This window comes from Mobula birostris, chromosome 13 (genome assembly GCF_030028105.1).
Source record: "Mobula birostris isolate sMobBir1 chromosome 13, sMobBir1.hap1, whole genome shotgun sequence".
Classification (NCBI taxonomy): domain Eukaryota; kingdom Metazoa; phylum Chordata; class Chondrichthyes; order Myliobatiformes; family Myliobatidae; genus Mobula; species Mobula birostris.
Window position 1 is genome coordinate 102,349,561 of NC_092382.1, and position 143,681 is coordinate 102,493,241.

General features: G+C 48.7%; 5 protein-coding genes across 6 annotated transcripts in view; 4 read left to right on the forward strand and 1 right to left on the reverse strand.

Moving 5' to 3' along the window:
• Positions 1–17,387: 17,387 nt before the first annotated feature.
• LOC140208133 (C-type lectin domain family 4 member A-like) lies at positions 17,388–102,802 on the forward strand. The gene is made up of 12 exons (XM_072276615.1): positions 17,388–17,463; positions 18,191–18,262; positions 19,484–19,603; positions 31,585–31,701; positions 31,909–31,914; positions 32,113–32,205; positions 33,985–34,042; positions 37,289–37,306; positions 80,406–80,414; positions 101,069–101,126; positions 101,480–101,544; positions 102,613–102,802. Exons 1-12 carry the CDS (start codon positions 17,388–17,390, stop codon positions 102,800–102,802), a joined length of 882 nt encoding a protein of 293 aa, XP_072132716.1.
• LOC140207774 (uncharacterized) lies at positions 43,256–56,543 on the reverse strand. 2 transcript variants are annotated; one of them, XM_072276329.1, is made up of 9 exons: positions 56,499–56,543; positions 54,871–54,955; positions 54,111–54,182; positions 52,525–52,644; positions 49,891–50,007; positions 48,762–49,049; positions 45,839–45,981; positions 45,473–45,537; positions 43,256–44,406 (listed from the first exon to the last, which is right to left on the reverse strand). In XM_072276329.1, exons 2-9 carry the CDS (start codon positions 54,935–54,937, stop codon positions 44,217–44,219), a joined length of 1,062 nt encoding a protein of 353 aa, XP_072132430.1. In that variant the 5' UTR covers positions 54,938–54,955; positions 56,499–56,543; the 3' UTR covers positions 43,256–44,216. The 2 variants fall into 2 exon arrangements, with proteins under 2 accessions (XP_072132430.1, XP_072132429.1); XM_072276328.1 differs by lacking the exon at positions 56,499–56,543 and adding an exon at positions 55,322–55,419.
• On the forward strand, positions 93,839–100,598 carry LOC140207416 (uncharacterized). The gene is made up of 6 exons (XM_072275942.1): positions 93,839–93,905; positions 94,178–94,249; positions 95,747–95,866; positions 98,575–98,691; positions 99,533–99,820; positions 100,582–100,598. The coding sequence occupies exons 1-6, from the start codon at positions 93,839–93,841 to the stop codon at positions 100,596–100,598; spliced, it is 681 nt and encodes a 226-aa protein (XP_072132043.1).
• Positions 102,803–135,144: 32,342 nt separating the features above from the next.
• On the forward strand, positions 135,145–141,640 carry LOC140208134 (uncharacterized). Its single transcript, XM_072276617.1, has 5 exons — positions 135,145–135,228; positions 135,712–135,783; positions 137,439–137,558; positions 140,219–140,335; positions 141,372–141,640. Exons 1-5 carry the CDS (start codon positions 135,162–135,164, stop codon positions 141,638–141,640), a joined length of 645 nt encoding a protein of 214 aa, XP_072132718.1. The 5' UTR covers positions 135,145–135,161.
• A 202-nt stretch (positions 141,641–141,842) lies between these two features.
• The window catches only part of LOC140208135 (killer cell lectin-like receptor subfamily B member 1B allele B), a 3,180-nt gene continuing 1,341 nt past the window's right edge, over positions 141,843–143,681 (forward strand). Inside the window, exons 1-3 of the mRNA XM_072276618.1 lie at positions 141,843–141,939; positions 142,567–142,709; positions 143,514–143,578. Of these exons, the coding sequence (XP_072132719.1) occupies positions 141,843–141,939; positions 142,567–142,709; positions 143,514–143,578 (305 nt within the window). The remainder of the gene's footprint in view (positions 141,940–142,566; positions 142,710–143,513; positions 143,579–143,681) is intronic.

Here is a 143,681-nt window from a genome sequence, read left to right on the forward strand (position 1 = left end):
GTTGTGAATAATGAAGCCAAATATTCATCAGGTACCTCTGCTGTCTCCTCCGTTTCCATACACACTTTTCTACTGTTACACGTAACACCCCATTGACCTGCGCGGCCAACCCGAAATCCTTTTCTACCTTTTCAGTTAAGTGTCCTACCCCTTCGCATTTCATGTACCACGTCAGTCCTGCACATCATATACAACTTTGCGACCTAGCTTTTAAAAATGTATTTAGATTTGAATATGTATTCGAAAAAATAAAACTGTGCGTAAAACGGCACTTTCCACCCTTCAAGCCGCGCTGTCCACTAATCCCCAGTTTATCCCTCGCCTAATCACGGGACAATTTACAATGAGCTGTTCACGTAACAACTGATACGTCTTTGGACTGTAGGAGGAAACCCGAGAGCCCCAGGCAGTCCCCACAAGACCGTCATATATCCCATGTGGGAAAACATTGTAAAGCGTGCAAACAATAATACAACCGTGAAAAATGACAAACTCTGAATCGAAGCGGCCAGTTCTCCATGGATCCCATGTATTATAATCTCTCTGGATAACCTCCCGTGAGGGACCTGGTCAAACGCCCAAATGAAGTTCACGTAAACAATATCCACGACTCCCGCTTCATCGATCACCTTCTGCAGAATATATATATATATATATATAGATATATAAAATCCTCTGTAATCAGTTAGACATGAAGCAGATTTTGCCAGGACAAGGAATTTGGACTCCCAGCGATGACGGCTGAAAGTAGGTTTGATTGAGAGAGGGAGGGGGTGATAGTGGTGGACGGAGCGAACGTGGGCGGTGGGTGGAAAGGAATCCCAGTAGGGGAGACGTCTGAATTCACACACAGACTGAATGGTCTCTCTGCAGGTCCGCATACACTGGAACCGAAAGAGAACATCGGAAATAGAACGTACGAGGGGTCTCGGCCCGAAATCGACGGTACCTCGTCCTAGAGATTCTGCCTGGCCTGCTGCGTTTACAAGCAACTTTTTTGTGTGTTACTGGTACCGTAAAACCTGCCTACTCTGTCTCTTTACATCAGCCCTCATCGCGACAGTGGCCGGGCTCTCGATCTATGGTGAGTCGAACGGGCTCCAGATGGAGTCAAAACGTAAAGTAACAGTGTGGAATGAAGAGTTAGCGTAAAACCTCACAGTGCGGCCGACACGACCGGCAACGTGACACCGACAAACACCTCACCGTAACACCGACACACCCATTAACCGTGATTTTAACACGACCATTACCGTAACACAAACCAGTCTCATATTGACACACCCATTTACCGTGATATTAACACGGCCATTACAGTAACACAATCCAGTCTCATATTGAAACCGACAAGCCATTCGCAATAACACCAACAATCCTGTCCCCGTAGCGGTGACCGCCGCTGTACGCGACACTGATACACTACCAACCGCGACACGAAACGAGCCTCACCGTGACACAGACAAGGCGATCACAGCGACAGCAATGTGCCCATCTCCGTAACACCGACACCGTGACCGTGACATTGAGACACCACTCACCATGACAACTACACGCTTCTCAACATGAACCTTACCGTACGGTGACACTGACACACCACATACCCGAATCCGCGCAGGACCGTGGCAACGTCTCACACGGCACTATTAACGCTAAACGTCGTTACCCATCTCTCTCAGTATTACAGATTCGTCAGTCTCAGATCACCTCCGATCAAAGCTACCAGCTGCTTTGTCAATTCCTGACCAGTAACAGAGGTGAGAGAACAACGGTCACCTACTCGGCTCATCATCTCAGGGCGGAAGGAGGGGGGGTGTGTTGAGAGAGAGAGAGAGATAAAGAGAGCTTTTCACTCTGTTTTTGACCCAAGGAGTGTGTGATGGGACGGTGTGGAGGGAGATTCACTCTGTGTCTGTCCCCGGGAGTGTGCGATGGGACGGTGTGGAGGGAGATCCCTTCTTTTCTGAAACTGGGAGTTTGTGATGGGACGGTGAGGGAGGAGATTGACTCTGTGTCCGACCCTGGGAGTGTGTGATGGGACGGTGTGGAGGGAGATTCAGTCTGTGTCTGACACCGGGAGTGTGTTATGGGACGGCGTGGAGGGAGATTCCTTCTTTTCTGACACTGGGAGTTTGTGATGGGACGGTGAGGAAGGAGATTCACTCTGTGTCTGACCCCGGGAGTGTGTTATGGGACGGTGTGGAGGGAGATTCACTCTGTGTCTGACCCCGGGAGTGTGTTATGGGACGGTGTGGAGGGAGATTCACTCTGTGTCTGTCCCCGGGAGTGTGCGATGGGACGGTGTGGAGGGAGATCCCTTCTTTTCTGAAACTGGGAGTTTGTGATGGGACGGTGAGGGAGGAGATTGACTCTGTGTCCGACCCTGGGAGTGTGTGATGGGACGGTGTGGAGGGAGATTCAGTCTGTGTCTGACACCGGGAGTGTGTTATGGGACGGCGTGGAGGGAGATTCCTTCTTTTCTGACACTGGGAGTTTGTGATGGGACGGTGAGGAAGGAGATTCACTCTGTGTCTGACCCCGGGAGTGTGTTATGGGACGGTGTGGAGGGAGATTCACTCTGTGTCTGACCCCGGGAGTGTGTGATGGGACGGTGTGGAGTGAGATTCAGTCTGTGTCTGTCCCCGGGAGTGTGTTATGGGACGGTGTGGAGTGAGATTCACTCTGTGTCTGTCCCCGGGAGTGTGTTATGGGACGGTGTGGAGGGAGATTGACTCTGTGTCTGTCCCCGGGAGTGTGCGATGGGACGGTGTTTGACACTGTGAGTGTGTGACGGGAAGCTAAGGGGGAAATGCGGGGCGGCAGCACGCAGTGTCAGATACCGGGAACGTGTGACCCGGTCTGGATGCAATTTCACTTTCTGTCTGATACCAGCAGGGTGTGATAGGACGATGGGGAGGGAGCTGTTTCGTGACTGCATGATCAGATGGAGTAGAAGGAACATTACTCAGATTCACTGATTGTCTGCCATGGAACAGTATGGGGGGAGATTCACTGTTCTTTACTGTTGATTTCCAGAGCCAACGTGTTCCAAGGACTGGATCAAAAATAAAGACCGGTGTTATTATATATCCACGATTGAAACATCTTTCCACATAGCGATGCAAGAATGTTCAGACGGTGAATCAACGCTGCTCGAAATCAACTCAAGGGATGAAGCGGTAGGAGTCACACTACGAGAAGATTCCACAGTAACACAGGACCTATCACAGTCTCCCGGTACACAGAGTGAAACAACCTCAACACACAATCGGGGTCAGACACAAAGTGAATCTCCCTCCACACACGATGGAGTCAGACAAAGTGTGAAGCTGCCCCCGACCATCTTATGACATACTCCAGAAGTTAGGCACAGAGTAAAGGTTCCTCCACACCGCCCCAACAGACAATTGCGGGGTCCGATCGAGTAAAATTCCCTGTACACCTTCCCATTACACACCCCCGGGATCAGACACAGTTTGAATTTCCCTCCACACCGTCCCATCACACACTCCCGGGGTCAGGCACAAGTGAAGCTCCCTCACACCGTCCCATCACACACTCCCGGGGTCAGACACAGAGTGAATCTCCCTCACACCGTCCCATCACACACTCCCGGGGTCAGACACAGAGTGAATCTCCCTCACACCGTCCGATCACACACTCCCGGGGTCAGACATGCAGTGAATCTCCCTCCACACCGTCCCATCACACACTCCCTGGGTCAGATACAGAGTGAAGCCCCCATCGCACCTTCCTATCACACAACTGAGAGAGGCTTCGGAAATAGATTTTTTTTGTAGGTATTAATCGAGGGAATTCAATTTCACAGAATTTTGTTTCCCGCAAAATTGTTTACCGAAACCGAGGGTACTGGATTGGAAAATGCGAGGACGGGTGAGATTTGAACTGATCTGTCGGGTTGGAGTTGAGGGATGATATGGTCCTGACGGGAGAAAATGGGATTAGTTTACGGACTGAAGTAGGTTTGTTGGAAGAGGGAGGTTGATTGGGATTTGTTTGAAGACTTTACGGGGTGGTCGGGAGAAGGTGGTAGAATGGGAATATTTTGAGGACCGATAGGTGTCTATCGGGGAAGGACAAGGCAAGGGATAATCTTGAGGACTGCCGGAGGGCCGTAGCGAGGGAACCTACCCTGGAATTATTTAGGTGACTCACTCACGGTTGTGAGAATGCGCGATGAAGTGGAATTAGTTTGGATTGACATGGAACTGTGGGGATAGGGAGGGAGAATGGGGTTACCTTGCGGACTGACAATGTTCTTTGAGAAGAGCTGGGCAGGGGGAATAGTTTGGTTACTGATGGAGATCTGAGTGAGAGAGTGGGTCAATTGGATTCTTTTGAAGATCGATACAGGGTTGTGCGCACAGAGTAGTTCAGTGAGATTAGTTTGCAGACTGCCGCAAGGCTGTAGGAGAGAACGTGTCAGTGATATAATTTTGGCTGCGGACCCGTGATTATGGGGAGAGAGCGATGCAATAGGTTAAGTTTCAAAACAGACACGAAGCTGTGGGGAGAGGGAAGGGAAATGGGACGAATTTAGTGACCGACACGGGGCTGCGGGAAGAGAGAAGGCCTGTGGGATTAATTTCCAGACTTTAATGTGGGGAGAAAGTGGGGCAGTGAGATTTGTTTGTGGACTGAAACAGATCTGAGGGGAGCGAGATGTAGTGGGATTAGTTTGGAGATTGACACAGTGTTGCGGGGTCAGAGTAGGTCAGTGTACTATTGTGGGGTTGGTTTCAAGTCTGTGGGGAGAACGCTGTTTCATCGGATGAGTTTTGCGACGGTCTTGTGTTTTCTGCTGGAGCTGTTTTGTCCCTGTAGAAATTGTTTGACCCTCTTTGACAGGAAAGTGGGCACTGAACTCCTGTACAATGTGTCCTCTGGAACGACCGCCTGCAGTCATTGCGACCTCCACGGAAGGATTTTCCGTTGCGATGGTGATCGCCATTTCATCTGCGAGAAGTCGGTCTCATTGATCCCGGATGTTCCTGAAAATATCCAGAGTATCTGTCAAACAGCCCGTGGGGCAGATTTGAATTAAATGATTGCCCCTTCTTATTCCCCCTTCTCTGTCCTCCACTATCATTCGACCATCCTCTCAAATTCACTGCACCCCCTCTCTGTCCCTCCCCCCTACTTCATTCTCCTCCATAGGTAGGAAAAGGGAGGATGTCCTGAAAGCACACTGCGGGGAGTTAGGAAGGAAGTTGAGAAGCAGGACCTCAAAGTTAGTAATCTCGGAATTACTGCCTGTGCCACGTGACAGTGAGTAGAGGACTATAATGAGGTGAAGGACAAATGCGGGGCTGACGGATTGGAGCAGGGGGCAGGGATTCAGATTTATGGAACATTAGGAGCTCTTCTGCGGCAGGTGTGACCTTTACAAAAAGGACGGGCTGCAATTGAAGCTGAGGGGCGCCAATATCCTGGCGTGGAGGTTTGCAAGGGCGATTGGGGGGAGTTTAAACTCGAATTTTTGTGGGGTTGGAACTGAACTGAAGTGACGGAAGAAAGGGAGATTGGCTCACAAATAGAGTAAGCTTGGAGACAATGCGAAAGGGAGGATAGGCAAATGATAGAGAAGGGACGCACTGACACCGATGGTTTGACATGTGTCTATTTTAATGTGAGGTTTATTATGAATTTAGAGCGTGTATCAGCACGGAGCTATTATTACAAAGACGTGCATTCTGCAGGGGCAGGGATGGCTACTTCAAGTGCCAGGCTTTAGATGTTTCAGAAAGGACAGGGAGGGAGGCAAAGGAGGTGGAGGCGTGGCACTGTTGATCAGAGCTGGTGCCATGGCTGCATAAATGGAGAAAGTCATGGAGGGGTTGTCTACGGACTGTCTGTGGTGGACGTTGGGATTAGGAAAGGGTCAATAACTCTACTGGATATTTTTTAATAGACCACCCAATAGAAACAGAGAAATCGGGGAGCAAAGAGGGAGACAGATTCTGGAAAGGAGTAATAATAACAGAGTTATTGCGGTGGGAGATTTTAATTTTTCTTGTATTGATTGGCATCGCCCTAAAGTGACCAGTTGAGATGCGGTGGAGTTTGTTAAGTATGTTCAGGAAGGTGAAGGTTACTTGACACATTATCTAGATAAGCCTACAAGAGAAGAGATTGTATTTGATTTGGTATTGGGAAATGAACTTGGTTAGGTGTCAGGTCTCTCAGTGGGAGAGCATTTTGGAGATAATGATCACAAACTGGAGATAGTGATCCTTTATCATAACATTGGAGAGTGATAGGAACAGACAAGCGAGGAAAACGGTTTATTGGAGTAAGGGGAAACATGAGGCTATCAGGCAGGAACTTGGAAGCATATATTGGAAACAGATGTTCTCAGGAAAAAGTAGGGAAGAAATGTGGTCAATGTCCAGGGCATATTGCCCCTTGCCCATCCTCTGGCTCCCCGCCCCCCCCCCCGGCTTGTCCTTCTTCCCGGATCTCCTGTCCCATGATCCTCTCGTATCCCTTTTGCCTATCACCTGTCCAGCTCTTGGCTCCATCCTTCCCCCTCCTGTCTTCTATCAATTTGGATCTCCCCCCCCCTCCAACTTTCAAATCCTTTACTCACTCTTCCTTCAGTTAGTCCTGACGAAGGGCCTCGGCCTGATACGTCAACTGCGCCTCCTCCTAGAGATGCTGCCTGGCCTGCTGCGGTCACCAGCAACTTTGATGTGTGTTGCTTGAATTTCCAGCATCTGCAGAATTCCTGTTGTTAGGGGATATTTGCGTTGGGTTCTGCATTGATACGTTCCAATGAGACGGGGAAAGGATGGTAGGATACAGGAACGGTGGTGTACAAAGACTATTATAAATCTAGTCAAAAGAACAGAAGAGCTTACGAAAGGTTCAAAAAGCTTAGCAATGATAGGGATCTAAAAGATTATAAGGCTTGCAGGGAGGGGATTAAGAATGGCATTAGGAGAGCAAGAACCGGCCATGATGAGCCCTTGGCGGACAGGATTAAGGAAAACCCCAATGTATTCTACTAGTATGTGAAGAACAAGAGGATAAGACGTGAGGGAGTAGGATCAATCAAGTCTGAGAGTGGGAAAGTGTGTATGGATCCGGAGGAGATGGCAGAAGTACTTAATGAATGATTTGCTTCAGTATTCACTTCAGAAAAAGAAACTGGCGAGTGTAGCGATGGCTTGGAGCGGATTGAAAAGCTTGAACACGTAGATATTAAGGAAGAGGATGTGCTGGAGCGTTTGCAAAACATCAAGTAGGATACGTCTCCGGGACAGGATGAGATGTACCTCAGTCTACTGTGGGAGTTTAGGGAGGAGATTACTGCGCCTCTGCAGTGACCTTAGCATCATGACAGGGGACGGTCGAGGTTCCGGAGGATTGGAGGGTTGCAGATATCGTTCCCTTATTCAAGAAAGCGAGAAGAGATAGCCCAGGAAATTAGACCAGTAAGTCTTACTTAGGTGGTTGCTATGTTGATGAAAAATATCTTGTGTAGGGTTCTCAGTAATACTAGATGGACTGTTAACTGTTAATCGCTTATTATCAAAATGGCTTCTCTGAAGTGTTATATTAAAATGGCTTCTCGTACTGTTAACTGCTGAACAAGGGGTTCTCTGTAACAACAATGTTTGGTTTATACGATGTTATAATGAAAATTGTATTTATATTTCTAGCCAATGTAAGTCGTGTATTAAAATATTATGCGACAAGATTGATGAGTTACTTATCTGGTGTCTTTTATTTTAGTTGATGCTACTGACCCATCATCAAAAATTGCTCTAAAGTATAATTCTTTATTTGGACTTGGCATTTTGTTTGATATTTGCGTCGTGGATAATCATCAGGCGCCTCACGCCGTATCCGCACCAAAAGCATTTGCATTGTTTGGCGGGGTCGACGGCTATTCACACTAGGCAACGACAGTCAGTTGGGACAAAGGCCGTTACATTGTGGGGGCTCGTCCGGGATTTGAATTCTGTCGGATACGGGGTAAGTCGCCCGGGTTAAATTAGAAGAGACGGACGCGGATACGATTGAACTTTGGTGTGAGATCGAGGATGTCCTGGTTAATCATACCAGCGTATTACTTGGAGTGGATCTACGTACCCCAGACGATGTGTTAATTCGAGGTTTAAATCCGGACAGAGCTATTGGTAAGGTTGAGACTGTAAGCAGAAAGATTGGTAAAAGGGAAGACTCAGCCTATGTGCTAGCACAGACTTGTGCTGACGTCAAGGAATTGGGACTGCCGCCGTGTATCGATGATGTTGGTGAGTCGGGGCTATGGGGCGTGCACACTCACACGGAGGAAGGGTTTGAAGAGACACCAGAGGAGTTGCCCGAAGCTAGGGGCGGAGATTTTATAGAGCGGCTCCAATCGTTTCTAAGGGATGAATGAAGCGACTGGTCGGATTTGGAGAATGTAATTAGTTCTCATTCGCCACGGAAGGGCGAGGGATCTGAGTCGGCCTAGACCATTAACTCTTTGGTGAACAGGGCGGTGGGTCCGTGACAGAAGTTAAGAATTTTCTCAGGTGGGACCCCTATCTCCGACGGGGAAGAGGATTATGGGTCCTGGATGGAACATACCTCTCAGCTGCTAGGTGAGTGGCAGTGTTCCGAGGAGGAGAAACGGGAAAGATCCAGAGACAGTTTGAGAGCGGCGGCAGCTGAGGTGGTCAAAGGGCTGAGAGTTAACCAGCTCTTGGCTTCTTGTGAGGCGTGTCTAGTCGCCCTAGAGGAGGCCTTTGGTCTGACGGGAAGCACGGTGGAGCTCTTGTTGGGGGATTCAGAATCTGCGTCAGGAGAAGGCGAAAAGCTTTTAGAGAATCTTCTCCGACTACAGTGTAGGCTACATTGCTTGAGGTGCTGGGGGGTCATTTCGCGGGATGAGGTGGATCGGATAAGGATCGACTAGATAGTCACGATAGCGCAGAGACATGATGCGATCGCTACGAGCCTCTGGCGTCCCGCAGAGTGCGTCGCCAACCGCACCCCACCCCCCGTCTGTTGCTCAGTTGTTCAGAGAGGTAAGTTAGGAGGAGGACGATTAGGAAACGGAGGAGGGCTACGTTAACAAGGTACAGTCCTCAGTAATAACTCCTTGTGGTGAAATGACCGGGGCCAGCTCCACACGGGAGACACATAAGTGGGTCGCGATAGGTAGGGTCCCTCTGTGGGAGGGGACTAGCGGAGAAAGCCTCTCCCGGAAGGGACGAACGGCACTGAGGCCAGGCGGAGGCCGAGGTCCTGCGACCCGAGGCGTGTGCTATAACTGCGGGGAAGGGGGGCACTTCAAGCGGGATGTGAACGGTTGGGAGCCCCTCGGAGGGAGAGCCCCCGGGTATCCCATCAGGAAGGAGGGTCACAAACTTAGAGGAGACTCAGTGCAGGAACGGACTGGAGACTCTGGGAAAATACGTTCCCAACAATGTGCCGCGGGACCATCGAGAGGAAAAGACCCTATCACAGAAGGATTGATGGGACCCCGATCCAGCGTGTCGATACGGATACAGGCGACAGATGCAGAAGCCATACTCGACACCGGGTCACAGGTCACAATACTGTACCGGTCGTTCTGCGATCAGAACCTGGCGCATTTATCCCTGACACCTTTCAGTGCACTGGACATTTGGGGTATAAGTTATGGTGATTAACCGTACGATTCCTATTTGTCTGTGAAATTGGAGTTCCTGGAAGCTGAGGTGAGGATGTCTGAGGTTCATGAGACCCTGCTATTGGTTTTCCCCGACCACGATGACTGGGGGTGTGTCAATTCTGTGGGGACCAATACCCCCACCGTGCGGGCACTACTGGGAGCCCGTAAGGAGAAGGAAGGTGGCGACTTTTTGGAGACCCTGTTTGTGCACCCATGTTTCAGAGCTGCTTTTCAGGAAGAGTGGGGTCGCCCTGCGCTGGACATGACGTGTGAACGAAACACTAGGTGGCGTACCCAGTCGAAGCCCAGTCTGGTGCGGCAGGGTGAAGTAGCGAGAGTGATGGGGATCCCTATTTTCCCGGGGGTGCCTGAGGGTGAAGCCCTTTCAGTTGACACTCCGGAAGAAATCGATGGGGAGTCTAGATTCCCTGCTGGGGTGCTGGTGAGACCCGAGTCGCAGAATCTGTGGAATTCTGTGCCACAGGAAACAGTTGAAGCCAGTTCATTGGCTATATTTAAGAGGGAGTTAGATAAGGCTCTTGTGGCTAAAGGGATCAGCGGGTATGGAGAGAAGGCAGGTATAGGGTTCTAAGTTGGATGATCAGCCATGATCGTAATGAATGGCGGTGCAGGCTCGAAGGGCCGAAAGGCCTACTCCTGCACATATTATCTATGTTTCTATGTTTCTTAGTCCTCGCTGGTACAGGCACACAGGCTTGTGGTGATCGTCAGGAGTACTACAGCACGGGAGGTCACCTTTAAGCGACGGATGCCTCTGGCGCATTTGTTCCCGGTGACAGTGATGCATAGCGCCTCCGTGAGGCATGTTGTGGGACAGCTGTCGGGAAAACGGCCTAAATTGACTGCTGACGCTTTTAACTTTGGGGCATCACCTGTACCGGAGGGCTGGAAGCGGAGGCTGTTGGAGAAGATGTTGGCGATGACAGATGTTTTTCCCTTGACGAGTTTGATGTGGGTTGTTCCAGGCGCACTCGCCCCACCATACGGGTGACTGAGGGTACTCAGTTTAGGGAACGACCACGGTGCCTGGCCACTGCAGATGTGGAAGACGTGCGGCAGCATTTATGTAAGTTGAAGGAGGCTGGAATCATCACGGAGCCCTGAAGCCCTGATGCGTCTCCAATCGTAGTGGCCCGGAAGAAGAATGGGGAGTTCGTATGTGCGTGGGCTATAGAACCTTCAACAGGCACACGGTCCCGGATCAGTGAACGGTCCCCGGGTTGAAGACGCGCTGGCCTGTCCCAGTGGGACGAAGTGCTTCAGCGTGTTGGATTTGAGGAGTAGGCATTACCAGATCCCGATGAGTGAAGCCGATAAGGAGAAGTCGGCCTTTATTTGCCCGTTGGGATTTTAGCAGTTCGAAAGAATGCCCCAAGGCATATCGGGGGCCCCTGCCATCTTCCAGAGGGTCACGGAGAAGACACAACAGGATATGAACCCGCTCGAAGTGCTAGTATATTTTAATGACCACATAGTATTTGGATCCACATTGGAAGAACACGAAGCGAGACTAATGAAGACTGAGGCAGGAAGGGTTAAAACTTTCCCTGGACAAGTGCCAGTTATCCCAGACGTCTGTTGGCTATGTTGGACACTTCGTCTCGCTGCATTGAGTAGCTAATGACCCGGCTAAGATCGAAGCTATGACCTGCTGGCCGAGGCCCCAGACCGCGAGTGCTCTGCGCTCGTTCCTAGCATTTTGTGGAAACGATCGGCGATTCGTGACGGGCTACGCCAGGGTGAGTCATCCCTTGAACCAGCTTCTGCGTGGCTACCCTCTCCTGGATCAGAGGGGGAAAGGGAGGAACCTACGGGAGGTGGGAGCATATTTGAACCCGTCAGAAACCTTTGGACACAAATGGGATGACAAATGTGAAGCGGCTTTCTAGTCACTGAAGGAGATGCTGGCTCAGACGCCGGTGCTGGCTTTTGCAGATCCCCGATTGCCCTGTGTGCAACATTCTGACGCCAGTCATGAGAAGTAAGGGGCCGTTTTATATCATGATCAGGGCGCTGGCCGGAGGCCTGTAGCGTTTGTCAGCCGGAGATTGTCACCTTCCGAGCGAAACTGCCCCACTCACAAGTTGGAGTTCCTGGCATTGAAATGGGTGGTGGTGCATAAGCTGACTGACTATCTCTACGGGGACAAGTTTGAGGTGAGGACATACAACAACCCTCTTACCTACATCCTGACCTCGACGAAACTGAATGCCACAGGCCATTGGTGGCTGTCAGCTTTGTCTGTATATGATTTCAGCCTGAAATACCGGCCGGGGAGCCGGAATGTCGAAGCTGCTGCTCTGCCCCGACGGGTGTATGAGGAGCTGGAGAAGGACGAGGAGGGGGAGAGTGTTCCTGCATCCGGGGTGAAGGCAATGTGCCAGTTTGCTATCACCGTGGAGGCTGAGGAGAAAGAGAGGTCACATCGAGCAGTGGACTCATTGGGGGCATCTGATGACCCCCTGCCCATAGTGTACTGTGATTTGACTGCTCTGAAGACCACACAGCTGCCAGGGTTAAACCCTGGGCAAGTGGTCGCTTTCAGTGAGATGACCTGGACATTGGCCCAGTCTGGCATGCTGTGGCAGAGGGGGACGTAACACGGGCGGGGAAGGTTAAACACGGTTCAGTGTCCCTGTGACTGACAGAATAACGCGGTTGAGGTTGAAGAACCAAATGTTATACGGGGTAAGGTCACTCCGGGACCGACCTCGGTTATGGCAGCTGGTACTGCCAGAGAGTATCGGAAGGTTGTGTTGAAGTCCCTCTATGATGACTCTGTACATTTCGGGGTGGAAAAGACCTATGGATTGTTCAAGGATCGGTTTTACTGGCCACGACTGAGGACAGAGAAAGAAGTGTATTGCAAGTCCTGCGTCCGTTGCATACGGCGGAAGACGCTGCCCGGGCAGCCTGCCCCTTTGTCCAACTTGCAGAGTGCGGGGCTTCTGCACCTGGTGTGTGTGGATTTCCTGTCCATAGAACCCGAAGCCAGCAACACTGCAAATGTCTTGTTCATCACGGACTACTACACCAGGTATGCTCAAGCTTTTCCTACCAAGGATCAGAGGGCAACTACAGTGGCGAAAGTGCTATGGGAGAAGTATTTTGTGCACTATGGCCTTATTCGGCGGATACCTAATGACCAGGGATGGGGCTTTGAGCGTAAGCTCATCTATGAGTTGCTGGGCATGGTGGGGGTTGAGAAATCGAGTACCACACACTATCATCCGCAGGGCGATCCCAAACCGCAAAGGTTCAATCGGACGCTGCTGGCCATGCTCGGGACTCTGGAGATCAGAAAATAAATCGGTGGAGTCGACATATTGGGTATTTGGTTCACTGTTACAACTGTACACGCAACGAAGGTACTGGTTACTCGCCCTATTATCTTATGTTTGGGCGTAAGGCAAGGTTGCCCATTGACCTTTGTTCCGGGACTGATGCGGGTGAGGTGTCGCCGAGGCTTACATGAAGTATGTGTCTGAAATGAGGAAAGAACAGAAAAGAGCTTACTGTTGGCCGGGGAGGCAACCGCCCGGCAGAATCGGGGAAATAAGAGGAGGCGAATTATCAGAAGGTCATGAGGGCATGGATTAATGTAGGGTTCTCAGAAACGCTAGACTGACTGATAACTGTGACTCACTTATTACCAAAATGGCTTTTCTGAGGTTTCATATTAAAATGGGTTCTCATTCTGTTAACTGCTGAGCAAGGGGTTCTCTTTAACAGAGATGTTTGTTTACACAGTGTGAGAATGGAAACTGTATTCCTTTGTTCGACATTGGAAGTCATGTTCTGTTATCTTGTATATGTGTGCTGAGTTGAGAAGCGTGGGGTTTTTCGGGAGGCGAGCAGAGAGGACGTAAGTGTGAGGAACGGACAACAGTTCCAGGGCGGCGGATACCGGTCCTCGGGGGTTCGGATGCTAGCCCGAGTCTCGGAAGGACGTTGTGGATGGAACCGGAGGCGTGACCGCCAACGTATTAAAATATTATGTGCACAAGACTGATAAGTCACTTCTGTGGCGCCTTTTCTTTCAGTTTTTGCTTCTAACCCTTCAGCAAAATTTGCAATAAAGTATAATTCTTTACTCGCACTTTGCATATTGTTTCATATTTGTGTCATGGCTGATCATTGGGCGACTCACACCTTATCCGCAGGGAAGCATTTGCACTGTTTGGCGGGGTCGACGGCTACTCACTCTAGACAACGGGAGTCAGGTGGGGCACAGGCCGTTACAAATTTATATCTGCTGTCCATGCCTGATCTGCCTTTCCCGGTCAAATCAGACCGACAACTCTCACTGGGTCTCACGCCATCTGGCATCAGCTTCCCCGTTCAATGTTCCACGCTCCCTCCCTCCTCCTCTCTTTCCCTCTCTCAGCACTCAGTTTCATTTCTGTCCCTCCCAAACTTCCATCTTCCAGGGCGTCTACCATCTGGGATATTCTTCATAGACTTAAGTCTATGTACATTACAAGTACCAATGCAGAAAAATAGGTTCTACACAATCAAATCAGACAGTCCTCTCTCCCTGGGTCCCACATCAGTACGCTCGAAGGATTTACCCTGCTTTACCGTATTGGACTGTAAATGAATTCTTTCCCCTCAACAAACAGAAATCAAGACACGGCCCTCAGTGTCCGGTTAAAACCTGAATACGTAATTTCTGGGGTCGTTGCCTTACGTCTCCGCCAATATAGGTTACATCAGAAATATATACAGTGAATTTTCGGCAATAGACAACAGGCAAAAATATTCAGTAAGCGATTTCAAGAAGCATTTTTTTTTTAGATATCAGACAGTCTGCAAATGCTTCCGGGCGGTTCACAAAATTAGAACAGCTCGTCTACAGGCAGTTCCTCTTTCACCAGGACAGTCTCAGACAAGGGTTAAGAACCCCTCGTTCCTGGCATGATCTGCTGCTAACTTTTGTCCGCTTGCACAAGCAAGGCAGCGTCTGCATCTTATCCTGTGACCCTCGTGACCTCAAGCTTCAGCGAGGGAAGCTTCGCGACAAAACTTAGTTTGTCCACAATAAAACAGAGCAAACTTACCATAAGACCGTAAGATTTAGGAACCAATTTATACCCATTGAGTCTGCTCCTCCATTTCATCGTGAGTAATCCGATTTACTTCTCTCCCCCAACCCCCTGCCTTCTCCCCGTATTTCTCCATGCCCTGACCGATCAGGAACCTCTGCCATAAATGTACAAAAGACTTGGTCTCCACGGCCGCCTGTGGCAGAGCAATCCACAGATTCATCACTCTCTGGCTCAAGAAACTTCTCCTCGTTTCCGCGCTAAAGGAACGAACTGCTCTTCTAAGTCCTTGTCCTCTGGTCTTCAACTCCCCCACCGTACGAAACATCCTCTCACATCCACTCTGTCTGTTTCTTCTGGTCCTAGACTCCCCCACTATAGGAAACATCCTCTCTACATCCACTCTATCTGTGTCCTCTGGTCCTAGACTCTCCCCCACTACAGGAGACATTCTCTCCACATCCAGTCTATCTGTGTCCTCTGGTCCTGGACTCCCCCACTACAGGAGACATTCTCTCCACATCCAGTCTATCTGTGTCATTTGGTCCCAGACTCTCCCACTACAGGAAACATCCTCTCCACATCCAGTCTATCTGTGTCTTCTGGTCCTAGACTCTCCCACTACAGGAAACATCCTCTCCACATCCACTCTATCTGTGTCCTCTGGTCCTAGACTCCCCCACTATAGGAAACATCCTCTCCACATCCACTCTATCTGTGTCCTCTGGTTCTAGACTCCCCCAACACAGGAAACATCTTCTGTACACGCACTATATCAAGGCATTTAACTATTCGATGGATTTCAATGAGGCCACCCCCTCATTCTTCTAAATTCCACTCAGTGCCGGCCTTGAGATATCAAGCACTTCTCATTTGACGCCTTTCAAATCATGGAAACATTTTTTTTTGTGAATCTCCTTTGTTCCCTCTCCAGTTTGAGCACAATCTTTCCAACACCGGTCGTTGCGGAGCAAGGAATGGAGGGCGAGGGAGGGGTGGAGGTGAAGGGTCGGAAGTGTGAAAGGCATGTACAAGCAGGAAGGAGAATTGAAGAAAAAAGAGAGGATGTTGAGGAAATATAAGGGAAGAGGAGGAAAGAAAGCGGTTAAGTTCGGTAAAAGAGGGAAGGTGTAGAGGAGAGAGGAAGTGAAGAGGAAAGCTGCGTGATAGGCAAGTCGTGGAGGGGGAAAGGTGAGGGGGACGGTAGGAGCCAGTGCGAGGCGAACGTGGGACTGAGGGAGACGAAAGGATGAACAAAAATTGGGAGAGGGAAGGATGAAGGTGTGGTGGGAGAGAACGGGAAACTGGGAGGAGTGAAGAAGGGAGAGGGAAGATGGGCCGAAGGAGATGAAGGTGGACAGTCGGAAGGGACGGTGCAAATACAGAAAACATCTGTGGGTGGGTGAGCACATATGTGTGTCAGGTCGACTGGGTGTTGGTGGTGGAGAGGAGAAAAAGTGTGGGGCAGATAGGGGATAGAGTGGAATAAAATAACGGGGAGGAGGGGAGACTGGGTTAACGGTGGGAGGCAGGAGGTGGAGAGAAGAGCAAGGATTGAGTAATGGAGGAAGATAGGATAGAAAGGCAGAGAGAATGATGGGATGGAAAGGGGAGAATTAAAAGCCGGGAGTCGGGGAAGGTCGTCGAAGGAGAACGAGAGAGAGAGAGAGAGAGAGAGAGAGAGAGAGAGAGAGAGAGAGAGAGAGAGAGAGAGAGAGAGAGAGAAGGCCACGGAATAAGGAAGAAAAGAGAGAGTGCGCCATTGGGCGAGAAAGGCGAGGAAACCATCTGAGGGGACTAAGTTTCAAAGTGAACTGCCCACCTCACTCGGATGGAGGGGGCTCTCTCACATTGTTGGGTTTGAGTGTTTCTCCTGCTGCCCTGCTTTCTCGCAGACAGAGAGTTTGAAGCCCCGGCCATGAACAGGAGCACTGGGAGCGCCCGATGCTCAAAACAGGAACCAACTGGCGGTGTTTTTGTCCCGGATAATTGAGGCTCTGTATGAGTGGCTAAATCCCCCTGTCGTTCCCTCTTTCCTCATTCCTGCCTCCGTCTCAACTCACCTCCTCCAATTCCTTTCCTTTCTCTGTACCTCCTTCGATTCCTCTTTCCCTCAGTCCTCCCAGAATCCCTCTTCCATTTCTACCGCCTTCTCTATCCTTCCTCTCCTCCTCTCCGCTGCCTTGTTCCATCCGGACCTCCCTCTCTTAGCACCGCTCACCGGCCCTCTCTTTTCACCATCTCTCCACAATCACTCTCCAACCCTCCCACCTTTATTTCTCCACGTCTCACCCTTTCCGCTCTCTTCTCCCCATCTCCGTCACTCCTTCCTCCCTCCTCTCTCCACACACCCCCTCTCCCCAGACTGTCCATTGTCACCCACCATTCTATCTGTACCCGACCCGTCTCCTCCCCTCTTTCTCCCCACTCTCATTACTCTTCCCCCTGTCATTCTCATTTCTCACGACCACCCTCTGGATCTTCCTCATTCTGTCTGCTCCTCACACTGCCTCCCCCTGCTCTCGGTTCCTCTCTTGTTCAGCTCTTCGTACGCCGTTGGTTGGTGCCGGTCTGACCCCATGTCAACACAGTCTTCCTCTGACAACGGTTGCTTCCCCTTTCTGAGCTCAGAGGCGCAGAGAAACCTCGACAGGATGGAGGACAGCGAGACTTACATGAATGTTAAGTTCTCAAAAACGGACTCAGGGTCTCCTTCCCGAGTTGAGTGGGGCAGAGGGACAGGCGACAGATCTATTCTGCAGCTTATCCCCGGTGTGTGTGATCGGACGGGTGGAGGGACTTTCACACTGTGTCTGACACAGGAGTTTGTAATGGGACGGTGAAGGGAGCTTCACTCTGTGTCTGACCCCAAGAGTGCGTGATGGGACCGTGTGGAGGGAGATTCACTCTGTGTCTGACCCCAAGAGTGAGTAATGGGACGGTGTGGAGGGAGATTCACTCTGTGCCTGAGCACAGGAGTGTGTGATGGGACGGGTGAAGGGAGGTTCACTCTGTGTCTCATCCCTGGATTATGTGATGGGATGGTGTGGAGGGAGATTCACCCCGTGTCTGACCACAGGACTGTGTGATGGGAAGGTGTGGGGGGAGTTTCGCTCTGTGTCTGACTCTGGGAGTGTGTGATGGGACGGTGTGGAGGGAGATTCACTCTGTGCCTGACTCTGGGAGTGTGTGATGGGACGGTGTGGAGGTAGATTCACTCTCTGTCTGAGCACAGGAGTGTGTGATGGGACGGGTGAAGGGAGCTTCACTCTGTGTCTCATCCCTGGATTGTGTGATGGGATGGTGTGGAGGGAGATTCACTCTCTGTCTGAGCACAGGAGTGTGTGATGGGACGGTGCGTAGGGAGATTCACTCTGTGTCTGACTCTGGGAGTGTGTGATTGGACGGTGGGGAGGGAGCTTATCCTTGCTTCTGACTCTGAATGTTCTGTCCCCAGCTGAACCCGATGTAACGTACGTGGAAATTAATTTCAAGAGCCCCTCTGAGCCCCGAGTCCGGACAGATGAGGGTCAGTTTACTCTTTGCTGGTGTTACTCTGATTTGCTGATGTTTCCAATCCTGTCGAGAGATCTCAGGGCAAGCGCATAGTTGACCTTAATGATTCCCTGTTTGAGCATCAGACGGAGGGAACGCGTGAAAAATGCGAAGATGAGGGAAATCTCCTTGATGGTCGGTGAGGAGTGTTGCGCCCTGGGAGGGGCAGACTAGAGGGAACGCAGTGGTATTGTTTGAGCAGAGAATGCTGTGGGAAGGGTCGGTGGGGAGAGATAGCATGGAATGTACCGTGTGGAGAAGGGGCAATGAGGAGCGATCGCTGTGGGGTGGGCGTGGTGGAGATCTATTTCGGGGTGCTGAGGTGGGAGATACGTGTGAGAAACAGTGAAGAGGGAGCTTGGTATAAAAACTTAACCACTCTCTTCCTTTTCGAACCACACTCTCTTTTCCCTCTTTCCCCTTCTCTCACCCCATCAAATCTCTCAATCTCTCCCCTGTGCCTCACTCACACAATTTCCCCTACTGTCTCCCACTCTCCCGTTCTCTTCGCCCTCTCTCAGTTTCCCCTCTCTCTCTCTCGTCTCTCCTCTGTCACAATCACTGTCCCTACCACTCTCGGTCTCCCCCTCGCCATCTTTCCCTCTCTCTCTGCTCACTCTCATCCGCTCCCCGTCCACCCCTCCCGTTCTTCCCACCTCTCTCTGTCCCTAAATTTGCCGCTCATCTCCTCTCCACGCCTTCTCCTCCTCTCTATCCACCCCTCTCTCCCGCTTCCCGACGCTCTCCCGCCTCGCTCTTTCCCCTCTCTCTGATATTCTCTTGTTCTCTCTTCTACTCTCCCTCCTTCTTCCTTTTTCATTTCTCTTACACCTCTCACTCCGCGCTCCCCGACACCCTCGCCGCTCCCTCTCTCCGACTCTCGCCCCTTTTTCTCCCCGTTCCCTTTCCCCATTCTTTCTCTCGTATTTCCCTGGCCAATGCCCACATCGCGCTCTCCCCTCTCTGTCCAAAGTGTTTTCCTTTTCTCTTTCTCTACGCCTCGGTCCTCTCCCCCCCACCCCCCCACCCTTCTCCCTGACTTTCTCTCTGGCTCTCGCACCCTTTCGCTCCCCTCACTTATCCCTCTCTCTCTCTTCCCTCACCCCTTTTCTCTTCTCTCTCTCCCCGACACCCTCCCCCATTTTATGCCGCTCTCACTCTCTTCCGTATCTAGCTGTCCGACTCTCTCTCCCAGACGGTCTGAACTCTACCTACTCAGAGCTGAAGTTTCGGAAAGAGGAACCCCGCATCGACGAGGACAAAGATCCTCCCATTTGCTCGGGACCCGGCGGGCTGCCAACCACAGCACAAGCAGGTCAGAGTTCGCAGATATGACGTCATTTTGGAGGGATGACATGTAAGAAACCAAAGTGACCAAGTTTTTAATGAATTTGAAAGCTGGGGGACTGATAAGATGTTCTGTGGAAGAGATCGAGAATCCCGGATGGTCTGTCGCCTCCCTGGTGCCAGGGTCCGCAGTACCTGGAATCGAGTTCTCAGTATTCTCAAGAGGGAGGGTGAGCAGCCGGATGTCGCGGTCCATTTAGGGACGAATAACGTAGGTAGGAAGAGTGAGGGGGTCCTGAAAGGTGAGTTTAGCGAGTTAGGCGCAAAGTTAAAGAACAGGACCTCCAGGATAGCGATCTCACGATTGCTACCAGTGCCACATGCAGGCGGGTTTAGAAATAGGAAGATAGAGCAGATCAACGCGTGGCTGAACTCATGGTGCAGCGGGGAGTGCTTCAGATTTATAGATAATTGGGCAGTTTTCCAAGGAAGGCGGGATCTCTTACGGCGGGACGGTTTACATCTGAACTGGAGGGGGACAAACATTCTTGCAGGTAGGTTTGCTAGAGAGGATCTAGTGGATATAAGCTAGATACAAAGGGAACAGGGAAGAAGAGTGCAGGAAGGGATGTAGGGAAGAAGGAAGTAAAAGAAGATGATAAACTTGTTCACACTTTTAGTGATAAACAGAGAGTAACAGGTCCAGCTTTTCATAAATGCATTTAATTTAATGCTCTGAACATTGTAAGAAAGGTGGATGCGTGTTGGGCATGGATTGCTACCTGGAAATGTGATGTTATAGCTTTTAGTGAAACATGGTTGCAGGAGCGGGGCGATTCACAACGAAATATTCCTGGATTTCCTTGTTTCAGGTGTGATAGAATCGGAGGGATTAGAGGGGCAGCTGTTGTCTTGCTTGTCAGAGAAAATATTACAACGGTGCTCTGGCAGGATAGATTCGTGGGCTCGTTAGAGAGGTTATTTGGGTGGAATAAATGAGCGGGAATGATGTAGTATCACTAATAGAGATGTATTATGGACCACCTAATGGGGAGCAAGAATTGGAGGACCAAATTTGTAAGGTGATAGCAGCTATATGTAGTAAGCACAAGGTTGTAATTGAGGGAGATTTTAATTTTCCACAAATAGACTGGGAATCGCATACTGCAAAAGGGCTGGATGGTTTGCAGTTTGTAAAATGTGTGCAGGGTAGGTTTTTGCAGCAATACATAGAGGTACCAACTAGAGAAGGGACAGTGTTAGATCTCCTGGCAGGGATTGAGATAGGTCAGGTGACTGAGGTATGTGTTGGGGAGCACTTCGGGTCCAGTGATCTCAACGCCATTAGTTTCAATATAGTTATGGAACAGGATCGGTCTGGGCCCAGGGTTGAGTTTTTTGATTGGAGAACGCGAACTTTAGGGAGATGCAAAAGGATTTAGAAAGAATGGATTGGGACAATTTGTTTAATTGGAAGGGTGAAATACAGAAATGGAGGTCACTTAAATGTGAAAATTTGAGGCGCTGATTTTTTCTGTTCCTGTCAGGTTGAAAGGAAAGATTAAAAGTTTGAGAGAGCCATGATTTTCAAGGGATATTGGAAGCTTTGTTCGGAAAAAGAGAGATAGCTACAATAAATATAGGCAACATGGAGCAAATGAGGTGCTCGAGGGTTATAAAGAATGTAAAACGATTCTGAAGACAGAAATTAGTAAAGCTAGAAGAAGATACGAGGATGCTTTGGCAAGGTAGGTGAAACTAAGTACAATCGGTTTCTACCGTAATATTGAAAGCAAAAGGATAGTGAGGTATAAAATTAGTCCCTCAGAGAATCAAATTGGACAGCAATGTGTGGAGCCAGAAGAGATGGGGGAGATTTTGAACAATTTATTTTCCTCGGTATTCACTAAGGAGAAGGATATTGGATTGTGCAAAGTAAGGGAAACAAGTAGAGAAACTATGGAAACTATGATGATTAAAGAAGAGGAAGTCCTGGTGGTTTAAAACAATATAGAAGTGGATAACTCTCCGAGTCCTTAATGGATTTTCCCTCGGAACTTGAGGGAAATTAGTGTGGAACGTGCAGGGGCTCTGACAGAAATATTTCAAATGTTATCAGAAAAAGGGATGGTGCCGGAGGATTGGCGTATTGCTCATGTGTTTTTTTCCAACCATTATTTGAAAGGGGTTCTAATAGTAAACCTAGCAACTATCGGCCTGTATGTTTGACGACAGTGGTGGGTAAATTAATGGAAAGTATTCTGAGATACGGTATATACAATTATCTGTCGAGACAGGGTCTGATTAGGAACAGTCAACATGGATTTGTACGTGGAAGGTCATATTTCGCAAAGCATATGGAATTTTTGAAGAGTTTACTGGGAAAGTTGACGAGGGTAAAGCAGCGGATGTTGTCTATATGGACTTCAGTGAGGCCTTTGACAAGTTTCCACACGGAAGGTCAGCTCGGAAGGTTCAACGCTTAAGTATTAATATTGAAGTAGTAAAATAGATTCAACAGTGGCTGGAAGGGAGATGCCAGAGAGTAGTGGTGTCTAAGTGTTTGTCAGGTTGGAAGCCGGTGACTAGTGGTGTAACTCAAGGCTCTGCACTGGGTCCAATGTATTTGTCACATACATTAATGATCTTGATGATGGGGCGGGAAATAGGATTAGTCAGTAAGCAGATGCTAACGTAGGTGGCGTTATGGATAATGAAGCAGGCTTTGATAGTTTGCAGAGAGATTTAGGCCAGTTAGGTGAGTGGACTGAAAGATGACAGATGGAGTTTACCACTGAAAAGTGTGAGGCGCTACATTTTCGAAGGGCTAATCAAAATAGAACAAACGGGGTGAATGGTAGGAAAGAGAAGAAGGCAGTAGAACAGAGTTATCTAGGAATAATGGTGCAGAGTTCCCTGAAGGTGGAATCTCATGTGGATAGGGTGGTGAAGAAACATTTGGCTCAACTCACTCTTCCTCATCCCTCTCCCTCTGTTCTCCGCACAGACTGCCTTCTCAATCACCCTCTCCTTGGCTCTGTCTCGTACCTTTCACTCCTCTCAAACTGTTCCCGTCTTCCTTCGGTCTCCCGCTCACTGCCTCCCCTCCCCCTCTATTTCTTACTCTCTCTCCCCTTTCTCATCTCGTTCTCTTTCCCCACACTCTCGCATTTCCTGCCCTTCGCCCCTTTGCTCTCTCCTCGTCTCTGTCCATTGCACTCACCGTCTTTTCTCTCTCTCTCTCCACTCTTCCAAACCATTTGCCTCACTGGCTCTCAGATCCCCCCTCCCCCTAGCCTCACCCTCTCTCTCTTCTGCTGTCTCTTCAACTTCTCGGCGACTCTCTTTCCCAATCTCTACCGCTGACTCATTCTCTCACTCTCTCTCTCCCAGACGACCTGGCCTCCACCTACTCAGAGCTGAACTTTCGAAAAGAGGAAACCCTCATCGAGGAGGATGAGAATCCTCTCATTGCTTCGGGACCGGGTGGAATGCCAGCCACTGCACGAACAGGTCAGAGTTCGTAGAAATGTTGTCATTTTGGAGCGGTCACGTGTCATACACGCAAGTCACCAAGTTTATAACGCATTCGATAGTCTGGGGGGCAGATAAGAAGTTCTGGGGAAGAGATCGAGAATCCCGGATTTTCTGTTGCGTCCCTGGTGCAATGTTTCGCGATACCTGGGATCGAATTCTCAGTATTCTCAAGAGGGAGGGTCAGCAGTCAGAGGTGGTCGTACATTTTGGGACCAATGACGTGGATAGGAAGAGTGTGGAGGTCCTGAAAGGTGAGTTTAGTGAGTTTGGCGCCAATTAAAAGGACAGGACATCCAGGATTGCTATCTCAGGATTGCTACAAGTGCCACGTACAGGCGGGTTCAGAAATAATGAGATAGAGCAGATCAGCACGTGGCTGAAGACACTGTGCAGGAGGGAGGGCTTCAGATTTCTAGATAATTGGGCAGTTTTCTAAGGAAAGTGGACCTGTTCCGCCGGGACGGTCTATATCTGAACTGGAGGGGGACAAATATTCTTGCAGGTAGGTTTGCTAGCGTGGCTTAGTGGATTTAAACTGTGTACAAAGGGGGAGGGGAAGAAGAGTTCAGAAACAGATGTAGGGGAGAGGGAAGAAAAACAAGATAGTAATGTTGCTCGCACCATCGGTGACAAACAGAGAGTAAGAGGTCCAGATTTTCTTAAATGCATTTATTTTAATGCTGGTAGCATTGTAAGAAAAGTGCATGAGCTTAGAGCATGGATTGATACCTGGAAATATGTTGTTATAGCTATTAGTGAAAGATGGTTGCAGGAGTGGTGTGATTGGCAACTAAATATTCCTGGATTTCCTTGCTTCAGGTTTAATAGAATCGGAAGGACAAGAGGGGGAGGTGTTGCATTGCTTGTCAGAGAAAAAAAATTACAACGGTTATCTAGCAGTATAAATTAGTGGGCTCGGCTAGAGCAGCTATTTGGGTGGAATACAGGAATGGGAATGATGTAGTAACACTTATAGAGGTGCATTATGGACCACCTAATATGGAGCGAGAATTGTAGGAGCAAACCTGTAAGAAGATAGCAGATATTTTTCGTAAGCACAAATGATTGTGGGAGATTTTTATTTTCCACACATAGACTGGGAACACCATACTGTAAAAGGGCTGGATGGTTTGGATTTCGTAAAATATGTGCAGGATAGGTTTTCGAAGCAATATATTGAGGTACCAACGAGAGAAGGGGCAGTGTTGGATCTAATCTTAGGGGATAAAATAGGTCAGGTGACGAAGATATGTGCTGGGGAGCACTTCGGGTCCAGTGATCACAATGACATTAGTTTCAATATAATTATGGAACAGGATAGGTCTGGACTTAGAGTTGAGTTTTTTTGATTGGTGAAGGCTAACTTTAAGGAAATGGGAATGTATTTATAAGGAGTTGATTGGGACAATTGGTTTTATTGGAAGTGTGTAATGGAGAAATGGAGGCATTTTAATGGTGAGATTTTGAGATACAGAATCGTTGTGTTCCTGTTAGGATGAAAGGAATGGTTAAAAGTTTGAGAGAACCATAACTTTCAAGGGATATTGGAAGCTTTGTTCGGAAAAAAAGAGCGATAGCTACAATAAATATAAGCAGCATGGAGTAAATGAGGTGCTTGAGGAATGTAAAGAATGTAAAAAGATTCTAAAGAAAGAAATTAGAAAAGCTAAAAGAAGATTCGAGGTTGCTTTGGGAAGTAAGGCCTTCATATATCAGAGCATTGAGAATAGGAGTTGGAATGTAATGTTAAAATTGTACAAGGCATTGCTAAGGCCAAATTTGGAGTATTGTTTACAGTTCTGCTCACTGAATTATAGGAAAGATGTTTAGGGGTAACACGAGGGTGAGCTACGTTACTCAGAGCATGGTAGCTGTGTGGAACGAGCTTTCAGTAGAAATGGTAGAAGCAGGTTCGATATTGTCATTTAATGAAAAAAAAGGATAGGTATATGGACAGGAAAGGAATGGAGGGTTATGGGCTGAGTGCAGGTCGGCGGTACTAGGTGAGAGTATGAGTTCGGCATGGCCGAGAAGGGCCGAGCTGTCCTGTTTCCGTGTTGTAATTGATATATGTTTATATTATATGGTTATAGAAATATAGAAACATAGAAAATAGGTGCAGGAGTAGGCCATTCGGCCCTTCGAGCCTGCACCGCCATTTACTATGATCATGGCTGATCATCCAACTCAGAACCCTGCCCCAGCCTTCCCTCCATACCCCCTGATCCCCGTAGCCACAAGGGCCATATCTAACTCCCTCTTAAATATAGCCAATGAACTGGCCTCAACTGTTTCCTGTGGCAGAGAATTCCACAGATTCACCTCTCTCTGTGTGAAGCAGTTTTTCCTAATCTCGGTCCTAAAAGGCTTCCCCTTCATCCTCAAACTGTGGCCCCTTGTTCTGGACTTTCCCAACATCGGGAACAATCTTCCTGCATCTAGCCTGTCCAATCCCTTTAGGATCTTATACGTTTCAATCAGATCCCCCCTCAATCTTCTAAATTCCAACGAGTAAAAGCCCAGTTCATCCCGTCTTTCTTCATATGGAAGTCCTACCATCCCAGGAATCAGTCTGGTGAACCTTCTTTGTACTCCCTCTATGCAAAGAATGTCTTTCCTCAGATTAGGGAATCTGCCTGTACCACTTCCTCTGTCAGCTCATTCCACAGACTGACCACCATCTGGTTATCACCTGGCTCTCCTATTAAATCCCTTTCCCTTCTCACCTGAGCCCTGTGCACTCTGTTCCTCTATTCTCCAAGTACCGGTAACATAGACGTACGCGTTCACCGCTCATGGTTTCATACTTGTCTGTCAGGTCACTCCTACGTTCCAAGAATAAAAATCCGAAACTGCCGGATATTCTCCATAAATTAGTTCCTCGCATCCGGCAACATCCTCGTTCCCTTGCTTCTCTCACCTCCATCCTCCCATTACACACCGCACCCTCTCTGTCCCTCACCTACCCCATTCACCTCCTTTGCTTGCATCCCGATTCTCCTCCACCACTCTCCGACAAACCTCTCCCGATCTCTGCACTTCTTTCTCACCGTCTCTCCCAGTCAATCCGTCCGCCCACTCTCCCTCCACTCTCTCTTCCCCCATTTCCTCCACCACAGTTTCACTCGCTTTCCTCGTTCTAACACCGCCCACCACGTTTCCTCATCTCTCCCCCTCCTCGCCGTCGACCTTCACCTCAATCCTGGGCCCTCTGGTTCCCGATACCTCGGACCTGAGGAACGTCTGTGCTCATTCACCCGGCCTGCGCCGCCACGTGGTTTTACACAGTTTGTGACGTCACCCCTGCGTTCCAGGGAATAAAGTCCCGACCTGCCCGACCTCTCTCCATGCCTCACTCCGCCGTGCTCAACACCCTCGTAAACCTTCCAGCTCAGCGGCCTTTCCGATATCCGGGCGACCAACACTGAACAAGTGCGGCGTCACCGCACAACTGCAACGTAACCTTCCGACTCCTGTACCATCATCTTCCAGAGCAGTGTACCATCTGAGACTTTGTTAACATCTAGGTACTCTCCCTGGGTCTCAGGCCATCCAGTATCTCCCTCCCTACTCTGTCTTGCACGTCCCTATCTCACCGCTCCCTCCGTCTCTAATCAGTCCATTCTTTCTCCGTATCTCCATAGATACACAGAACATAGAATATAGAATAATGCAGCACAATACAGGCCCTTCGGCCCACATTGCTCTGCCGACCCTCAATACCCTGCCTCCCATATAAGACCTCACCTTAAATTGCTCCACCTGTCTAGTAGTCTCTTAAACTGCACTAGTGTATCTGCCTCCACCACTGACTCTGGCAGTGCATTCCACGCACCAACCACTCTCTGAGTAAAAAGCCTTCCTCTAATCTCCCCCTTGAACTTCCCACCTCTCACCTTAAAGCCATCTCCCCTTGTATTGAGCAGTGGTGCCCTCGGGAAGAGGCGCTGACTATCCACTCTATCTATTCCTCTTATTATCTTGTACACCTCTATCATGTGTCCTCTCATCCTCCTTTTCTCCAAAGAGTAAAGCCCTATCTCCCTTAATCTCTGATCATAATGCATACTCTCTAAACCAGGCAGCATCCTGGTAAATCTCTTCTGCACCCTTTTTAATGCTTCCCCATCCTTCCTTTAGTGAGGCGACCAGAACTGGAAACAGTACTCCAAATGTGGCCTAACCAGAGGTTCATAGAGATGCATCATTACATCGCGACTCTTAAACTCTATCCCTCGACTTATGAAAGCTAACACCCCATAAGCTTTCTTAACTACCCTATCCACCTGTGAGGCAACTTTCAGGAATCTGTAGACAAGTATCTTCAGATACCTCTACTCCTCCACAGTGCCAAGTATCCTGTCATCTACTTTGTAGTCTGCCTTGGAGTTTGTCCTTCCAAAGTGTACCACCTCACACTTCTCCGGGTTGAACTCCATCTGCCACTTCTCAGCCCACTTATGCATCCTGTCAATGTCTCTCTGCAATTTTCGACATTCCTCTACACTATCTACAACACCACCAACCTTTGTGTCGTCTGCGAACTTGCCAACCCACCCTTCTACCCCCACATCCAGGTCGTTAATAAAAATCACGAAAAGTGGAGGCCCCAGAACAGATCCTTGTGGGATACCACTAGTCACAATCCTCCACTCTAAATGTACTCCCTCCACCACCACCCTCTGCTTTCTGCAGGCAAGCCAATTCTGAATCCAACTTTCCAAACTTCCCTGGATCCCATGCCTTCTGACTTTTTGAATAAACCTACCGTGTGGATCCTTGTCAAATGCGTTACTGAAATCCATATCGATCACATCCACTGTACTACCCTCATCTATATGCCTGGTCACCTCCTCGAACAACTATATCAGGCTTGTTAGACATTATCTGCCCTTCACAAAGATGTGCTGACTGTCCCTGAGCAGACCACGATCTCTAAATGCCCATATATCCTATCTCTAAGAATATTTTCCAACAGCTTTCCCACCACTAACGTAAGGCTCACTGGTCAATAATTACACGGACTATCCTTACTACCTTTTTTTATCAAGGGATTTACATTCGCCTCCCTCCAATCCTCCTGCACCATTACTGTGGACAACGAGGACATAAAGATTCTAGCCAGACGCTCAGCAATCTCTTCCCTCGCCTCGTAGAGCACCCTGGGGAATATTCTGTCAGACCCCGGGGACTTATCCGTCCTAATGTATTCTAACAACTCCAGCGCCTCCTGTCACTTAATATTAACATGCTCCAGAACATCAACCTCAGTCATATTGTCCTCACCATCATCAAGTTCCCTCTCATTGGTGAATACCGAAAAGAAGTATTCATTGAGGGCCTCGTTCAATTCCACAGCCTCCAGGCACTTCTTCCCACCTTAATCTCTAATCGGTCTTACCTTCACCCCTGTCCTTCTTTTTTTCTTCATATGATTGAAGAATGCCTGGGGTTTTACTTTACTCTACTCGCCAAGGCCTTCTCATGCCCTCTTCTTGCTCTGCTGACCCCTTCTTAAGCTCCGTTCTTGCTTCCCTATATTCCTCAATAGACCCATCTGATCCTTGCTTCCAAAACCTCATGTATGCTGCCTTCTTCCACCCGACCAGATTTTCCACCTCACTAGTCACCCATGGTTCCTTCACCCTACCACTCTTTATCTTCCTCACTGGGACAATTTTATCCCTAACATCCTGCAAGAGATCTCTAAACATCGACCACATGTCCATAGTACATTTCCCTGCAAAAACATCATCCCAATTCACACCCGCAAGGTCTAGTCTTGGACACAGAGAAAACAGCCGGTATAACAGAGGCCCTTCGCCCCACAAAGCCGTGCCGAACATCTCCCTACCTTCGAACTACCTCGGCCTGTCCTTAGCCCACTATTTTTATAAGGTCCATGTTGGCATCTGGGGGTCTGTTAAAAGGGCCCATCGTTCCCGCCTCCACCTCCGCCGCCGGCAGCCCATTCCATTCACTCACCACTCTCTGCGTGAAAAACTTAGACCTGACAACTTCTCCGCACCTACTTCCAAGCACCTTAAAACTATGTCCTCTCGTGCAGGCCAATTCATGGGGAAACGCCTCTGACCATCCACACGAGCAATGCTTTTCATTATCTTGTACACCTCTATCAAGTCACCTCTCATCCTCCGTCGCTCCAAGGAGAAACGTCCGAGATCACTCAACCTATTATTATAAGGCATGGTCTCCGTTCCAGGCAACATCCTTGGAATTATATCCTCCCTTCACTTCTCTCACCCCGTCTCCTCTCTCTCCTCCTCTCTCACCCTGTCCCTCTCTCAAACACTTTCCCCTACTGTCTCCCACTGTGTCTTTACCTTCGCCCTCTCAGCTCAGTGTTATCCCTTTCCGAACCCCATCGGTTCTTCCCACCCCTCTCTGTCCATAAGTTTCCCGCTTCTTCTCCTCCTTATTCACCTCCATCTCCCTCTCCCCGACGCTCTGTCTCCTCGCTCTTTTCCCTCTCTTAAATTCTCTTCTAGCACCCCCTCATCCCACTCACTGTTGTTGTGTTTCTGCAGTCTCACCCGGCACTCTCTTCCTTCTCCCTCCGTCTCTCACTCTCGCTCCCCTTTCTAACCTCGTTCTCTTTCCCAACATTAACGCATTTACTCGCCCGTCGCCCCTTCGCGCTCTCCCCATCTCTGACCATCGCTTTCACCGTCTTTCCTCTCTCTCTTCTCTCTCCCCTCTCTCCCTACTCTCTCAAAGCATTTGCCTCGCTGTCGCTCAGCCCCTCCTCCCCCTCGCTTTACCCTCTCTCTATTCTGCTGTCTTTTCACTCTCTCTGCGACTCTCTTCCCCATTCTCTACCGCTGACTCATTCTCTCCCTAATCTGCCTGTCTTACTCTCTCTCACAGACGCCCTGACCTCCACCTACTCAGAGCTGAACTTTCGGAAAGACGAAGCCCTCATCGAGGAGGACGAGGATCCTCCCAATGCATCGGGACCCGGAGGGATGTCAGCTACTGCGGAAACAGGTCAGAGTTCACAGTAGTGATGTTATTTTGGAAGCGTCACGTGTCATTCGCCCAAGATTGTCGAATTTGTAATTCATCTGTCTCCACCACTTCTCTGTAGCACATTCCACCTCCTGTCTGTGACGTATATAAGTGATCCGGATGAGATTGTAGTTGGGTGATTTGGTGAGTTGTACATGATGCGAAGATGGGTGGTGTTGAAAACTGGCAAATTAATTCAATGCGACATTGATCAGTCACAGATACAGTTGGGGAAATGGCAGAGTTTAACCCGCCGTGTATCCAATGTGTGAAAAAAAGAACAAAGCGGGAAAACAATAATACAACTGTGAAAAATAATAATCACTGAATCCTCCAGTTTCAGCTGGTGGCGAAGAAACCGAAAAAAAATGTTGACATTCATTTCTAGAGCTATAGAATAGAAGAGCAGGGATGTGATGTTGAGGCACCAAAAGGCACTCGTGAGACACTCTTATGCTTTATACTTTATATTTTATACTTTATTGTCGCCAAACAATTGGTAGTAGAATGTACAATCATCACAGCGATATTTGGTTCTGCGCTTCATACTATTTAAAATAGTTAAAATTAGTCAATATTAAAAATTCAAATTATAAATCATAAATAGCAACCTGAGAAATGGGAAGTAAGGCAGTGCAAAAAAACCGGGAGGCAGGTCCGGATATTTGGAGGGTACGGCGCAGATCCGTGTCAGGATCCATTCAGCAGTCTTATCACAGTTGGAAAGAAGATGTTCCCAAATCTGGTCCTAAGAGTCTTCAAGCTTGTGAACCTTCTCCAGGAGGGAAGAGGGAGGAAAAGTGTGTCGGCTGGGTGGGTCGTGTCTTTGATTAGCCTGGCGGCACTGATCCGACAGCGTGCGGTGTAAAGTGAGTCTTCGAGTAGTGTGTGCAGTTTTGGGCTCCTGAGATATACTGACATAAGAGAGGGTTCAGAGAAGATTCGCGAGAATCATAACCGGAATGAAAGGGTTATTGTATGAAGAAAATTTGGCAGCTCTAAGGCTGTATTTCCAGGTGTTTAGGAGAATGAGGGATGATCTCATAGAAACGTTCCGAATATTGAAAAGCCTGAACAGGTTAGATATGGAAATGTTATTTCCCCTGGTAAGGGATTCTAAGACAAGAAGGTACGACTGCAGGATTGAAGGACGTCCTTTTAGAACTGAGGTACAGAGAAATTACTTCAGTCATAGGTGGTAATCTGTGGAATTCGTTGCCACGAGCAGCTGTGGAAGCCAAGTCATTGGGCGCATTAAAGGCAGAGATAGATAGGTTCTTGATAAGCCAGCTTTTCAAAGGGTATTGGGAGTAACAGGGGAGTGGGGATGACCGGCAGGATTAGATCAGCCCATGATTGAATGGCCAAGCAGACTCGATTGGCCGAATGGCCTACTTCTGCTCCTATATCTCATGGTCTTATGGCCGTATGGTCTCTCCACAGGTGCGCATGAACAGGAGTCGAAACTGAAGATCGGAAATAGACCGAACCGTCAGATCTGCCTCCTCTGCCTAGTTACGTCCGCCCTCATCGTGACAGTGATCGGACTCTCGATCCATGGTGAGTGGAATCGTCTCCGGGTGGAGTCAGATCATAAATAAAGAGAGTGGAATAAATTGTTTTTTTTAAAACACCACAGTGACACCCACACGCCCCTTACCGTAACACCGTTTTAAAAAAAAAACGACACCGTAATACGGACACATCCCTAAAAGTGATAAAGACACGGCCTTAACCGTAAGACAATCAAGACTCATCGTTCGCTAGCGTCACGTGTCACTGCAAACGGTAAACGTCTTTCACCATCTCTCTCAGTATCACAGATTCATCAGTCTAAGATCACCTCCGACCGAAACTACCATGACTTAATCTCAACCCTTGAATCCAAGATGGATCTCTCCCAGAGAAACTCTCTCAATAATTTTTCTGCGCTCAACTCTAATCTGTCCGTTCTGAAACGAATGCACACAGAACTCCTTCACCAGTTCACTGAGATGGAAGCGAAGTTCAGATCTGTCAAAGAAACCAAGGCTCAAATCTGTGAATTCTTGACCAGCAGAAGAGGTGAGGCATCATCCCCCTCTTTAACACGCTCCTCATCACAGGGCAGGCAGAGAGAGAGGAAGGGTCACACTGTTGTCGACATCGGGAGTGTGTGAAGAGATGGTATGGAAGGGAATTCACTCTGTATTTGACCGGTGAGTGTGTGATGGTGCTGCGTGGAGGAAGTTTCACTTTATCAGTGAACCCGCGAGAGTGTGCCGGGACGCTGCGGAGGTGGATTCAATGTGTGTCTGACGACGGAATTGTGAGACTTAACATTACAGCTTCAGACTATGTCTGACTCCGGGAATCTCGTATGTGACAGTATGGATCCAGCTTCACTCTGACAACCGGATGCTGCGATCGGACAGGGTCCAGGGAGCTGTACCCCATGTCCGTTCCCTAAAAGGTGTTATGGCAACGTGGAGAGAGAGTTTCACTCTGAATCCGGGAGTGTGTGATGGGAAGGTGCAGCGGTGGTTTCATTCTGTGTCTGAATCCGGGAATGAGTGATACGACGTGACAGAGGAGGCTTCACTCTGTGACTGAGTCCGCTAGTGTGTGATAGGATCCTGGAGAGAGAACTTCACTCCGTGTCTGACTCCACGGAATTAGTGATTGGATGTTGTGGAGAGAGTCTGACCCCGTGAGTGTGCCATGAGAGGGTGTGGGCGGAACTTCGCTTTATGTGTGGACACAGGGGCGTGCGATGTTTCAGTGAGATCTTCACTCTGTGACTCACCAGGGAGTGTTTAATGGATCGTAAAGAGGGAGATTCACACTGCGTTACACTCGGGGCGGGTGGTGGAGGTGGTGATCGGACTGTGTGGAGGGAGATTCATTCTGTGTTGACCACGGGAGTTGTGATGGGACGAAAGGTGGGAGATAAACACTGTGTTAGACTCGGGAGTGTGTGATGGGCCCTGTGGGGGCAGCTTCCCTCTGCATCTGACACTTTGTTCTGTGGTGTGTTGAGAAGCTGCAGAGGGAGAATCACTCTCCCTCTGACAGTTGTCGTGTGTGCTGAGGGAGTTTATTTCCGTGTCTGATCTCGGGGATATGTCATTGGCCAGTGTGGAGAGAGCTTCACTGTGTGACTGACCCCGGAGTGTGTGATAGGACGGTGTGAACGGAGGTTTAGACTGTGTCTAGCCCTGGGAGAGTGTGATGGGATGTTGTGGAGCGAGCTTCACTCTGCATCTGATCCCAGGAGTGCGTGATAGGATGGTGTAGAGGAGTTGCACTCTGTGTCTGATACTGGGAGTGTGTGATGCTGCGGTGTGAATGTAGCGCCACCGTCTGTCCGCTTCCGGGAGTGCGTGATGGAACATTGCGGAGGGAGATTCTCTCAGTGTCTGACCCGGGAATCTGTTATGTTACGGATTCTGGGGAGTCTACACTGTTTTTTTTTTTTACCATGAGATTGTGCAATGGAATGTTTCAGAATAAGCGTGACACTGTAACTGACCCTGGGAGTGTGTGATAGAACGGTGTGGATGCAGATTCCCTCTGTGTCTGGCCCTGGGATTGTGTGATTGAACGGTGTGTCGGGCGCTTTGTTGTGTGTCTGAATCCGAGAGTCTGAGATGCGAAGTACCAGACGGAGCTGCACTGTGTGTCTGACCCCGGGAGTGTGTGATGGGACGGAGTGGAGGGAGCTTCTCTCTGTGTCTGACCCTGCATTGTCTGTCTTGCCCCGGGAATGTGCGACGTGACGGAGTGGAGGGAGGTTGGCTTTTTCAGAAGCCTGTCGGTGTAATGTGACTTATGTTGGATGGCTCACTATTTGCTGATTTGCAGGGCAAACGTGTCCCCAGACCTGGCTGAGAAATAAAGACCGGTGTTATTTCATGTCCACGTTCGGGAAATCTTTTGATGGAGCGAGAGAACATTGTTCTAACTTTGAATCAAGGCTCCTCGAAATAAATTCAAACGAGGAAAAGGTATATGTCACTCCGTGAGAAGAGATAACAACAACAATAAGACGCTCCCGGGGTCTTCAATAGAGTCAATCAGTCACAGCGTACCCTCACACACGCCCAGGGACAGACGCCGAGTGAATCTCGCTCCACACCGTCCCATCCATCACGCACTCCTGAGGCCAGACACTGGATAATTTCCTCTCTGTCCCAGCCGTTAACACGCTCCAGTGGCTAGGCATTGAGAGGGACGCCGCACATTCCCAATGTCTCATTATCTCTCGTCATAACCCAAACACTCTGCTGCTACAGAGAAACCATTTCATTAACAGCGAACTTTTTCCCAGGGCGTTGCATGCACATTAATCGAAGGGATTTATTTTCACAGGATTTTGTTTCCATCTCTATCGGCTATGCAGACAGAACCTACTGGATTGGAAAATGCAGAGAGGGGTGAGGTTTGGAATATTGCAGGTCGGTGGTGTGGGGGTGACACAGGATGTTGAGTTATGCAGGGTTGTAGGGAGAGGGTGGTGCAGTGGGATAAATTTGGGAGCTGACTCGGTACTGCCCGAGAGAGCGGTGTAGCGGGATTCGTACGGGCGATGTACTCGGGGCTGTGGGGAGAGCACGATATCATGGAATTAGTTTAGAGACCGACAAGGGGATGTAGAGAGAACACAGATCAGTAGGAGAGAGCGCACATTAGTGGGATTAATTTTGCGACGGTCTCCGGTGTCTGATGGATCTGTTTTGTCTCTGTTGAAATTGTCTAACCATCTTTGGCAGGAATGTGGCCTCTTATCTTCTGTACCAGAAGTTGTATGGACAGTCCACCTGCAGTAAGTGCAACTCGGACTTATGGAGTTACCATTGCAAAAGTAAATACAGATTCATCTGCGAGAAGTCTGCACATTTATCCCCGGATATTCCTGAAGAGATCCGAGTTCTCTGTCAACACCCCGTGGGTCCGACTTCAATCAACTGACTACACCCCACTTCTCCCCATTCAATCTACCCCTCTCTCACTTCCCCATCCTTTCATCCCTTCCCAACCTCTCTGCCCTAACACCTACCCCAATCTCCTCATCTACTCGCATCCCCATTGTCCCCCACGACTCTCCCTCTTCCCATCTGGACTGCTCTTCTCCCCTCCCGGCCCCGCTCTCCCCCCTCCCTCAATTTATTCCCCCTTTCCGACCCTCTCTTGTCTCTGCCCTTCTTCTCCCCAACTCATTCTTCTTCGCCCCCTTCCTCTCCCCCTCGTACCCCATCTCTGCCTCTCCTCTCTCGGTTTCCTCCACCCACTCTCGCCTCAATTCTGTGCGCACTGGCCCTCAGTTCACCAACGCAGGGGGAAAAAGACTGTGCACATTCAGCCTATCAGTGCCTATCCTGGCTTCATACCTGCGCTCCAAGGAACAAGTCCCATCCTTCGTGCCTTCTCTCCATAACTCAGACACTCTAGTCCCGGCAACATCCCCGTAAATCTCTCTCTGCGCTCTTTCCAGCTCAATGGCATCTTTCCCAAAACAAAGCGACCAGAACTGAACACCAAACTATCAACGCGGTTTCACCGACCTTTTGTACAACCACAACGTGGCTTCAGTGCCGTGCAAAAATATAAAATTCACGACAATTGGGAAAATTAATAAATACTGCAAAAAAGGTGAATGCCGAGTGAGTGTTTAACTGTTTACGGAACGTTCGCAATCTGATGGCGGAGGGGAAATAACTGCTTGTAAATTGTTGAGTTTCCCGGCTCCTGTACCCCTCCCCGATGGTACCGATGAGCACAGAGCATTTCCCGGCGGGAGGGGAGCCTCGCTGATGGATGCGGTCTTCCCGAGGCATTCCTTCTTGAACATGTCCTCGATGGAGGACACGGTTGTGCCCGTGATGGAGCTGGCTGAGTCTAGAACCTTCTATGGCCCATGGCGACCCTCTGCGTTGCAGCCTCCACACCAGGCGGCCATGCGGCAATCCAGAATGATCGACACCGTACATCCCTAGAAATGTGCGAGTCCGGTTTTGATGTTCAACCCACTATCCTTATTAGTAACTACTTATAAAATAGTAACTTAATCAAGATAAACAAAAGTTAACAGTGTTTTGTGTAGATACGTGCGTAAATATAACTATTGAGCTGGGGGGGGGGTGGTTAAGGTCTTGAGATGGTAAAGTTGGAATGTTCAGTAATCCATTAAATAAATTATGCGAGAGAGCTTTTGTAGCCCAATGTAAAACGCAGACGGAAAAGGTAAGTACAAAATATTCCACAGATGTCACGCTGGTAAAACGAGATAACAGTGTCATTCCAAATGCACATACGAATTATCGCCGAAAGGGACATTTTCACGGGAATATCGTCTTCCAGAGGTTATCACACGGCATATCCAGGCAAGAGCTACAAACGTGGTCCCGCAGGATACCCCAAAACCCACTCCTATGGAATGTACGAAGTGACAGTCACACATTCATTGTGCACTATGTGCCGATGTTTAAAACACACTTCTGGGCACAGGCGAGTTTCAATCCTCAGCTGCGACAAGCTGAAGCTACCGGCTTCCCCAGTCTCTTCCTCTCTCTACTACGAATGAAGGTCTCGCTCTCTCTCTCTCTCTCTCTCTCTCTCTCTCTCTCTCACTCACTCACTCTCACTGTGTTTAATCTGCACAAAACACGGCAGCCAGTGACTGACGTCATAGTCCCGCCTGAGTCAGGCGCTCTTAAAGCGACAGTCCAGATTAAACGAAACCTGCGGGTTCGAACAACACCGACCTACCACACACTGACAGGGCTGGACACAGAATGAAGCTCCCTCCACACTGTCCCATCACACACACACGGGGTCGGACACAGAGTGAAGCTCCCTCCACACAGTCCCATTACACTCTCCCGTGGTGAGACACAGAGTGAGGCTCTGTCCACATCGTCCCATCAGGCAATCCCGGGGTCAGACTGAGAGTGAATTTCTCTCTACATCGTTCCATCATACACTCCCAGTGTCAGACACAGAATGAAGCCTCCTCCGCAGCGCCCTACCACACAATGTGATGGTCCGACACAGAGTGCAACTCCCTCCATACTCTCCCTCCACACACTCCTGTTGTAATAATCCGAGAGAGGCTCCTTAAATTGTTTTCCATTCTAGGCATTAATCAAAGGATTTAAATTTCACAGAGCTTTGTTACCACGCTCATGTCATCCTTACCCCTGCACACTGGATTGGAAAATGCGAAAAAGGGTAAGATTTGGACTGATCTGTGGGGTTACAATTAGGGAATGACACAATACTGACAGGAGAAAATTACGCTAGTTTACGAACTGAAATATGTTTGTGGGAAGACGGGTGCCATCGGGATTGTTTGAAGTCCGTACGAGATTGTCGGGAGAGGGTGGCATAATGGGAATATTTTGGGGAATGATACGTGTCTGTGGAGGAAGGGTAGGGCAGTGGGGACATCTTGAGGACTGGCAGGAACTCTGGGGAGGATCAGTACTCTGGCATTATTTTGTTGACTGACGCAGGGCTGTAGGAATGCAAGACGCAGCGGAATTAGTTTAGAGAGGGACACGAAGTTATGGGGAGATGGATTAGAGACTTTAAGCTAGAATCGTTGGGAGGTGGGAGTCGAATTGAAGAGACGAGGAGAGAAGGAGTTAGTTCAAAATTAGAGAAAGCTAGTAGACAGTGCATGATGGAGGATAGACAGGGGACAGCGAAGGGGAGCACACAGACCGAAGATGTAGGGGATAAGGAAGAAAAAGATAACAAAGTTGTTTTGGACAATTAGAGATAAAAACAGAGTAAGAGGTGGAGAGTTCCTGAAATGCATCTATTTTAATGCTAGGAGCATTGTGAAAAAGGTGGATAGTTTAGAGCTGGATCGATACCTGGAAATATGATGTTGTAGCTATTAGTGAAACATGTTGCAGGAGAGGTGTGATTGGCAACTTAATATTCCTGGATTTTGTTGCTTCAGGTGTGATAGAATCGGAGGGATAAGAGGGGAGGGTGTTGCACAACATGTCAGAGAGAATATTACAGCAGTTCTTTGGCAGGATAGATTAGAGATAGAAGATGATGTACTCGTCGGCAGCTACAAGATAGAAACTACAGGATAGAAACATGCACTGAGCTCATCTGCCTTTTGTACAATACTTCCTGCATTAAAACGCACTCAGCTCATAACATGAGGCCCAGCAGGCTCAACCTTTTACTTTCTGACTCTGTCTGAGATCTTAACAACATCTGTCCCAATAACCACTCCACTATCGGTTTTGGCATTCTGCTTTACATCCCTCTGCATCTCGAGTATAAACCGTTTCACTCCCCCTCTTATATGAAAACTTCCCGCTGGGTTATTGGCTCCCGTCCAGTTCAGGTGTAAACTGAGAGAGTTGCTCGGTGCAGAGAAAATGAATGAACTGCACAATGTGGGGTGTTGTGACGTGGCCTCCAAGCAGGTGTATGTGCTGCCCCCTAGTGTTCGGTCGGCAGATGACAAGCTCTGTTCTGGTCTTCTGCGGATTTCAGTGGCAGTCAGTGGACCCAGAGCTGCAGGCTGCGTTGTCGCCGATTTTTATATACAAGCCCACAGAACCTCTTTTCTGTCCTATAACACGAATCCGCTATCATCACCGCTGACCTCATCTCGTTCGTCCCTTTCTCTTCTGAATCACCAGAGCCAACCTCATAGACATCATCTGCCAGACTTGCATCTACCCGGTTATTTGCACCCCTCTCCCTCGCCTAGAAGTCTACACAGTATTATGCCTGTTAATGAGGAGTTTGACCCGGGGCACTCTATACTGGGACTGGCTGTTTAATCCCTTTCATCCTCCTGACTGTCACCCAGTTCCCTGTGAACCTTGGTCTAACTTCCTCCCTATCACCGCCCCCCTCAGCTTCCCGCATGATCCTGAGCTCATCACGTTCCATTTCCTTATCTCTGAGTGTTGGAAGCAGCATCCGGATGCACTTCTCACAGGTGAAGTCGTCAGAGACACTGGAGGTCTCCCTGCCGTCCCAGGTCACGCAAGAGGAGCATTCAAATATCACTCCAGGCATGCCTACTGCTCTTACTGTGCTCTTACTAAATCAAACCTATCAACTTTTACCCCTATCTTATCTTTATTTGCCCCCGCTTGGGAATCCGCTTCACAGATTGGTTGTTGTTCAAAAAAAAAAAAAACGCGAGACACTGTTTTTTAATGCACATACAGTGGAATGCAAAAGTTTGGACACTCCTGGTCAAACTTTCTTTTACTGTGAAAAGATAAGCGTGTAAAAGATCACCTGATTTCCAAAAGGCATAACCTGAAAGATTACGCTTTTGGTTCATATTTTAAGCGGATTACTTTTCCTTTATTTCCATCTTGTACAATTTAAAAATAACAAAAAAGGAAAAGGGCCCGAAGCTAAAGTTTGGGCAGCCTGCTTGGCCAGTACTTAGGAACACCTCCTGTGGCAAATATCACAGCTTGTAAACGCTCCTTATAGCCTGCTCAGAGTCTTTCAATTCTTCTTCAGGAATATTCTTCCATTCTTCCTGCAAAACGCTTCTAGTTCTGAGAGATTCTTGGGCCGTCCTGCGTATCTTTTCAGGTCTTCCACAGACTTTCGATGATGCTTGGGTCGGGGGACTGTGAGAGCCAGGGCAAAATCTTCAGTTTGCTCCCCTTCAGTTAGTCTATTGTGGATTTTGAGGTGTGTTTAAGTTCATTATCCTGTTGTAGAAGCCATCCTCTTTTCATCTTCATCTTTTTTACAAACAGTGTGCCGTTTTATTTATTTTTTATTTTCCAGAATTTGCTGATATTTAATTAAATTCATTCTTCCCTCTTCCAGTGAAATGTCCCCAGTGCCATTGGATGCAACACAAGCCCAAATCATTATCGATCCACCCCCGAGCTTAACAGTCGGAGAGGTGTTCTTTTCATGAAATTCTGCACCTTTTTTTCTCTAAACATACCGTTGCTCATTGCAGACAATAAGTTCTGTTTTCACCTCATTAGTCCACGGCACTTGTTTGCAAAATGACAGGCTTGTTTAGATGCTCCCTTGCAAACTTCTGACGCTGAATTTTCTGGTGAGGACTCAGGAAAGGTTTTCTTCATATGACTCTTCCATGAAGGTCATATTTGTGCAGGTGTCGCTGCACAGTAGAACAGTGCACCAGCACTCCAGAGTCAGCTAAATCTTCCTGAAGGTCTTTTTTCAGACAAACGGGGCTTTTGATTTGCCTCACCAGTAATCGTACGAGTAGATCTCTCGGAACATTTTCTGGTCTTCCAGCCCTCAACTTAACCTCCCCGTTCCTGTTAACTGCCATTTCTGAATTACATTACGAACTGAGGAAACGGCTACCTAAAAACGATTTGTTATCTTCTTATAGCCTTCCCTTGCTTTGTGGGCATGAATTATTTTATTTCTCAGAGGGTTATGCAGCTGCCTACAGGAGCCCATGGCTGCTGATTGTTGGGATAAGGTTTGAGGAGTCAGGGTCTTTATAAAGGTTTCAAATTTGCATCACCTTGCTTTTCCTAACGATGATTGTGAACAAGCCATAACCCTAACAAGCTAATTAAGGTCCGAGACTTTGGTAAAAGTTATCTGAGAGCTCAAATCTCCTGGGGTGACAAACCTTTGCATCGTCATCCTTTCCCTTTTTTTCGCTCTAAAATTGTACAAAACAAAACAAATGCACTAATCTTGATTACAATGTTGAAAAGAATGTTTAAACATTAACTTAATGACTTTTGGAGATCAGGACATCTTCTATTCGTCTACACACACATTGCATGCCAGTCTACTTGCCCCGCTCCTGATCTCTGTTTGGAGGCAGTCCCGACGCCAAAATTGTAAGAATTTATCACATATTCCTCAAATCATAGAGTGGAACTCCCACCGGATCGTTCCATCACACAGTCCTTGGGTCAGACACAGAGTGAAGCTTCCTCCACACCGTCCCATCACACAGTCCTGGGATCAGACACAGAGTGAAGCTCCATCCACACCGTCCCATCACACAGTCCTGGGATCAGACACAGAGTGAAGCTCCATCCATACCGTCCCATCACACACTCCGGGGGTCAGACTCAGAGTGAATCTCCCTCCAAACCGTCCCATCACACACTTCCGGGGTCAGACACAGAGTGAATCTCCCTCCGCATCGTCCATCACACACTCCGGGCATCAGACACAGAGTGAATCTCCCTCCACACCGTCCCATCACACACTCCTAGGGTCAGACACAGAGTGAAGCTCCATCCACACCGTCCCATCACACACTCCCGGGGTCAGAAACAGAGTGAATCTCCCTCCACACTGTCCCATCACACACTCCCGGGGTCAGACTCAGAGTGAATCTCCCTCCACACCGTCCCATCACACACTTCCGGGGTCAGACACAGAGTGAATCTCCCTCCGCATCGTCCATCACACACTCCGGGCATCAGACACAGAGTGAATCTCCCTCCACACCGTCCCATCACACACTCCTAGGGTCAGACACAGAGTGAAGCTCCATCCACACCGTCCCATCACACACTCCGGGGGTCAGACACAGAGTGAAGCTCCATCTACACCGTCTCATTAGACTTTGTCTGGCACAGACACAGAGGGAAAATTCTTCTTCACTGTCCCGTCCTACACTTGCCGCCGTTCAAACACTATGTGTGGCTCCCCTCCACCCATTCATTTCGAGAGGACTGTGATGTAAAAGCAAGGTGGAATTTTACGGATCTGTGAGGTCATATTTGCAGTATTGTGATGTCAGTGACCTGTACTCGCTGGGATTGAGAAGAATGAGGGCTGACCTTATGGAAAGCTCTCGGATGGTGAAAGGCTGTGACAGAGTGGATGTGCAGAGAATGTTTATTATTGTAGGGGAGTTTCGGACCAGATGACGCAGCCTGAGAACAGAGGGATATCTTTCAGAAAGGAGATGAGAAGGATTATCCACAACCAGAGCGTGGGGAATCTGCGGAATTCATAGTCTCAGGAAGCCGTGGAGGCCCGGCCATTTGGGTATATTTAAGGTTGAGTTTGATAGAGTCTTGATTAGTCAATGCTGGAAAGGTAACAGGGAGAGGGCGGGAGATTTGGTGCTGAGAGGGAAATGGATCAGCCGTGATGAAATTCGGAACGAACTCCATGGTCTAATTCTACTCCTACGTCGCATAGACTTATTTGAAGTTCAGGGTCCCTGGTTGTCAGTAACTCAGAGGATCTATAGTGGGTCCAACACGTTCATGCAACCACGGAGGTATCATGTGTCATACTGAATAGGACGGACATGCGGGTTTCCGCAACTCCATTTCCCAGAGTACGGTGAAGTTACTATTCTTTTGCGACTCAGACTTGCAATTATTCCCTGTCCCATTCCTGCATGGTAAGTCTGTAATTAAAGACCTCTAGCTGAGCACTCAGCGATCAACCGTAAGAGTTACGTTTCCAGTCCAACTGTTTGTGATGTTTTCCGATTGGTATCGTGCCGTCTAGTTTATTTAGAGTCGATGGTTGTGTTAATTCCAGACGTTCCTGTGTAAGTCTATTGTTAAAGGAATCTAGCTGAGCACTCAGTGCTCAATCGTAAGAGTTACATTTCCAGTATTACCATTTGTGATGGTTTTCGATTGGTTTCCTGCAGTCTAATTTATTTTGAGTCTGAGCCTGAGTTAATTCTAGACCACATTCTGCATTTGAGTTCAACAGCATCCATAGCTGTCTCGTTACAGAAGGGATCACAGCTTTATGTGTTTGAGCACATGTGGGTTCTCATTGAAGATGAGGAATTTTCAATGCATGTACGTTGGAGACAATTCTGTCTTGCCAGATCGCCTCCTGGTGTGGAGGCTGCAACGCACGGAATCTAAATAGGCTCCGGAGGGTTCTAAGCTCAGACGACAGTCTGGCAGTCTCAGCCCTCCCCACAACCGAGGACATTTTCGTAAGGCGATGCCTCGAGAAGGCCGCATCCATCACTCAGGACCCTCACCACCCCGGAGGAGATCTGTCCGTTAGTACTAACAAGGAGGGGTCACAGGAGCCGAAACACCCACACACAACGATTCAGAAACAGCTCCTTCCGCTGAGCCGTCACGTATTTAAACGCATGAGCACAGACTCGACATTTTTGCTGTATTTATTCATACTATGTAATTTACATTAATTGTCATCTTTGACCGAATGAGCGACATGTTTGCGGTATTTATTAATAGTTGTAATTTACATTATTTCTAAATATTTGCACCGTACTGATGCTGCAAAAGAAGAAATTCCAGGCCGTATAAGTTTCAGATAATAAATGAAATAGCGATTTCGGTGGGAAACATCCGATACGAGTGGGCAGGACACTTGGCACGCTGGCCTTCACCAGTCGGGGCACTGAGTACCGGAGTCGGGAGGTCACATTGCAGTGTACAAGTCGTCGGTGAGGCGGCACACAGTTTTGGTCGCCCTGCTCCAGGAAAGATGCCATAGAGCTGGGAAGACTCCAGAGGGAGATTTACGGCGATATTGCAGGGACTCGAGGGACTGAGTCATGGAGAGAGGGAGGGAAGGGTGGTACTTTATTCCCGGGAGCGTAGTTGTAATCTTACAGAGTTGCATAAACCCAAGACGGGCAGAGACAGAGTGCAGGCGCACAGACTTTTTTACCCTGGGTCGGGGTATCGAAAACCAGACGGCTAAGGGTGGAAGTGAGAGTGGATGAACAGGAGAAAGAAAAACTGATCTGGGAGGCCGAGGGTGTGGACAGAACGGGGAGGGGGAGAGAGAGAATTGGGTAGAGGGGTGCAGAAAGAGGGAGAGAGGGTAAAGAATTGAGTAGCGGGAGCGGCGAAAGAGCGGGCGAAGAAAGTGCGAGAGAGTGCCGAGAGAGAGCAAGCGTGACTGGGGAAGAGCGGGGCGGGGTGGGGAAATGATGAGAAATAAGTGGATAGATGGGTAGAGATGTTTCACGGTGTCTGAGAATGGGAGTGCGAAATGAGTGGGAGAACAGAGTAGGAGGGAGCGGCAGTGAGGGTGGGGAGGGAATTTGGGATGATGGATGGAGGGAGAGTGGAAGAGAGAGAAGGAGGAGAAACAGGAGGTAGTCGCGTGATTCATGAAGCCCCCAATGGTTGTTGACACAGATCCTGGATGTTTTCAGGAATAGCTGGGTATAAAGGTGTAGACTTCTCGCAGATGAAACGACGATCACGGTTGCAAGGGTAGTTCCTTCCTCTCGGTTGGCACTGAATGCAGACGGGTGTTCCAGAGGACACGTAGTACAGCAAACCAGAGGCCACTTTTCTATCAATGAAGGTTAAAAAAATTCAACACAGACAAAATAGCGCAGCAGTAAACCCGACCTTCGCGAAACTAATCTTGTTAAACAGCGCTCTCCTCACAGCCATGAGACCGTCCCCAAACTAATCACACTGACCCAATCGGTCCGGACAGCCCTGTGTCAGTCTCCAAACTAATGTTACAACACCGCGGACTCCTCACAGCCTGCGTTCCGTCGCCAGACTAATCCCACTGACCCACCTTCTCTTCACAGTGCTGTATCAGTCTCCATACGAATCCAGCAGACGAACTCTACCTTGCCCCCAAATCTATTTCCGTCCCCAAACAAATCCCTCTGCCCAACCCTCTCCACACAGACTTATGACAGTCCCGAAATGAACCCCTAGGGCCTGCTTTCTTCCCGCAAAACTTTGGCGTTTCCCAAATTAATCCCATGGACCCTTCCTCTCCCAACAGCTTCGTGTCAGCATCCAAACTAATCCCACTGCACCGCCCTCAACCCACAGACACGGGTCCGTCGCAAAATTTGTACCACTGACAAACCCTCTCCCAAAGCCCTGCTTTATTCCACAAACGAATCCCACTGACCCACTCTTTGCACACAGTCTCCAGACTAATTCAATTGTCCCACTCTCTCCCCTCAGATCTCTGTCAGTCCTTAAAGTAATCCCGCTGCCCAACTGTTCTTTCACAAATCAGCTCAGTCCCAAGCTTCCTCCATCTCCCCATAACTTCGTGTCACTCTCTAAATTAATTACGGTGCATCTCGCACTCCCCACAGCCCTGCGTCAGTCAGCAAAATAATGCCAGGGTACTGATCTCTCCCTAGAGTTCCTGCCAGTCCTCAAGATGTCCCCAGTGCCCTACCCTTCCTCGACAGACACGAATCATTCCCCAAAATATTCCCATTGTGCCTCCCTCACCTGACAACCTCGGACAGACTTGAAACAATCCCAGTGGCACCGCTTCTTCCAACAAACCTATTTCAGTCCGTAAACTGACCCAATTTTCTCCCGTCAGTACCGTGTCATCCCCAAACTCTCACCCCGCAGATCAGTCCAAATCTTACCCTTCTTCGCATTTTCCAATCCAGTATACAGGGATACGGGAGGCAAGAGCGCGGAAAACAAAACTCTGTGAAATTAAATTCATTTGATTAATGCCTAGAATAGGAAACTATTTACGGAGCCTCTCTCGGATTATTACAACATGAGTGTGTGAAGGGAGACTGCGGAGGGAGGTTCTCTCTGTGTCTGACCCCGGGAGTGTGTGATGGGAAGGTGCGCAGGCGGATTCACTCTGTGTCTGACCCCGGGAGTGTGCGATGAGACGGAGTGGAGGAAGCTTCACTATTTACAGGGACCACCACTGTTCTTCTCATCCTGGTAAACGTTGGGAGCTGTGTGAATATCTCTTCTCGTGGTGTGACACTTACCGCTTCAACCTGTGAATTGATTTCGAGAAGCCTTGAATCAAAGTTTGAACACTCTTGCCTAGCTTCATCGTAAGATGTTTCAAACGTGGAGAAGAAATAACACCGTTCTTCATGTCTGAACCAATACTTCGAACATTTTTCCACTGAAATGTAGGAATAAAGAAAAATCAATCTCCCCCCACACCGTCCCATCACACACTCCCGGGGTCACACACAGAGTGAATCTCCCTCCACACGGTCCCAACACACACTCCCGGGGTCAGACACAGAGTGAATCTCCCTCCGCACCGTCCCATCACACACTCCCGGGGTCACACACAAAGTGAATCTCCCTCCATACTGACCCATCACACATTCCCGGGGTCAGACACAGAGTGAATTCCCCTCCGCACCGGCACATCACACACTCCCGGGGTCACACACAGAGTGAATCTCCCTCCATACTGACCCATCACACATTCCCGGGGTCAAACACAGAGTGAATCCCCCTCCACACCGTCCCATCACACACTCCCGGGGTCACACACAGAGTGAATCTCCCTCCGCACCGTCCCATCACACACTCCCGGGGTCACACACAGAGTGAATCTCCCTCCGCACCGTCCCGTCACACACTCCCGGGGTCACACACAGAGTGAATCTCCCTCCACACCGTCTCATCACACACTCCCGGGGTCACACACAGAGTGAATCTCCCTCCGCACCGTCCCGTCACACACTCCCGGGGTCACACACAGAGTGAATCTCCCTCCGCACCGTCCCATCACACACTCCCGGGGTCACACACAGAGTGAATCTCCCTCCGCACCGTCCCATCACACACTCCCGGGGTCACACACAGAGTGAATCTCCCTCCGCACCGTCCCATCACACACTCCCGGGGTCACACACAGAGTGAATCTCCCTCCACACCGTCCCATCACACACTCCCGGGGTCACACACAGAGTGAATCTCCCTCCGCACCGTCCCATCACACACTCTCGGGGTCACACACAGAGTGAATCTCCCTCCACACCGTCCCATCACACACTCCCGGGGTCACACACAGAGTGAATCTCCCTCCGCACCGTCCCATCACACACTCCCGGGGTCACACACAGAGTGAATCTCCCTCCGCACCGTCCCGTCACACACTCCCGGGGTCACACACAGAGTGAATCTCCCTCCACACCGTCTCATCACACACTCCCGGGGTCACACACAGAGTGAATCTCCCTCCGCACCGTCCCGTCACACACTCCCGGGGTCACACACAGAGTGAATCTCCCTCCGCACCGTCCCATCACACACTCCCGGGGTCACACACAGAGTGAATCTCCCTCCGCACCGTCCCATCACACACTCCCGGGGTCACACACAGAGTGAATCTCCCTCCGCACCGTCCCATCACACACTCCCGGGGTCACACACAGAGTGAATCTCCCTCCGCACCGTCCCATCACACACTCCCGGGGTCACACACAGAGTGAATCTCCCTCCGCACCGTCCCATCACACACTCCCGGGGTCAGACACAGAGTGAATCTCCCTCCGCACCGTCCCGTCACACACTCCCGGGGTCAGACACAGAGTGAATCTCCCTCCGCACCGTCCCATCACACATTCCCGGGGTCAGACACAGTGTGAATCTCCCTCCACACCGTCCCATCACACACTCCCGGGGTCAGGCACAGAGTGAATCTCCCTCCACACCATCCCATCACACACTCCCGGGGTCAGACACAGAGTGAATCTCCATCCGCACCGTCCCATCACACACTCCCGGGGTCAGGCACAGAGTGAATCTCCGTCCACACCGTCCCATCACACACTCCCGGGGTCGGAGACAGAGTGAATCTTCCTCCACACCGTCCCATCACACACTCCCGGGGTCAGACACAGAGTGAATCTCCCTCCGCACCGTCCCATCACACACTCCCGGGGTCAGACACAGAGTGAATCTCCCTCCGCACCGTCCCATCACACACTCCCGGGGTAAGACACAGAGTGAATCTCTCTCCACATCGGCCCATCACACATTCCTGGGGTCAGACACCGGGTGACTCTCCCTCAACACAGACCCGTCACACAGAGGTCAGACGCAGAGCGACGCACCCACCATGCCGTCTTATCACACACTTCAATGGTCAGATATACAGAACAAAAATCCTTCCACTCTCTTTTATCACACACACCCAGGGTCCTATTTATTGGTCTATCTCTTTGACGAATCTGTGATATGAGAGAGGCGGTGAAGGATGTTCATAGTTAACCCAGATGCATCAGTCATCGTCACGGTGCGGTTTTTGGTTTATCTGTGTTACCCTGAGGTACTGTGCGGTTCATGTTGAGAAGGGTGTAGTGTTACGGTGAGTGGTGTGTCCGTGTCACGTTGACGATTGTTACAGAGAGACGGTGTGTTTGATTCGTGTCACAGTGCGAGGCGTACCACGGTTTGGGACGTGTCGATGTCCATGTGACGGGTGTGCTGGTATCACAGGCAGTGATGTCAGTGCCACTGTGAGTTGCGAGTCGGCCTCAGTGGCACAGTGATGATTCATTCAGTGTCACAGTGCGGTAAATGTAGGTTTTGTTTTGAGGGGCGTGTCTGTGACACTGTGATAGATGTTTCTGTGTCCTGATGAGATGTGTACCGGGTCTCGGTGAGATGTACCTGGATGTTACGTTGAGGGATATATTGGGATCTCAGTGAGGAGTTTGTCGTGATCGCTGTGAGTGGAGTGTGTGTGTGTGTGTGTGTGTGTGTGTGCGTGTGTGTGTGTGTGTGTGTTTGTGTGTGTTCCTTTCTCTGTTTCTTACCCCCAATCTCTCCCCCTTTATCTCCCTCCCTCCTCTCTCTCTCTCTCTCTCTCTCTCTCTCTCTCTCTCTCACTCTCTCTCTCTCTCATGAGGAGGTGGTGAGAGGGCGATGATGTTGCCTCACCTCTGCTACTGGTCAGGAATTGGCAGATTTGAACCTTGTTTCCGCTGACAGTTCTGAGCTTCCTTTCGAAGATGGAGAGCTGGTTGTTGAGGACAGAAAGATTCTGGAGACAGGCGCCATGGGAGAGATTCAGACGGGAGTTCTCGAATGTCTTGGATTCAAGTCTTAACTTCAGCTCATGGACCTGATGTCGATATTGGATCTGTGTCCTGTTCATCTCCTGATACTGCTCCCAAAGTAGCTGGTAATCTCGGTAGGAGGTGATCTGAGACTGATGAATCTGTGACACTGAGAGAGATGGTGAAGGACGGTTAGAGTTTACACTGACCCGTGAGTCGGCGTCACGGTGTTGGGCGGGACGCAGTGGTGGTGTGTCAGTGACACGGTACGGTGCTATTCATGTCCAGCAGCGTATAAGTGTCACGGTGACGAGTGTTGCAGTGAAAGTGTGTTACTTTCGTGTCACAGCGAGAGGCGTGATTCTATCGCGGTGGAGATCGTGTATATATCATAGTTGCAGGTGTGTTGGACTTACAGCGAGGGACGTCTGCGCTACCGTGACGTGCGTGTCTGTGTCACACTGACCGGCACGTCAGTATCCCGATAAGAGATTTGTTGGCGTTACGATGGGGGCTGTGTAAGTATCACGGTGATTCTGGATTTCCTCTCACAGTGGGGGACTTGTCCGTGTTGCGGTGAGAGACGTGTCGGTGTCACTGTGACGTGTGTTTCGGTATCGCCTTGAGAAGTGAGTCAGTCAGGGGCATGTCGATGTCACAGTGAGGGTTACGTTGCTATCACTGTGAGTGCTATGTCTGTGTCACGGTGAGGGCCGTAAGCGTGTCGGGTACAGGGGCGTGTCCGTGTTACGGTGACAGGATCGTTGCTGTTAAGGTGAATGGCGTGTCGGTGTCAGGATGAGTCCTGATTGTGTAACGGTAACGGCCGTGTCATTGTCACGATTCGAGGTGTGTCAGGTTTACGGCGAGAGGTGCTTCGGTGTTACGGCGAGGGGTGTGTCTGTGTTACGTTCAGGGGCGTGTCGTCATCACTGTGAGATTTTACGCTAACATGTTATTGCACTCTGCTTGTTTACTGCCGGACTCTACCCGGAGCCCGTTCGACTCACCGTAGATCAAGAGCCCGGTCACTATCGCGACAAGAATGGTCGTAACGGGGCAGAGTAGGCAGATATTAAGGTACGATCTATTTCCGATGTTCTCTTTCGGCTGCTGTTTATGCGTACCTGTAAAGAGACCATTCAGCGTGTGCGTGAATTCAGCCGTCTCCCCCAGTGGTACTTCCTTCCAGCCACCATCCGCACTCTCTCCTTCCACCACGATCAACCCCTCCCTCTCTCACTCCCATCTACTTTTATCCGTCATTGCTGTGAGTTCAAATTCCTTGTCTCGGTAATTGCTGAAAGCGTCTGCCTGATTCTATAGATTTTCGTTTCTCTCTCTAAGGTAATCGATGAAGTTACAGTCGTGGATCTTGACTATGGGAACATAATTTTGGCTTTTGACTAGGTCCCGCAGGGAGATTTATCCAGAGGATTATGATATATGGGATCCACGGGGGTATTTGCCGTTTCGATTCAGAGTTTATTAGTCTTCACAGTTGTATTATTCTTTGCCCGCTTTGTTGTTGTTTTTTTGTTCCAGACATATGATGTATAGACGTTGGAAACATATATTCCTCAATAGACTCATCTGATCCTTGCTTCCTAAACCTCATGTATGCTGCCTTCCAGCTGACTAGATTTTCCACCTCACTGGTCACCCATGGTTCCTTCACTCTACCATTCTTTATGTTCGTCACCGGGACAATGGTATCCCTAAAATCCCGCAAGAAACCTCTAAACATCGACCACATGTCTATAGTACATTTCCCTGCAAAAGCATCATCCCAATTCACACCCACAAGTTCCAGGTTTATAGCCTCATAATTTGCCTTTCCCCAATTAAAAAAATGTCCCGTCCTCTCTGATTCTATCCTTTTCCAAATAATGTTAAAGGCCAGGGAGCGGTGGTCACTGTCCCCCAGACGCTCACCCACTGAGAGATCTGTGACCTGACCCGGTTCATTACCTAGTACTAAGTCTAGTCTGGTATTCCCCCTGGTCGGCCTGTCCACATACTGTGACAGGAATCACTCTTGGACACACTTAACAAACTCTGCCCCATCTGAACCCTTGGAACTAATCAGGTGCCAATCAATATTAGGGAAGTTAAAGTCACCCATGATAACAACCCTGTTATTTTTGCAGCTTTCCAAAATCTGCCCCCCAATCTGCTCCGCTGTATCTCTGCTGCTACCAGGGGGCCTATAGAATACCCCCAGTAGAGTAACTGCTCCCTTTCTGTTCCTGACTTCCACACATATTGACTCAAAAGAGAATCTTGCTACATTGACCACACTTTCTGTATCTGTAATACTATCTCTGACCAGTAATGCCGCCCCTCCTCCCCTTTTTCCGCCCTCTCTGTCCCTTTCAAAGCACTGAAATCCAGGAATATTGAGAATCCATTCCTGCCCTGGTGCCAGCCAAGTTTCTGTAATGACCACTACATCATAATTCCATGTATGTATCCAAGCTCTCAGTTCATCACCTTTGTTCCTGACGCTTCTTGCATTGAGGTACACACATTTCAGCCCGTCTACCTTACTGTCTTTACACGGTTTATTTTGATTCTCTTTCCTCAAAGCCTGTCTGTATGTTAGATTTGGCTTTACTGCATGCACTTCTTTCACTGCTCTATCACTCGGGGTCCCATCCCACTCGCAAATTAGTTTAAACCCTCCCGAACCATGCTAGCAAACCTACCTACAAGGATATTGCTCCCCCCTCGAGTTCAGGTGCAACCCATCCAATCTGTACAGGTCCCATGCTCCCCAGAAGAGATCCTGATGATCTGAAAATCTGAAACCCTGCTCCCTGCACCAACTCCTTAGCCACACATTCAACTGCCATCTCCTCCAATTCATACCATCACTATCACGTAGCACTGGCAGCAATCCTGAGAACGCCACCCTTGAGGTGCCACTGAGTTGGAAAGAGTGCAGAGGGAGATTTGCAAGGGTGTTGCCGCGACTCGGGGGACTGAGTAACGGAGAGAGGTAGGGCAGGTTGGGACTTTATACCTTGGAGAGTAGGGCTATCCAACCTTGAGTGGCACAGGTAGGGTAAATGTGCACATCAAGCAGAATCGAGGACGAGAGCTCACAGGTGTAAAGAGAGAGAGAAAATAAATTTATTTGGGTACGCTAGTGACAAATATTGGCACCCAGAAGGTGTGGACCGCATGTGGAGCAGGCTGAAATGTGGTTGAGGGAGATAAGTTTGAAGCATTTGAAACACACACACACAAACACACACACACACACACACAAACACAAAAACACACACACAAACACACACACACACACACAAACACACACACAGACACACACACACACACACACACACACACAGAAACACAGACACACACACACACACACACACACACACACACACACACACACACACAGAAACACAGACACACACACACACACACACACACACACACACACAGAAACACAGACACACACACACACACACACACACACACACACACACACACAAACACACACACACACACACACACACACAAACACACACACACAAACACACACACACACACACACACACACACACACACACACAGGTCTGCATCTGACAAGTGACCTTCTCGACAATGGCGTCATTATTGTGAACTCTGACCTGTCTGGGCATTGGTTGGCAGCTTTCTGGGCCCCGGGACAATGGGAGGAGCATCATCCTCACCGATGACACGCTGGTCTTTCGGAAAGTTCACCTCTGCGTAGGTGGAAGTCAGGCCGTCTGGGAAAGAAAGGTAGAGAATGTGAGAGGTAGAAAGAAATAACAGGAGGAGAGATGGGTTTTAGTATGGGGGGAGTGCGGAAAGAGAGAGGGAGCAGAGGGAGACGGAGATAGAGTCGGGAGAGAGGGTAAAGTGAAGTGTAGGGAGAAAGTTTACAGGCAGGGGGACAGAAGGTGAGGGAACGGGGAGAGTGTGGAGACAGAGAGTGAAAGAAAGAGACAGAAAGGAGGAGAGTGTGGTGAGCGATAAGGGCGATGGGTGGGAAAACGTGAGAGAGGGAACGGGGCGAGGGTGGCAGAGGGAGAGAGTGCGTGGTAGAGGGTAAGAGTGAGGGGAGAGTGAGAGGGTTGAGCGAGATAGCAAAGAGAGGGAAGGGAGATGGGAGAGCGAGGGAAGGAGAAAAGTGGGAGGGCCCGGGGAAAGAGATCGAGGAAGTGCGAAGTGGGGAAGCGAGAGGCAGAAGATCATCAGCGAGGTGCGGGGGGGGGGGGAGGGAAGGCACGATAGTGAGAATAGGGTGCGGAGTGGGAAATGAACGGAAGATACGGCGACGGGGAGAGAAGAGAGAGAGTGAGCAAAGACAAGGGGAGACAGCGTAAGAGAGAGAGGGGGGGGTAGTGTGATAGAGGGGCGAGTTTGAAGAATGCGGAAATCCTGGGTTTGTGAGGGATTGAGAGACTGCGAGAGAGTGGGGGAAAGCAGGAGAGGTTTGGAGAGAGGGAAAGGGACAGAGAAATGGAAAAAAGCGAGAAAGAGAGAAGGACATTGATAATTGGGCGAGTTTAGAGACAGTAGGCAGAGAAGAGAAGGGGAGAGTGGGAAAGAGTGGTGAAAAAGATGGAGTGATTGACCGAGGGGAAGGAAAGCGGAGTGTGAAGGGATGGGGCAGTGAGGGGGTGAGGGGACGGGGAGTGGAAGGAGAGAAGGAGAGAGGGGCGGAAAGGAGAGAAAGGGAGATGAGAGGAGAGAGCAGGTGGGTTAGAAAGTAGACAGTCGTTCAAAATTTATAGCTCTGTCGCTGCTCTCCGTCGATTCCACTGTCAACCCTCCTCTCCACCTCTACCATGGTGTTCCCAAATTACCTACCCTCCCACAGGGTTGCCTCCTCACGGACCCTTCCCTCGGCATTCCCTCCACTACATAGTACTCCTTCCTCAATGTTTTTTTTTTCCTTCTGAGCAATCCCTCTACCCAGTCCAACAGCGTTCCGTTCACTATTCTTCCCATCACAGAGGGCACCATCCCCATCAATCACTGGCTCCCGCTTCCACCGTGTTCAATCCTCACGGTACCTTCTACACCGAACTTCCCACAGAGTTCCTTCCTCATCGCCTCTTCACGCGTTCCCTCTGACATAGTCTCAAAGAGGGAATCACAGGGGTCAACTGTGCGCTTGTCCTGAGATATCTCGACAAGACTGGACACATCAGCTAAAAAGATTCAAACCAACAAAGATGAAACTGACCTCCATCTCTCCGGACCCGGGGTGCTGAGAGGGCCGTGACATCTAGTTGCACGTATGACACATCAGGTTCAGCTGGTGACAGAACAGTGAGGGTGAGAATCAGGGTGAGGCTTCCTCCCCATCGTCCCATCACACACTCCCGGGGTCAGACACACAGTGTATCTCCCTCCAAACCGTCCCATCACACATTCCCAGGGTCAGACACAGAATGATTCTCCCTGCATACCGTCCCATCACACATTCCCAGGGTCAGACACAGAGTGAATCTCCCTCCGCACCGTCCCATCACACATTCCCACGGTCAGACATAGAATGATTCTCCCTGCACACCGTCCCATCACACATTCCCAGGGTCAGACACAGAGTGAATCTCCCTGCACACCGTCCCATCACACATTCCCAGGGTCAGACACAGAATGATTCTCCCTGCACACCGTCCCATCACACATTCCCAGGGTCACACACAGAGTGAAGTTCCCTCCACACCATCCCATCACACACTCCCGGGATCAGACACAGGGTGAATCTCTCTCCACACCATCCCATCACACAGTCCCGCAGACGGACACAGAGAGAAACTCGCTCCACACCGTCCCATCACCCACTCCCGCGGACAGACACAGAGAGAAGCTCTCTCCACATCGTCCCATCACACACTCCCGGGGTCAGACCCAGAGAGAAGCTCCCTCCACACCATCCCATTACACACTCCCGGGGTCAGACACAGAGTGAAGCTCTCTCCCTTTCTCCGCCCACTCACCTGTCAAAGGAGCCCGGGAGTCCGTTCTTGTGAGCTGCATGTTCGCGTAGGTCTCGCTCTCGGCCATCCTGTCGAGTCTCCGATCCTGACAAAGGAATGCTACCGTCAATAGAGGAAACCCGCGCTGCCAGGCCGTCGCCCACCAACAACCGATAAAGAGAAGAACCGAGAAAAGGGGTGGGGTGTGCGGGTTGGGGAGGGATTGATGGTGTGCGTCGGGGTGGTCGACAGCAATGAGAGTGCAGTTAAGGGAAAGTGGAAATAGAAGGGGAGGAGAGATTTGGAAAGTAATTGAAAAAGAGGGAATATACACAATGGAGGGAGAGGGGAATCGAAGGCGGCAGAAAGAGGAAAAGAATGGAAGGAGGTGCATAGAGAGGACGAGGGAAATACGGAGATAATTGTGTCTTTCATATAGACTCTCTATTCTCTTGGAAATTTGCATTTCCACCATTGCCTCATCCTCTGTTGGATCCTTGATTTCGCATCGGACGGTCCCACTTCTCCTCCTATCGCCAGGGCCTCAGGTCTTCTCTCCTGGTCCTCACAGTGAAGCTAGATTTGTTGGCCAAATCACACAATCCCGAGATAAGACACTAGGGGACGCTCTCAGCAACTCCACACCATCCCTTCGCACACTCTAACATGCAACATTATACACTTCAGGTTCAGATACAAAACTCTCTGGCACTGTCCCATTTCTATCACTCCCTCTCCCCAACCTCCCACCCTCCTTCTCTCTCCCTCCCTCCCTCTCTCTCTCTCTCTCTCTCTCTCTCTCTCTCTCCCTTGCTCCTTCTCTCTGTCTCGCTTTGTTCTCTCTCTCTCTGGTTCTCTTCCCTCTCTTTTTTTCTCTCTCCATCTCTCCCTTTTTTCTCTCTCCGCTGTCTCATTCTCCCTTCTCTTCTCCTCCCTTCTCTCCTCTTCACTACTTCCTTTTCCTCTCACCTCTCCCCTCTTTCCCCTTCTTTCTCTCCTTTTACCCTCCCATCCTCTCTCCCCCTCTTCCCCGTCTCCCTCCCTTTCCCCTTTTCTCTCTGCTCCCCTCTCTCTCCTTCCACTTCTCTTCCTTTTCCCCTCCAACTCTCTCCCACACCTTTGTCCGACTTCCCCCACTTTCCCGTTCAGTATCACCTTCCCTATTATCTGAACCTTCTCTTTCCCGCATCTGCCTGCCCCGTTCTTTTTTGCCTCTCTACCACCAACAGACCTTCCGCCGTGACCATGTGTTATTGCGCCTATTTTCTCCGAACACTGTTCACGTCAATTCCGACTTTTCTACGGTGGAGAAGGGGTTCAGAAGCTTTTTGGCTCGGGACACCCAGCCGTCTCTCGCATTCTCCGACTCCCCCATTCCCCGCACTCCCCTCGTCCCGTTTCCTTACTTCCTTTCTCTGTCCCTTCCTTCGACCCCTCCCTCGCTTCTCATTCTTTACCACAGCACTGTTCATCTTTTTCTCCCTCCCTCCCTCCCTCCCTTTGCCCCTTCACTGCAACCCTCTCCCCCACTCCCCACCCTCATCACTCCTTCCCTCCCTCTCCCTCCATCTCCCTCACCTACCACCCTCACTGGTAACCCGTTCCTGCTCTCCCTCTCCCCATTCCTCCCCTCCCCACCACCTCCCTACCTCTCTCAGTTCCAGAAGCTTGAATTGTGTGTCTGCCTCAGAGGTTGCTCCTGCGTGTCTGAGAGCCGTTGTGGTGAGGAGGGAAGAGGAAGGAAGCGAGGGCGAGGAGTGGGCGGGGGCGGGGTGGAGAGATTGCACACGACAGGAACTACATGACTGGCTTATCCACACACATTTGCGCACAGGCCCAGAACCGAGGGACCGATAGCCGGTGGGAAAAGGAGTAAAACCCGTTGCCAACTTTCCCCCATCCCCCTCACAAATCCCGGTGAACACAGAGAGTGGAGGAAATGGAGAATAAACGGAGGGAAAATTACAATGTCTTTGTTACAAAGGGGTTTGGGAGATCACGTGCAGGATTCCTTTAAGGGTAAATTTTAGGTTGAATTAGTGGTGACGAAGGCAGATGTGGTGATAGCATTCATTGCGGGTGGTCCAGAATATATAAATACAGATGTAATTTTGAGACTTTATAAGGCACTGGCGAGGCCTCATTCGGAGCGTCGAGGGCGGTTTCTGGCCCTTTATCGAGGAGAGTATGAGCTTACATTGGACAAGGTTCAAAGACGGTTCACACGAATGACTCTGGGATTGAATGGCTTGTCATATGGGGAACATTTCATGGGTCTGTTCCTGTACTCACTGGAATTCAGAGGGATAAGACGTGAAAATAGGACGTCCCTCTCTTCCGCGGCTGTACACTCTGGTCTCTGCCTCGCTCAGTACAGGATAAATTATCGCTACATCCACTTTAGCAAGATCTTTTACCATTCGAAAGATTTCCATGAAGTCACCTCTCTTCCTTCTGAATTCCAATCAATACTGTGCCAGAGCCAAAATACGCTCTTCATATGACAATCGTTTTAAACCCCAAATTATTTCCGTGAAACTCCTTTAAGCCCTGTCCAGATTCCGCACAGCCTTTGTAAGCTAAGCGGCCCAACACAGGTCACAGTACTCCACGAGAGGCTTCACCAGTGCATAATGATTTCAGAACGTAAAATCCGTGTGTTTATATTCCCTGGAAATAAATGGTCACATGGCATTGGACTTCCTGATCACAGACTCAACATGCAAATTAACCTTCAGGGAATCCTGCACAAGGACTCACACGTCCCCGTCAGTGTCAGTCTCAGATTGTTTTTTTTAATTTTCTCTCCAGTTCGAAAATGGGCTACGCTACTATTTCTTCTGCCAAGGTGCGGGGCATTCCCATTCCCGACACTGTATTCATCTGACATTTCTTTGACTATTCACCTAATTTGTCTAAGTCGTCCTCTACACATTCTACTTCCTCAAAACTGCCTGCCCCTCCGCCTATCTTCATATGTTTTGCAAACTTTGCCAAAAGTCCTTCAAATCCGTTATGGAAATATAATGTAAAACGTATCGCTCCAAACGTAGACCCCTGTGGAACACGATGAGTCACCGGCAGCCATGGTACCAGAACCTTTCCTGCAATGCCATGAGCTCTGAGCTTGTGAGCAGTCTCATGTGTAGCCCCTTGTCAAAGGCCTTCTGACATCCAAAGAACACGACATCAACCGATTCTCCTTTGTGAATCTCCGTGTTTTCTCATCAAAAATTGCAACAGATTTGTCAGGCAAGATTTTCCCTCAAAGGAACTCCGGCCTATCTTATCAGGGGCCTTCTAGTAACCTGCGACCTCATCTTTAATAATGGACTCCACTATCTTCCCAGCCACTGAAGTTAGACTAATTGGCCTATAGTTTCCTTTCTTCTGTATTTCTCTGTTCTTGAAATAAGCGGTGGCATTTACAATTTTCAGTCTTCCGGAACCATTCCATAATCTAGTGTTGCTTGAAAGATCATTCCCAATGGCTCCACATCTCTTCAGCCACTTTTTTTCAGAGCCTAGGCGTGTAGACCAACAAGTCGATTTGGCTCATCTACCTTTAGACCTTTCCGTATCCCAGGAAACTTCTCTCTCGTCATGGTAACTTCTCACACTTCAGGCACCCGGACTCCTGAAACTTACACCATACGGGTAGTGTCTTCCACGTTGACGACTGGTGTAAAATACTTATTCCTTCCATCTGCCATTTCTTTCTCCCCATTGCTACCGGTCGAGCATTATTTTCCATCGGTCCTATATCCACTTTCGCATCTCTTTCCGGTTCAACTATCTGAAGAAACTTTAGGCATCCTCTTTAATATTATCGGCTAGTTTAATTCCATATTCCATCTTTACCTCCTTAGTTACTTTTTAAATTACTTTAGGTTTGTTTTTAAACACTTCTCAAACGTCCATCTTCCCACCAATCTTTGCTCTATCATATGCCCTCTTTTTAGCTTTTATGTCGTCTTTGTCATCATCTGTTAACCGCGATTGTGTCAGCTTTCCTTTAGAATAGATCTTCCTCTTTGGGGTCTACATATTCTGTTCCTTCCGAATTTTTCACAGAAATTCCAGCCATTGCTGCTCTGCCGTCATCCCTGCCAGTGTTCTTCTCCATTCGATTCTGGACAACTCTTCCCTCATACCTCTGTAGTTCTTTTCTCCCCTATTGTAATACTGATACATTTGATTTGAGCTTCTTCTCTTCAAACTGAAGGATGAAACTTTTCATGTTATGGTCACTCGCCCCCGAGTGTTGTTTTCTTTTTTTACCTCAAGCTATCTAATCAGTTATGGTTGACTGAACAACATCCAATCCAGAGTTGCTCTAAAATGACAATCGTATGCACTCGAGAAGTACCCCTCCTAGAATCCAGCACCAACATGATTTTCCCAATCTACCTGCACACTGTAGTCCCCCATGACGATAGCAACATTGTCCTTTTGGCATGCATTTTCTATGTCCCTTTGTAAATTATAGGCCAGATCGTTACTACTGTTTGGGTGTGTGTATAGAATTCCGACCAGTTGATCATATCGTAGCGTTACTTTATTCCTAACCTCAGTGATTCAACACCCAGCGACCCTAGGTTACTGCTGAAAGGACTCGGCCCGAAACGTCGTCTGTATTCTTTCCCAGAGATGCCGGCCGGCCTGCTGAGTTGTTCCAGCATTTTGTGTCAGTTGCTTGGATGTCATCTCTTTATGACGACTTGATTTCATTTTTGCCATCAAAGCAAAAACACCCTCTCTGCATCCCCGCCCGTTCCTTCAACAGAATGTGTATCCTTGGGCATGAAGCTCCCACAGCAATCTTTCCTCCATGATTCAGTGACGCCTACAACATCACGCATGCCAATCTGCAACTGTGCTGCAAGTTCATCTTTGTGTTACCGCGTGCGTTCAAATTCAACACCTTCAGGCCTGCATTTATCCTTTCCGATGATGTCCAACTTTTCTTTACATCAATGACTGTGGCGTTTCTCTTCATGACGAAGTTAACGTATTTTACTCAAGGGTCGATCAGAAGAGGAGCGTCACGCTCCCTCCGGATGAACCGGACCTGGTGGCATCGAGATTCATCGTCACCGAGGAGGACGTTAGATGGGCCTTCCTGAAGATAAATCCAAGGAAGGCGACGGGCTCAGACGGCGTCCCAGGACGGTTTCTCAGGGCGTGTGCAAGTGAGCTAGCTGGAGTGTTTGCTGACATCAACTACTGCTCCTTGCTTCAGTCTAAGATCCCCTCGTGTTTTCAGAAGGAAACGATAACCCCAGGGCCGAAAAAGAGCAAGGTGGCATGGCTGAATGGCTATCGACCTGTGGCTCTGAAATCATTTGCTATGAAATGCTTCGAGAGATTGGTTATGGCACACATCAACCACAGCCTACCGATCAACCTCGATGCTTTGCAATTCGCCTACCGGAGCAACAGGTCAACGGAAGATGCCATCTCTCTGGCCCTACATTCCTACTTGAAACACCTGGAGAATAAAGACGCATGCGTAAGGCTCCTTCTCATTGACTGCAGCTCTGCCTTTAATACCATCATCGCAAATAAACTAATTCCTAAGCTCCGGAACCTGGGCCTCAGCACTCAGATCTGCAGCTGGATCTCAACTTCCTCACAGACAGGATACAGGCTGTAAACATAGGGGATAAGCTCTCCTCTACAATCACTCTGAGCACCGGTGCCCCGGAAGGCTGTGTACTCAGCCCCCTCCTGTACCTACAGTACACCCATAATTGTGTAGCCAAGTTTCCATCAAACTCAATATATAAGTTTGCTGATTACACAACAATTGTAGGCCGTATTTTTGGTAATGTTGAGTTTGAGTACAGAGACGAAATTAAGAACCCAGCGGCATGGTGCGAAGACAATAACCTATCCCTTAACCTCAGCAAGACGAAGGAATTGGTTATTGACTTCAGAAGGAGTAGCGGAACGCACGACCCAATTTACATCGGTGGTGCGCAAGGGGAACAGGTCAAAAGCTTTAAGTTCCTCGTGGTCAATATGACAAATGATCTGACTTTGTCCAACCAAGCAGAGCTCACTGCCAAGAAGGCCCACCAGCGCCTTTACTTCCGGAGAAAACTACAGAAATTTGTCCTGTCCCCTAAAAGCCTCACTATTTTATTTATTTATTTATTTATTTGTAGAAGCACCGTAGAAAGCATTCTCCTAGGGTGCATCAGAACTTGGTATGGAAGTTGTCCTGTCCAAGACCGAAAGAAGCTGCAGCAGATAGTGAACACGGCGCAGCACGTCACACAAACCAATCTGCTGTCCTTGGACTCGCTTTACACCGCACGCTGTCGGAGCAGTGCTGCCAGGATATCAAGGACACGATCCACCCTGCCAACACACTTTTCGCCCCTGTACCATCCGGGTGAAGGCTCAGGAGTTTAGACTCGTGCGACAAGATCAGGGAACAGCTACTTTCCAACTGTGATAAGACCGCTGAACGGATCCTGACCCGGATCAGGCCGTACCCTCCAAATATCCGGACCTGCCTCTCCGTTTTTTTTTGCACAACCTTAATTTCCATTTTTTCTATTTTCTATTTAAGATTTATATATTTTTTTTAACATTTGCTAATTTTTACAATTTGAATATTGTTTTTAATATTTAATATTGGAAATCCAGGGAGCGGGAAGGGCAGAATCAAATATCGCTGTGATGTTTGTACGTTCTAGTATCAATTGTTTGGCGACAATAACGTATAAAATATAAAGTAAGTATAAGTAAGTTGCAACTCAGAGAATTGACTGCGATTTCCCTCAGTCAACAACCTCTCCTCAGTACACATCGCCTCTTTTGTAAACCAGTCACCTTATCGTCAGCACAATTACCGGCCTTTCTGACGATCCTTCTGCATTGAAATGTAAGCAGCGCAGGGCACGAGTTGCCCTGAGCTGAACCATATGATTCCGAACATTGTTTGAGGTCTTACCGCCATCTGGCTCCAAATATTCTCCATGAACTGTTGTGGTGTTCAGGCTCCCATCCCTCTGCAACTAGTCCGAACCCTGAACTGTGAACTGTATCGTTTTCCTGGTTCTGGGCTCACTAGCACGCGGCGTGATCAGCAATCCTGAGATCACTACCCTGGACATCCTGCCCTTTAACTTAGCACCTAACTCCCTGTACTCCCTCGCCATACGTCCTATCCATGCCATCCGTACCCACAAGGAACACCATTTCACTTACTCTGCACTAGGCCCTGGACCATCTGGACAACAGCAGTACTCATGTCAAGTTGCGGTGTGACTGGCAACAGCTCGGCGTTCAGCACCATCATTTCCTCATCTCTCGTCAACAAGCTCCAAATCCTGAGCCGTTGCATCTCCCTCTGCAAAATATTGTTTGACTTCCTCATTCTGAAACCACAGTCCGTGCAGATCGGTCATAACGTTTCCGATATACAGGTAGTGTTGAAGCAGAGACGCTGCATGCCTTATACAGATGAGGAAAATGGATAAAGTACTGGCAGATGGAATACAATGGCCAAAGGTGTATGGTCATGCAATCTTATAGAAGAAATAAAAGTGTACACTGTTTTTTTTTTTAAAAAAAGATCAATAATCTACGGCGTACTGAGGTTTGGGAGTCCTGGTGAAGGATTCCCTGAAGGTTAATTTACAGGTGTCGTCGGTGGTGAGGAAGATAATTGCAATGTTCGCATTCATATCCAGATGACCAGAATATAAGAGTAAAGATTTAATGTTTAGGCTTTGCAAGGCACTGGAGAGGGCTCATTTGTAGTATTATGAGCAATGTTGTTCCCCTGAGATATAAGTGGAATTGCTGAAATTGGAGATCATACTACCAGAAGACCTATGCAAATAATTAGGCCATTCAAACGATCAAAACTGCTTTGCTATTCTCATCATAGTTGATCCCGGATCCCACTCAACCCTATACACCTGCCCTCTCGCCATGTAATTTGATGTCCTCAACAATCAGAAAACTGTCAAATTTCGCAGAAATATACCCACGGGCTTGGTTTCCACAACGGTTTGTGGCAGAAAATTCCGCATATTTGCTTCTCTCTAGCTACAAAAACTCCTCTTTGCTTCTGTTCTAAACGGTCGCCGCGCAATTTTGAGTATGTGCCCTCTAGTTCTGGATATCCCCACCAGAGGAAACATCCCTCCACATCCATCCCATCTCATCCTTTCAACATTCGGTAGTTTCAACTAGATCGTGACCCATTCTTCTCAATTCCAGTTAGTACAGACCCAAAGATGCCTAACGCTGTTCATACGTTAACCTCTTCTTTTGCAGAATTATCCTTGTGAACTTCATCTAGACTCTCTCCAATGACACACATCCTTTCTGAGATATGGGGCCCAAATCTGTTGCCAATACTCCAAGTGCGGCTGTGCTGTTGTCTTATAAAGCCTCGCCATTATCTGTTTGTTTTTTTTTTTTTTTCATTCGTTCCCCTTGCAATAAATGTCAACATGTCATTTGCCTTCTTACCCCAGACTCAACCTGTAAATTAAACTTCTGGAAGTCTTGCACAAGGGACCAAAGCCCCTCTGCACAATGATGTTTGAAAAGTCTCCGCATTGAGGTAACAGTCTGCCCTATTTTTCCTTCCACTAAAAGGCATTATCATACATTTCCCAACACTGTATCCTATATGCCAATTTATTGTCCTTTGTAATGGCAATAGCACTCTCTCCTGCACCGTTACACTCAGGAATCTCTGGCACGCTGCTGGTTTCTTCCACAGAGAAGAATTATGCAAAGTACAACTTACGTTCATCTGCCACTTTTTTGTCACCGTTACTACCTCACTAGCATTATTTTCATGTGGCCCAGTATCAACTCTCACCTTTCCATTATCCTTTGTACCACTGAAAGAAAAAAAAAACTTATGTTATCCTGCTTTATATTATTAGCTACTTTGCCATCATATTCATTTTCTTCCATTTATAGCCTTTTTAGTTGCCTTTTGTTGGATTTTAAAAGCTTCCAAATCATCAGTCTTCCCACTCATTTTTGTTACGTTACGCAGTATGTCCCTCCCTTGGCTTAACTGCAGTCCTCAACTTCCTGTGTCAGCCACAGTTGCCTACCCCTACCATTTGGGAACATCTTCATTTGTGAGACTAATCTATCTTGCTCATTGTGTACAATTACCAGAAGTTTCAGCCATGTCTGTTCTGCCGTCATGCCCGCCAGTATCCCAGCCGTTCCACCTGGGCAAGCTCCTCTCTGATGCCTCTGCAAATCCCATTACTCCATTGTGGTACTGATACCTGTGACTTATGCTACTCCCTCACAAATTGCAGTATGAATTTAATCATACTTCCTCAGTAAACAGACTTCAGGCTTTTGACCCACGCACTTCTGAATGCTTGGGATTCGGTTTGAGATATCCCGGACCCTGGCACATGGGAGGCAAAATATAATTCTGGAATCTTAGTCTGGCACAGCGAAACTCCTGTCTGTTCCCCTAACTAAATAATCCCCAATCACCACAACGTGTCTCTTCTCCCCACCTCCCTTCTGAGTGAAGAGGCAGACTCACTCGACCACTGGGACTTTCCTCTGTTAGCTCGTCGTCCGACAGTATCTAAAGTGGTATACCTGCTACTGAGGGAGATGTCCACAGACGTACTCTCCGCTAGCACCTTAACCGATTTCCCTTCCTGTCTGTCACCTAGTTTGCTGTGCGCTCCACCTCGGGAGTAACTACATCTCTCTACGTCCTATCTGAGTCTCTGGAATGATTGGAATTTCCCCGATGTTAGCACCTCGGAGAATCTAGACTGGGCACAAAACGTTGACCCTCTCACCACTGGGCCCTGGACGATCTGGACAATAGCAATGCTTACATCAGGCTGCGGTTTATTGAAGCAGCTCAACATTCAGCACAATCATTTCCTCACTTGTAATCAACCAGCTCCAAATCCTGGACTAGGGCATCTCCCTCTGCAACAGAATGTTTCACTTCCTCATCGGGGAAGTCAGTGTGGACCAATAAAAACATTACCGATCTACAGGTAGTGTTGAGGTAGCAGAGAGGCTACAGTAGACTTAGACAGATAAGGGAAATGGGCAAAGGTGCAGCAGATAGATTACAATGTTGGAGAGTGTATGGTCATGCGCTTTGGTAGAACAATATAAACGTTGACTATTTTATAAATGGAGAGAAAATAAAATATCTATGACGCAAAGGGATTTGGGAGACCTCGTACTGGATTCTGTGAAGGTTAATTTGCAGTTTGAGTCGGTGCGGCGGAAGGCAAATGTGATGTTAGGTTTCATTTCGGGAGGACTGGAATAATTAAGTAAGGATGTAATTTTTAAGTTTTATAAGGCACTGGTGAGGCCTCACTCGAAGTGCTGTGAGCGGGTTCCGGCCCCTGATCGATGAGAGGACGAGCTTACATTGGAGAGGGTTCACAGGAGGGTCACAAGAATTATTCAGTGATTGAATTGCTTGTTAAACCGGGAACCTTTCACGGATCTCGGTCGGTATCCTGTTATTCAGAGAGTAATGGAGCATAAAGGGCGCCGCTCTATTCTGAGGTGCGTCCTCTTGTCCCTCACTCTCCCACCATCGGACAAATTCTCCCCACATCAACTCAAGCAAAGCTGTTCACCGTTCGAGAGGTTTCGATGAAGTCACCCCTCATTTAATGTATCCAGCCCCACCGTCACAACGCTCTTCATGGAGTCATTTTCATGAACCTCCTTTGAACTCACGTCAACTTCAGCACAACCTTCGGAAGGTAAGGGAGCCACAACTGTTCACAGAACTCCATGTGAGGCCTCAACAATTCATTGTAAATCTTTGCTTCTAGTTTCTCGCCCTCTTGAAATGGAGGTTAATGTTGTATTTACCTTCCTCAACTTGCAAATTAACCTTCAGGGACTCCCATTCAGCCTTCGTGTTATATTTTCCGAATTTTCTCTCCATTTAGAACATAGTCTATATCCACTTTACTTCCTCAAAATTGCCTACCCTCCGCCCATTTTTATTTCCATAAGACCATAAGACAAAGGAGCAGAAGTAGGCCATTCGGCCCATCGAGTCTGCTCCGCCATTTTATCATGAGCTGATCCATTTTATCCTATTTAGTCCCACTGCCCCGCTTTCTCACCATAACCTTTGATGCCCTGGCTACTCAGATACCTATAAATCTCTGCCTTAAATACGCCCAATGACTTGGCCTCCACTGCTGCCCGTGGCAACAAATTCCATAGATTTACCACCCTCTGACTAAAAAAAATTCTTCGCATCTCTGTTCTGAAAGGGTGCCCCTCAATCCTGAAGTCATGCCCTCTCGGACTAGACTCCCCCATCATGGGAAACAACTTTGCCACGTTCACTCTGTCCATGCCTTTTAACATTCGAAATGTTTCTATGAGGTCTCCCCTCATTCTTCTAAACTCCAAGGAATACAGTCCAAGAGCGGACAAACGTTCCTCATATGTTAACCCTCTCATTCCCGGAATCATTCTAGTGAATCTTCTCTGTACCCTCTCCAACGTCAGCACATCTTTTCTTAAATAAGGAGACCAAAACTGCCCACAGAACTCCAAGTGAGGTCTCACCAGCGCCTTATAGAGCCTCAACATCACATCCCTGCTCCTATACTCTATTCCTCTAGAAATGAATGCCAACATTTCATTCTCCTTCTTCACTACTGACTGAACCTGGAGGTTAACTTTAAGGGTATCCTGTACGAGGACTCCCAAGTTCCGTTGCATCTCAGAAATTTGAATTCTTTACCCATTTAAATAATAGTCTGTCAGTTTATTTTTTCTGCCAAAGTGCATAACCATACTCTTTCCAACATTGTACTTCATTTACCACTTCTCTGCCCATTCTTCCAATCTATCCAAGTCTCTCTGCAGACTCTCCGTTTCCTCAGCACTACCGGCCCCTCCACCTATCTTCGTATCGTCAGCAAACTTAGCCACAAAGCCATCTATTCTATAATCCAGATCGTTGATGTACAATGTAAAAAGAAGCGGCCCCAACACTGATCCCTGTGGAACACCAGTGGTAACAGGCAGCCAGCTAGAATAGAATCCCTTTATTCCCAGTCTCTGTTTCATGCCAATCAGCCAAAGCTCTATCCACGTATGTAACTTTCCCGTAATTCCATGGACTCTTATCTTGTTAAGTAGCCTCATGTGTGGCACCTTGTCAAACGCCTTCTGAAAATCCAAATATACAACATCCACTGCATCTCCCTTGTCTAGCCTACTGGTAATTTCCTCAAAAAATTGTAATAGGTTTGTCAGGCAGGATTTTCCTTTAAGGAATCCATGCTGAGTTCTGCCTATCTTGTCATATGCCTCCAGGTACTCTGTAGCCTCATTCTTGGCAATCGACTCCAACAACTTCCCAACCAATGACGTCAAGCTAACAGGTCTATAATTTCCTTTTTGCTTCATTGCCCCCTTCTTAAATAACGGAGTGACATTTGCAATCTTCCAGTCTTCCGGAACCATGCCAGAATCTATCGACCTTTGAAAGATCATCGCTAATGCCTCCGCAATCCCCACAGCTACTTCCTTCAGAACACGAGGGTGCATTCCATCTGGTCCAGGAGATTTATCTACCATTAGCCTATTTAGCTTCCTGAGTACTTTCTCTGTCGTAACTGTGACTGCGCAGACTTCTCTTCCCTGCCACCCTTGAGTGTCCGGTATCCTGCTGTCTTCCTCAGTGAAGACTGATGCAAAATACTTGTTTAGTTCCTCTGCCATCTCCTCATCTCCCATTACAATTTCTCCAGCATCATTTTCTATCGGTCCTATATCTACTCTCATCTGTCTTTTACTCTTTATATACTTGAAAAAGCTTTTAGTATCCTCTTTGATTATTATTTGCTAGTTTCCTTTCATAGTTAATCTTTTCTGTCTTAATGACCTCCTTGGTTTCCTTTTGTAAGGTTTTAAAAACTTCCCAATCCGCTGTCTTCCCACAAATTTTTGCTTCCTTGTATGCCCTCTCCTTTGCTTTAACTTTGGCTTTGACTTCTCTTGTCAACCACGGTTGTATCTTTTTTCCACTCGAAAATTTCTTCTTTTTTGGAATATACCTGTCTTGCACATTCCTCATTTTTCGCATAAACCCCAGCCACTGCTGCTCTGCCGTCTTTCTCGCCAGTGTCTCTTTCCAGTCAACTTTGGCCAGTTCCTCTCTCATGCCACTGTAATTTCCTTTACTCCACTGAAACACCGACACATCAGATTTCGGCTTCTCTTTTTCTAATTTCACAGTGAACTCAATCATGTTATGATCACTGCCTCCTAAGGGTTCCTTCAGCTCAATCTCTCCAATCACCTCCGGTTCATTACACAATACCCAATCCCGTACAGCTGATCCCTTAGTGGGCTCAACAGCAAGTTGTTCTAAAAAGCCATCTCGCAGACATTCTACAAATTCTCTTTCTTGAGATCCAGTGCCGACCTGATTTTTCCAATCTACTCGCATGTTAAAATCCCCCACAATTATCATAACACTGCCCTTCTGACAAGTCTTTTCTATTTCCAGTTGTAATTTGTAGTCCACATCCCTGCAGCTGTTTGGAGGCCTATAAATAACTGCCATCGGGGTCTTTTTACCCCTGCTATTCCTTAGCTCAACCCATAAAGATTCTGCACCTTCCGATCCTATATCACCTTTTTCTAACGATTTAATATCATTTCTTACCAATAAAGCCACGCCTCCCCCTCTGCCTACCTTCCTATCCTTCCGATGCACCGTGTATCCTTGGACGTTCAGCTCCCAGAGACATGCATCCTTTAGCCAGGTCTCAGTGATGGCCACAATATCATACCTGGCAATCTGCAGCTGTACAACAAGATCATCCACCATATTTCTTATGCTGCGTGCATTTAAGTACAACACCTTAAGACCAGTATTTGATATTTTTTGCTTTGATTTCACTGCAACTTTATTGCACTTCAACTCATACCAATGGCTACAAATTTGCCCCATCACTTGCCTGTCTTTCCTGACATCATTACTGCTCACTATCTTAGATTTATTTCTGTTTTCCCCTTCCTCCGCTCTATCATTCCGAATCCCACCACCCTGCCAAATTAGCTTAAACCCTCCCTAACAGCTCTGCAAAGTTCGCAACAATGTAATCAGTTCGATCATCTACATGATTGGCACACAAGGTAAAAAGTATTGGTCCCAAAATTGATCGCTAGCCCAATGCCTTAACCATTTGGCCACGTACCCACGCAGCCAGCATGGACCCCTGTGGAAAATGATGAGTCACTGGCAGACAACCAATAAAACCTCCGTTTTTTCCCCACTCTTTGCCTCCTGCCAACGAAACACCGTTTATCCATTTTACTCCGCACATTAAAATATCAACACCTTCAGTCCTGTATTCATCCTTTGCGATGGTGTCCACCTTTTACGATGCAACTCAGCTGATTGACTTCAATACTGCCCCCTCAACAGCCTCTGCTCAGAACACATTGCCTCTGCTTGTCAACCAGTTACCTCGCCGTCAGCTCCATGTTCAGCCTTTCCTCAGATCCTTCTGCATTGAAATGTAAGCAGCTTAGGAAAATAGCAGTCGACGTTTCAGGCCGAGACCCTTCGTCAGGACTAAGTGAAGGAAGAGTTAGTCCTGACGAAGGGTCTCGGCCTGAAACGTCGACTGCACCTCTTCCTACAGATGCTGCCTGGCCTGCTGCGTTCACCAGCAACTTTGATGTGTGTTGCTTGAATTTCCAGCATCTGCAGAATTCCTGTTGTTTGAGCTTAGGACAATAGTTGATATCATCCAGTTGATTGCTACCTTTGTGTGAGTTCCTACCAACATCCGCCTCCACAACCTGTCCACTAAGTGTTCTGGCACTCCAGCTCCCATCCCTCTGTAACGAGTTGAAACGCGAGTGTAAACTGTATAATCTTCCAGGTTCCTGCCTGAGTAGCACGAGGCACGGGTAGCAATACTGAGATCACTACCCTGGAGATCTTGTCCTTAAACCTAACTCCCTTGTCACTTTCCTACCCATGCCATTGGTAGCCAAATGTAACACGACCTCACTTGCTCCCCACCGGCCCTTGGACCATCTGGGCAATTGCAATACTTACGTCAGGCTGCGGTTTATTGGCAACAGCTCAGAGTTCAGCACAATCATTTCCTCTGTTCTTATCAGCAAGCTGCAAATCCCAGGCAGAGCATCTCCCTCAGCAGCAGAATATTTGACTTCCTCATCGGGAAACAACAGTCGGTCATAACATTTCCCATCTACAGACAGTGTTGAAGTAACAGAGAGGCTACAGAGGGGTTTATACAGATTAGGAAAATGGACAGACTACTGGCTGATGGAATACTGTGCTGGGGGTGCATGGTCATACAATTTGTTAGAAGAAATAAAAGTGTAGACTATTTTCTAAATGGAGAGAGAATTAAACAATCTACGGCTCAAAGGGCTTTGGGGATCCTCGTGCAGGATTCGTTCAAAATTAAGTTACAGGAGGAGTAGATGGTGAGGAAGGCAAATACAACGTCAGCAATCATTTCCAGATTAGGAGAATATAAAAGCAACAATCAACTTCTGACCTAAATATCCCCTCGGACTTGGCCTCCACTGAAGTCTGTGGTAGGACATTCCACAGATTTACTACTCACTGGATTAGAAAAAAAAAAGCCTCCCTACATCTGTTCTGAAAGTGCGCCCTTCAATTTTGATGCTGCTTACTTTAGTTCATAATATCCCCACCGAAGAAAGCATGCTCTTCGTATCCACCCAGTCTAGTTCCTTCACCATTCAGTAGCTTTCAATGACATCTCTCCCCAGCAACTCCACCACCCTCCCAACACCCCGCCGCATCTTTCCGAATTCCAGTCAGTACAGACCACAAGCAGCCAAAAGGGTCCTTAAATGTTACCCCTTCATTCCCAAAATTGTCCTTGTGAACCTCGTCTGGACTCTCTCCAATGACAGATCATCCTCTCTGAGATATGGGCCCCAAATCTGTTGCCAGTCCACTTGCTGTTGCCCTATAAAGCCTCGCCATTATCTCCTTGTATTTTTTTTTAATCGTTTCCACTGGAAATAAATGTCAACATTTGTATTTGCCTTCTTACTCCAGACTCAACCTGTACATTAAAGTTTCTGGGTCTCTTGCACAGGGGATCCTAAGTCCCACTCCACCTATGATGTTTGAAACTTCTCCACATTTAGATAATTGTCCGCCCTGTTGTTCCTTTCACCGAAAGGCATTATCATACATTTCCCAACATTGTATTCCATATGCCACCTTCTTGCCATTTTTTCCAATTTGTCTAAGTCCTGCTGCAATCGCATTGCTTCCTCAGCACTACCAGCCCCGTCATCATTCTTCGTATTATCCGAACATTTTGCCACAAAACCATCCAAAATCATTATTCACATAATTGTCAAACAATGTGACGATCGAGGTCCGAATACTGACAACTAAGGGACAACACTAGTCAACGGCAGCCAAACAGAAAAGGCCACTGTTATTCCACCTCTCTGCTTCCTGCGTGCCCCCGACATTCCTCTATCCATGGCAGTATCCTTCCCGTAACGCCACAAGATTTTGTCTTGTTAATGAGCCTTTTGTGTGGCACCTTATCAAATTCCTTCTGAAAATCCAAGTAAATGGCATTCATTGCCTCGCCTTTGTCCATTCTGCTTGTTACTTCCTCTAAGAACTCTTACATATTTGTCAGACAAGATTTTCCTCATCAGAAACCATGTTGTCTTTGACCTATTTTATTGTTCCTCTCCATGAACCCCAACAACTCATCCTTTATAATAGACTCCAATACTTTCTCAACCACTGAGGTTAGGCTGACTGGCCTATAATTTCAGTTATTTAGCCTTCCTTCCTTCTCAAAGAGTGGAGCGACATTTGCAATCTTCCAGTCCTCCTGGAAACGGGTGGCTCTTGAAGATTATGACCAATGCGTACGTTTACTTTTCGGTAACCTCTCAGGACTTTGAGATGTGGTCCATCTGGTCCAGGTGACTTGCCCACCTTAAGAGCATTGAGTTTTACTCGAGCATTGCCCTTTGTAATCGCAATGGCACTCACTCCTGCTCTCTGACACTCAACGATCTCTGCCACTCTGCTAGCTTCTTCTACCCTGAAGACATATGCAAAGTACAAATTACGTGGATCTGCCATTTGTTGTCACCCATTCCTCCGCAACAGCGTTATTTTACAGTGACCCAATCCCAACTCTCAACTTCCTGTTAACCTTCGTATGACTGAGAAAAAACTTACAATATCCTGCATTACATTATTGGCTAGTTTTCTATAATATCCTCTTTATTATTCAATTTTCCAACCTTTTGTTGGATTTTAAAATATTTCAAATCATCCACCTTCCCACTCCCTTTTGCCACCATACATGTCCTTTCCTTGGGTTAACTGCAGTCTTTAAATTTCTTTGTCAGCCACGTTGCCCACTCCTGCTTTTTGAGAACTTCTTCTTCTGTGGGGCATATCTATGCTGCTCATTGTGTACAATCACCAGATATTTCAGCCGTGTCTGCTCTGATTTCATTACCACCAGAATCCCCATCCGCTCCACCTGGGCAATCTCCGCTCTGATGCCTCTGTAAAGCCCGTTAATCCATTGTGATATGAGACATGTGACTTATGCTTCTCCCTCACAAACTGCAACATGAAGTTAGTCATACCGCATCAGTAAACAGACTTCTGGTTTTTGACCCTAGCAATTACGAATGCTGAGGATTCGGTTTGAAATATCCCGGACCCTGGCACGAGGGAGGCAACATATCATCCAGGAATCTCATTCTGGCACAGCGCACCTCCTGTCAGTTCCCCTCACTAACGAATCCCCTATCACCACAGCGTGTTTATTAGAAACATAGTATCATAGAAAACCTACAGCAGCATACAGGCCCTTCGGCCCACAATGTTGTGACGAACGTGTCCCTATCTTAGAAATTACTAGGCTTACCTATAACCCTCTATTTTTCCCAGCTCCATCTACCTATCTAAAAGTCTCTTTCAAGACCCTATTCTTCCCTCTTCCCTTCTGATCCAACAACCAGACATACTGCCAAACAGCCGATCTCTGGTGTGTGTGAGTGTGTGCGCCCTTAACTCCTGGTGGATCACTGGCACCTCCCTCTATTAGTTCTTATGCCCGACTGTATCTAAAGCGTTTTACCTGCTCAAGATGAAAATGACCCCAGGGGTACTCTGCACTGGCTCGTTAACCGCTTTCCCCTGCCTGGCTGTCACTCCGTTTCCTGTGTCCTGCACCGTGGGTATAAATACCTCTCGATAAGGCCTATCTTTCACCCGCTAAACCAATGGAATTATCTGAATCTCCCGAATGTCAACATCTCAGAGGATCTGTACTGGGCCCAAAACTTTGACCAGCTGCACTTTGTCTCGCTCCACGATAGGTCCACAACGGGTGCAATCTGATTTGCTCTCCACTGGGTCTGGACCATCTGGACAATAGCAATACTTACGTCAGGCTGCGGTTTATCGGCAACAGCTCAACGTTCAGCACAATCATTTCCTCAGTTCAAATCAACAACCTCCCTATCCTCGGGGAGGGTATCTCCCTCTGCAACAGAATGTTTGATTTCCTCATGGGGGACGCGCAGTCAGTGCAGAGCAATAACAACATTATCGATCTACAGGTAGTGTTGAGGTAACAGACAGGCTACATAAGGACTTAGACAGATAAGGGAAATAGGCGAATGTGCAGCAGATGTGCATAGGATACTGCCATGGATAGAGGAATGTCGGGCAGGCAGGAAGCAGAGAGGTGGAATAACAGTGGCCTTTTCTGTTTGGCTGCCGTTGACTAGTGTTGTCCCTTAGTTGTCAATATTCCGCCCTCGATTGTCACATTGTTTGACAATTATTTGAAGAATGATTTTGGATGGTTTTGTGGCAAAATGTTCGGATAATACGAAGAATGATGACGGGGCTGGTAGTGCTGAGGAAGCAATGCGATTGCAACAGGACTGAGACAAATTGGAAAAAATGGCAAGAAAGTGGCATATGGAATACAATGTTGGGAAATGTATGATAATGCCTTTCGGTAAAAGGAACAATAGGGCAGACAATTATCTAAATGTGGAGAAGTTTCAAACATCATAGGTGGAGTGGGACTTAGGATCCCCTGTGCAAGAGACCCAGAAACTTTAATGTGCAGGTTGGATCTGGGGTATGAAGGCAAATACAAATGTTGTCATTTATTTCCAACGGAAACGATTAAAAAAAAAATACAAGGAGATAATGGCGAGGCTTTATAGGGCAACAGCAAGTGAAATGGCAACAGATTTTGGCCCCATATCTCAGAAACGATGATCTGTCATTGGAGAGAGTCCAGACGAGGTTCACAAGGATAAAATTGGCTCACATTGGCTTAAAATAGTGCTAACGATGAGGTAACTAGTTTACAAACGGAAGCAATGTGTACTGAATAGAGGATTTTGTGGGGGCAACATTGCAGTCAATCGGCTGTGTTGCATCGTAAAAGGTGGACACCATCAAAAAGGATGAATACGGGACTGAAGGTGTTGAATTTTAATGTGGCGAGTATAATGCATGAAGCGGTGTTTCGGTGGCAGGAGGCAAAGAGTGGGAATAAACGGAGACTTTACTGGTTGGCTGCCGGTGATCCATCATTTTCCACAGGGGTACTGTGAATGGTTGTGGGACCTTTATCTTACAAAGAATGTGCTGAAGCTGAAGAGGGCTCTAAGGAAAGTCAAGAATTTGATTCCAAAAAGAGTGTTTGATAAATCTGGGCCTACACCGGAATTCAGTAAATGAGGGGTGACTTCATCGAAAACTTTCGAATGGCGAAAGGATTTCCCTGAGTGGATGTGGAGAGGATTTCTAAGCTGGTGGGAGAGCGAAACACCAGAGGATAAATCTCAGACTAGAGAGGCGACCTTTATGCCCCACTTATTGTGTGATTCCCGTGCGTACTGGCCCGGAGCCGCGAAGGATTACCCGGACAAGAAGTTTTCCAATCCCCGAATAATTATTGTGCACCTCCTGTGAACCTTCTCCAATGTAAGCAAATCTTTTCCTCGATCAGCGGCCAGCAATTGCTCACAGCACTTAAACTGAGCCTCACCTGTGCCTTATAAAGTCTTAAAATTACATCCTTGCTGATAGATTCTATTTCTCCGAAATGAAAACTAACATCACATTTGCCTACATCGGTACCGACCGAAACTGCAAATAAACCCTAAAGGAATCCCGGACGAAGTTCCTTTGCACCGTAGATATCTCTCCATTTAGAAAATAGTCAACGCTTATATTTTGTTCTACCATAATCTATCTGCTGCACCTTTGCCAATTTCCCTTATCTGTCGAAGTCCTTCTGTAGCCTCTCTGTTACCTCAACACTACCTGTAGATCGATAATGTTGTTATTGGTCTGCACTGACTGCGCGTCCCCCATGAGGAAGTCAAACATTCTGTTGCAGAGGGAGATGCCCTGGCCCAGTATTTGGAGCTTGTTGAATTGAACGGAGGAAATGATTGTGCTGAATGTTGAGCTGTTGTCAATAAACCGCAGCCTGACGTAAGTATTGCTATTGTCCAGATGGTCCAGGCCCAGTGGAGAACAAATCAGATTGCACCCGTTGTGGACCTATCGTGGAGCGAGACAAAGTGCAGCTGGTCAAAGTTTTGGGCCCAGTACAGATCCTCTGAGATGCTGACATTCGGGAGATTCAGATAATTCCATTGGTTTAGCGGGTGAAAGATAGGCCTTATCGAGAGGTACTTATACCCACAGTGCAGGACACAGGAAACTGAGTGACAGCCGGGTAGAAGAAAGCGATTAACGATCCAGTGCAGAATACCCCTGTGGTCATTTTCACCTTGAGCAGTTATAACGCTTTAGATACAGTCGGGCATGCCAACTAATAGAGGGAGGTGCCAGTGATCCACCAGGAGTTAAGGGCGCACACACTCACACACACCAGAGATCGGCTGTTTGGCAGTGGGTCAGACTCTAGAATAAGAAGGGAAAGGGGAAGAATAGGTCTTTTAAGAGCCTTTTAGATAGGTAGATGGAGCTTGGAAAAATAGAGGGTTATAGGTAACCCTAGTAATTTCTAAGATAGGGACATGTTCGTCACAACTTTGTGGGCCGAAGGACCTGTATTGTGCTGTAGGTTTTCTATGATACTATGTTTCTAATAGACACGCTGTGGTGATAGGGAATTCGTCAGTTAGGGGACCTGACAGGAGGTGCGCTGTGCAAGAATGAGATTCCCAGATAATATGTTGCCTCCCTCGTGCCAGGGTCCGGGATATTTCAAACCGAATCCTCAGCATTCGTAATTGCTACGGTCAAAAAACAGAAGTCTGTTTTCTACTGAGGTATGAGTAAGTTCATACTGCAGTTTGTGAGGGAGAAGCATAGGTCACATGTCTCACTATCACAATGGAGAATGGGATTTACAGAGGCATCAGAGAGGAGCTTGCCCAGGTGGAACGGCTGGGATACTGGCGGGGATGACGGCAGAGCAGACATGGCTGAAGTATCTGGTGATTGTACGTAATGAGCAGGATAGATTTGTCCCAAAGAAGAAGAAGTTCTCAAATGGCAGGGGTGGGCAACCGTGTTTGACAAAGGAAGTTAAGGACGGCAGTTAAACCACGGAAAGGGCATGTATGGTAGCAAAAGTGAGTTAGAAGGTGGATGATTTGAAAGATTTTAAAATGCAACAAAAGGTTGGAAATTTGGGAAAAAAAGGATATGATGGCAAACTAAACAATAATATAAAGCAGGATACCATAGTTTTTTTTTTTCTCAGTCATACGAAGGTTAATAGGATGTTGAGAGTTGGGATTGGGTCACTGTAAAATAACGCTGTTGCGGAGGAATGGGTGACAACAAATGGCAGATCCACCTAATTTGTACTTTGAATATGTCTTCAGTGTCGAAGAAGCTAGCAGAGTGGCAGAGATCGTTGAGTGTCAGAGAGCAGGAGTGAGTGCCTTTGCGATTACAAAGGGCAATGCTCGAGTAAAACTCAATGCTCTTAAGGTGGGCAAGTCACCTGGACCAGATGGACCACATCTCAAAGTCCTGAGAGGTTACCGAAAAGTAAACGTATGCATTGGTCATAATCTTCAAGAGCCACCCGTTTCCAGGAGGACTGGAAGATTGCAAATGTCGCTCCACTCTTTGAGAAGGAAGGAAGGCTAAATAACTGAAATTATAGGCCAGTCAGCCTAACCTCAGTGGTTGAGAAAGTATTGGAGTCTATTATAAAGGATGAGTTGTTGGGGTTCATGGAGAGGAATAATAAAATAGGTCAAAGACAACATGGTTTCTGATGAGGAAAATCTTGTCTGACAAATATGTAAGAGTTCTTAGAGGAAGTAACAAGCAGAATGGACAAAGGCGAGGCAATGAATGCCATTTACTTGGATTTTCAGAAGGAATTTGATAAGGTGCCACACAAAAGGCTCATTAACAAGACAAAATCTTGTGGCATTACGGGAAGGATACTGCCATGGATAGAGGAATGTCGGGCAGGCAGGAAGCAGAGAGGTGGAATAACAGTGGCCTTTTCTGTTTGGCTGCCGTTGACTAGTGTTGTCCCTTAGTTGTCAATATTCCGCCCTCGATTGTCACATTGTTTGACAATTATTTGAAGAATGATTTTGGATGGTTTTGTGGCAAAATGTTCGGATAATACGAAGAATGATGACGGGGCTGGTAGTGCTGAGGAAGCAATGCGATTGCAGCAGGACTTAGACAAATTGGGAAAAATGGCAAGAAAGTGGCATATGGAATACAATGTTGGGAAATGTATGATAATACCTTTCGGTGAAAGGAACAACAGGGCGGACAACTATCTAAATGTGGAGAAGTTTCAAACATCATAGGTGGAGTGGGACTTAGGATCCCCTGTGCAAGAGACCCAGAAACTTTAATGTACAGGTTGAGTCTGGAGTAAGAAGGCAAATACAAATGTTGACATTTATTTCCAGTGGAAACGATTAAAAAAAAAATACAAGGAGATAATGGCGAGGCTTTATAGGGCAACAGCAAGTGGACTGGCAACAGATTTGGGGCCCATATCTCAGAGAGGATGATCTGTCATTGGAGAGAGTCCAGACGAGGTTCACAAGGACAATTTTGGGAATGAAGGGGTAACATTTAAGGACCCTTTTGGCTGCTTGGGGTCTGTACTGACTGGAATTCGGAAAGATGCGGCGGGGTGTTGGGAGGGTGGTGGAGTTGCTGGGGAGAGATGTCATTGAAAGCTACTGAATGGTGAAGGAACTAGACTGGGTGGATACGAAGAGCATGCTTTCTTCGGTGGGGATATTATGAACTAAAGTAAGCAGCATCAAAATTGAAGGGCGCACTTTCAGAACAGATGTAGGGAGGCTTTTTTTTCTAATCCAGTGAGTAGTATATCTGTGGAATGTCCTACCACAGACTTCAGTGGAGACCAAGTCCGAGGGGATATTTAGGTCAGAAGTTGATTGCTGCTTTTATATTTCCTAATCTGGAAATGAATGCTGACGTTGTATTTGCCTTCCTCACCATCTACTCCTCCTGTAACTTAATTTTGAACGAATCCTGCACGAGGATCCCCAAAGCCCTTTGAGCCGTAGATTGTTTAATTCTCTCTCCATTTAGAAAATAGTCTACACTTTTATTTCTTCTAACAAATTGTATGACCATGCACCCCCAGCACAGTATTCCATCAGCCAGTAGTCTGTCCATTTTCCTAATCTGTATAAACCCCTCTGTAGCCTCTCTGTTACTTCAACACTGTCTGTAGATGGGAAATGTTATGACCGACTGTTGTTTCCCGATGAGGAAGTCAAATATTCTGCTGCTGAGGGAGATGCTCTGCCTGGGATTTGCAGCTTGCTGATAAGAACAGAGGAAATGATTGTGCTGAACTCTGAGCTGTTGCCAATAAACCGCAGCCTGACGTAAGTATTGCAATTGCCCAGATGGTCCAAGGGCCGGTGGGGAGCAAGTGAGGTCGTGTTACATTTGACTACCAATGGCATGGGTAGGAAAGTGACAAGGGAGTTAGGTTTAAGGACAAGATCTCCAGGGTAGTGATGTCAGTATTGCTACCCGTGCCTCGTGCTACTCAGGCAGGAACCTGTAAGATTATACAGTTTACACTCGTGTTTCAACTCGTTACAGAGGGATGGGAGCTGGAGTGCCAGAACACTTAGTGGACAGGTTGTGGAGGCGGATGTTGGTAGGAACTCACACAAAGGTAGCAATCAACTGGATGATATCAACTATTGTCCTAAGCTCAAACAACAGGAATTCTGCAGATGCTGCAAATTCAAGCAACACACATCAAAGTTGCTGGTGAACGCAGCAGGCCAGGCAGCATCTGTAGGAAGAGGTGCAGTCGACGTTTCAGGCCGAGACCCTTCGTCAGGACTAACTCTTCCTTCAGTTAGTCCTGACGAAGGGTCTCGGCCTGAAACGTCGACTGCTATTTTCCTAAGCTGCTTACATTTCAATGCAGAAGGATCTGAGGAAAGGCTGAACATAGTGCTGACGGCGAGGTAACTGGTTGATAAACAGAGGCAATGTGTTCTGAGCAGTGGCTGTTGAGGGGGCAGTATTGAAGTCAATCAGCTGAGTTGCATCGTAAAAGGTGGACACCATCGCAAAGGATGAATACAGGACTGAAGGTGTTGAATTTTATTGTGCGGAGTAAAATGGATAAACGGTGTTTCGTTGGCAGGAGGCAAAGAGTGGGGAAAAAACGGAGGTTTTATTGGTTGTCTGCCAGTGACTCATCATTTTCCACAGGGGTCCATGTTGGGTGCGTGGGCACGTGGCCAAATGGTTAAGGCATTGGGCTAGCGATCAATTTTGGGACCAATACTTTTCACCTTGTGTGCCAATCATGTAGATGATCGAACTGATTACATTGTTGCGAACTTTGCAGAGCTGTTAGCGAGGGTTTAAGCTAATTTGGCAGGGTGGTGGGACCCGGAATGGTAGAGCGGAGGAAGGGGGAACCAGAAATAAATCTAAAATAGTGAGCAGTAAAGATGTCAGGAAAGACAGGCAGGTGATGGGGCAAATTTGTAGACATTGGGATGAGTTGAAGTGCAATAAGGTTGCAGTGAAATCAAAGCAAAAAATATCAAATACTGGTCTTAAGGAGTTGTACTTAAATGCACGCAGCATAAGAAATAAGGTGGATGATCTTGTTGTACAGCTACAGATTGGCAGGTATGATATTGTGGCCATCACTGAGACCTGGCTAAAGGATGCATGTCTCTGGGAGCTGAACGTCCAAGGATACACGGTGCATCGGAAGGATAGGAAGGTAGGCAGAGGGGGAGGCGTGGCTTTATTGGTAAGAAATGATATTAAATCGTTAGAAAAAGGTGATATAGGATCGGAAGGTGCAGAATCTTTATGGGTTGAGCTAAGGAATAGCAGGGATAAAAAGACCCCGATGGCAGTTATTTATAGGCCTCCAAACAGCTGCAGGGATGTGGACTACAAATTAGAACTGGAAATAGAAAAGGCTTGTCAGAAGGGCAGTGTTATGATAATTGTGGGGGATTTTAACATGCGAGTAGATTGGAAAAATCGGGTCGGCACTGGATCTCAAGAAAGAGAATTTGTAGAATGTCTGCGAGATGGCTTTTTAGAACAACTTGTTGTTGAGCCCACTAGGGGATCGGCTGTACTGGATTGGGTATTGTGTAATGAACCGGAGGTGATTGGAGAGATTGAGCTGAAGGAACCCTTAGGAGGCAGTGATCATAACATGATTGAGTTCACTGTGAAATTAGAAAAAGAGAAGCCGAAATTTGATGTGTCGGTGATTCAGTGGAGTAAAGGAAATTACAGTGGCATGAGAGAGGAACTGGCCAAAGTTGACTGGAAAGAGACACTGGCGGGAAAGATGGCAGAGGCAGCAGTGGCTGGGGTTTATGCGAAAAATGAGGAATGTGCAAGACAGGTATATTCCAAAAAAGAAAAAAATTTCGAGTGGAAAAAAGATGCAACCGTGGTTGACAAGAGAAGTCAAAGCCAAAGTTAAAGCAAAGGAGAGGGCATACAAGGAAGAAAAAATAGTGGGAAGACAGAGGATTGGGAAGTTTTTAAAACCTTACAAAAGGAAACCAAGGAGGTCATTAAGACAGAAAAGATTAACTATGAAAGGAAACTAGCAAATAATAATCAAAGAGGATACTAAAAGCTTTTTCAAGTATATAAAGAGTAAAAGACAGATGAGAGTAGATATAGGACCGATAGAGAATGATACTGGGGAAATTGTAAGGGAGATGAGGAGATGGCAGAGGAACTGAACAAGTATTTTGCATCAGTCTTCACTGAGGAAGACAGCAGGATTCCGGACACTGAAGGGTGGCAGCGAAGAGAAGTCTGCGCAGTCACAATTACGACAGAGAAAGTACTCAGGAAGCTGAATAGGCTAAAGGTCGATAAATCTCCTGGACCAGATGGAATGCACCCTCGTGTTCTGAAGGAAGTAGCTGTGGAGATTGCGGAGGCATTAGCGATGATCTTTCAAAAGTCGATAGATTCTGGCATGGTTCCGGAAGACTGGAAGATGGCAAATGTCACTCCGCTATTTAAGAAGGGGGTAATGAAGCAAAAAGGAAATTATAGACCTGTTAGCTTGACGTCGGTGGTTGGGAAGTTGTTGGAGTCGATTGTCAAGGATGAGGTTACAGAGTACCTGGAGGCATATGACAAGATAGGCAGAACTCAGCATGGATTCCTTAAAGGAAAATCCTGCCTGACAAACCTATTACAATTTTTTGAGGAAATTACCAGTAGGCTAGACAAGGGAGATGCAGTGGATGTTGTATATTTGGATTTTCAGAAGGCGTTTGGCAAGGTGCCACACATGAGGCTACTTAACAAGATGAGAGCCCATGGAATTACGGGAAAGTTGCATACGTGAATAGAGCGTTGGCTGATTGGCAGGAAACAGAGAGTGGGAATAAAGGGATCCTATTCTGGTTGGCTGCCGGTTACCAGTGGTGTTCACAGGGGTCCGTGTTAGGGCCGCTTCTTTTTACATTGTACATCAACGATCTGGATTATAGAATAGATGGCTTTGTGGCTAAGTTTGCTGACTATACGAAGATAGGTGGAGGGGCCGGTAGTGCTGAGGAAACGGAGAGTCTGCAGAGAGACTTAGATAGATTGGAAGAATGGGGAGAGAAGTGGCAAATGAAGTACAATGTTGGAAAGTGTATGGTTATGCACTTTGGCAGAAAAAATAAACGGGCAGAATATTATTTAAATGGGGAAAGAATTCAAAGTTCTGAGATGCAACGGGACTTGGGAGTCCTCGTACAGGATACCCTTAAAGTTAACCTCCAGGTTGAGTCGGTGGTGAAAAAGGCGAATGCAATGTTGGCATTCATTTCTAGAGGAATAGAGTATAGGAGCAGGGATGTGATGTTGAGGCTCTATAAGGCGCTGGTGAGACCTCACTTGGAGTACTGTGGGCAGTTTTGGTCTCCTTATTTAATAAAGGATGTGCTGACGTTGGAGAGAGTACAGAGAAGATTCACGAGAATGATTCCGGGAATGAGAAGGTTAACATATGAGGAACGTCTGTCCGCTCTTGGACTGTATTCCTTGGAGTTTAGAAGAATGAGTGGAGTTCCCATAGAAACATTTCGAATGTTAAAAGGCATGGACAGAGTGAATGTGGCAAAGTTGTTCCCCATGATTGGGGAGTCTAGTACGAGAGGGTATGACTTCAGGATTGAGGGGCGCCCTTTCAGAACAGAAATGCTAAGAAATTTTTTTAGTCAGAGGGTGGTAAATCTGTGGAATTTGTTGCCACGGGCAGCAGTGGAGGCCAAGTCATTGGGCGCATTTAAGGCAGAGATTTATAGGTATCTGAGTAGCCAGGGCATCAAAGGTTATGGTGAGAAAGCGGGGCAGTGGGACTAAATAGGATAAAATGGATCAGCTCATGATAAAATGGCGGAGCAGACTCGATGGGCCGAATGGCCTACTTCTGCTCCTTTGTCTTATGGTCTTATGGAAATAAAAATGGGCGGAGGGTAGGCAATTTTGAGGAAGTAAAGTGGATATAGACTATGTTCTAAATGGAGAGAAAATTCGGAAAATATAACACGAAGGCTGAATGGGAGTCCCTGAAGGTTAATTTGCAAGTTGAGGAAGGTAAATACAACATTAACCTCCATTTCAAGAGGGCGAGAAACTAGAAGGAAAGATTTACAATGAATTGTTGAGGCCTCACATGGAGTTCTGTGAACAGTTGTGGCTCCCTTACCTTCCGAAGGTTGTGCTGAAGTTGACGTGAGTTCAAAGGAGGTTCATGAAAATGACTCCATGAAGAGCGTTGTGACGGTGGGGCTGGATACATTAAATGAGGGGTGACTTCATCGAAACCTCTCGAACGGTGAACAGCTTTGCTTGAGTTGATGTGGGGAGAATTTGTCCGATGGTGGGAGAGTGAGGGACAAGAGGACGCACCTCAGAATAGAGCGGCGCCCTTTATGCTCCATTACTCTCTGAATAACAGGATACCGACCGAGATCCGTGAAAGGTTCCCGGTTTAACAAGCAATTCAATCACTGAATAATTCTTGTGACCCTCCTGTGAACCCTCTCCAATGTAAGCTCGTCCTCTCATCGATCAGGGGCCGGAACCCGCTCACAGCACTTCGAGTGAGGCCTCACCAGTGCCTTATAAAACTTAAAAATTACATCCTTACTTAATTATTCCAGTCCTCCCGAAATGAAACCTAACATCACATTTGCCTTCCGCCGCACCGACTCAAACTGCAAATTAACCTTCACAGAATCCAGTACGAGGTCTCCCAAATCCCTTTGCGTCATAGATATTTTATTTTCTCTCCATTTATAAAATAGTCAACGTTTATATTGTTCTACCAAAGCGCATGACCATACACTCTCCAACATTGTAATCTATCTGCTGCACCTTTGCCCATTTCCCTTATCTGTCTAAGTCTACGGTAGCCTCTCTGCTACCTCAACACTACCTGTAGATCGGTAATGTTTTTATTGGTCCACACTGACTTCCCCGATGAGGAAGTGAAACATTCTGTTGCAGAGGGAGATGCCCTGGCCCAGGATTTGGAGCTTGTTGATTACAAGTGAGGAAATGATTGCGCTGAATGTTGAGCTGCTTCAATAAACCGCAGCCTGATGTGAGCATTGCTATTGTCCAGATCGTCCAGGGCCCAGTGGTGAGAGGGTCAACGTTTTGTGCCCAGTCTAGATTCTCCGAGGTGCTAACATCGGGGAAATTCCAATAATTCCAGAGACTCAGATAGGACGTAGAGAGATGTAGTTACTCCCGAGGTGGAGCGCACAGCAAACTAGGTGACAAACAGGAAGGGAAATCGGTTAAGGTGCTAGCGGAGAGTACGTCTGTGGACATCGCCCTCAGTAGCAGGTATACCACTTTAGATACTGTCGGACGACGAGCTAACAGAGGAAAGTCCCAGTGGTCGAGTGAGTCTGCCTCTTCACTCAGAAGGGAGGTGGGGAGAAGAGACACGTTGTGGTGATTGGGGATTATTTAGTTAGGGGAACAGACAGGAGTTTCGCTGTGCCAGACTAAGATTCCAGAATTATATTTTGCCTCCTATGTGCCAGTGTCCGGGATATCTCAAACCGAATCCCAAGCATTCAGAAGTGCGTGGGTCAAAAGCCTGACGTCTGTTTACTGAGGAAGTATGATTAAATTCATACTGCAATTTGTGAGGGAGTAGCATAAGTCACAGGTATCAGTACCACAATGGAGTAATGGGATTTGCAGAGGCATCAGAGAGGAGCTTGCCCAGGTGGAACGGCTGGGATACTGGCGGGCATGACGGCAGAACAGACATGGCTGAAACTTCTGGTAATTGTACACAATGAGCAAGATAGATTAGTCTCACAAATGAAGATGTTCCCAAATGGTAGGGGTAGGCAACCGTGGCTGACACAGGAAGTTGAGGACTGCAGTTAAGCCAAGGGAGGGACATACTGTGTAACGTAGCAAAAATGAGTGGGAAGACTGATGATTTGGAAGCTTTTAAAATCCAACAAAAGGCAACTAAAAAGGTTATAAATGGAAGAAAATGAATATGATGGCAAAGTAGCTAATAATATTAAGCAGGATAACAAAAGTATTTTTTCTTTCAGTGGTACAAAGTATAATGGAAAGGTGAGAGTTGATACTGGGCCACATGAAAATAATGCTAGTGAGGTAGTAACGGTGACAAAAAGTGGCAGATGAACGTAAGTTGTACTTTGCATAATTCTTCTCTGTGGAAGAAACCAGCAGCGTGCCAGAGATTCCTGAGTGTAACGGTGCAGGAGAGAGTGCTATTGCCATTACAAAGGACAATAAATTGGCATATAGGATACAGTGTTGGGAAATGTATGGTAATTCCTTTTAGTGGAAGGAACAATAGGGTAGACTGTTATCTAAATGCGGAGACTTTTCAAACATCATTGTGCAGAGGGGCTTTGGTCCCTTGTGCAAGACTTCCACAAGTTTAATTTACAGGTTGAGTCTGGGGTAAGAAGGCAAATGACATGTTGACATTTATTGCAAGGGGAACGAATGAAAAAAAAAACAAGCAGATAATGGCGAGGCTTTATAAGACAACAGCACGGCCGCACTTGGAGTATTGGCAACAGATTTGGGCCCCATATCTCAGAAAGGATGTGTGTCATTGGAGACAGTCTAGACGAAGTTCACGAGGATAATTCTGCAAAAGAAGACGTTAACGTATGAACAGCTTTTGGCAACTTCGGGCCTGTACTCGCTGGAACTGAGAAGAATGGGTCACGATCTAATTGAAACTACCGGGTGTTGAAAGGACGAGATGGGATGGAAGTGGAGAGGATGTTTCCTCTGGTGGGGATATCCAGAACTAGAGGGCACATACTCAGATGTTCGAGGCGACCGTTTAGGACAGAAACAAAGAAAAGTTTTGTAGCTAGAGAGAAGCAAATATGCAGAATGTTCTGCCACAAACGGTTGTGGAAGCCAAGCCCTTGAGTATATTTATGCGAAATTTCACAGTTTTCTGATTGTTCAGGACATCAAATTACATGGCGAGAGGGCAGGTGTATAGGATTGTGTGGGATCCGGGATCAACTATGAGGGGAATAACAAAGCAGTTTTGATGGTTTGAATGGCCTAATTATTTGCATAGGTCTTCTGGTAGTATGATCTCCAATTTCAGCAATTCCACTTTTATCTAAGGGGAACAACATTGCTCATAATACTACAAATGAGCCCTCTCCAGTGCATTGCAAAGCCTAAACATTAAATCTTTACTCTTATATTCTGGTCATCTGGATATGAATGCGAACATTGCATTTATCTTCCTCACCACCGACGACACCTGTAAATTAACCTTCAGGGAATCCTTCACCAGGACTCCCAAACCTCAGTACGCCGTAGAATATTGATTTTTTTTTTAAAGAAAACAGTGTACACTTTTATTTCTTCTAGAAGATTGCATGACCATACACCTTTGGGCATTGTATTCCATCTGCCAGTACTTTATCCATTTTCCTCATCTGTATAAGGCATGTAGCGTCTCTGCTTCAACACTACCTGTATATCGGAAATGTTCTGACCGACCTGCACTGACTGTGGTTTCAGAATGAGGAAGTCAAACATTATTTTGCAGAGGGAGATGCAACGGCTCAGGATTTGGAGCTTGTTGACGAGAGATGAGGAAATGATGGTGCTGAACGCCGAGCTGTTGCCAGTCAAACCGCAACTTGACATGAGTATTGCTGTTGTCCAGATGGTCCACGGCCTAGTGCAGAGCAAGTGAAATGGTGTTCCTTGTGGGTACGAATGGCATAGATAGGACGTATGGCGAGGGAGTACAGCGAGTTAGGTGCTAAGTTAAAGGGCAGGATGTCCAGGGTAGTGATCTCAGGATTGCTGATCACGCCGCGTGCTAGTGAGCCCAGAACCAGGAAAACGATACAGTTCACAGTTCAGGGTTCGGACTAGTTGCAGAGGGATGGGAGCCTGAACACCACAACAGTTTATGGAGAATATTTGGAGCCAGATGGCGGTAAGACCTCAGACAATGTTCGGAATCATATGGTTCAGCTCAGGGCAACTCGTGCCCTGCGCTTCTCACATTTCAATGCAGAAGGATCGTCAGAAAGGCCGGTAATTGTGCTGACGTAAGGTGACTGGTTTACAAAAGAGGCGATGTGTACTGAGGAGAGGTTGTTGACTGAGGGAAATCGCAGTCAATCCGCTGAGTTGCAACTTACTTATACTTACTTTATATTTTATACGTTATTGTCGCCAAACAATTGATACTAGAACGTACAAACATCACAGCGATATTTGATTCTGCCCTTCCCGCTCCCTGGATTTCCAATATTAAATATTAAAAACAATATTCAAATTGTAAAAATTAGCAAATGTTAAAAAAAAATATATAAATCTTAAATAGAAAATAGAAAAAATGGAAAGTAAGGTTGTGCAAAAAAAAACCGAGAGGCAGGTCCGGATATTTGGAGGGTACGGCCTGATCCGGGTCAGGATCCGTTCAGCGGTCTTATCACAGTTGGAAAGTAGCTGTTCCCTGATCTTGTCGCACGAGTCTAAACTTCTGAGCCTTCACCCGGATGGTACAGGGGCGAAAAGTGTGTTGGCAGGGTGGGTCGTGTCCTTGATATCCTGGCAGCACTGCTCCGACAGCGTGCGGTGTAAAGCGAGTCCAAGGACAGCAGATTGGTTTGTGTGACGTGCTGCGCCGTGTTCACTATCTGCTGCAGCTTCTTTCGGTCTTGGACAGGACAACTTCCATACCAGGTTGTGATGCACCCTAGGAGAATGCTTTCTACGGTGCTTCTATAGAAAAAAAATAAATAAATAAAATAGTGAGGCTTTTAGGGGACAGGACAAATTTCTGTAGTTTTCTCCGGAAGTAAAGGCGCTGGTGGGCCTTCTTGGCAGTGAGCTCTGCTTGGTTGGACAAAGTCAGATCATTTGTCATATTGACCACGAGGAACTTAAAGCTTTTGACCTGTTCCCCTTGCGCACCACCGATGTAAATTGGGTCGTGCGTTCCGCTACTCCTTCTGAAGTCAACAACCAATTCCTTCGTCTTGCTGAGGTTGCGGGATAGGTTATTGTCTTCGCACCATGCCGCTAGGTTCTTAATTTCGTCTCTGTACTCAAACTCAACATTACCAAAAATACGGCCTACAATTGTTGTGTAATCAGCAAACTTATATATTGAGTTTGATGGAAACTTGGCTACACAATTATGGGTGTACAGTAGGTACAGGAGGGGGCTGAGTACACAGCCTTCCGGGGCACCGGTGCTCAGAGTGATTGTAGGGGAGAGCTTATCCCCTATTTTTACAGCCTGTATCCTGTCTGTGAGGAAGTTGACGATCCAGCTGCAGATCTGAGTGCTGAGGCCCAGGTTCCGGAGCTTAGGAATTAGTTTATTTGCGATGATGGTATTAAAGGCAGAGCTGCAGTCAATGAGAAGGAGCCTTACGCATGCGTCTTTATTCTCCAGGTGTTTCAAGTGGGAATGTAGGGCCAGAGAGATGGCATCTTCCGTTGACCTGTTGCTCCGGTAGGCGAATTGCAAAGCATCGAGGTTGACCGGTAGGCTGTGGTTGATGTGTGCCATAACCAATCTCTCGAAGCATTTCATAGCAAATGATTTCAGAGCCACAGGTCGATAGCCATTCAGCCATGCCACCTTGCTCTTTTTCGGCCCTGGGGTTATCGTTTCCTTCTGAAAACACGAGGGGATCTTAGACTGAAGCAAGGAGCAGTAGTTGATGTCAGCAGACACTCCAGATAGCTCACTTGCACACGCCCTGAGAAACCGTCCTGGGACGCCGTCTGAGCCCGTCGCCTTCCTTGGATTTATCTTCAGGAAGGCCCATCTAACGTCCTCCTCGGTGACGATGAATCTCGATGCCACCAGGTCCGGTTCATCCGGAGGGATGGTGACGCTCCTCTTCTGTTCGATTCTTGAGTAGAATACGTTAACTTCGTCATGAAGAGAAACGCCACAGTTATTGATATAAAGAAAAGTTGGACATCATCGGAAATGATAAATGCAGGCCTGAAGGTGTTGAATTTGAACGCACGCGGTGACACAAAGATGAACTTGCAGCACAGTCGCAGATTGGGATGCGTGATGTTGTAGGCGTCACTGAATCATGGAGGAAAGATTGCTGTGGGACCTTCATGTCCCAGGATGCACATTCTGTCGAAGGCACGGGTGGGGATGCAGAGAGGGCGTCTTTGCTTTGTTGGTAAAAATGAAATCAAGTTGTAATAAAGCGAGGACATCCAAGCAACTGACACAAAATGCTGGAACAACTCAGCAGGCCGGCCGGCATCTCTGGGAAAGAATACAGACGACGTTTCGGGCCGAGTCCTTTCAACAGTAACCTAGGGTCGCTGGGTGTTGAATCACTGAGGTTAGGAATAAGGTAACGCTACGATATGATCAACTGGTCGGAATTCTATACACACACCCAAACAGTAGTAACGATCTGGCCTATAATTTACAAAGGGACATAGAAAATGCATGCCAAAAGGACAATGTTGCTATCGTCATGGGGGACTACAGTGTGCAGGTAGATTGGGAAAATCATGTTGGTGCTGGATTCTAGTAGGGGTACTTCTCGAGTGCATACGATTGTCATTTTAGAGCAACTCTGGATTGGATGTTGTTCAGTCAACCATAACTGATTAGATAGCTTGAGGTAAAAAAAGAAAACAACACTCGGGGGCGAGTGATCATAATATGAAAAGTTTCATCCTTCAGTTTGAAGAGAAGAAGCTCAAATCAAATGTATCAGTATTACAGTAGGGGAAAAAAGAATTACAGAGGTATGAGGGAAGAGTTGTCCAGAATCGAATGGAGAAGAACACTGGCAGGGATGACGGCAGAGCAGCAATGGCTGGAATTTCTGTGAACAATTCGGAAGAAACAGGATATGTAGACCCCAAAGAGGAAGATCTATTCTGAAGGAAAGCTGACACAATCGCGGTTAACAGATGATGACAAAGACGACATAAAAGCTAAAGAGAGGGCATATGATAGAGCAAAGATTGGTGGGAAGATGGACGATTGAGAAGTGTTTAAAAACAAACCTAAAGTAATTTAAAAAGTAACTAAGGAGGTAAAGATGGAATATGAAATTAAACTAGCCGATAATATTAAAGAGGATGCCTAAAGTTTCTTCAGATAGTTGAACCGGAAAGAGATGCGAAAGTGGATATAGGACCGATGGAAAATAATGCTCGACCGGTAGCAATGGGGAGAAAGAAATGGCAGATGGAAGGAATAAGTATTTTACACCAGTCGTCAACGTGGAAGACACTACCCGTATGGTGTAAGTTTCAGGAGTCCGGGTGCCTGAAGTGTGAGAAGTTACCATGACGAGAGAGAAGTTTCCTGGGATACGGAAAGGTCTAAAGGTAGATGAGCCAAATCGACTTGTTGGTCTACACGCCTAGGCTCTGAAAAAAAGTGGCTGAAGAGATGTGGAGCCATTGGGAATGATATTTCAAGCAACACTAGATTATGGAATGGTTCCAGAAGACTGAAAATTGTAAATGCCACCGCTTATTTCAAGAACAGAGAAATACAGAAGAAAGGAAACTATAGGCCAATTAGTCTAACTTCAGTGGCTGGGAAGATAGTGGAGTCCATTATTAAAGATGAGGTCGCAGGTTACTAGAAGGCCCCTGATAAGATAGGCCGGAGTTCCTTTGAGGGAAAATCTTGCCTGACAAATCTGTTGCAATTTTTGATGAGAAAACACGGAGGTCCACAAAGGAGAATCGGTTGATGTCGTGTTCTTTGGATGTCAGAAGGCCTTTGACAAGGGGCTACACATGAGACTGCTCACAAGCTCAGAGCTCATGGCATTGCAGGAAAGGTTCTGGTACCATGGCTGCCGGTGACTCATCGTGTTCCACAGGGGTCTACGTTTGGAGCGATACGTTTTACATTATATTTCCATAACGGATTTGAAGGACTTCTGGCAAAGTTTGCAAAACATATGAAGATAGGCGGAGGGGCAGGCAGTTTTGAGGAAGTAGAATGTGTAGAGGACGACTTAGACAAATTAGGTGAATAGTCAAAGAAATGTCAGATGAATACAGTGTCGGGGATGGGGACGCCCCGCACCTTGGCAGAAGAAATAGTAGCGTAGCCCATTTTCGAACTGGAGAAAAAATTAAAAAAAAAACAAAAAACAAACTGAGACTGACACTGACAGGGACGTGTGAGTCCTTGTGCAGGATTCCCTGAAGGTTAATTTGCATGTTGAGTCTGTGATCAGGAAGTCCAATGCCATGTGACCATTTATTTCCAGGGAATATAAACACACGGATTTTACGTTCTGAAATCATTATGCACTGGTGAGGCCTCTCGTGGAGTACTGTGACCTGTGTTGGGCCGCTTAGCTTACAAAGGCTGTGCGGAATCTGGACAGGGCTTAAAGGAGGTTCACGGAAATAACTTGGGGTTTAAAACGATTGTCATATGAAGAGCGTATTTTGGCTCTGGCACAGTATTGATTGGAATTCAGAAGGAAGAGAGGTGACTTCATGGAAATCTTTCGAATGGTAAAAGGTCTTGCTAAACTGGATGTGGTGATGATTTATCCTGTACTGAGCGTGGCAGAGACCAGAGTGTACAGCCCCGGAAGAGAGGGACGTCCTATTTTCACGTCTTATCCCTCTGAATTCCAGTGAGTACAGGCCCAGACCCATGAAATGTTCCCCATATGACAAGCCATTCAATCTCAGAGTCATTCGTGTGAACCGTCTTTGAACCTTGTCCAATATAAGCTGATACTCTCCTCGATAAAGGGCTAGAAACCGCCCTCAACGCTCCGAATGAGGCCTCGACAGTGCCTTAAGTCTGAAAATTACATCTGTATTTATATATTCTGGAACACCCGAAATGAATGCTATCGTCACATTTGGCTTCGTCACCACCATTTCAACCCAAAATTTAATCTTAAAGGAATCCTGCACGTGATCTCCCAAACCCCTTTGTATCAAAGACATTGTAATGTTCCCTCCGTTTACTCTCCATTTCCTCCACTCTCTGTGTTCACCGGGATTTGTGAGAGGGATGGGGGAAAGTAGACGACAGGTTTTACTCCTTTTCCCACCGGCTATCGGTCCCTCGGTTCTGGGTCTGTCCACAAATGGGTGTGGATAAGACTGTCATGTGGTTCCTGTCGTGTGCGATCTCTCCACCCCGTCCCCGCCCACTCCTCGCCCTCGCTTCCTTCCTCTTCCCTCCTCACCACAACGGCTCTCAGACACACACAGGAGCAACCTTTGAGGCAGGCACACGATTCAAGCTTCTGGAACTGAGAGAGATAGGGAGGTGGTGGGGAGGGGAGGAATGGGGAGAGGGAGAGCAGGAGCGGGTGACCAGTGAGGGTGGTAGGTGAGGGAGACGGAGGGAGCGGGAGGGAAGGAGTGATGAGGGTGGGGAGTGGGGGAGAGGGCTACAGTGAAGGGGCAGAGGGAGGGAGGGAGGGAGAAAAAGATGAGCGGTGCGGTGGTAAAGAACGAGAAGCGAGGGAAGGGTCGAAGGAAGGGACAGAGAAAGGAAGTAGGGAAACGGGGCGAGGGGAGTGCGGGGAATGGGGGAATCGGAGAATGCGAGAGACGGCTGGGTGTCCCGAACCAAAACGCTTCTAAACCCCTTCTCCACCGTAGAAAAGTTGGAATTAACGTGAAAAGTGTTCGGAGAAAATAGGCGCAATAACACATGGTCACGGCGGAAGGTCTGTTGGTGGTAGAGAGGTAAAAGAGAATGGGGCTGACAGATGCGGGAAAGAGAAGGTTCAGATAATAGGGAAGGTGATGCTGAACGGGAAAGTGGGGGAAGTCGGAGAAAGGTGGGGGAGAGAGTTGGAGGGGAAAATGAAGAGAAGTGGAAGGAGAGAGAGGGGAAGAGAGAGAAAAGGGGAAAGGGAGGGAGACGGGGAAGAGGGGGAGAGAGGATGGGAGGGTAAAAGGAGAGAAAGAAGGGGAAAGAAGGGAAGGTGGGAGGAAAAGGAAGTAGTGAAGAGGAGAGAAGGGAGGAGAAGAGAAGGGAGAATGAGACAACGGAGAGAGAAAAAGGGAGAGATGGAGAGAGAAAAAAAGAGAGGGAAGAGAACGAGAGAGAGAGAGGCAAAGAGAGACAGAGAGAAGGAGCAAGGGAGAGAGAGAGAGAGAGAGAGAGAGAGAGAGAGAGAGAGAGAGAGAGAGAGAGAGAGAGGGAGAGAGAAGGAGGGTGGGAGGTTGGGGAGAGGGAGAGATAGAGATGGGACAGTGCCAGAGAGTTTTGTATCTGAACCTGAAGTGTATAATGTTGCATGTTAGAGTGTGCGAAGGGATGGTGTGGAGATGCTGAGAGCGTCCCCTAGTGTCTTATCTCGGGATTGTGTGATTTGGCCAACAAATCTAGCTTCACTGTGAGGACCAGGAGAGAAGACCTGAGGCCCTGGCGATAGGAGGAGAAGTGGGACCGTCCGATGCGAAATCAAGGATCCAACAGGGGATGAGGCAATGGTGGGAATGCAAATTTCCAAGAGAATAGAGAGTCTATATGAAAGACACAATTATCTCCGTAATTCCCTCGTCCTCTCTATGCACCTCCTTCCATTCTTTTCCTCTTTCTGCCGCCTTCGATTCCCCTCTCCCTCCATTGTGTATATTCCCTCTTTTTCAATCACTGTCCAAATCTCTCCTCCCCTTCTATTTCCACTTTCCCGATACTGCACTCTCATTGCTGTCGACCACCCTGAGGCACACCATCAATCCCTCCCCAACCCGCACACCCCACCCCTTTTCTCGGTTCTTCTCTTTATCGGTTGTTGGTGGGCGACGGCCTGGCAGCGCGGGTTTCCTCTATTGACCGTAGCATTCCTTTGTCAGGATCGGAGACTCGACAGGATGGCCGAGAACCAGACCTACGCGAATATGCAGCTCACAAGAACGGACTCCCGGGCTCCTTTGACAGGTGAGTGGGCGGAGAGAGGGAGAGAGCTTCACTCTGTGTGTGACCCCGGGAGTGTGTGATGGGATGGTGTGGAGCGAGCTTCTCTCTGTGTCTGACCCCGGGAGTATGTGATGGGACGGTGTGGAGGGAGATTCACTCTGTGTCTGACCCTGGGAATGTGTGATGGGACGGTTTGGAGGGAGATACACTGTGTGTCTGACTCCGGGAGTGTGTGATGGGACGATGGGGAGGAAGCCTCACCCTGATTCTCACCCTCACTGTTCTGTCACCAGCTGAACCTGATGTGTCATACGTGCAACTAGATGTCACGGCCCTCTCAGCACCCCGGGTCCGGAGAGATGGAGGTCAGTTTCATCTTTGTTGGTTTGAATCTTTTTAGCTGATGTGTCCAGTCTTGTCGAGATATCTCAGGACAAGCGCACAGTTGACCCCTGTGATTCCCTCTTTGAGACTATGTCAGAGGGAACGCGTGAAGAGGCGATGAGGAAGGAACTCTGTGGGAAGTTCGGTGTAGAAGGTACCGTGAGGATTGAACACGGTGGAAGCGGGAGCCAGTGATTGATGGGGATGGTGCCCTCTGTGATGGGAAGAATAGTGAACGGAACGCTGTTGGACTGGGTAGAGGGATTGCTCAGAAGGAAAAAAAAACATTGAGGAAGGAGTACTATGTAGTGGAGGGAATGCCGAGGGAAGGGTCCGTGAGGAGGCAACCCTGTGGGAGGGTAGGTAATTTGGGAACACCATGGTAGAGGTGGAGAGGAGGGTTGACAGTGGAATCGGCGGAGAGCAGCGACAGAGCTATAAATTTTGAACGACTGTCTACTTTCTAACCCATCTGCTCTCTCCTCTCATCTCCCTTTCTCTCCTTTCCGCCCCTCTCTCCTTCTCTCCTTCCACTCCCCGTCCCCTCTCCACTCTACCCCTCCCCTCACCCCCTCACTGCCCCATCCCTTCACACTCCGCTTTCCTTCCTCTCTGTCAATCACTCCATCTTTTTCACCACTCTTTCCCACTCTCCCCTTCTCTTCTCTGCCTACTGTCTCTAAACTCGCCCAACTATCAATGTCCTTCTCTCTTTCTCGCTTTTTTTCCATTTTTCTGTCCCTTTCCCTCTCTCCAAACCTCTCCCGCTTTCCCCCACTCTCTCGCAGTCTCTCAATCCCTCACAGACCCAGGATCTCCGCACTCTTCAAACTCGCCCCTCTATCACACTACCCCCCCTCTCTCTCTCTCTCTCTCTTACGCTGTCTCCCCTTGTCTTTGCTCACTCTGTCTCTTCTCTCCCCGTCGCCGTATCTTCCGTTCATTTCCCACTCCGCACCCTATTCTCACTATCGTGCCTTCCCTCCCCCCCCCCCCCCCCACCTCGCTGATGATCTTCTGCCTCTCGCTTCCCCACTTCGCACTTCCTCGATCTCTTTCCCCGGGCCCTCCCACTTTTCTCCTTCCCTCGCTCTCCCATCTCCCTTCCCTCTCTTTGCTATCTCGCTCAACCCTCTCACTCTCCCCTCACTCTTACCCTCTACCACGCACTCTCTCCCTCTGCCACCCTCGCCCCTTTCCCTCTCTCACATTTTCCCACCCATCGCCCTTATCGCTCACCACACTCTCCTCCTTTCTGTCCCTTTCTTTCACTCTCTGTCTCCACACTCTCCCCGTTCCCTCACCTTCTGTCCCCCTGCCTGTAAACTTTCTCCCTACACTTCACTTTACCCTCTCTCCCGACTCTATCTCCGTCTCACTCTGCTCCCTCTCTCTTTCCGCACTCCCCCCATACTAAAACCCATCTCTCCTCCTGTTATTTCTTTCTACCTCTCACATTCTCTACCTTTCTTTCCCAGACGGCCTGACCTCCACCTACGCAGAGGTGAACTTTCCGAAAGACCAGCGCGTCATCGGTGAGGATGATGCTCCTCCCATTGTCCCGGGGCCCAGCAAGCTGCCAACCAATGCCCAGACAGGTCAGAGTTCACAATAATGACGCCATTGTCGAGAAGGTCACTTGTCAGATGCAGACCTGTGTGTGTGTGTGTGTGTTTGTGTGTGTGTGTGTGTGTGTGTGTGTGTGTGTGTGTGTGTTTGTTTGTGTGTGTGTGTGTGTGTGTGTGTGTGTGTGTGTTTGTTTGTGTGTGTGTGTGTGTGTGTGTGTGTGTGTGTGTTTGTGTGTGTGTGTGTGTTTGAGTGTGTGTGTGTGTGTGTGTGTGTTTGTGTGTGTGTGTGTGTGTGTGTGTGTGTGTGTGTGTGTCTGTGTTTCTGTGTGTGTGTTTGTTTGTGTGTGTGTGTGTGTGTCTGTGTGTGTGTGTCTGTGTTTCTGTGTGTGTGTGTTTGTGTGTGTGTGTGTGTGTGTCTGTGTGTGTGTGTGTCTGTGTGTGTGTCTGTGTTTCTGTGTATGTGTGTTTGTGTGTGTGTGTGTCTGTGTGTGTGTGTGTGTGTGTGTGTCTGTGTTTCTGTGTGTGTGTTTGTGTGTGTGTGTATGTGTGTTTGTGTGTGTGTGTTTGTGTTTGTGTGTGTGTGTGTGTGTGTGTGTGTGTGTGTGTGTGTTTGTGTGTGTGTGTTTCAAATGCTTCAAACTTATCTCCCTCAACCACATTTCAGCCTGCTCCACATGCGGTCCACACCTTCTGGGTGCCAATATTTGTCACTAGCGTACCCAAATAAATTTATTTTCTCTCTCTCTTTACACCTGTGAGCTCTCGTCCTCGATTCTGCTTGATGTGCACATTTACTCTACCTGTGCGACTCAAGGTTAGATATCCCGACTCTCCAAGGTATAAAGTCCCAACCTGCCCTACCTCTCTCCGTTACTCAGTCCCCCGAGTCGCGGCAACACCCTTGCAAATCTCCCTCTGCACTCTTTCCAACTCAGTGGCACCTCAAGGGTGGCGTTCTCAGGATTGCTGCCAGTGCTACGTGACAGTGATGGTATGAATTGGAGGAGATGGCAGTTGAATGTGTGGCTAAGGAGTTGGTGCAGGGAGCAGGGTTTCAGATTTTCAGATCATCAGGATCTCTTCTGGGGAGCATGGGCCCTGTACAGATTGGATGGATCGCACCTGAACTCGAGGGGGGAGCAATATCCTTGTAGGTAGGTTTGCTAGCATGGTTCGGGAGGGTTTAAACTAATTTGCGAGTGGGATGGGACCCCGAGTGATAGAGCAGTGAAAGAAGTGCATGCAGTAAAGCTAAATCTAACATACAGACAGGCTTTGAGGAAAGAGAATCAAAATAAACCGGGTAAAGACAGTAAGGTAGACGGGCTGAAATGTGTGTACCTCAATGCAAGAAGCATCAGGAACAAAGGTGATGAACTGAGAGCTTGGATACATACATGGAATTATGATGTAGTGGCCATTACAGAGACTTGGCTGGCACCAGGGCAGGAATGGATTCTCAATATTCCTGGATTTCAGTGCTTTGAAAGGGATAGAGAGGGCGGAAAAAGGGGAGGAGGGGCAGCATTACTGGTCAGAGATAGTATTACAGATACAGAAAGTGTGGTCAATGTAGCAAGATTCTCTTTTGAGTCAATATGTGTGGAAGTCAGGAACAGAAAGGGAGCAGTTACTCTACTGGGGGTATTCTATAGGCCCCCTGGTAGCAGCAGAGATACAGCGGAGCAGATTGGGGGGAAAATTTTGGAAAGCTGCAAAAATAACAGGGTTGTTATCATGGGTGACTTTAACTTCCCTAATATTGATTGGCACCTGATTAGTTCCAAGGGTTCAGATGGGGCAGAGTTTGTTAAGTGTGTCCAAGAGTGATTCCTGTCACAGTATGTGGACAGGCCGACCAGGGGGAATACCAGACTAGACTTAGTACTAGGTAATGAACCGGGTCAGGTCACAGATCTCTCAGTGGGTGAGCGTCTGGGGGACAGTGACCACCGCTCCCTGGCCTTTAGCATTATTTGGAAAAGGATAGAATCAGAGAGGACGGGACATTTTTTTAATTGGGGAAAGGCAAATTATGAGGCTATAAACCTGGAACTTGTGGGTGTGAATTGGGATGATGCTTTTGCAGGGAAATGTACTATAGACATGTGGTCGATGTTTAGAGGTTTCTTGCGGGATTTTAGGGATACCTTTGTTCCGGTGACGAAGATAAAGAATGGTAGGGTGAAGGAACCATGGGTGACCAGTGAGGTGGAAAATCTAGTCAGCTGGAAGGCAGCATACATGAGGTTTAGGAAGCAAGGATCAGATGGGTCTATTGAGGAATATATGTTTCCAACGTCTATACATCATATGTCTGGAACAAAAAAAAAACAACAACAAAGCGGGCAAAGAATAATACAACTGAGAAGACTAATAAACTCTGAATCGAAACGGCAAATTCCCCCGTGGACCCCATATATCATAATCCTCTGGATAAATCTCCCTGCGGGACCTAGTCAAAAGCCAAAATTATGTTCCCATAGTCAAGATCCACGACTGTAACTTCATCGATTACCTTAGAGAGAGAAACGAAAATCTATAGAATCAGGCAGACGCTTTCAGCAATTACCGAGACAAGGAATTTGAACTCACAGCAATGACGGATAAAAGTAGATGGGAGTGAGAGAGGGAGGGGTTGATCGTGGTGGAAGAAGAGAGTGCGGATGGTGGGTGGAAGAAAGTACCACTGGGGGAGACGGCTGAATTCACGCACACGCTGAATGGTCTCTTTACAGGTACGCATAAACAGCAGCCGAAAGAGAACATCGGAAATAGATCGTACCTTAATATCTGCCTACTCTGCCCCGTTACGACCATTCTTGTCGCGATAGTGACCGGGCTCTTGATCTACGGTGAGTCGAACGGGCTCCGGGTGGAGTCCGGCAGTAAACAAGCAGAGTGCAATAACATGTTAGCGTAAAGTCTCACAGTGATGACGACACGCCCCTGAACGTAACACAGACACACCCCTCGCCGTAACACCGAAGCACCTCTCGCCGGAAACCTGACACACCTCGAATCGTGACAATGACACGGCCGTTACCGTTACACAATCAGGACTCATCCTGACACCGGCACGCCATTCACCTTAACAGCAACGATCCTGTCACCGTAACACGGACACGCCCCTGTACCCGACACGCTTACGGCCCTCACCGTGACACAGACATAGCACTCACAGTGATAGCAACGTAACCCTCACTGTGACATCGACATGCCCCTGACTGACGCACTTCTCAAGGCGATAGCGAAACACACGTCACAGTGACACCGACACGTCTCTCACCGCAACACGGACAAGTCCCCCACTGTGAGAGGAAATCCAGAATCACCGTGATACTTACACAGCCCCCATCGTAACGCCAACAAAACTCTTATCGGGACACTGACGTGCCGGTCAGTGTGACACAGACACGCACGTCACGGTAGCGCAGACGTCCCTCGCTGTAAGTCCAACACACCTGCAACTATGATATATACACGATCTCCACCGCGATTGAATCACGCCTCTCGCTGTGACACGAAAGTAACACACTTTCACTGCAACACTCGTCACCGTGACACTTATACGCTGCTGGACATGAACAGCACCGCACCGTGTCACTGACACACCACCACTGCGTCCCGCCCAGCACCGTGACGCCGACTCACGGGTCAGTGTAAACTCTAACCGTCCTTCAACATCTCTCTCAGTGTCACAGATTCATCAGTCTCAGATCACCTCCTACCGAGATTACCAGCTACTTTGGGAGCAGTATCAGGAGATGAAGAGGACACAGATCCAATATCGACATCAGGTCCATGAGCTGAAGTTAAGACTTGAATCCAAGACATCCGAGAACTCCCGTCTGAATCTCTCCCATGGCGCCTGTCTCCAGAATCTTTCTGTCCTCAACAACCACATCTCCATCTTCGAAAGGAAGCTCAGAACTGTCAGCGGAACCAAGGTTCAAATCTGCCAATTCCTGACCAGTAACAGAGGTGAGGCAACATCATCGCCTTCTCACCACCTCCTCATGAGAGAGATGAGAGAGAGAGAGAGAGAGAGAGAGAGAGAGAGAGAGAGAGAGAGAGAGAGAGAGAGAGAGAGGGAGGGGGGGGGGGAGGGAGGGAGATAAAGGGGGAGAATTGGGGGTAAGAAACAGAGAAAGGAACACACACAAACACACACACACATACACACACAGACACACACACACACACACACACACACACACACACACACACACACACTCCACTCACAGCGATCACGACAAACTCCTCACTGAGATCCCAATATATCCCTCAACGTAACATCCAGGTACATCTCACCGAGACCCGGTACACATCTCATCAGGACACAGAAACATCTATCACAGTGTCACAGACACGCCCCTCAAAACAAAACCTACATTTACCGCACTGTGACACTGAATGAATCATCACTGTGCCACTGAGGCCGACTCGCAACTCACAGTGGCACTGACATCACTGCCTGTGATACCAGCACACCTGTCACATGGACATCGACACGTCCCAAACCGTGGTACGCCTCGCACTGTGACACGAATCAAACACACCGTCTCTCTGTAACAATCGTCAACGTGACACGGACACACCACTCACCGTAACACTACACCCTTCTCAACATGAACCGCACAGTACCTCAGGGTAACACAGATAAACCAAAAACCGCACCGTGACGATGACTGATGCATCAGGGTTAACTATGAACATCCTTCACCGCCTCTCTCATATCACAGATTCGTCAAAGAGATAGACCAATAAATAGGACCCTGGGTGTGTGTGATAAAAGAGAGTGGAAGGATTTTTGTTCTGTATATCTGACCATGGAAGTGTGTGATAAGACGGCATGGTGGGTGCGTCGCTCTGCGTCTGACCTCTGTGTGACGGGTCTGTGTTGAGGGAGAGTCACCCGGTGTCTGACCCCAGGAATGTGTGATGGGCCGATGTCGAGGGAGATTCACTCTGTGACTGAACAAGGGAGTGTGTGATGGGCCGGTGCGGAGGGGGATTCACTCTGTGTCTGACCCCGGGAATGTGTGATGGGGCAGTATGGAGGGAGATTCCCTCTGTGTGTGACCCCGGGAGTGTGTGATGGGACGGTGTGGATGGAGATTGATTTGTCTTTATTCCTGCTTTTCAGTGGAAAAATGTTCGAAGGATTGGTTCAGACATGAAGACGGTGTTATTTCTTCTCCACGTTTGAAACATCTTACGTTGAGCTAGGCAAGAGTGTTCAAACTTTGATTCAAGGCTTCTCGAAATCAATTCACAGGAAGAAGCGGTAAGTGTCACAGCACGAGAAGAGATATTCACACAGCTCCCAACGTTTACCAGGATGAGAAGAACAGTGGTGGTCCCTGTAAATAGTGAAGCTTCCTCCACTCCGTCTCATCGCACACTCCCGGGGTCATACACAGAGTGAACCTCCCTCCACTCCGTCTCATCGCACACTCCCGGGGTCAGACACAGAATGAAGCCGCCTGCGCACCTTCCCATCACACATTACCGGGGTCAGACACAGAGTGAATCTCCCTCCGCAGTCTCCCTTCACACACTCCTGTTGTAATAATCCAAGAGAGGCTCCGTAAATAGTTTCCTATTCTAGGCATTAATCAAATGAATTTAATTTCACAGAGTTTTGTTTTCCGCGCTCTTGCCTCCCATATCCCTGTATACTGGATTGGAAAATGCGAAAGAGGGTAAGATTTGGACTGATCTGCGGGGTGAGAGTTTGGGGATGACACGGTACTGACGGGAGAAAATTGGATCAGTTTACGGGCTGAAATAGGTTTGTGGGAAGAAGCGGTGCCACTGGGATTGTTTGAAGTCTGTCCGAGGTTGTCAGGTGAGGGAGGCACAATGGGAATATTTTGGGGAATGATTCGTGTCTGTCGAGGAAGGGTAGGGCACTGGGGACATCTTGAGGACTGGCAGGAACTCTAGGGAGAGATCAGTACCCTGGCATTATTTTGCTGACTGACGCAGGGCTGTGGGGAGTGCGAGATGCACCGGAATTAATTTCGAGAGTGACACGAAATTATGGGGAGATGGAGGAAACTTGGGACTGAGCTGATTTGTGAAAGAACAGTTGGGCAGCGGGATTACTTTAGGGACTGACAGAGATCTGAGGGGAGAGAGTGGGACAATTGAATGAGTCTGGAGACTGTGTGCAAAGAGTGGGTCAGTGGGATTCGTTTGTGGACTAAAGCAGGGCTTTGGGAGAGGGTTTGTCAGTGGTACAAATTTTGAGACGGACCCGTGTCTGTGGGTTGAGGGCGGTGCAGTGGGATTAGTTTGGATGCTGACACGAAGCTGTTAGGAGAGGAAGGGTCCATGGGATTAATTTGGGAAACGCCAAAGTTTTGCGGGAAGAAAGCAGGCCCTAGGGGTTCATTTCGGGACTGTCATAAGGCTGTGTGGAGAGGGTTGGACAGGGGGATTTGTTTGGGGACGGAAATAGATTTGGGGGCAAGGTAGATTTCGCCTGCTGGATTCGTATGGGGACTGATACAGCACTGTGAAGAGAAAGTGGGTCAGTGGGATTAGTCTGGCGACGGAACGCAGGCTGTGAGGAGTCCGCGGTGTTGTAACATTAGTTTGGAGATTGACACAGGGCTGTCCGGACTGATTGGGTCAGTGTGATTAGTTTGGGGACGGTCTCAGGGCTGTGAGGAGAGCGCTGTTTAACGAGATTAGTTTCGCGAAGGTCTGCGGTTTACTGCTGCGCTGTTTTGTCTGTGTTGAAATTTTTTAACCTTCATTGATAGAAAAGTGGGCTCTGGTTTGCTGTACTACGTGTCCTCTGGAACACCCGTCTGCATTCAGTGCCAACGGAGAGGAAGGAACTACCCTTGCCATCGTGATCGTCGTTTCATCTGCGAGAAGTCTACACCTTTATACCCAGCTAATCCTGAAAACATCCAGGATCTGTGCCAACAAGCAATGGGGGCTTCATGAATCACGGGACTACCCCCTGTTTCTCCTCCTTCTCTCTCTTCCACTCTCCCTCCATCCATCATCCGAAATTCCCTCCCCACCCTCACTGCCGCTCCCTCCTACCCTATCCTCCCACTCATTGTGCACTCCCATTCTCAGACACCGTGAAACCTCTCTACCCATCTATCCACTTATTTCTCATCATTTCCCCACCCCGCCCCGCTCTTCCCCAGTTACGCTTGCTCTCTCTCTTTCTCTCTCTCTCGGCACTCTCTCGCACTTTCTTCGCCCGCTCTTTCGCCGCTCCCGCTACCCAATTCTTTACCCTCTCTCCCTGTTTCTGCACCCCTCTACCCAATTCTCTCTCTCCCCCTCCCCGTTCTGTGCACACCCTCCGCCTCCCAGATCAGTTTTTCTTTCTCCTGTTCACCCACTCTCACTTCCACCCTGAGCCGTCTGGTTTTCGATACCCCGATCCAGGGTAAAAAAGTCTGTGCGCCTGCACTCTGTCTCTGCCCGTCTTGGGTTTATGCAACTCTGTAAAATTACAACTACGCTCCCGGGAATAAAGTACCACCCTTCCCTCCCTCTCTCCATGACTCAGTCCCCCAAGTCCCTGAAATATCGCCGTAAATCTCACTCTGGAGTCTTTCCATCTCTCAGGCATTTTCCTGGAGTAGGGCGACCAGAACTGTGTGCCGCCTCACCGTCGTCTTGTACACTGCAATGTGACCTCCCGGCTCCTGTACTCAGTGCCCTGACTGGTGAAGGCCAGCGTGACAAGTGCCCTGCCCACTCGTATCGTAAGTTTCCCACCGGAATCGCTATTTCATTTATTATCTGAAACTTATACGGCCTGGATTTTTTTTCTTTTGCAGTATCAGTGCGGTGCAAATATGTTAAAATAATGTAAATTACAAATATTAATAAATACCGCAAACATGTCGCTCATTCAGTCAAATATGGCAAGTAATGTGTAATGCAACATATTAATAAATGTAGCAAAAATGTCGATTTTGGTGCTCATGTATTCAAATATGTGACGGCTCAGAGGAAGGAGCTGCTCCTGAATCGTAGTGTGTGGGTGTTCAGGCTCCTGTGACTCCTCCTTGATATTAGTAACGGGCAGAGGGCTTCTCCGGGGTGGTGGGGGTCCAGAGTGATGGATGCGGCCTTCTCGAGGCATCGCCTTACGAAACTGTCCACGGTTGTGGGGAGGGGTGAGACTGCCAGAGTGTTGGCTGAGCTAGGAATCCTCCGGAGCCTCTTTCGATTCTGTGCGTTTCAGCCTCCACACCAGGAGGCGATCCGACAAGACAGAATGATCTCCAACGTACATCCATTGAAATTTCCTCATCGTCAATGAGACCCCACATCTGCTCACACTCCTAAAGCTGTGATCCCTTCTGTAACGAGACAGCTATGGATGCTGTTGTACTCAAATGCAGAGTGAGGTCTGGAATTAACTCTAACTCGAAATAAAGGAGACAGCAAGAAATGAATCGGACGGCATCACAAACAGTAGGACTGGAAACGTAACTCTTACGATTGAGCACTGAGTGCTCAGCTAGAGTCCTTTAACGATAGACTTACTAGTAACGTCTGGAATTAACACATGCATCGACTCGAAATAAACTCGGCGGCACGAGGCCAATGGAAAGACATCACAGACAGTAAGACTGTAAACGTAACTCTTGCGGTTTAGCACCGAGTGCTCAGCAAGAGGCCTTTAAGTACAGACTTCCCCTGTAGGAATGTGGCAGGGAATAATTGTAAGTCTGAGTCTCAAAAATAATGAGACTTCACCAAACTCTGGGAAAAGGAATTGTGGAAACCTGCATGCTTGTCCTGTACTGTCGGATACATTCGTGTTTGCATGAACGTGTTCGGCCCACTCTACATCGTCTGAGTTGCTGACAGCCAGGAACCCAGGAACTTCAGATAAGTCCATGCGACGTAGGAGCAGAATTAGGCCATTGAGTCCAGTCGCGATTTTTTCACGGCTGATCCATTTCCTTCTCAGCCCCAAATCTCCCGCCTTCTCCCTGTCTCCTTTCCTGCCCTGACTCATCAAGAATCTTTAAAACTCTGCCTTAAATATCCCCAAATGCCCGGACCTCCACGGCTGCCTGAGACTTTCAATTCCGCAGATTGCCCACGCTCTGGCTGAGGATTATGTCTGAACAACGACTGTGTGAGGGGACGGTGAAGCAGAGTTTCACTCTGTGTCTGTAGCATGCAATGTCTGATGAAACGGTGTGGAGGGAGCTTCACTGTGTGTCTGATCCCGGGAGTGTGTGACGAGACGCTGCGGAGGGAGTTCCACTCTATGATTTGGGGAATGTGCGATGGGATGGTATGGAGGGAGTTCCCTCTGTGTCTGTCTGATGGAGTGATCGATTCTTATAATTTTGGCGTCGGGACTGCATCCAAAAAGAGATCTGGAGTTGGACAAATGCAGTGGAATGCAAAAGTTTGGACATCCCTTGTAAAAATGTGTGTTACTGTGAATAGTTTAGTGAGTAGAAAATGAACCAATCTCCAAAAGTCATGAAGACAAAGATGAAACATTATTTTCAACATTTTAAATAAGATTAGTGTATTATTTTTGTTTTGTGGAGTTTTAGAGTAAACGAAGTGAAAGGAGCACCATGCAAACATTTCAGCATCCCAAGTGTTCTGAGCTCTCAGGTAACTTTTACCCAGGTCTCAGACTTCAATTAGCTTGTCAGCGCTATGGCTTATTAAACATAGAAACATAGAAAATAGGTGCTGGAGTAGGCCGTTCGGCCCTTCGAGCCTGCACCGCCATTTATTATGATCATGGCTGATCATCCAACTCAGAACCCTGCACCAGCCTTCCCTCCATATCCCCGATCCCCGTAGCCACAAGGGCCATATCTAACTCCCTCTTAAATATAGCCAATGAACTGGCCTCAACTGTTTCCTGTGGCAGAGAATTCCACAGATTCACCATTCCCTGTGTGAAGAAGTTTTTCTTCATCGCGGTCCTAAAAGGCTTCCCCATTATCCTCAAACTGTGATCCCTCGTTCTGGACTTCCCCAACATCGAGAACAATCTTCCTGCATCTAGCCTGTCCAATCTCTTTAGGATTTTATACGTTTCAATCAGATCCCCCCTCAATCTTCTAAATTCCAACGAGTACAAGCCCAGTTCATCCAGTCTTTCTTCATATGAAAGTCCTGCCATCCCAGGAATCAATCTGGTGAACCTTCTTTGTACTCCCTCTATGGCAAGGATGTCTTTCCTCAGATTAGGGGACCAAAACTGCACACAATACTCCAGGTGTGGTCTCACTAAGGCCTTGTACAACTGCAGTAGTACCTCCCTTCTCCTGTACTCGAATCCTCTCGCTATAAATGCCAGCATACCATTTGCCCTTTTCACCAGCTGCTATATCTGCATGCCCACTTTCAATGACTGGTGTATAATGACACCCAGGTCTCGTTGCACCTCCCCTTTTCCTAATCGGCCACCACTCAGATAGTAATCTGTTTTCCTATGTTTGCCACCAAAGTGGATAACTTCACATTTATCCACATTAAATTGCATCTGCCATGAATTTGCCCACTCACCCAACCTATCCAAGTCATTCTGCATCCTCTTAGCATCCTCTTCACAGCTAACACTGCCACCCAGCTTCGTGTCATCCGCAAACTTGGAGATGCTGCATTTAATTCCCTCATGCAAGTCATTAATATATATGTAAACAACTGGGGTCCCACAAATTAATCATCGTTCATAATCATCGTCAGTAAAGTCCAGGTTATGCAAGTTTAAAAGCTTTATAAATACACTGATTCCTCAAACCTTGCCCTAACAATCAGGAGCCATTGGCTCCTCGAATCACCTGCCTAGCTGTCAGATAATTAAAATAATTGATGCCCGAAAAGCAGGAGAAGACTGTAGGAAGATATCAAAGCGTTTTCAGGTAGCCGTTTCCTCAGTTCGTAATGTAATTAAGAAACGGCATTGAACAGGAACGGTGCTGGTAAATTTGAGATCTGGAAGACCAAGAAAAAAATCTGGGAGAACTGCTCGTAGCATTGCTGGAAAGGCAAATCAAAACCGCCGATTGCCTGCAAAAGACCTTCAGAAAGGTTTAGCAAACTTGGGATTGGCGGTGCACTGTTCTACTGTGCAGCGACATCTGCACAAATATGACATTCATGGAAGCGTTATCAGTAAAAATCTTTATCTGTGTCGTCAACACAAAATGCAGCGTGAGAAGTTTGCACAGGATCATCTAACAAGCCTGATGCATTTTGCAAACCAGTCCTGTGGACAGATGACCTTAAAATAGAACTCTTTGGCCGCCAGGAAAAAATGGTATTTCTGGCAAGAAAGGGGGCAGAAATTCATGAAAAAAACACTTCTCCAACTGTTAAGCCCGAGTGTGGATCGATCACGCTTTGGGCTCCGTTGCAGCTAGTGGCACGCGGAACATTTCACTGGTAGATGGAAGAATTAATTCAATTAAATACTAGCAAATTCTGGAAGAAAACATCACACTGTCAATAAAAATGCTGAAGATGAAAAGAGGATAACTTAAAACAGGATAATGATCCTAAGCACACCTCAAAATCCACAATGGACTATCTCAAGAGGCGGAAGCTGGAGGTTTTGCCATGGCCCTCACAGTCCCCTGACCTAAACATCATGGAAAATCAGTGGATAGACCTCAAAAGAGCGGTGCATACAAGATAGCCCGATAATGTCACAGAATTAGAAGCCTTTTGCAAGGAAGAATGGGTGAAAATCCCCCGAAGAAGAATTGAAGGGCTTTTAGCTGGCAATAAAAAGCGTTTACATGCTGTGATACTTGCTAAAGGGGGTGTTACAAGTACGGACCATGCAGGATGCCCAAACTTTAGCTTCGGGCCCTTTTCCTCTTTTTTTTTTTGTTCTTTTTAAGCTATAAAAGATGAAAATAAAAAAAAAAAGTAATATTGCTTTAAATATTAAATAGATGTGTCATCGTTATCTTTATGCCTTTTGGAAATCAGAGCATCTTTTACTCGGTTAGATATTCACAATAACAGAAATTTTCACTAATTAAGCCCAAATTTTTGCATGCCACTGTGTGTGCATGAAAAAGCAGCGCCTCGAGATTTTTTTTTTTTTTTGAACAACAACCAATCGGTGAAACGGATTCATGAGCAAGGACAAATAAAAATAAGACTGGGACTAACATTGGTAGGTTTGTTTCTAGATTATTTATTGTTTCTTTCTTTGTAATTGCACAATGAGAGCAGTAGGCATCCCTGGAAGGAAAGCTGAATGCTCTGCTTGCAGGACGTGGGACGGCAGGGAAACCGAGATGGGGGAACACACATCAAAGTTACTGGTGAACGCAGCAGCCGGGCAGCATCTCTAGGAAGAGGTACATTCGCTGCGTTCACCAGCAACTTTGATGTGTGTTGCTTGAATTTCTAGCATCTGCAGAATTCCTGTTGTTTCCGAAATGGGGGGTTCATTTTACGGGACAGAAAAGAGATTCTGTGGGCGGATATATAAAAATAGACGACAACGCAGCCTGCAGCTCTGGGTCCACTGACTACCACTGAAATCCGTAGAAGACCAGAACAGAGCTTGTTATCTGCCGAGCGAACACTAGGGGGCAGCACATACTCCTGCCTAGAGGCCACGTCACACCACCCCACATTGCGCAGTTCCTTCATTTTCTCTGTCCTGAGCAACTCTCTCAGTTTACACCTGAACTGGACGGGAATCAATAACCCAGCGGGAAGTTTTCATATAAGAGGGAGAGTGAAACGGTTTAATCTACAGATCCAAAGGGATGAAAGCAGAATGACAAAACCGATAGTGGAGTGGTTATAGGGACAGATGTTGTTAAGATCTCAGTCAAAGTCAGGAAGTAAAAGGTTGAGCCTGCTGGGTCTCATGTTATGAGCTGAGTGCGTTTCAATGCTGAAAGTATTGTACGAAAGGCAGATGAGCTCAGTGCATGTTTCTATCCTGTAATTTCTATCTTGTAGCTGCCGACGAGTAAATCATGTTCTATCTCTAATCTATCGTGCCAAAAAACCGCTGTAATATTTTCTCTGACAAGCAAAACAACACCTCCCCCTCTTGTCCCTCCGATTCTATCACACCTGAAGCAACGAAATCCAGGAATATTTAGTTGTCAATCACACCCCTTCTGCAACATGTTTCGCTAATAGCAACAACATCATATTTCCATGAATCAATCCAGCTCTAAACTAGCCACCTTGTTCACAATGCTCCTAGCATTAAAATAGATGCATTTCAGAAACTCTCCACATGTTACTCTCAGTTTATCCCTAATAGTGCAAAACAACTTTGCTATCTTTTTGTTCCTCCTCCCCTACGGTCTGTGTGTTACCCTTCGCTCTCCCCTGTCTATCCTCCCTCACACACTGTCTATTAGTTTTCTCTAATTGTGAACTAACCTCCTCTATCCTAGTCTCTTCAATTCGACTCCTACCCCCTAACCATTCTATCTTAAAGTCTCCCCAGTAGCCTTCGCAAATCTCCCCGCCAGGATATTGGTCCCCCGAGGATTCAAGTGCAACCCGTCGTTTTGGTACAGGTCACACCTGCGCCAAAGAGGTCCCGCTGCCCAACGTTTTTCTCACAAATCAGTTCAGTGCCACGTTCCACCCATCTCCCCATAACTTCGTGTCCCTCTCTAAACTAATTCCGCTGCGTCTTGCATTCCTACAGCCCTGCGGCAGTCAGCAAAATAATCCCAGAGTACTGATCCTCCCCAGAGTCCCTGCCAGTCCTCAAGATATTCCCACAGCCCTACCCTTCCTCGACAGACACGTATCGTTCCCCAAAACATTCCCATTATGCCACCCTCTCCCGAGACCTCGTACGGTCTACAAACAATCCCGATGGTCCACTTCTTCCCACAAACATATTTCAGTCCGTAAACTAATCCAATTTTCTCCCGTCAGTATTGTGTCATTCCCTAATTCTAACCCAACAGATCAGTCCAAATCTTACCCTTTTTCGCATTTTCCAATCCAGTATGCATGGATAAGGATGAAATGAGCGTGCTAACAACACTCTGTGAAATTAAATTCCCTTGATTAATGCGAAAATGGAAAACAATTTACGGAGTCTCTCTCGGATTATTACAACAGGAGTGGGGGGAAGGGAGAGTGCGGAGGGAGCTGCACCCTTTGTGTTTGACGACCAAATTGTGTAAAAGGACGGTCTAGAGGAGGCTTCATTCTGTGCTGAACGCGGGACTGTATGATGAGACGAGGTGGAGGAAGTTTCACCCTGTGTCTGACCCCGGTAGTGTGTGATGGGAAGGCGTGGAGGAGATTAACTTTGTGTCTGACGCCGGGATTGTGCGATGGGACAGTGTGGAGGGAGATTCACTCTGTGTCTGACCCCGGGAGAGTGTGATGGGACCGTGCGGAGGGAGATTCACTCTGTGTCTGACCCCGGGAGTGTGTGATGGGACGGTGTGGAGGGAGATTCACTGTGTGTCTGTCCCCGGGAGAGTGTGATGGGACCGTGCGGAGGGAGATTCACTCTGTGTCTGACCCCGGGAGTGTCTGATGGGACGGTGTGGAGGGAGATTCACTCTGTGTCTGACCCCGGGAGTGTGTGATGGGACCGTGCGGAGGGAGATTCACTCTGTGTCTGACCCCGGGAGTGTGTGATGGGACGGTGTGGAGGGAGATTCACTGTGTGTCTGTCCCCGGGAGAGTGTGATGGGACCGTGCGGAGGGAGATTCACTCTGTGTCTGACCCCGGGAGTGTCTGATGGGACGGTGTGGAGGGAGATTCACTCTGTGTCTGACCCCGGGAGTGTGTGATGGGACCGTGCGGAGGGAGATTCACTCTGTGTCTGACCCCGGGAGAGTGTGATGGGACCGTGCGGAGGGAAATTCACTCTGTGTCTGACCACGGGAGAGTGTGATGGGACGGTGTGGAGGGAGATTCACTCTGTGTCTGACCCCGGGAGTGTGTGATGGGACGGTGTGGAGGGAGATTCACTCTGTGTCTGACCCCGGGAGTGTGTGATGGGACGGTGTGGAGGGAGATTCACTGGGTGTCTGTCCCCGGGAGAGTGTGATGGGACCGTACGGAGGGAGACTCACTCTGTGTCTGACCCCGGGAGTGTGTGATGGGACGGTGCTTAGGGAGATTCACTCTGTGTCTGACCCCGGGAGTGTGTGATGGGACCGTGCGGAGGGAGATTCACTCTGTGTCTGACCCCGGGAGTGTGTGATAGGACGGTGTGGAGGGAGAGTCACTCTGTGTCTGACCCCAGGAGTGTGTGATGGGACCGTGCGGAGGGAGAATTACTCTGTGTCTGACCCCGGGAGAGTGTGATGGGACCGTGCGCAGGGAAATTCACTCTGTGTCTAACCACGGGAGTGTGTGATGGGACGGTGTGGAGGGAGATTCACTCTGTGTCTGACCCCGGGAGTGTGTGATGGGACGGTGTGGAGGGAGATTCACTCTGTGTCTGACCCCGGGAGTGTGTGATGGGACCCTGCGGAGGGAGATTCACTCTGTGTCTGACCCCGGGAGAGTGTGATGGGACTGTGCGGAGGGAAATTCACTCTGTGTCTGACCACGGGAGACTGTGATGGGACGGTGTGGAGGGAGATTCACTGTGTGTCTGTCCCCGGGAGAGTGTGATGGGACCCTGCGGAGGGAAATTCACTCTGTGTCTGACCACGGGAGAGTGTGATGGGACGGTGTGGAGGGAGATTCACTCTGTGTCTGACCCCGGGAGTGTGTGATGGGACGGTGTGGAGGGAGATTCACTCTGTGTCTGACCCTGGGAGTGTGTGATGGGACGGTGTGGAGAGAGATTCACTGTGTGTCTGTCTCCGGGAGCGTGTGATGGGACCGTGCGGAGGGAGATTCACTGTGTGTCTGACCCCGGGAGTGTGTGATGGGACCGTGCGGAGGGAGATTCACTCTGTGTCTGACCCCGGGAGTGTGTGATGGGACGGTGCGGAGGGAGATTCACTCTGTGTCCTACCCCGGGAGTGGGTGATGGGACCGTGCGGAGGGAGATTCACTCTGTGTCTGACCCCGGGAGTGTGTGATGGGACGGTGTGGAGGGAGATTCCCTGTGTGTCTGTCCCCGGGAGAGTGTGATGGGACCGTGCGGAGGGAGATTCACTCTGTGTCTGACCCCGGGAGTGTGTGATGGGACGGTGCGGAGGGAGATTCAGTCTGTGTCTGACCCCGGGAGTGTGTGATGGGACGGTGTGGAGAGAGATTCACTCTGTGTCTGACCCCGGGAGTGTGTGATGGGACCCTGCGGAGGGAGATTCACTCTGTGTCTGACCCCGGGAGAGTGTGATGGGACCGTGCGGAGGGAAATTCACTCTGTGTCTGACCACGGGAGAGTGTGATGGGACGGTGTGGAGGGAGATTCACTCTGTGTCTGACCCCGGGAGTGTGTGATGGGACGGTGTGGAGGGAGATTCACTCTGTGTCTGACCCCGGGAGTGTGTGATGGGACGGTGTGGAGGGAGATTCACTGTGTGTCTGTCCCCGGGAGAGTGTGATGGGACCGTGCGGAGGGAGATTCTCTGTGTGTCTGACCCCGGGAGTGTGTGATGGGACCGTGCGGAGGGAGATTCACTCTGTGTCTGACCCCGGGAGTGTGTGATGGGACGGTGCGGAGGGAGATTCACTCTGTGTCTGACCCCGGGAGTGTGTGATGGGACCGTGCGGAGGGAGATTCACTCTGTGTCTGACCCCGGGAGTGTGTGATGGGACGGTGTGGAGGGAGATTCACTGTGTGTCTGTCCCCGGGAGAGTGTGATGGGACCGTGCGGAGGGAAATTCACTCTGTGTCTGACCACGGGAGAGTGTGATGAGACGGTGTGGAGGGAGATTCACTCTGTGTCTGACCCCGGGAGTGTGTGATGGGACGGTGCGGAGGGAGATTCTCTCTGTGTCCTACCCCGGGAGTGGGTGATGGGATCGTGCGGAGGGAGATTCACTCTGTGTCTGACCCCGGGAGTGTGTGATGGGACGGTGCGGAGGGAGATTCAGTCTGTGTCTGACCCCGGGAGTGTGTGATGGGACGGTGTGGAGGGAGATTCACTGTGTGTCTGTCCCCGGGAGAGTGTGATGGGACCGTGCGGAGGGAGATTCTCTGTGTGTCTGACCCCGGGAGTGTGTGATGGGACCGTGCGGAGGGAGATTCACTCTGTGTCTGACCCCGGGAGTGTGTGATGGGACGGTGCGGAGGGAGATTCACTCTGTGTCTGACCCCGGGAGTGTGTGATGGGACCGTGCGGAGGGAGATTCACTCTGTGTCTGACCCCGGGAGTGAGTGATGGGACGGTGTGGAGGGAGATTCACTGTGTGTCTGTCCCCGGGAGAGTGTGATGGGACCGTGCGGAGGGAAATTCACTCTGTGTCTGACCACGGGAGAGTGTGATGAGACGGTGTGGAGGGAGATTCACTCTGTGTCTGACCCCGGGAGTGTGTGATGGGACGGTGCGGAGGGAGATTCACTCTGTGTCCTACCCCGGGAGTGGGTGATGGGATCGTGCGGAGGGAGATTCACTCTGTGTCTGACCCCGGGAGTGTGTGATGGGACGGTGCGGAGGGAGATTCAGTCTGTGTCTGACCCCGGGAGTGTGTGATGGGACGGTGTGGAGAGAGATTCACTCTGTGTCTGACCCCGGGAGTGTGTGATGGGACCGTGCGGAGGGAGATTCACTCTGTGTCTGACCCCGGGAGTGTGTGATGGGACGGTGTGGAGGGAGATTCACTCTGTGTCTGAACCCGGGAGTGTATGATGGGACGGTGTGGAGGGAGATTCACTGTGTATCTGTCCCCGGGAGAGTGTGATGGGACCGTGCAGAGGGAGATTCACTCTGTGTCTGACCCCGGGAGTGTGTGATGGGACGGTGCGGAGGGAGATTCACTCTGTCTCTGACCCCGGGAGTGTGTGATGGGACCGTGCGGAGGGAGATTCACTCTGTGTCTGACCCCGGGAGTGTGTGATGGGACGGTGTGGAGGGAGATTCACTGTGTGTCTGTCCCCGGGAGAGTGTGATGGGACCGTGCGGAGGGAGATTCACTCTGTTTCTGACCCCGGGAGTGTGTGATGGGTCGGTGTGGAGGGAGATTCACTCTGTGTCTGACCCCGGGAGTGTGTGATGGGACCCTGCGGAGGGAGATGTACTCTGTGTCTGACCCCGGGAGAGTGTGATGGGACCGTGCGGAGGGAAATTCACTCTGTGTCTGACCACGGGAGAGTGTGATGGGACGGTGCGGAGGGAGATTCACTCTGTGTCTGACCCCGGGAGTGTGTGACGGGACGGTGCGGAGGGAGATTCACTCTGTGTCTGACCCCGGGCGTGTGTGATGGGACCGTGCGGAGGGAGATTCACTCTGTGTCTGACCCCGGGAGTGTGTGATGGGACGGTGTGGAGGGAGATTCACTGTGTGTCTGTCCCCGGGAGAGTGTGATGGGACCGTGCGGAGGGAAATTCACTCTGTGTCTGACCCCGGGAGAGTGTGATGGGACGGTGTGGAGGGAGATTCACTCTGTGTCTGACCCCGGGAGTGTGTGATGGGACGGTGTGGAGGGAGATACACTCTGTGTCTGACCCCGGGAGTGTGTGATGGGACGGTGTGGAGAGAGATTCACTGTGTGTCTGTCCCCGGGAGAGTGTGATGGGACCGTGCGGAGGGAGATTCACTGTGTGTCTGACCCCGGGAGTGTGTGATGGGACCGTGCGGAGGGAGATTCACTCTGTGTCTGACCCCGGGAGTGTGTGATGGGACGGTGCGGAGGGAGATTCACTCTGTGTCCTACCCCAGGAGTGGGTTATGGGACCGTGCGGAGGGAGATTCACTCTGTGTCTGACCCCGGGAATGTGTGATGGGACCGTGTGGAGGGAGATTCACTGTGTGTCTGTCCCCGGGAGAGTGTGATTGGACCGTGCGGAGGGAGATTCACTCTGTGTCTGACCCCGGGAGTGTGTGATGGTACGTTGCGGAGGGAGATTCAGTCTGTGTCTGACCCCGGAAGTGTGTGATGGGACGGTGTGGAGAGAGATTCACTCTGTGTCTGACCCCGGGAGTGTGTGATGGGACCGTGCGGAGGGAGATTCACTCTGTGTCTGACCCCGGGAGAGTGTGATGGGACCGTGCGGAGGGAAATTTATTCTGTGTCTGACCACGGAAGTTTGTGATGGGACGGTGTGGAGGGAGATTCACTCTGTGTCTGACCCCGGGAGTGTGTGATGGGACGGTGCGGAGGGAGATTCACTTCGTGTCTGACCCCGGGAGTGTGTGATGGGACGGTGTGGAGGGAGATTCACTCTGTGTCCGGACCACGGGAGTATGCGATGGGACGGTGAGGAGGGAGATTCACTCTGTGTCTGACCCCGGGAGCGCGTGATGGGACGGTGCGGAGGGAGATTCACTTTGTGTCTGACTCCGGGAGTGTGTGATGGGACGGTGTGGAGGGATCTTTACTCTGTGCCTGACCCCGGGAGTGTGTGATGGGACGGTGTGCTGGGAGATTCACTCTGTGTCTGACCCCAGGATTGTGTAATGGGAGGATGTGGAACGAGCTTCACTTTGTGTCTGACCAGGGAGTGTGTGATGGGACGGTGCGGAGGGAGATTCACTCTGTGTCTGACCCCGGGAGTGTGTGATGGGACGGTGTGGAGGGAGATTCACTCTGTGTCTGACCCCGGGAGTGTGTGATGGGACACTGTGGAGGGTGCTTCGCTCTGTGTCTGACCCTATCAGTGTGTTATGGGTCGGTGTTGTTACGAACCCGCAGGTTTCATTGACTGTGTTTATCGGTTTAAGAGCGCCTGAAGGAGGCGGGTTTATGACGTCAGTCACTGGCTGCCGTGGTTTGTGCAGATTAAACACAGTTAGAGAGAGAGACCCTCAGTCGTAATAGAGAGAGGGAAAGGGTGGGGACCCCGGTACCTTCAGCTTGTCGCAGCTGAGCCTTGGAAATCTCCTGTGCCCAGAAGGATCTTTTAAACATCGGCACACAGTGCACAATGAATGTATGATTGTCATTTCGTAGGATCTATAGCAGTGGATTTTAGGTTGCCTGGGTATGCTGTGTGGTAACCGCTGTAAAACGATATTCCCGTGACAGATCACTATCGGTAATAATTCCTATGTGCATTTGGAAAGACACGTCGGACAAGACCTACGGCGACTGTTATCTCGTTTTACCAGCGTGAACCCTGTGGAATATTTTGTACTTACCTTTTCTCTACGTTTTACCTTGGATTACAAATGTCTCTCCCCAATAATTTATTTCGTGGATTACTGAACATTCCTGCTTTTCCATCTAAAGACGCTAAGCCTTTTCCCCCAAACTCAATAGTTAGGTTTACACATTTGTCTACACATAACACCGTTAACTTTTGTTTATCTTGTTAAAGTTACTACATTATAAGTAGTTACCAATAAAGATAGTGGTTTTAACATCATACCAGACTCGCACATTTCTACGGCTGTACGGTGTCGAGCATTCTGGCTTGTCGCATGGCCGCCTGGTTTGGACGCTGCAACGCAGAGGGTCGCCATAGACCATAGAAGGTTCTGGACTCAGCCAGCTCCATAACGGACGCAAGCCTCTCCTCCATCGTGGACACGTTGAAGAAGGAATGCCTCGGGAAGACCGCATCCATCAGCGAGGACCATCTCCCGCCGGGAATTGCCCTGTGCTCATCGGTACCATCGGGGAGGGGTACAGGAGCCGGGAAACTCAACAATTTACAAGCAGTTGCTTCCCTTCCGCCATCAGATTGCGAACGCTCCCTGAACACTTTAACACTCTCTCGGTAATCACTGCTTTGCAGTATTTATTAATGTTACCAATTTTCGTGATTTTTACATCTTTGCACCGTACTGAAGCCACGTTGTGGTTGTACAAAAGGTCGGTGAGGTCGCGCTGTGAGTTCGGTGTTCAGTTCTGGTCGCGCTACTGTAGGGAAGATGCCACTGAGCTGGAAAGAGTGCAAAGGGAGATTTACGGGGATGTTGCCGGGACTCGAGGGTCTGAGTTATGGAGGGAAGGCAAGAAGGATCGGACTTTGCTCCATGGAGCGTAAGTATGAAGCCAGGAGAGGCACAGATAGGGTGAATGTGCACAATCTTTTCCCCCTGGGTTGGTGAACTGAGGGTCAGTGCGCACAGAATTGAGGCGAGAGTGGGTGGAGGGAACCCAGAGAGGAGAGGCGGAAAATGGGGTCCGAGGTGGAGAGGAAGGGGCAGAAGCGGAATTAGTTGGGAATAAGAAGGGCAGAGAGAGAAGACGGGTGGAAAGGGGGAATAAATGGGGAAAGAAGGAGAGAGTGGGGCCTGAAGGGGAGAAGAGTAGTTCAGATGGGGAGAGGGAGAGTACTGGGGACAATGTGGATGCGAGTAGAGGAGGAGAATAGGGTAGCAGGGAGGGGCAGAGAGGGTGAGAGGGGATGAAATTATGAGGGTTTCAGAGTGGGGTAGATTGAATGGGGAGAAGAAGGGTGTAGTCACTTGATTGAAGTCGGCCCGACAGGCTGTTGACAGAGACCTTGGATCTCTTCAGGAATATCTGGATATAAATATGCAGACTTCTCGCAGATGAATCTGTATTCACCTTTGCAATCGTAACTCCATGCGTACGAGTCGCACTTACTGCAGGTGGCCCATCCATAGTTCAGCTTGTACAGAAGATAAGAGGCGACGTTCCTATCAGAGGTTAAAACAATTTCAACAGACTCAGCAGACAACCGGTGACCGTCGCCAAACTAATCCGACTCATCTCCCCACAGCCCCATGTCAGTCTCTGAACTAATCCCATGATACCCTGCTCTTCCCACAGCCCCGAGTACATCACCGTATGAATCCACTACACCGCTCTTTCCTAAAATCCCGAGTCATTTCCCAAATTAATCTCACTGCACAGCCCTCTCCCGACAACGCTGTGTCAGTCAGCCAACTAACCGCACTGACGCACTCACAGACCACAAGCCAGCAACAGTCCAAAGCTCACCTGTTTGCGCATTTTCCAATCCAGTACGCTGTGAATCGAATGATATCCTTGGAAACAAAATTCTGTTAAATTAAATCCCTTCATTAATGTTTAGAACCAGACCCACTCAATGCCTGTCCATGTGAAGGGACGGTACAGAGGGGATATCGCCCAGTGCCTGACCCCGGGAGTGTGTGATGGGACGGTGTGGAGGGAGATTAACTTTGCGTGTCTGACCCCGGCAGCTTGTGATGGGAAGGAGCAGAGGGAGATTCACTCTGTGTCTGACCCCGGGAGTGCGTGATGGGACCGTGCGGAGGGAGATTCACTTTGTGTCTGACCCCGGGAGTGTGTGATGGGACGGTGTGGAGGGAGATTCACTCTGTGTCCGACCACGGGAGTATGCGATGGGACGGTGAGGAGGGAGATTCACTCTGTGTCCGACCACGGGAGTGTGTGATGGGACGGTGTGGAGGGATCTTCACTCTGTGCCTGACCCCGGGAGTGTGTGATGGGACGGTGTGCAGGGAGATTCACTCCGTGTGTGACCCCGGGAGTGTGTGATGGGACGGTCCGGAAAGAGATTCACTCTGTGTCTCATCCCGGGAGTGTGTGATGGAACGGCGTTGAGTGAGCTTCAGGGTGTCTGACCGCGGGTGTGTGCGACGGGAAGGTGTGTCGGGAGCTTCACTTTGTTTCCGATGCCAGTAGTGTTTGATGCAACAGTGTTGAGAGAGGTTCACGGTTTCTGACCCTGGAAGTTTGTGACGGGACGTTGTGGAAGGAGCTTCACAATGTGTCTCATACCAGCAGTGTGTGGTGAGATGGTGTGAAGGAAACTCCACTGTGCGTCACACCACGGGAGTTCTTTATTGTAGATATCTCCTCCCACGGTAAAACATACCTTTTCCATGTTTGAATTTATTTCCAGGAGCCTTGCATCAAATTTTGAACAATGTTCCCTCGCTCCATCATAAGATTTTAAGGACGTGGATATAAAATAACACCAGCCTTCCTTTTCGGTCCAGTACTGGGGACACGTTTGCTCTGAAACTCAGGAACAAGAAACAGTGAATCTTCGTCCATTAATCCCGTTGCGCCGACTGGGATCAGAAAAAGTCAATCTCCCTCCACACTGTCCCATTTCACACTCCCCTGGTCAAACACAGAATGAATCTCCCTCCGCACCGTCCCATCACACACTCCCGGGGCAGACACAGAGTGAATCTCCCTCTGCATAGTCCAATCACACACTCCTGGAGTCAGACACAGAGTGAAGCTCCATTCACACCTTCCCATCACACACTCCCTGATTCAGTCACAGAGTGAATCTCCCTCTGCATAGTCCAATCACACACTCCTGGAGTCAGACACAGACGCTCCCTCTCGACAATCTCATTACACACTCCGGGAGTCAGACACAGAGTGAAGCTCCACTCACACCGTCCCATCACAAACTGCCTGATCCAGACACAGAGTGAAGCACCCTCTGCAACGTCCCATCACTCACTACCAGATTCAGACACAGACTTAAGCTCTCCCTCCACGATCGCATCACACAACACACTCCCGGATTCAGTCGCAGAGTGAAGCCCCCTCTGAAACGTCCGATCACTCATCGCGGATTCAGACACAGAGTGAATCCCTCGCTACCTCGTCCCGTCACACACTCCCAGATTCAGAGTGGAACTCTCTGTGCATGGAACCATAAAGCCGTTCAAGGTGAGACATGGGATAAAGCTCTCTGGGCCCTGTCCGATCATACAATCCGCCTGCCCGACACAGAGTGAAGCTCGATCCATACTGACACATCAGAGATTTCCGGAGTCAGACAGAGAGTGAAGCTGTAATGTTACGTCTCACAATCCCGCGGTCAGACACATAGTGAATCCACCTCCACACTGTCCCGTGACACGCTCGTGGGTTCAGTGGTAGAGGGAAACTTCCTCCACGCAGCACCTTCACACACACACACACACCGGGACAAAAACAGAGGGAATCTCCCTCCATACCATCTCTTCACACACCCCTGATGTCAAGCACAGAGTGCCGCGTCCACTCTCTATGCCTGTCCTGTGATGATGACGGGGTTAAAGAGGGGTATGATGCCTCACCTCTTCTGTTGGTCAGCAATTCACAAATTTGAGCCTTGGTCTCGTTGACAGATCTGAACTTCGTTTCCATCTCAGTGAACAGGTGACGGAGATCAGTGTGCATTCGTTCAAGAACAGACACATCAGAGCTGATCGCAGAAAGACTCTTGAGACAAGTTCGCTGGGAGGGATCCAGGAGGGAGATCTCAGATATCTTGGATTTCAGGGTTGAGATTAACTCGTGGTAGTTTCGGTCGGAGGTGATCATAGACTGACGAATCTGTGATACTGAAAAAGATGGTGAAGGATGTTTAGCTTTTACAGTGACACGTGAATCAGCGTCACGCTACCGAACGAGTCACAGAGAGTGATGTGTCAGTGTCACGGTGAAGGGTGTCGCAGTGATGGATGTGCTAATGGCGCAGTGAGGGGCGTCGGCGCCACATTGAGGGGCGTGTCTGTGTCACGCTGAGGGATATATCAATGTCCCGGTGCAGATTTTGTTGCTACAGTGGGGTCTGCGTCAGTATCGAGCGGGGCATGTTCGAGTTGCTGTGAGGAACGTGTCGGTGTCACTGTGACAGTTGTTTCTGTGCCTCGGCGAGAGGGGTGCCGGGTCAGAATGAAGTGTATCTGGACGTCACGCCGAGGGAAATGTCAGAGTGAGGGTAATTTCAGACTGAGGGGTCCGGTGGTGTCACGGTGAATGGAGTATCTTTACAATGTGTGGGTGCTGGTCTCATTGAGAGGAGCATGTCTGTGTCACCGTGACAGGCATGTCATGGCCGCGGTGTGTGTGAGAGTGTCACGCTCAGGTGTGTGTCGGCGTCATGGAGAGGACTATGTCTGTGCATTTGTGAATTTAGGTGTCGGTATCACGGTGAGGAGTTTGCCTGTGTGAGGGTCAGTTTTGGGTAATTGCCTCACTGAGTGAGTTCGAGTGCCTTCTGAGTCTTTGTCACGATGCGGAGCTGGACGGGTCACGTTGAGGAAGCTGCAGGTGTCACACTCAGCGGTGTGTCAGTGTCACGGTGAAGGGCGTGTCGGTGTCGGTGTCAGTGTGCGGTGTTTCGGCGAGTGTTATGACGGTGTTTCAGTGGATCGGCTGTTACTGTCATGATAAGAGATGAGTCGGTTTCAAAGGGATGGACGTGTCTGTGTCACACTGAGGAATGTGACAACCTTGCGTGACCTGTCGGTGCCACGAGAGTCGTTTCAGTGTTACAGTGAATCGTGATTACATTATGTTGTGTGTTGGCATCAGTTTGAGGGATATATTGGTATTATGGTGAGGAATGTGTTGGTGGGCGTTGTGTCGGTGTCACGGTAAGTGGCGTGCCGTGGTCATGCTGAGATACCCGTCAGTACCACAGTGAAGGGCGCTTTGATATCACCGTAAAGGGTGTTTCTGGGAAATGTTGGGAATATGTCGCTGTCACAGTGTCCATTTTTATTCTCTGCGGTTTTGTCGTTCCGACCGTTGTTCAGCTCACCATGAATCCTCCAGCAGATACCCGCGAGAACTAGGGTCGTTGTTAAAACGCAGATTAGCCATATGCTTGAATCTAATCTGTCTCTTCTTGTGGGGCGTTCAATGCCCATGTCGTCTGTGGAAAAATCGTTTCTTGCCATTGTCAATCTATCGTCATATTCTCTGATCTCCCCCACTCCTGCTCTCCCCACCCCCTGAGTTCAAATCACCCTCTTTCCCTCATGCAGAGCAGAGTGCGTACATAACAGAACATTACAGACTCTTCGGCCCAAAATATTTGCTGAACAAATTATAATTTATACCTAACTCGTTTTTACCGACACAATGTCCAACTGCTTCCAATCCCTGCACATCCACATGCCCGTCAAAGAGCCAATTAAACGCCTCCATCGTATCGCCTTCACCACCACCCCTGGCAGCACTTTCCAGTCACCCACGCTGTCTGTGTAAACAAATTCCTGCCTCTCATATCTCCCATAAAGATATACCCTCTCACCTTCCATTCCGCGGTATTATACATTACTCTCTGTGGGAGAAATGCACCGGTTGCCTGATCCATCTCTGTCTCTCGTAATGATATGTACCTGCATCAGCTTGCCCCTTAGCCCGAGATACATATGGAATCTATATGAAAAACTCAGATATTGCATGAATGCTTTTCCTGACATTCTACATCCGCTTGTTATCTTTCTATCTTCTACATTTTATCTGTAGTTTGTGCCGTGTGTGACCTTTGGTTTTGTGTTGTGAACTTTTGTCCTGCAATAACCCAGACCAGTTTCGCTGTAATCATGGGTATTCATGAATCGTTGAATGCAACTTGTATTGAAGCGAAACGGTCTCTTCAGTACCGGTTGTAACTTCTTTGGAAGTGAACCCAAAGAAACAAATATCAGAAGCCCCTTTCTCTACAGTTTTCTCATCTTCCTCTCCCTGCTTTCCTTCTGAGGCACAAAACCATGCTCAGTACCAGAGACCTGACTTTCCTCACTCCGAAACTTCCGCAAATCGTTGTTTTTTAATGTGCACTCGCCAACCCGTGTGAGTGACATTTACCTGGCTCCTGAGCTCTGCTTGGAGTCGCCAAAACCATCTTTCTGTCTGACTCAGACACAGAGGGTGGCTCACTCCATACCTAGTAATTTCACCCCTCCTCCTTCAATTCCTTCCGCTTCTTGATGTCTGACAATAGGGAAACCCGAAATATACACAGATCAGGACTCCAGTCGCAACATGCTCCACAGATTAATTCCAGCCTTCCCCTGGGGTCTTAACACCATCTGTCTCCATTTCGACTCCGCTGTCTGCTCTGGAACTCTGAATCCCATTCCCCTGCAACCCGAGTTTAACAACACTGCCCAAAACCGTCATGCGCAGTATCGGCAACCATTCCCGCCGGGATATTCGTTCCTCTCCAGCTTAGGTGTAAACTGTCTTCTATCTCTTCTGTACAGATCCCACCTTCCTTTGAAAAATCACAATGTACCAAATTTTGAAGCCATCGCACCTGCACCTATTTTTCAGCCGCGCGCTAACCTGTACTGTCTTCCTATGTCTGGCCTCACTGGGACGGGTACTGGTCCTGTCCTTCAATTTAAAACCTGAATCACTGAACTCACTTTGTATAACTGCCTTCCTATAAAAACCGATGTTTTTGGTACGAATATGGAGCCGGACCTCCGGCTACTCTCTCACACAGTTAAGAATCACAGAGAAGGAATTGTGTGCTAAGGGAAGGGGAAGGAAGGGGAGGAGACTGGAGGCCACAGAAAAGCTGTTCAGATTGGAGCCTTGGGAACAGAACGTGTCAGTGACAAATTTCTTGCTCCCGATCTCTGATTGGAGTCCGTTTAAACGCCAAAACCCTCAGGGATACGACTGTGAGTAACAGACAGAGCGAGACTTTCCCCCGCCCCCCATATAATCCCATTACACACTCCTGGAATTATGAATTCAGTGACGCTCCATCTCAATAATCCATCACACAGTCCCGGGAACAGACACAGAGTGAGTCTACCTACATACCGTCCCATCACACGGTCCTGGGATCAGACACAGAGTGAATCTCCCTACATACCGTCCCATCACACAGTACCTGGATCAGACACAGAGTGCAGCTCCCTACATACCGTCTCATCACACCCTCTCTGGGTCAGACACAGAGTGAAGCTCCTTCCACACTACCCCATGTCACACACGGGGATTCAGACACAAAGTGAAACTCCTTCATCATTGCCCCATCACACACTCTTGGTGTGAGACATATGGTGAGCCTGCTTCCACACTGTCTCATCACACACGCTGGGGTTCAGAAAAGACTGAATCTCCCTGCAGATCGTCTCTTCACAGAATGCCGGAGTCAGAAACAATGTGAGCTCCCTTCGCACTGAAAAGTCACAACCCCCTAGGGTCAGACGCAATGTGACGCTGCTTCCACACTATCCCATCACACGCCCTCTGGGCCGGATGCAGGTTGAAACTCCCTCCCTCCAACCTTCTGCCCCACTCACCTCGGGAAGGAGACCGTGCGTCCGCTTTTGTGAGCTTCATATTCATGTAAGTCACACTGTCGTCCACCCTGACGCCGATTCTCTGTATCACTAAACTCAGAAAGGGGAAGCAACCGCGGTCAGAAGAAACCCGTGCTGACAAGTGAGTCAGACCGACACCAGTAAACAGCAGATGAGCAGCTGATGCAAAGAGGGACCGAGAGCAGTGTGTTGCGGGAAGTGTGGGTGGAGTTTGTGCGAGAGGGTTGTCGAGAAAGATAAGAGTGGAGGGGGGAGCAGCAGTGAGAGTGGGGTGAAAGAGGGGGAGGGAGAGAAGAGCAGGAGACTAGGGGTCGCTGAAGAGATTTAAGTGGGTGACGGTGGACTGAGTAGGTAGAGGGCATGAGAGGAGAGGGAGTGTTCTGAGAGGGGTGGCGAAGAAGGGAGTGATGGGGATGGGGAAACGGGAGGGGACGACGGAGATGGGTAGAGAAATGGGGGGGGATATTGGGAGAGAGAGGAAGAAAAGCGGGGCGTGGATAGGGAGGAGAGAGAGGGAGAGAGATATAGAATGGGAGGGAGCGGAGAGAAGAGGGAGGATGGAGAGTGTGGTACGGAGAAGAAAGAGGAGTGCAGGAAGGGAGGGATGAGGGAGAAGGAATGTAGACGATGGAGCGAAAGTAGTCGGAAGGGGTTGAGAGAGGAATGGAATGGAAGGACGGAAGTAAAGAAGGACGGCGTGTGTAAGGAATATCAAAGAGATTTGTGTCACTCACACAGAGCTTCTGTTTTCCTGGAGATTTGCATCCCCCTGGCTGGATTCTGTTTTGCGCGTCGGACGCTCCCACTGCTCTTGCTCATCGCCGGGCTACAGACGCCCTCTCTGCGAGAAACCACGGCCCCAGGATAAACACCTAACCCCACCGAAGTGAGTCAGCCCCCTCCCTCCACGTAGCGTCAACAGCTCCCCTCCAAACTCGTTCCCTCCACTGGGTTTTCTAGTCTTCTTCTACCCGTGGCGAGCTCAAGCTTCCCTTTTAATGCAATGCCTCTCTCTCTCTCTCTCTCTCTCTCTCTCTCTCTCTCTCTCTCTCTCTCTCTGTACCTTCTCTGCCTTCTCTGCTGCAGAAAATGAGGAAGGCGCAGGGCACATACAGTATATTCCAAAAGTGAACAGATGCTCAAACTTGAAAGCAGTCACAGTGGAAGACACTAGCAGAATGCCTGATGCTGTAATGTGTGAAAGAATAAAAGTTACTGTAACAAGAGAGAAGGTGCTCAAAAGACAGAGAGACCTAAAGTTGTACAATTCACACGAACCAGAGGAACTGCGCCCTGCGGTCCTGAAAGAGGGAGCGCGAGAGTTTGTGGTGGCACTGGAAAGAAACCTGGACTTCGGCGTGGTGCCAGAGGACTGGAAAATAGCAAATGCTACACCACGCTTTTAGAAAGGAGGAAGGCAGCATAAAGAAAATTATAGACCAGTTAGCCTGACCTCAGTGGTTGGAAAGATGTTCGAGTCAATTGTTAAGGATGAGGTGATGGAGTACTTCGTGAAACAGAGCAAGGTAGTGTAAAGTCAGCATCGCTTCCTTCAGGGAAATCCTGCCTGACGAACCTGTTGAAATTCTTTGAGGAGATTACAATTAGGATAGATAAAGGGGCTGCAGTGGATGCTGCATTTTCGGACTTTCAGATTTCATTTGACAAGGTGCCACACATGAATCTGCTTAGCAATTTAAGAGTCAATGATATTACAGGAAAGGTACTAATGTGGTTCGAGTGAGAGAACGTGTAATACGGTAGGAGAACGAGTGGGAATAAAAAGGTTCATTTTCTGGCTGGCTGCCAGTGACTAGTGGTGTTCCGCAGGTGTCGGTCTTGGCTTTATAAGACACCTGTGGCCCCTCACCATGAGAATTATGGGCATTTTTGGGCCCCGCATCTGAGAAAAAGATATGCTCGCATTTGAGAGGGTCCAGAGGAGGTTCACAAGGATGATTCCAGGAATGAAAGAATTTCCATGCAAGGGACGTTTGATCACTCTGGGTCCGTGCTCGCTGGAATTCAGATGGATGAGGGGGGATCTCATTGAATCCTTTCTAATGTTGAAAGGCCTAGACAGAGCAGATGTGGAAAGGTTGTTTCCCGTGGTGGCACAGTCGGTGACAACAGGGGACGGACTTGGGCTAGAGGAGCGCCATTTCAAAACAGAGATGCGGAGAAATGTCTTTAGATAGAGCGTGGTGAATTTGTGGAATGTATTACCAAATGCAGCTATGGAAGCCAGGTCGTTTGGTGTATTTAAGGCAGAATTTAAAATGTTCTTGATTGAACATGACATTAAACGTCACGGGGAGGTCAGGAAATGTGGTTGAGGAGGAGACTGAAAAAAAAAAAAACATCAGCCATGCCAGAATAGCGGAGCAGACTCTATGAACCAGATGGCTTAACTCTGCTCCTATGTCTGTTGGTCTTATGGTCTCACAGGGTGTACCCCTCTGAAAAATGGTCGGCGAAGCTGGGAGGGATAGCTGACTGGACATAGGCCCGGCGTGAGAAGCAAAGGTTAGGGGTTGAAGTTCGTTTCTCAGACTGGAAGCCAATCACCAGCGATGTTCACTGGCGGATCGGTGGTGGGCCCCGTGGTCTTTGTCAACTGCATCGACCATTTGTAGCAGATTATATGCGACTCGGTTGTTACGCTTGCATACAACACTAAAGTCGGTCGCGTGTGAAACAGGGAAGACAGTTTTCTCTGACAGTGGGTTCTCGATTAGCTGGGGAGATCGGCAGAGGAGCAACAAATCAGTTCGACAACTCTCCCTGGGTGTCACGCCATCTAGCATCTCCCTCCCCATTTGTCTTCTGCTCTCGCTCCCAGTCTCACCGCTCCATTCAGTCTCTGTCTCTCCGTACCTCCCACTCTTACACTTCCAGAGCGATCAACTATGTGGGATCTTGATAATGGAATTGTTAAATTCACCGTAAATTACATCTGCCAATCGGAACAAATTAGTCAGTCAAATCACACTGGATCCAAGCCATTATAGAGAGTAGCTGACAAAGTTGAAAAAAATGCTACTGAATTTCCCAATACAACCTTTCTACTGTCCTGATTGCATGAACCGTCTTGGTTCCTCACTGAAGATATTGAAGCTGCTTCGCCCTTGGCCGCATGAAACTGCAAAATGTTCTGGAAAGAGCTGAGCTCATCTCTGAAACCAGGTTCCCCTCCATGAACTTTGTCTGCACTTCCTGATTCCTCGTTAATGCAGCCATCATCATCAAACCATCCCGGACATTCTCTCTTCTGCACCCCCCATCGAAATGAAGAAGCGTGCAGAGACCTATACAAGGCTATCGACAAGCGCTCAGATGGTGGACCGCTCCGGAGGCTGATGTGGAACCAAAGGAAATCTCCCTAATTAATTTGACAGAGGCGTGATTAATCCACGGCCGTGCTTAACAGTTGGAGACAGATTCTTTTTATGAAATTCTGCACCCTTTTTCTCCAAAGACTGGATGAACTGGGCTTGTATTCGTTGGAATTTGGAAGATTGAGGGGGGATCTGATTGAAACGTATACACTCCTAAAGGGATTGGACAGGCTAGATGCAGGAAGATTGTTCCCGATGTTGGGGAAGTCCAGAACGAGGGGTCACAGTTTGAGGATAAAGGGGAAACCTTTAAGGACCGAGATTATGAAAGACTTCTTCACTCAGAGAGTGGTGAATCTGTGGAATTCTCTGCAACAGGAAGCAGTTGAGGCCAGTACGTTGGCTATATTTAAGAGGGAGTTAGATATGATCCTTGTGGCTACGGGGGTCAGGGGGTATGGAGGGAAGGCTGGGGCGGGGTTCTGAGTTGGATGATCAGCCATGATCAGAATAAATGGCGGTGCAGGCTCGAACGGCCGAATGGCCTACTTCTGCACCTATTTTCTATGTTTCCATGTTTCTAAAAGTACCTTTGCTCATATTGCCAAAAAGGACTATTCAAAAATTTCAAAGCAACATGTAAGCAAACCTGATGCATTTTGGTATCAAGTCCTTTGGGCCGCAATGAGCAAAGGCATGTTTGGAGAAAAAAGGTGCAGAACGCCATGAAAGGAATTCCTCCCCAGCTGTTGAGCACGGGTGTGTATTGATCATGCTCTGGGCTTGTTTAGCAGCCAGTGGCATGGGGGACATTTATTGGTAGAGGGAAGAATGAATTCAATTAAATACCAGCAAATTCTGGAAGCAAACATCGCATAGACTGTAAATCAGCCGATGGCTTCTACAACAGGATAATGAACCGAAACACACCTCAGTGTCCACAATGGACTACCGGAAGAGGCGCAAGCTGAAGGTTTTGCCATGGTCCTCACAGTTCCCCGACCCAAACAGTATCGAGAATCCGTAGATAGACCTCAATATGGCAGTGCATGCAAAACGGCCCAAGAATCTCACAGAACTAGAAGCCTCTTGATAGATAGATAGATAGATATACTTTATTAATCCCGAGGGAAATTGGGTTTTGTTACCGCCGCATGGAAGAATGGGCGAAAATCCCCCGAACAAGAATTGAAAGACTCCCAGCTGGCTACAAAAAGCGTTTACAAGCTCTGATACTTACCAAAGGGGGTGTTGCTAAGTACTGACCATGCAGGGTGCCCAAATTTTGCTTTCGGTTCTTTTCTTTTTTTTGTTCTTTTGAAACTGTAAAAGATGAAAATAAAAAGTTTTCTTGCTTAAAATATTAAAGCAATGTGTCATCTTTAACTTTCTACCTTTTGTAAATCAGTTTCTCGTTGGCTCGGTTCGCTATTCACAGTAACAGAAACTTTAACCTGGGGTGCCCAGACGTTTGCATGTCACTGTGTACAAGGCTGTTAACAAGGTGTCAGATGGTAGAGTACACTGGAGGGTGATGTGGAACCCACGGAGATCTGTCTGACTAATTTTAGTGCGGCTCACTGATCAGATCGAGATGGTAGATGTAATGCAGATGCAATGTACACAGATTTTAACAAGGTCCCTGAGGAATGAGTGACTGGATGTACAATTGGCTATGCGTGAGGAGCTCACTTTCAGTGTTGAAGTTCTTTTCTCAGACTGGAAGCCCGTCACTAGCGGTGTTCACCAGGAGGTCGGCGGTGGGACCACTGATCCTTGTCAACTGTATCTACCATTTCTAGGAGATTATACAAAACATGGTTGGTCAGTTGCAGACGACAGTAACGTTGGTGGTGGGGTAAACAGTGTAGACAGTTTCCTCTTACAGTGGGATCTCGATGAGCTGCTGAAGTGGGCCGAATGCAGTTTAGATCGGATACGTGCGAGCTATCGTACTGTAGTAAGACAACCCAGGGTGGTCTTCCACAGCGATCCGGAGGAACACTGAGGAGTGTTGTAGAACAGACGGACACACGGTACAGGAACACTGTTCCCAGAAAATGGATCACAGGGAGACAGGGCGGTGAAGAAGGAGTCTGACGCGCAGGCCTTTCTCCGTCAATTCAGTGAGTGCAGGAGTGGGGAGGTGACGTTGCAGTTGTACAGGACGTAGGTGAGGCCGCACTTGGAGTGGCTTGTGCGGTTCTGGTCGACCGTCTGCAAGATGCTACCCAAATGGGAAGAGTGCAGATGAAGATTGGCGAGGTTGCTGCCGGGACGAGACGGACTGAGTTATGGAAGGTGGTTTATTCCTTGGAGCATTGGGATGACCTTTCAGGGTTAGTTACAGGCACGAGGGGCACAGACAGAATGAATGCGCACAGTTATTTCCCCCAAACTTTGAAAATTGAGGAAAAGAGCGCAGAGGTGTAAGGTGAGAGGGGAAAGACATTTAATTGGGGAGCAGAGCGACAACCTTTTGTTACCAGGCTGTTGCCCGTCTACGGATTGAGGACCCAGAGACGTGGTCGGGGCGCTAGACATGAAGGCATTTGGGCATATGACGCGTGATCCCTGCAGAATGACGCCATTGTCGCGAACTCTGACCTGGTTGTGCAGTGATTTGCAACTCGCCGGGTCCCGAGGCAATGGGAGGATCCTCGTGTTTATCGATGTGGGGTTCGTCTTTCCCAATATTCAGCTCTGAGTAGATGGAAATCAGACGGTCTGCGAGCGACAGCGAGAGAAATGAGAGAGAGTGTGAGAGAATGGTGGGCAGTGAGGTACAGTGAGAGGGGAAAAGGGAGTACGTAGAAAAATGAGGAAAGTGACGAGGATGGAAGAAGAGGAGACGGTGAGGGTGTGAAGGGCGGGGAAATTGAGGGAAGAAGGATGGGCAGTTGAAGGAGAGAGAGAGAAATAAATAGAGGAATTAGCAAACAGAGTGGACAAAAGAGAGGAAGTGGACGCCATTTACTTGATTTACAGAAGGAATTTGATCAGGCGCATTTTGTGAGACTCCTTAACAAGACGAAATCCCATGGCGTTCAAGGAAGGATGCTGCAATGGATAGAGGAATATCTGGCAGGCAGGAGGCAGCGAGAGGGAATAGCAATGGCCTTTTCTGGATGGCTGCCGGTGAGTAGTGGTGCTCCTGATTTGTCAGTATCCAGTCCTCTATTTCAGCATTGTTTGACAATTATCTGGATAATGATTTGCACTATTTCGTACCAAAATCTGAGGATGATACGAAGATAGATGGAAGGGTTGGTCGTGCTGAGGAAGCAATGCGATTGCAACAGGAGTTAGACAAATTGGAAAATGGCAAGAAACTGCCATATTCAATACAGTGTTGGAAAATGTATGATAATGTGTTTCGGCAAAAAGAAACAATAGGGTAGACCATTATTTAAATGTGGAGAAATTTCAAACATCATAGGTGCAGAGGGACTTAGAATCCCTTGTGCAAGATTCCCAGAAGATTAATGTACAAGTTGAGTCTGGGGTTAATAATAAAATAAAAAGGAAACAATGGCGTGGCTTTATCAGGGGACAGCAGGTGTAAAATGGAATCTCATTCTGGCACAGCGAATTTCCTGCCTGTTCCCCTATATAACGAATCCCTTATCACCACAGCGTGTCTTTTCCTCCCCGCTTCCCTTCTGAGTCAGGAGGTAGACCCACTGTCAAACAGCCGACTACTGGGACTTTCCTCTGTTAGGTCGTCCCGCGACAGTATCTGAAGTGGTATCCCTGCTACTGAGGGAGATGTCCACAGAGGCACTGTCCACAAGCTCCTTAACCGATTTCCCATCCTGGCTTTCACCCAGTTTCCTGGAACAACAGCTCGAGTGTAACTACATCTCTATACGACTTATCTATCACCACGTAAACCTCTCTAATTATTTGAGCTTCCCCGATGTTATCATCTCAGAGAATCTAGACTGGGGAAGAAGGGGTTAACATATAAGCAGCGTTCGCAGCCTTGTACCTGTACTCACTGGAATTTAGAATAACGCGTGGTGATCTTGCTGAACCTACTGAATGTTGAAACGACAAGATACGGTGGACGTGGAAAGGATGTTTGCGATGGTGGGGATATCCAGAACTAGAGGGCACAGCCTTAGAATCGCCTGGCGAGCTTTTCGATTAGAAGCAAAGAGGAGATTTTTGTTGCCAGAGCGAAACGAATATGCGGAATTCTCTGCCACAAACCATGATGGAGGCCAAGCCCGTGGGTACATTTAGGCGAAATTTGACAGTTTTCTGCTTTGTCAGGGAATCAAATGATACGGCGAGAAGGCAGGTGTATGAGGTTGGGTGGAATCCGGCATCAGCCTTGAATGCAATGGCAAAGCAGTTTTGATGGGCTGAATGGTTAATTTCATCGCATAGGTCTTCTGTTCGTATAATCTCCGAGGTCAGCAACTCCGTCTTTTTTTTTTTATATTACGGGGCCAAAATGGCTCATAATACTACAAATGAGACCTCTCCAGTGTTGTGAGAAGCCTACAATTTAAAGTTTTACTCTTATATTCTGGCGATCTGGAAATGAATGCGAACATTGCATTTCTATTCCTCACCACCGACACCACCTGTAAATTAATCTTGAGGGAATCCTGCACCAAGACTCCCAAATCCTGTTGCCCCGGTTATTATTATATTTTCTCTCGATTTGGAAAATAGTCTGCACTTTTATTTCTTCCAGCAAATTGCATGACCATACACTTCCCTGCACTGTATTTCCTCTTCCAGTACAAGACCCTCTGCAGCCTCTCTGCTAACGCAACACTACCTGTAGATCGGGAATGTCATCACCGATCTACACTGATCGTGGTTTCCCGGATGAGGAAGACAAACGTGCTGTTGCAGAGGGAGATGCACCAGCCCAGGATCTGCAGTTTGCTGATTCGAACTGAGGGAACGATTGTGCTGAACGCTGAGCTGTTGCCAGGTAACCGCAGCCTGACGTAAGTTCTGCTATTGTCCAGATGGTCCCGGGCCCAGAGGAGAGCAAGTGAGATGACAACAGTAGTAGACCTAATGTGGAGATAGACACATTGCAGCGGGTCATGGTCATCCTGCATGGAGGCCAGTGACCTGCTGTATAACAGAGGGATCTGTTCTGGGACCCCTCCTCGTTGTGAAAGGTGGAAGGTGGCTTAGTCTATTTGTTAATGTCACAAAAGTTGCGGGTGTTGTGGATAGTGTGGAGGGCTGTCAGAGGTTACTGCGCGACATCGATAGGATGCAGAACTGGGCTGACAGCTGGCGAAAGCAGTTCGACCCGTATCAGTGTGAAGTGGTTCATTTCGGCAGGTCAAATCTGAAGACATAACTTAATATTATCAGCGAATCCTTGCAGTGTGGAGGATCTTGGAGATCTTTGGGTCCGTGTTAAGAAGGCGTATGGTGTATTGGCCTTCATCAACCGTGGGAGGTAATGCTAAACCTATATAAGAACTTGGTCAGACCGCACTTGGAATAGTGTGTTCATTTCAGGTCACCTCAGTACAGGAAGTATGTGTATACTATAGAGAGGGAGCAGAGCATATTTACAATGAGGTTGCCTGGATTGGGGAACAAGGCTTATGAGAATAATTTGAATGAACTTGGCCTTTTCTCCTGAGAGCGACGGAGAATGAGAGGTGACCTGATAGAGGTGTATCAGATGATGAGAGGCATTGGTCGTGTGGATAGTCAGAAGCTTTTATCCCCAGGACTGGAATGGCTAACACGGGAAGACACAGTTTTAAGGTGCTTGGAAGTAGGTACACAGGAGATGTCGGGGGCAAGGTTTTCACACAGGGAATGGTGAGTGCGGGGAACACACTGCCAGCGACGGTGGTGGAGGCCGATACAAACGGGTCTTTTAAAGACTCTTGGATAGTCCATGGAGCTCAGTAAAATAGAGGGCTATGTAATAGGGAAATTCTTGGCAGCTTCTGGAGAAGGTTACTTGGACGGCACAACGTTGTGGGCCGAAGGGCAGGCAATGTACTGCAGATTTCTATGTTCCAACCAATAAACACTAACGCGTTATTTTACACTCCATAGTCGCCGAAGCAGCTCAACCCGCCCTCCCTGAACACTGGTATGATCGTCGCCCTTTTGAAGCGGATGGGATGCTTCCAATGCAGAAGTGAGAGACTGAGGAAGAAGCTCGGGCAATCCGGTCTGTTTGTCGACACAGGTCTGCAGGGCCTACTCCAGGTACATCATCGGGGCCCGACACCTGGAGAGCGTTCACCCAACTGAAGAGTGTTCTAATCTTGTGCCCCGAAACAGAGAGCGCAGAAGATCTCTCATCCCTCACCACTGACCAGCTCCATGCGCTCCTGACACCTCTGGAGTATCCGGCTCCTCCATTATCCCTTACACCGACTCTCTGTCACCGACTACCCCTTTCTACCTCGGAGTACTCCCCCGTCTCCATCACCCCCTCCTTTCCCTAAACACCTATTAAATCCTTCACCTCCTTACTCGACTGTACCGATCTTCCTCATCCCCAAACTCCCCGAAGCTACTCCCTGTTTACGTGGACCACTCCATCCCCAGCAGACCTCCAGATCTCTGGCACCAACCCAAGCCCCTCCTCTACAATTCACCCTCTCTGTGTTCATCGGGATTTCTGAGAACGATAGGGGTTTACTCCCTTTATATCGGATACCGGTCTCTCGGTTCTGAGCATAGAACAAAACATAGAATAGTACCGCGCAGAACAGGCCCTTCTGCCAACAATGCAGTACCGACCCTCAAACCCTGCCTCCCGTATAAGCCCCACCTTAAATTCTTCCATATACCTGTCTAGTAGTCTCTTAAACTTCACTAGTGTATCTGCCTCCACCACTGACTCAGGCAGTGCATTCCACGCACCAACCACTCTCTGAGTAAAAAACCTTCCTCTAATATCCCCCTTGAACTTCCCACCCCTTACCTTAAAGCCATGTCCTCTTGTATTGAGCAGTGGTGCCCTGGGGAAGAGGCGCTGGCTATCCACTCTATCAATTCCTCTTATTATCTTGTACACCTCTATCATGTCTCCTCTCATCCTCCTTCTCTCCAAAGAGTAAAGCCATAGCTCCCTAGGATTTCCGAGCCTGTCCACAGTTTTGTGTGGATAAACCTACCATGTGATTCCTTTCCTATGTGCAATCTCACCACCCGGTCCCCGCCCTCTCCACGCCTCCGCTTCCTTCCTCTTTCCTCTGCATCATAACGGCTCTGAGAAACACACACACACACACAATCTTAGAAGCAGACACACAATTCAAGACTTCAGGAACGGCTGCAGGTAGGGAGGTGGTGGGGATGGGTGGAATGGCGAGAGGATGAAAAGGAGCGGGTGGGGGTGAGGGTGGGAGTGAGGGAGGGGGTGGGGGAAGGGCACACGGCGGGACGAGTAGTGCAGAGGGAAAGAGGAAAGGTGTGGGGGAGGGGAAGGAGAAGCGAAAGAGGATGTGGAAAGAAGGGACAGAAACAGGAAGAAGAGAGTCGGAGTGAACGAGGGGCGAGGGTGGGGAATTGGACTGGAGAATGTGAGAGAGGGATGGGTGCCCCGAGGCAAAAATAACACCCAACGCCTTCCCCACCTTCGTCAAGTCGGAAGCGGTAAGTGTAGTGGGAGATGTGGAAGGAAAGAGAGTGGGAATGGGAGAAAACTGAGGAAGGAGAGAGGAGAGAGAGAGAGAGAGAGAGAGAGAGAGAGAGAGAGAGACTGCTGTGCGATAAGGAAGGGAAGACAGAGAAGACAGAGGACGAGGAAGAGAGAGAGTGGGTTGGGTTTGTGTCCTGTGTCCAGTACTCTCCATATCTCTCCTCTCCCTCTATTTCACACTACCCTGCCCCAACCACTTTCATCCCACACACACACTCAATCACTCTCCCATATCTTTCAGGAGCTCAAGAACTCGATAGGATGGATGAGAGCGAGACCTACGCGAACATACGTTTCACAGGAGCGGACTCACAATCTCCTTCGAGAGGTGAGTGGTGCGGAGAGAGGGAGAGAGCTGAACACTGTGTCTGACACCCTGGAAATATGAGATGGGACAGCGTGTACGGAGCGACACACTGTGCCTGACACCGGGGAGGAGGGTTGGTCGGTCAGTGCTGAGGGCGCTTTACTTGGTGCCTGACACCAGGAGCTTATGACGAGTCGCTGTGAAGGGAGATTTACTCAGTGACTGACTCGGGAATCGGTGAAGGGACAGTGTGGAGAGAGATTCACTGTGTTTCTCTCTAGGAAATATGTGATTGGACTGTGTGGAGGGAGTTTCACTCTGTGCCTGCCCCAGGAGGCTGTTATGGGACGGTGTGGAGGGAGCTTCACTCTGTGTCAGAACCCGGGAGTATGTCATGTGAAGTTGTGGAGGGAGTTTTACTCTGTGTCTGAACCCGGGAGTGTATCATACGACGGTGCAGAGGGATCTTCAACCTGATTCTCACCCTTACTGTTGTGTACCCAGCTGAACCTGATGTATCGTACGTGGAACTTAACGTCACGGCCCTCTCCGCTCCTCGGGTCCGGAGAGATGGAGGTCAGTATCATTTTTGTTGAATTGACTGTGTTTAGGTAACGTGTCCACTCCTGTCGAGAGATCTCAGCGCATGCGCACAGTTGACCCTAATGATAAGCTGCTGTAGAATAAGAAGGAGGGAACCGGTGGCTTTGGCCATGATGTGGGAGATCTGTGGGAGTGTCGGTGTGGAGGGTGCGCTCTGAGAGGTACGGTGGGTATTCAGCACCATGGCAACATGGAACTGTGTTTGGTGGGGACGGTGCGGTCTGCGAGGAGATGTGTGGACGGAGCGTTGTGGGATCGGGAATGGGGCAGTGCTGTGGAAGGCGTCGGAAAGGAGGGGTGCTCTGGGAGGCGTGGAGTGGTGGGTGTGCCATGGAATTGGGTGAGGAGGGATTGCCGTGTGAATCATCGGTGAGGATAAAGGGACATTGAGGACGGGGAGCTGTGTGGGGCAAGAAGCAGAAGGAGCGCCGTTGGAGCAGTCGGTGAGGAAAGGACGGACCTCTGTGAGAGGGGTGGGTATGTAGGGAACACCATTAGAGGGGTGCTGAGGGGGCGGCATGGAAGAGGCGGAGAGCAACCGGCTTTGTAGAATTTGAACCATACTCCCAAATTTCTAACATATTTCTCTCTCCTCTGATCACCCTGTCTCACTCCTTCTCTTCTTCTCGACCCTCTCTCCCTCCCTTCTTCTCCTCCCTTCCCCCCTCTCCTGTGTCCTCTGCTCCTCACACCTCTTTCACTCCCCTCTCCCCTCCCCACTCAACCTCTCCATCCTTTCTACCACTTTCTCCCACTACCCCTTCTCTCCATTCCCCTTCTTTGCCCACTTTCTCTAAACTCGCTCGTGTATAAACACCCCTCTATCTCTCCCCATCCCTCTCTCTCTCTCCCTCCCCTCTACCCTCGCCCCTCTCTTCTCTCCCGCCCCTCTCCCACCCACTCCCCCTTTTCCCCAATTTCAACCACTCTCCCTTCCCTCACTTGCCCCACTCTCCTTATTGGCCCCTCTATCACACTCCCCCATTCTCCCTTCCTCACTCTCGCTCTCTCCTTCGCACTCATTCCCTCATTCTGTGCTCATTCTCTGACCTCCCGCAATTTGCCCCGTTTCTCCATCCTTCACTCTCTCCCTGTTCTCTCCCCTACTCCCTATTTTCCGCTTATCTCCCGCTCCGCAACCTCATCTCTTTGTTGATCCCTTCCCCTTTTTCTCTCTTGGTCATGCTTTCCCTCCTCTTCCTTCTCCTCTCACACATTCTCTCTGTTCTTCTGTCTCTTACCCCCGCGCACTCCCAATGTTCTCCTTCCATCTGTCTCCTATCTCCCTCCGCTCTCTTTGCTTTCTCTCGCCCCTCTTCCTCTCCCCTCCGCTCTCTCCCTCTGCCACTCTTTCCGTCTCCCTTACCCATTCTCTCTCCCCATTCACTCACTCCCTCGTCCATTGCACCTATCGTTCATCATTGTCTCCTCTTTTCCATCCATCTCTCATCCTCTCTCTCCCCCGTTTTCACCCGTTCCCTCAACTTCTTTCTCTCTGCCTCTCATTCTTTTCCGCTTCACTTAACATACCCTCTCCCTGCTCTCTCTTCGCCTCTCTACTCGCTGCCTCTGTCCTCACTCCTCTTTCTCTTCCCTTCTCTCTCATCCTCCCTCGCTCGACGCCCCAGCTGGTCTGAGCTGCACCTACGCAGAGGTGAACTGTCCGAAAGACGAGCCCGTCATCGATGAGGACGAGGCCCCTCCCATTGCCGCAGGACCCCGCAAGCAGACAACCAATGCCCAAACAGGTCAGAATTCACAATTATGACGTATTACGTCATATGCAGAAGTGTGTGTATTTTTACGTACTTAACATTTCTCTCCTTCAGCCACATTTCTTGCATCCCTTTCCACATACGAACCGCCATTTGGGCAGAAAATTTTGTCACAAGGGCACCCAATTAATTCTTTTCTTCTCTCACTTTCTGCCTGTGCACTCTCGTCCGCGGTTCTCCTTGATATGCGCATTCACCCTGTCTAAGGCCCACATGGTGTTATACACCTGTCCTGTGTAAGGTCAACTGTACAATCCCAGGAAGAAAGTCCCTCTGTAAGTTGAGTCGTACACTCCAATGTATAAACTCTAGCACGCCATGACATCTCATAACTCAGTCCCTTGAGTCCCCGAACATCTCCGCAAGTCTCCCTCTGCACTCTTTCCAGCGGAGTGGTATTTTTCCTACAGCAGGGCGAACAAAGCTAAACACTCAGCTCCGATTCCGGCTCGCCGATATCTTTTCAACTGCAAAGTAACCTCCCAACTCCGGTACTCAGTGTCCTGACTGGTGAACGCCAGCGTGCCAAACACCTTCTTCACCGCCCTGTCCACCTGTGACTCCTGTCCTTCTACGGCCTCCTTCCTTCCTCAAAGCTAACTCTCCTCCACCAATCTCCACACAGCGCATTAATTCAATCATCCAAGTCTTTGACATAAAATAGAAAGAATCGGTCACAGCACAGAAACCCTGTGGAACACCTCAAGTCAGCGGCAGCCAACCAGGAAAGACACGTTTTATCCCCACACTTTGCCTCCTGTTCATTGCTGGTCGCGCCATTACAGAAAGGAGCCGAGGCTTTGGAGAGGCTGCAGAAGTGGTTCACCAGGATGCTGCCTGGATGAGAGGGCACAAGCTGTGCTGAGAGGATGTAGAGAATTGAGTTGTCTTCACCGGCTCTGAGGATGACGAGAGGAGATCTGATAGAGTTTTGTTAGATTATCAGAAAAAGAGATAGACAGACAAACCGTATCTTTTTTTTTCCCTGGGGCTGAAATATCAAATCCCAGAGTGCATGCAACCGAAGTGAATGGGTGAGGTTTGAATCGAGGTGTAAAGAGGCTGTTGTTTGGACACAGAGAGTGGTGCCTGGATTTGCGCTTCCCGGGGTAGGGTTAGAGACAGACACAGCAGGGAGTTTCACGAGATATTTAGGTAAGCCGATGAATGTGAAGGAAACGGAGAGATATGGAGATTGTGTAGGCAAAAGAGATGAGGATGGTTATTCATTTGATGAGGAATTCATGTATCGGGGACAACTTTGTGGGCCGAGGGGCTGTGCTGGTCAGTCTGTGTTCTGTGTGTGCAAATACTTTACGGTATCTGCGAGGCAGCATGTCCTAAACGCACAAAGCCGTGTTGAACACGAAGCTTCCGTCCAAGTCTTTGCCACAGGCGGCACCGATCCGTGCGGAACACAACCAGTCACGGGCGGCCAACCTGCGACCGCCGCCCACTCTGTTCGGTGGGCAAGTCAATTTCGAACCCAAATGGCCCATTCACCGTGAATCCCATACATGGCACTCCTGTGAATGAAGCTCCCATCAGAAGATTTATATAAAAGGCCCGTCTGTCGTCAACTCTGTAACACCCCATTGACCTGTGTAATAAAGCCCAAATCTCTTTCGAATGCACAGTTAAGCGCCTTGCCGTTACAGGTGTCCTGTCCTTTTATATCTGACTTTCCAGAGCGCAAATCCTCACACTAACCCGGGATAAACTCCATCTGCCATTTTTGACTCAGATCTTTAACGGATCCAAACCCACTGAATGTATCGGCGATCTTCCACACTATCCACCACACAACCAATCTTTATGTCATCTGCAATTTTACCAACCCACTCATCTCCAGTTTCTTTGAAGTCGGTTCTATGCATCATATACAACCTTGAGATTCAGTGTTTTCAAATTGTACTAAGATTTACATATGTATTAAGTAAACAGTGTGGAATCGGGTCTTCCAGCACTTCAAGCCGCGCTGCCGGGCAATTCCCCAGATTAATCCTAGCCTAATGTCGGGGCAATTTACCTGTCAACGTCCCTACTGGTACGTCTTTGGACTGTGGGAGCAAACCGGGGCACTCGGAAGATTCCGCTGAGTCACGGGGATAAGGCGCAAACACATTTCAGCCGGCAGCGGGAATTCAACCCGGCTCGCTGGGACTGTAATGTGTTTGCTCATCTCAACAATACCGTTCCGCCCACAACATGTTCATCCGCACAAGTCCGTCATGTATCCCACGTGTAAACAAGAACAAAGCTGGCAAACAATAACACAACTGTGAAAAAATGATAAACTCTGAAACCAGACAGCCAATTCCCGTGGATCCCCTGTATCATGATCTTCTGGATAAACCTTCCCTGAGGGACCTGGTCAAACGCCCAAATGCAGTTCACCACGATTCAAACTTCATAGATCAGCTAAGAAAGAGAAACAAAGACAGTCAGACATTAGTCAGCATTTGCCAAGTGTAGGATTTGAGACTCTCAGCGAAGACGGCTAGAAAGTAGATGAGATTGCGATAGGGAGGGCGTCATCGTGGGAAAAGGAGATATCGTGGACGGTGGGTGCTCGGGAGTCCCTCTGAGGGTCACAGCTGCATTCACACGCACGCTGAATGGTCTCGCTACAGGTCCGCATCAACAGGAGCCGGAAGAGAACGACGGAAACAGATCACACTGTAAGATCTGCCTAATCTGCCTAGTTACGTTGGCTCTCATCGCGATAGTTGCCGGGCTCTCGATATTTGGTGAGTCGAACGGGCTCCGTATGGAGTCAGAACATAAACAAACAGAGGGGAATGAAAAGTTTGCGTAAAACCTCACCGTGATAACACACGCCCCTCGACCTGACACGGACAATCCCCCGAACCGTGACAATGACACAACATGTACTGTTACACAATCAAGTTTCATTCTCACACCGACTCGCCATTCACCATAGCACTAACCACCCTCTCACCATAGCACCGACAGACCTTTGTACACGACACACAAGTGCTCCTAACCGTGACACGGACACGACCCTCACAGTCACACAGACGTGGCAGCAGTGTACCCCTCACTGTAACATCGACATGCCCCTGGCCGTGTTACTGTTACGCTCCTAGCGGCGACACCTTCATCTGTGACACCAGCGCACCAAACACGATGGCACAGACACTCCACTCACCGTTATACCGAGAGACCCCTCACTGTGATTCCGACAAATCCCTCACCATGACATCCAGGTAAACCTCACAGTGACTCGGCACACCTCTCACGGAGATACAGAACCACCTATCATAGTGACGAAGACACGTCCCTCACCGGAACTGTGACCTATCTCTCACTGTGTCACAGAATCAGTCATCATCGTGATACTGACGGAACCCCCATCGTAACGCCAACCAAAACCTCGCGGGACACTGATATGCCCGTCAGCTTGACACAGACAGGCACCTCACTGTGGCAGAGTTGCCCCTCACTGTGACACCAACACACCCGTCCCCTTGTCATCAACACGCCGCTCTCTCCTGACACTGACAGGCCTCTCACCAGTCCACAGGAAAGATCTGTACCGTAACAAAAGCACGCCTCTCACCGTAACTCTCGTCACCGTGACAACTGCACGCTTCTCAACGTCCACCGCATCGCAGCGCACCGTGACACCGACACGCTCCTCAATATGAATCTTATCGCACCACAAGGTGACACTAACACACCGATTACCGAGAACCGCCCAGCACCGTGACGCTGTCTCACCTGTCACTATAAACGCAAAACATCCTTCACCATCTCTCTCAGTATCACAGATTCGTCAGTCTCAGATCACCTCCGACAAAAAATACCAGCTGCTTTGGGAACAGTATTCGGAGATGAACAGGACACAGACCCAATATCGACAACAAGTCCATGAGCTGAATCTCACCAACTACGACTGTCTCCGGAATCTTTCCGTCCTCAAAAACAACCTCTCCGTCTTCGAAACGAAGCTCAGAACTTTCAAATGGACGAAGGATGAAATTTGCCAATTTCTGACGAGCAGCAGAGGTGAAGCATCTCTCCACGTCTGACCACGGGAGAGTGCGCTGGGAAAGGAGGGTGTGGTGGGAGCTTCACTATGTTTCTGACCCCGGGAGCGTGTGGGGGGATAAGAATGTCAGTCACTGTCTGAATCCGTGAGTGACTAGGTAGGACACTGTGCCTTCCGGTGAATGTGTCTGATTTCACACATCTGAGTGATCATCTCTCTGTGTCTGACCCCATTGCTGTGTGATGGCAGAGGGCGGAGGGAACTTCACTCTGGGTCTGACGCAGAGGCTGTGTGATGAGGTGCTGTGGAGTGAGCTTCACTCCGTGTTTGATCCCTGGGGTCTGTGATGGGACGGTGTGGAGCGAGCATCATTCTGTGTCTGACACCGCGAGTCTGTGATGGGACGGTGTGGAGGGAGCATCATTCTGCGTCTGACACCGCGAGTCTGTGATGGCACGGTGTGGAGGGAGCATCACTTTGCGTCTGACACCCCGAGTCTGTGATGGGACGGTGTGGAGCAAGCTTCACTTTGTGTCTGACTCTATGAGTGTATCAGTGGAGGGGGCAGAGGTAGATCAATCTGTGACTGATCGGAGATGGACGATGCTGAGGGAACTTCACTCCATGCCTGACCCTATAAATCTGTGATAGGATGTTGTGGAGCGAATTTCATTCTGTGTCTCTCCCCGGGTGTGTGCGATTAGAGAGTGTGGTACGAAATTCACTCTGTTTCTGACCCAGGTAGTGTGTGATGGATGGTGTGGATGGACGTCACAGTGTGTCTGACCCTGGTAAAGTGTGATGAGATTGTGCGGGGGGAGATTCTCTCTGTGCCTGATCTCAGGTGTACGTGATGAGACCGCGTGGAAGGAAATTCCCTCTGTGTGTCACCCCCGGTGTGTGTGATGGGAATTTGCGAAGGGAGATTCGCGCAGTTTCTCACTCGTCTTTGTTCCTGATTTCCAGAGCAAACGTGTTCCGAGGACTGGATCTCAAACAAAGACCGGTGTTATTATGTGTCCACCTTTGGGACATCTTTCTACTCAGCGGTGCGGGAATGCTCAAACCGTGATTCAAGGCTTCTGGAAATCATTTCAAGGGATGAAGCGGTATGTGTCAAACCACGAGAATATCCCACAGTAACACAGGAATCATCAAAAAACCCCGGGGTCAGACAGAGCGTGTACACCCACAATACACTCCTTGCACACACTCCCGGAGTCAGGCACAGAGTGAAGCTGCCTCCCCACCGTCCCATATCACACTCCCGGGGTCAGACACAGTGCGAAGTTACCTCCACACCGTCCCAGAACACACTCCCGGAGTCAGACACAGAGCAAATCTCTCTCAAACCGTACAACCACACACGTCCTGTGTCAGACACAGAGTTAAGATCACTCCACGCAGTCCCATCACACACTTCCGAGGTCAGACACAGAGTGAATCTCCCTTCACACCGTCTCATCCCACACTCCCGGGGTCAGACACAGAGCGAATCTCTCTCAAACCGTCCAATCACACACCTCCTGTGTCAGACACAGAGTTAAGATCCCTCCACACCGTCGCATCATACACTTCCGGGGTCAGTCACGGACTGAATCTGCCTCTGCACAGTCCCAGCACACACTCCCGTGGTCAGACACAGAGTGAAGCTACCTCGACACCGTTCTATCACACAGTCCCGGGTTCAGATATAGAGTGAATCTCCCTCCACACCGTCCCATCACTAACTCTCGGGGTCAGACACAGAGTGAATCTCCCTCCACACCGCCCATCACACACTCCCGGGGTCAGACACAGAGTGAAGCTCCCTCCACACCGTCCCATCACAGATTCGTGTTGTAATCAGCAGAGAGAAGCTTTGTAGATACCTTTCGATTCTTGGCATTAATCAAATAAATTTAATTTCCCAGAGATTTGTATCCGACAAACTTGTGTCCCGAAACCGCGCATACTGGATTGGAAAATGCGAAGGCGGGTGAGATATGGACTGATCTGTGGGGTGAGAGTTCGCGTTGACTTAGTCGTGACGGGAGAGAATGGGATTAGTTTGTGATGAGACTGTACGTGGTTGTCGGGAG

Excerpts from the sequence above, each read along its gene's own strand:
- LOC140207774 (XM_072276328.1), bottom strand. Across the intron at positions 45,982-48,761 it reads ATTCCTGACCAGTAGCAGAG|TGGAAAAATGTTCGAAGTAT; the intron begins GTGAGGCAACAT and ends CCTACATTTCAG. Across the intron at positions 45,538-45,838 it reads TCAATTCACAGGTTGAAGCG|AGTTTTGTTTTCCGCGCTCT; the intron begins GTAAGTGTCACA and ends TTAATTTCACAG.
- LOC140208133 (XM_072276615.1), top strand. The coding sequence starts at position 17,388 with ATGGAGGACAGCGAGACTTACATGAATGTTAAGTTCTCAAAAACGGAC. Across the intron at positions 18,263-19,483 it reads CCGAGTCCGGACAGATGAGG|ACGGTCTGAACTCTACCTAC; the intron begins GTCAGTTTACTC and ends TCTCTCTCCCAG. Across the intron at positions 101,545-102,612 it reads ATTGGAAAATGCGAAAGAGG|AAAAGTGGGCTCTGGTTTGC; the intron begins GTAAGATTTGGA and ends CTTCATTGATAG.
- LOC140208134 (XM_072276617.1), top strand. The coding sequence starts at position 135,162 with ATGGATGAGAGCGAGACCTACGCGAACATACGTTTCACAGGAGCGGAC. Across the intron at positions 135,784-137,438 it reads TCGGGTCCGGAGAGATGGAG|CTGGTCTGAGCTGCACCTAC; the intron begins GTCAGTATCATT and ends TCGACGCCCCAG. Across the intron at positions 137,559-140,218 it reads GACAACCAATGCCCAAACAG|GTCCGCATCAACAGGAGCCG; the intron begins GTCAGAATTCAC and ends GTCTCGCTACAG.
- LOC140207416 (XM_072275942.1), top strand. The coding sequence starts at position 93,839 with ATGGCCGAGAACCAGACCTACGCGAATATGCAGCTCACAAGAACGGAC. Across the intron at positions 94,250-95,746 it reads CCGGGTCCGGAGAGATGGAG|ACGGCCTGACCTCCACCTAC; the intron begins GTCAGTTTCATC and ends TTTCTTTCCCAG. Across the intron at positions 95,867-98,574 it reads GCCAACCAATGCCCAGACAG|GTACGCATAAACAGCAGCCG; the intron begins GTCAGAGTTCAC and ends GTCTCTTTACAG.